Source organism: Myxocyprinus asiaticus, chromosome 7, assembly GCF_019703515.2.
Source record: "Myxocyprinus asiaticus isolate MX2 ecotype Aquarium Trade chromosome 7, UBuf_Myxa_2, whole genome shotgun sequence".
NCBI classification, from domain to species: domain Eukaryota; kingdom Metazoa; phylum Chordata; class Actinopteri; order Cypriniformes; family Catostomidae; genus Myxocyprinus; species Myxocyprinus asiaticus.
The window spans coordinates 32,406,211-32,535,000 of NC_059350.1; the positions used below are offsets into that span (position 1 = coordinate 32,406,211).

Consider the following 128,790-nt stretch of genomic DNA (forward strand, 5'->3'; position numbering starts at 1 on the left):
CTTGTTCTAGGAATAATCGTAAATACGAGTTTCCCACTCATAAGTTGCACATGAACGAAACCTCAAGTCGTAATTACGACTGGGAAACGCAGAGATAATTTTGATACCCGAGTTTTTGAGATGGGAGGAGTCCTAAACTTTAAATATGGCGGAGGAGAGTAACCTACAGTTTCTGTAGTGAATGACAGGTTTTATAAATTTTTCTAAATAGAGCTAATTGTTAGCGTTTACCGTTTTGATCATATTCATTTATGTATATCAGCAACTATTTGATGCATGTTTTAAATTTTTACACCGTAAAAATAGCTTGTATTTGACCAAATTTCCATTATCGTCAGCAAGCTGAGTCATATTTTTTATGGTGTCAAAATAAAAGTTCCTCATGAAATATATATGAATGAACGTTTTTTTTTCTGACAACAAAGCGCTTGAACGCACGAAGTGGTAAGTAGATTAATTCCGATAGCACATGAAGGCAGCATTACTCCAGACACTCTGTCTTTTTCTCTTTTTTCCCAGGCAAAATATAACACAAATTAGCGCTACAGCTTGTTTTTGCTTGTGCAGCACAATTTTAATTTCGCGCTCTCCAGATGAGACAAGGTGACGCGTATTGATGACTATTGCCCTTTCAAGCTGTCAATCCTGAGTGAAGTCCTAAAAGAAGTATATAGTACAGTTGACACAGAAGACAGTTGAAGTTGCACAGTCTGTATTGGCATCTTTACTGGGGTCATGTTGTAAAGTCAGACATTCAACAATGGTAAAGGACAGAAAAAATCGTTGTGAGGTTTACGCCCTCTACGATTCGGAAAGAAAAAAAAAATCAATGACATCAAGATTTATTTATTTTTTCTTCTAATCAGCCTGCCAGTCTTGCAATGTGCTTTGAGAATTGTTTATAACATAAAATAATTTAGGCAATTGAACCCTTAATGCTTAAACATTCGCAAATAAAGGTGAGCAACTGGGCTCTGACTCAGAGCTGTGGAAATGATTGTATTGTGTGAATGTCGATCGTGCGGGTGGATTGGTTTATGGGAGGGGTTACGATTCAATGCAGTACCCGTGACTCGTAATGTAAGACTAAAGTCACGCCCCGGGTGAGAGACAGGTGTCCGGGCTGGGGGCACATGCCGTAACTGAGTCCTTTTCAGCGGGGCGGCGGAGCCTAGTCTTGTCCTTGTCCCAGATGGCATTTGGGTGTGAGCTGAGCGCTCACCGGGGGCAACTTTACGACGGAGCGGGAGAGTGTTCGCCAGTCTCTCCATCGTGCAGAATGATTTCGGCTGTCGTAAGGACTTTTCCTTCAGGAGCACGTAGAGGGGATCAGGGTGTTGCGCAGGGGATCATTTGTGACTGATCAGCGTGATCTAACGGAAGACTCCAGGGTTGTTATGGCTTCCAGCGCTGGGAAAATGAACCAGCCACCCGGCGATGATTGTAATGGGACCGCTATTGCTGACGTTTCCAATGTGGAGCAGGAAATGTATGATTATCAAATGCACACGAAAATGTGCAAGAAAATAGCGCAGCTGACAAAGGTAAGCACAGCACTTATCGAACTAGACGGCGATACCGCTATAAGGTCCCTGGTGTTACTGTCTATCTAACGTTTACCGCAGTGATGCATGTTTATATGTGGTACATAGGCTAGCTATATGAATATGTGTTACAAATAATTAAGAAAATAAGGACGACCTACTCCAGTCTACTGCGCACATTTTAAGCAAAAAAATTCTATGTAAAGGCACTACAATAACGACAGTATGGTCTGTAAATATTTATTATTTATATATCAGTGTTTATGTAGCCTGACCCACTGGCATATCTTCACTGAGGAAGGAATGCAACAGGGTTTAATGTACTGGCATCAGTGACTTTCCATCACAGGTGATGCAGAGGCAGCCAGAAGGCAATCCAAGTCACGAATACGAATACATTGTCTTCAGATGGATGGTCGAAAACGTTTTAAATGTGTATTCACAGAGTTAATAGCTAGGTCATACATACAGACCACTAAAGTTTACACATCAAATGGGTCTTGTCTAGCTAATAATGTGACCCATGGTGCAAACTGGAAACAAGCAAAAGAAGTGTGCAGCAATTGTCATGTTTAGATGTGTGTGCTAAGAAAAACCCCATTCACTAGCAACTGTTTGTATCCAGTTGTCATGTATTCATGGTTTTGTTATCTCTAGTAACATGCTTTGGGTAAATGTGATAGACTGTTTGAGCTGGGTGAAGGCAATGGCAGCCTACTGCTGTAGCTCAGTTTAAAAGAAAGTTTAACCTCATAGGTTTCAGTTTTTTAGTATGTATCATAATTGTTACTATTAAGATGCTTAAGCAGCTTTTTTTCTTGTAATAAACAGAACCCTGTACAGTACCATGGTAGTATCATGGTATTCTTTGAAGTACCTTGGAGTGCTATGTAAATACAGTAGTACATTAATATAATAATCATTTAGTACCATGGTACCACCACAGTACTTTATGTAAGAATCCTTGCAAGTTTTTGATCATCTTTACAAGGGCCAAACTCATATTTTCTATTGGGCAGAATGTACACACAGTGGATCTGAATGCATTTGACACATTTATTTAGACATGTAAATTAGGGCTGTGCGATATGTAAAAAATATTTTTTTGCGATAATTGCCTTAAAAATATCGCGATATCGGATTACATCGTCAACCCCCCTGCTGAGGGTCGGTGAATATTTTTGCTTTATTGATTTTGCTTTAAAAATGTAATTCATTTATTGAAACACGAAAAACATAAGCAAAAGACAAATTCAAATTGCACGTTAAACTAAATGAAAAAAGCAATAAAACGAAGAAGTGATCAAAAAATCTTATTTAACCACCTCCCCAAATCCAAACATTTTCCATCTCCAACGGCTCCATTTGCATCACGGAATCTGCAATGCATGCCAACCGCAAGGAAATAAAGCGAATTAAACAGCACCTCCCGAGATGATCGGAGATAATTTTCAGCATTCTCATAGACAACATTATTCTTGCAAACAGTTTTCAGACGATTGAAACAGAGAAAAAAGAGTGAAAACACTTTACATGAGCTTGTTCTGCGACACAGGCTTGCGCTGCACACCTCTGAACAAACAGCGAATCTGACACAAGCACTGACGGCTTTTCTTTTGTCTGTTCTTAAAAATATAATAAAGTGTTTCTTCAAGTGCATGTCTTTGTGACTAACAGCATTTCTTGTCATGTGTCACTCCGAGACAGGTTGCCCGCCTGTTGCGGGTAGATGAGCAAAATGGCCCGCGCATGAATTACATTTGGACGAGGAACTTGCGAACTGGATTCAGCCTCGTCGGATTTGGCGGGTGGCGGGTGCTAGTTTCACACCCTGGCCACTGTTTAATATATTTGCCACCTTCCCAGATCCATGGTTTTGTCATTTCTCGATATCGTCGATCATCATCTGTTCGTAATCAGCATCGGGATCTTTATAAGACATCGTCGATATCCGATTACATCGTCCTTTCACCCAGCCCTAATGTAAATAGGCTTCTTGAGTTCTTAAAAGGTGCTACTGTGAAAGTCTCTACGATGCTTTGGCTCCAACTCCAACTTGGCTCTGCCTGGGTGGGTGCTGTTAGTGTAGGTATAATAGACTTCAAATGGACAGTCCAGAAGAGTCTTCAAGTCAAGAGGAAGGGCAGCCCAGGGGGAGCTGAGGTAGAGGTCTGCACGGGCATTTGCCAGTACCCGAGACCGCGTGACCCGACTGTAATTGTATAATTTTAAGCCCAAACCTGGAATCGCTCACTCTCTTTATAATTTCTTTTCAAAGCAATAATTTTGCAACAGCACATTAAACATATACTGTTTTAACAAGGCACAGCAGCCCCTTAGCACAGAGCAAAAGGGGAAAAAACATTTGGCTTACCGTTTATCAGGTGCTGAAATGTTGCCGGGTGAAGAACAATCTTGAATCATGTGTAACAAATGACATGTTGTGATTGCTTGTTTTGATTATTGGGGGGCTCACTCCTCTCCATCCACCTGGAATCTACGCCCCTGCATGAAGTTCTCTTTGCAACCTGAACTTCTTCAGAATGTTGAATATTTGGGACAGCTGCATTAAAAAGAGCTAGACACAGCACAACGAATGAAACAGAATGCAGGTGTCTCGAGATGCATTTAAAAAAAAAAATTTTTTAACTTGACCTATCTAAAAATGCGGCGGTCCTGCTAAAGATGCTGAAAAACAGCAAGACGCAGCACAACGGACAAAGATGCCCATCCAGCACATGTTTACATAGAAATTTTGTTGAAAAACAATGCAAATGCACACATAAAACACATTCAGTGTGAACAGCACCTAACTCGTCTGTTTGCGTGTATAAAACCCAAGCACCGATCATCAAAATAGTGTCTAATTGAATGAATAAAACTTGAAAAAAAGAACAATTACTTTTCTTTTCAACATATCATTGCATTTTTTTTTTTTTTTATCAAGTGTTTTTTTTTTTTTTACTCCGTTAATGAAGTGCTTAAAAAAAGATCCTTACAGCATAATACAAAATACAAAATTGGTCTTATTTTTGTCAAATAAAGTGCTACACAACAGAGCATCACATTATAAATTGATACAAAATCTTCTGTTTAGTACAACAGCACTCTTGCTTGTGTGATATTGCTTAAATATATAATAACTATTATTATTATAATAGTAAATACTGCATTGTTCTATACAGTAGTTTGTATGCAGTATATTTCTGTCACGATTTCTTAATTCTCCCGTCGAGCTTTTATTTTGAATCAAACTTTTATTTTGACATTAAGGCATTTCCGTTCTGTTTTTTACTGTAGTTTCACACCTCTGGTTAAGACGGTGGTCCAGTGTGATTATTAAAGCGCAAAATGCTGCGATTTAATTATATGTAAATATATAGTCTGCAGTAAATGTGTGCTCTCTTCTGTCATTTACTACATCAAGCACAGCGCACAATGCTCATAAAATGTAGGGTTTTGATAAGTCTGTTTTCAGCTTATAAGCTGAACTTTTCATGTGTGTGCTGAAGCGCGCAGCACATTCAGAATGTATTAATTAAATTAAATTGGCGGTTTAATAATCACACAGTTTAATGATCACACTAGGACATATCACTATTTTAATTTGATTAATTGTCAATTTCAGTGTAAAAGGAGTAGCGCATGCGCTCTTAAATGTGTGAGCATTTGAAAGCAGTCTTGTGTCAGTCAGGCAGCGCACAGGGACCAAATTGAGTCGGTGCTCGGTACTACTGGTACTGCAGAAACACTGGTATCATAACATCTTTTTTATTTTAGTATCGACTTGGTACTAAAATGTGTTAAAATGTGTCAGAAAGCATTTTGCAATGTCAATGTTGTAAAAATGTGGTAAATAGCGAAACATTTCCTGTATAAACATTACTGTGTAGGCATATAAAGGCATATTCACTCACTCAGCACTTTATTAGGAATACTATGGTCCTAATAAAGTGCCAGATGTGGTCTTCTGCTGTTATAGCCCATGTGCCTCAAGGTTCGACGGTTGTGCATTCTGAGATGCTATTCTGCTCTCTACAATTTTACAGAGTGGTTATCTGAATTACTGTCGCCTTTCTGTCAGCTCGAACCAGTCTGGCCATTCTCGGTTGACCTCTTTGAATAAACTCTAGAGTAAAGTCTAGAGAATGTTGTGCATGAAAATCCCAGGAGATCAACAGTTACAGAAATACTCAAACCAGCCCGTCTGGTACCAGCAATCATGCCACGGTCGAAATCACTAAGATCACATTTTTCCCCATTCTGATGGTTGATGTGAATATTAACTGAAGCTCCTGGCCTGTATCTGCATGGTTTTATGCATTGCACTGCTGCCACATTGGCTAGATAATCCCATGAATAAGCAGGTGTACAGGTGTTCCTAATAAAGTGCTCAGTGAGTGTATATCGTTATCAACCAAAACTTTCAAGAATATTGTGAAGATTTTTTGCCTATATTGCCCACCCCTACCGAACCTGACCTGAACCCAATGTTACACTTGAAACACTGAAGTTTGAGTCGGGTAGCAGACCTCTAAGCTGAGGTGGGAACACATGTTGCAAGTTTGAATCTTGGTGGTAAATATGTGAACTGGACAGTTATCAGGATACCCCTCCTGCCCACACATTATGCCCTTGAAACAAGGCACTTAACCCCAGGTTACTGCATTTAGAATACTGTAAGCAACTTTGGAACACACAAAATGTAATGCATATAAGAACAAAATTAAAGTTCATTAAGAAGTCAAAACATTTTCAAGGAAGCAAACACACTGAAATGCACTTTCCCCCATATTTTGGACTTTGGGAACAATAGAGTCTTGGAATTTCAGTAGTGCATTTTTTACACCTTGATGCTGCAGGATAATGTGTACACAATTGTAAAGGTTTCACCAGGAAGGAAGCGGGAAGCGGGTTGGCAGTCCAGGTAAATCAGCTTTTATTCAGCGTTCAGCTTCACAGACAAAGTATAAGCTTTTCAGCTTTATGTAACAAAGAGCAGGCTTTTCAGCTTCACGGAACACTAAACAGGTTCTCAGACACAGACGTGGCTTTCAGCTACACCAACTCTCCCTCTCTCACTGGCGTTCTCAACGGCCTTTTTAAGCCCATCTCTGTCGTCACTGTAATGAGAAACAGGTGTTACGCATCATTAATCACCAGGTGATGGTCCTTACCGCTTCCTCTCTCCCCAGTGACAGACACACGACCACATCCCGCTCCACATACCCCCACCGCCCGACTCAGGCCCAGGCAACGTCCGGCCTGCCAACTCCACCCCACCATTCCTGGAGAGGAAATCAGCCACAACCATCTGTGGCCCCGGCCTGTGGACCACCTTAAATTTGAAGGGCTGAAGTGCCAAGTACCAACGAGTGATCTGCGCATTGGGATCCTTCATGCGGTGGAGCCACTGAAGCGGGGCGTGATCCGAGTGGAGGATGAAGGCCCGCCTCAGCAGGTAGTAGCGGAGGGTTTGGACCGCCCACTTGATGGCAAGGCACTCTTTCCCGATGGTGCTGTACTTAGTCTCCCTCAAAGAGAGCTTACGACTAATGTACAGCATGGGGCGCTCCACCCCCTCCACCTCCTGCGAGAGCACGGCCCCCAACCCCCTCTCTGATGCATCCATCTGTAAAATAAAGGGGAGAGAGAAGTTAGGAGCATGTAAAAGCGGCCCGCCACAGAGTGCATATTTCACTCTCGTGAAAGCCTGTTGGCACGGCTCCGTCCACTGGACCGGATCTGGTGCCCCTTTTTAGTGAGATCAGTCAAGGGGCTGGTGACATCAGAGAAATTAGGAACAAACCTTCTGTAATAGCCAGCCAGCCCCATGAACTGCCTCCCCTCCTTTTTGGACTTGGGACGTGGGCAGGCCATTATCGCTGCGGTCTTATCAATTTGGGGACGTACCTGCCCATGACCCAAGTGGAACCCCAGACACTGTACTTCCACCGCCCAATTGCGCACTTTTTTTTGCCGTGAGCCCCGCCTGCCTCAGCGACCTCAGGACGGCTCTCAGATGCTGCAAATGCCTCTGCCAGTCATTACTGTATATTATGATATCATCTAAGTAGGCAGCAGCATATGCAGCATGTGGCCGGAGGATCTTATCCATGAGGCGCTGGAACGTGGCGGGAGCCCCGAACAAACCGAACGGAAGAGTGACGTATTGGTGTAATCCGAACTGTGTGGAAAAGGCAGTTTTTTCTCGGGATAATGGAGTTAAGGGGATCTGCCAATATCCCTTAGTTAAATCTAATGTCGAATAAAATTAAGCCGCACCCAACCAATCGAGCAGTTCGTCAATTCGGGGCATTGGGTACGTGTCAAATTTAGACACCGTGTTGACTTTCCGGTAATCAACACAGAACCGGACTGACCCATCACTCTTCGGTACAAGAACAACCGGGCTCGCCCAATTGCTGTGCGATTCTTCTATTACTCCCATCTCAAGCATTGCCTCTAAGTCGTCCCGAATCACCTTTTTCTTGTGTTTGGGTACGCGATATGGCCGATTATGCACTAGGACTCCCAGTGGGGTCTCGATATGGTGTTGTATGAGGTTAGTCCGACTGGGAAGAGGAGAGAACACGTCGGCAAACTCTTTTTGCAACCGGACCACCTCCGTGAGCTGGTACGGTGAGAGGTGGTTTCCACAGGGGACCGGGGCGAATGGATCGGCTTTGAACGTCACCTCTGGCCCGTGCTCCGCCCTCTTGGGGTGGCCGGTGGATTCACCAACTGACATTCACGGCATGCCGTACACCATCTGCGCACATCCCCGCGAATGCCTGGCCAATAAAAGCGGGCCATTAAACGGTGTAGTGTTCTTTCTGGTCCTAAGTGACCCGCCATAGGATTGTGGTGAGCCGCCTGGAAAAGTGTTTCCCGACGGCTCCTCGGGACTCATAGCTGGGTAGTATTTTCATGGGTTTGAGTGTTCTGCATCACTCGATACAACCGGTCCCTAATAATTGAAAAGTACGGGTGTGTGAGGGCGACGTCCGTCTGGAGCTGCTGGTCATCGATTACTCTCACTTGGCCAAAGGCGTGCCTAAGGGTTTCGTCACGCAACTGCTCTAGAGGGAAGTCCCCCTCCTGGAATCCACGGAGGGCGGGAACACCGGAGGATTCCCCTCCTGCATCTTTCTGAAGCTGAGCAGACGCGGACGGCCCCGGCTCCGTCTCCCCAGCCATCGCGTCACACATCACACACCGTGTTTTTGGTTTGCAGGACACATCCACACATAAGGCTTTCAATAATCTTTTAAACCCCGGCCAATTTGTTCCCAAAATCAGCAGATGGGTGAGGCGGGAATTAACCGCGGCCTCCACTCTATGTTTTACACCCCGGAATTGAATAACAGTGGTCACTACTGGGTATTCGTGAACATCCCCGTGCACATACCTCATCAACACCTTGTGATTTGTACCCAAAGCCCCGTCATGAACCAAGCTGTGGTGGATAGAGGTTTGATTGCAACCCGAATCCAACAGGGCTTGGTATGTACGCCCCTTAACCCTTACCGGTATGCGATACATCCCAGCTCAATCGGGGGCAGCCTGTGGCATGTCGGGGACCTGGATCCACGTCCCCACTTCCATCACCGGGCACCGGTCCTGGACATGTCCCAGCTCCCTGCAACTCCAACAGACTGGCCCAGTCTCCCCGGCTGCACCTGTGGCGGTGGAGACATCCCCCTGGGAAGAACGACGGAGAGGGGTAGGGGAGGGGTTTGGCGCGTAGTGCAGCCCGCGGAAGCGGGGCGCCGGTTTGGGTAAATCCTCCCCCCGTTTCCAGGGGGCGGGAACAGGTCGAGAGGGTGGAGAGGGAGGGGCAGAGGGGGGAGTAAGAGAGAGAGAGAGTGAGAGAGAGAGACTTGTACTGCTCGCCGCTTCGGGGTAGGCCACCATGTGGGCTTCGGCCAGCTGGACGGCGTCATCCACCGACGTGGGGTGATGACACTGGACCCATTCCGCAGTCTTCTTTGGCAGACGAACGGTCAGCTGCTCCAGCACCATCAGCTCTATTATGTCCTCCACGGCACGCCCTTCCCTGGCTAGCACCCATTTTCGGCAGGCATCCGGGAGCTGCTGGGCAAATGCAAATGGGAGGCCGACTTCACTCCGCTGGCGATGTTGTTCGGGGGTGCGGCCCACCTGTTGCAGGACAGCGGTCTTCAGTTTCACATAGTCCAGGCGGTCCATAGCTGGCAGTTGTTGTGCCGCAAGTTGGGCCTCTCCGGAAAGCAGCGGTAGCAAGTGGAGGGCTTGAGGTCAGCCGGAGGCGGTGGCTGAGTGCTCAAAGAGGCCCAGGAACGCCTCTGGGTCATCCTGAGGGCCCATCTTTGTCAGGAGAAGCTGCGGCTTCATCGCTGCCTCCGGGGTCGTGGTGGAGGATCCGTCTGGAGCTAACCAGCTCCGTAGAGCCTGCCGATCCTCGGACTGGGCCCGGAGGAGCTCCTGGAAACGATGCTCCTGGGTGAGCAGGGCTTGGTGATGGGTCTCCTGGATGCTAGTCAGGGTGCGGATGACTTCGCTCAGCGGTGAGGTGTCCATAGCAACCAGTCTTCTTCCTTCAAATTACCGGGTTTCGGCACCAGTGTAAAGGTTTCACCAGGAAGGAAGTGGGTTGGCAGTCCAGGTAAATCAGCTTTTATTCAGCGTTCAGCTTCACAGACAAAGTATAGGCTTCTCAGCTTCACGTAACACTAAACAGGTTCTCAGACACAGACGTGGCTTTCAGCTACACGCAACTCTCCCTGGCGTTCTCAGCGGCCTTTTTAAGCCCATCTCCGTCTTCACTGTAACGAGAAACAGGTGTTACGCATCATTAATTACCAGGTGATGGTCCTTACCGCTTCCTCTCTCCCCAGTGACAGACACACGACCACGTCCCGCTCCACAACAATGTAAAAAATGATTATCCTCTAAGCTAACTATCAAGTTTAACCATGAAAATATAGAGGTTAAAGGCTGTAATAGCCATTTACACAATACTGTCATTTGTGTCTATAAAGGAGGGTGAAGAGAGTGTGTATCAAGTTTTATGGACCTTAGTCAGGGAAGACACCACATTTAATTTGATGCAAATGAAAACGAAGCTCTGAGGCATAGATAGGTTGTACTGTCTAAGGTATTAATTCAACACAAATTTTTACAACACATTTTCCAGAGTTGTTTTTTTTTTTTTTTACTTTAATTTTTTTGGAAAGGTATTTTTTTCAGTGTTTCATGAGTATTGAAACCTATTGCAACCTTTGAAGATATATTGACTATATTTTCCCTCTTTACCTCAGTCTTGTTTTCATTCTCATCAAATTATATATGGTGTCTACCCTGACGAAGGTCCACTGGGGTTAAAGAAGAACATATAAGCACTGTCATTGAAAAAAGTAGGTCAGGGCTTGAAATTCAAACCCATCACACTGGGTATGTGAGCTAGAGTATCAATAGCTGTGTAGAATCCCTCTCTCTATCGTCATGTAAACATACATGCACATGTATCAATAAATAACATTCAAGCGCAATACTATTTCCCCCCAGATTGAGATTCTGTAGAAAACCTGGTTACACACAGTAGCTGAACGGCCATGTTTAATTGACTTTTCAGAAGTGTTTCACTCACTCTCTTCCACACGCACGCACGCACGCACACACACACACACACGTTGGTGTGGCTATCCTTATGAGGACTCTCCATAGAGAGAGAGAGACACATGCAAACTCAGGTTTCACTAGGCATATCAGAAATGAATGTTATATTCAGTTTAACTGTGTACTCAGTCATTTTTTGTTTATGTTGTGCTGGTGAATATTGAAGTCGTCTTGGACTTACACTGACACCTAGGGGCATGGATGCAGCATCATTTAAAAGCAATAGTTTTCTGTTAACGATGCCATTGTTGAAATGCACTATTCACAGTCAGCCATGATTCATTTACTCAATGAATAAAAGTGTCCAATATCTAGGGTTGCCAACTGTCCAGGATTTTTTGGGATTGTCCTGGTTTTTGTACATGTGCACTGCAAAAATTACATTCCATTTCGGGACTCAAATGTCCCGGAATTTGAAGATTTTTCTAACGCAATCACATAAGGAGAAGAAACTGATCAAACATGCTCTCCTAAACCCATATTTATATGAAGCATTTCAAAAGTCTGATTCATTTTTAGTGATTATCTAAATGTCTTGTGTTTCACTGAAACAAAAAAATCACTGTCAGTGTGTTTCGCGTGACATCAGGATGTGTCAATGATGACACAGTTTTCACTTTTATTTATCACTTAGAATATTATCCCCAATGTTTATGTACATTTATTTGATTTCCTTTGTTTTCCTTTCCTTAAGCAAAGAATGCAGAACATGTTTAGTATGGAGTCATAAGATGTAGCGATCTGTAACAGAACCATAAACTCAAGTAAACTGCTTAGGAACAGAATAAGTAAATAATAAGTTAATAAAAATGAAGTTATTGTTTTAACTAAATTATTTGTTGTTTCAAACAATGAGTAAACAGTCATGAAAATATGTTATGATTAGCAGTACTTTTTTCAGTCATTGATTGGTTGTCCAGGAATTTGACATGGCCAAGGTGGCAACCCTACCAATAATAGGGCAGTTACTGCGATATTGTGATTAATCTAGTAGATTTTGGTGGTCATGTAATAATAAAATTGTGGCCTCTGGGGACCCTCTCCATGTAGGAAAAAAAAGCTTTTATAAGGTTACTGACTAGACTGGAGTCTTCATCTCAAGCAAGTTGTCATACATTTAAAGGCATACGTTTACATGCCTCGTCCCCTGCAAGATGTTTATCATTTAAAAAAACATAAAAATGGCATTTTGTGTTTTATTTATACTGAAAAAAAAATATTTTGTTGTGAAGTAAATATAGCAGAAAATATTTAGTACTTTCTAAATTGAATAAGTTAAAGCGTGAACTTGAAAATATTAAGTTCTATATTTGTACTCAAATCAAACATGTAAAAATGAATGTTCTAGCTTATAAGTAAATATTATTTATGATTGTTAATTATCTTTACAATGCGCCATCATGTATCAATCCTAAAGTAGAAAACCTTGTCATATTTATTTTCTAATTTGAGTGAATTTCACAGGTAAATGAAATGAGTACATTTTATTAACTTTAGAAGCTGGTGTTCCCAGCATGCACCAGGCTTGAATAATTAATAAGCTTGCGTGGTTTAACTGTTTGCAAGTTGATTTACACCGCTTTTATTGTTGATTTTGTTGTTATGTTTGGTAACTTCTTGTTTTGTGAAGTCTGAAGTTCATTTTCTACTCAAAATTATCTGTTCATGATCAAAAAAATTATCTGTTGATTGTTACCGTCATCGTGTTTTGTGCACCAACTGTTCAGGTCTGCGTGGATGATTTGTGTGAATTATTTTGCCTTGTGGGATATGTAAATATCTTTTATCTGTTCTATTTTTTTTTTTTTTATAAATTCTGGAAGGGGTGTGCAAACTTATGAAAAAAGGGTATGCAAACTCAATTGTATGTTTAAAACTTACTATTCATTTCTTTTGGAGTAAAAACATTTTATAATCAGGTAAAAATTAGTGAGTGCAACATTAACTTGGACGAATGGAAAGAGAGATAGACACTGGTACTTCAGCACTTTCTATTTAAAATAGTGCTGTCAGTAGATTAAATTTTTTACATCACGATTAATCGCATAATTTTTTTGTAGCCAATCGCCATTAATCACAGATTTTGAAAGTGCTGAAATTTGACAGTATACTGTATATACTTCTTTTCCTGTCAAAATGCATTTATTTCCATCTTAGGAAAAAAAAAATAACCAATATGTAACAATATAGTGTTTTATTAACATTTTTCAAATAAAGAGTATAAAGTTAGAAATGCACTAAAAAAGCAACAATTTAAGTAACATTAAACATTTCCCAAAGTTTAATTGGGAGGTCGACTAATTGAAAGAACTAGTCTCCCCATAGATTGCATTTTTATTGCAATGGGCATTAAATCTCTTAAACTCTTAAATCCTCTACATATTAATCAGCTGGTAGACTGTGGCTATCCGCGTTGCTACAGCAATCATGAAGCTGCGTTCAGAATTTGCATCAGCGTCAAGCGGCGCTTTAAACTCCACATGAAAAGCACACTCATTCTGCTTTTTGGTGATAGTTAAGACTTGACGTGCATCTGCGGTTATTAGAATGCGCCTTACATAGGCTGAAAAATATTTGATTTCTATCACAAGTCCCATCTGGGCTTGTTTTGTTTATCAAATAGTGTTAAGAGGTCCTTTCTCCATAATTTTATCATTGACACGGAAGCACTGTTGTGTGTAGGTTGTGAAGTGTGCATCAGTGTAATGACTCCAAGCGGACACATTAAAAAGGTTCTGCCCTTCCAACCAGTGTTTCTGCTGGTTTATGCTGTATTAACAGTAAATGCTTTAATCGCGATTAAGAAAAATTGACCATGGCAGGGCGGAGGGCGGGGCCGGGTCGTGATTCCGCACACCCGGCCCCTAATTGGGCTGATTAGCCCGAGAGGGTTAAAGGCCGACTGGAGATGGCAGTGCGGCAGAGAGAGAGTTACGGACAGCTGTCTGACACCTGTGTGTGTTCGTCTTTTTGGTTCAGTTTTTCATTAAATATTATTTATATTGTCAAGCCGGTTCTCGCCGCCTCCTTTCCATTGATGTGTTACATTGACACTTTAAACTTTTTTAATTAATTGCATGCATTAACGTGTTAATTCTGACAGCTCTCTTTTTATCTGCTTTTTTCTCTGACCTAATATTCCATCTCCACCAGTCTTTTCCACACTATGTGCACTTTAAGTTATGTGTGGTATCGTTCTATATAGCCATAAAGCTAGCAGCCATTTCTGTCTCCCAGATACACTATATTGCCAAAAGTATTCGCTCACCCATCCAAATAATTGAATTCAGGTGTTCCAATCACTTCCATGGCCACAGGTGTATAAAATGAAGCACCTAGGAATGCAGACTGCTTCTACAAACATTCGTGAAAGAATGGGCCGCTCTCAGGAGCTCAGTGAATTCCAGCGTGGTACTGTGATAGGATGCCACCTGTGCAACAAGTCCAGTCGTGAAATTTCCTCGCTACTAAATATTCCACAGTCAACTGTCAGTGGTATTATAACAAAGTGGAAGCGATTGGGAATGACAGCAACTCAACCACGAAGTGGTAGGCCACGTAAAATGACAGAGCGGGGTCAGCGGATGCTGAGGCGCATAGTGCACAGAGGTCGCCAACTTTCTGCAGAGTCAATCGCTACAGACCTCCAAAGTTCATGTGGCCTTCAGATTAGCTCAAGAACAGTGCGTAGAGAGCTTCATGGAATGGGTTTCCATGGCCGAGCAGCTGCATCCAAGCCATACATCACCAAGTGCAATGCAAAGCGTCGGATGCAGTGGTGTAAAGCACACCGTCACTGGACTCTAGAGCAGTGGAGACGCGTTCTCTGGAGTGATGAATCACGCTTCTCCATCTGGCAATCTGATGGACGAGTCTGGGTTTGACGGTTGCCAGGAGAACGGTACTTGTCTGACTGCATTGTGCCAGCTGTGAAGTTTGGTGGAGGGGGAATTATGGTGTGGGGTTGTTTTTCAGGAGCTGGGCTTGGCCCCTTAGTTCCAGTGAAAGGAACTCTGAATGCTTCAGCATACCAAGAGATTTTGGACAATTCCATGCTCCCAACTTTGTGGGAACAATTTGGGGATGGCCCCTTCCTGTTCCAACATGACTGCGCACCAGTGCACAAAGCAAGGTCCATAAAGACATGGATGAGTGAGTTTGGTGTGGAAGAACTTGACTGGCCTGCACAGAGTCCTGACCTCAACCCGATAGAGCACCTTTGGGATGAATTAGAGCGAAGACTGCGAGCCAGGCCTTCTCGTCCAACATCAGTGTCTGACCTCACAAATGCGCTTCTGGAAGAATGGTCAGAAATTCCCATAAACACACTCCTAAACCTTGTGGAAAGCCTTCCCAGAAGAGTTGAAGCTGTTATAGCTGCAAAGGGTGGGACGACGTCATATTAAACCCTATGGATTAAGAATGGGATGTCACTTAAGTTCATATGCGTCTAAAGGCAGATGAGCGAATACTTTTGGCAATATAGTGTATATGACATTACTTTCCCTTTTATTCTGTGCACCATAAAACATGAGAGTTCATGTTCAAGGACTGAGAAAGAGAGAGGGAAAATAGAAAGAGGAGACAGACTGAGAGAGAAGGCATATTGCTTATAGAAACACTGTGGGGGATGAGAAAAGAGTTATAGCGGGTGAGTGAAGAGAAGGAGAGAGTGAGTTGCTGGCAGTTTATCATACGGAATGCCCAACTCTGCTGTGGTGGCGATTAACAACAGACAGACAGGCGTCACGGTAATACACGAGCCGCTGGAGGGATGAGTGAGACGTCGGGAATCTGATGACACCCCAGGCATGGTGCCTTATGGCTAGGACACATTGATGGAGAGCCAAAGTGATGTAATATTAGGACTCTCTCATATGCCTACACACTTAAATACACTTTCAATTTACTGTATGACCCTCACAAACTAAACAGCATTTAAAATATACTATATGGCCAAAAGTATGTGGACACCCCTTCTTAATGAACAGGTCTGGCTATTTCAGCTACACGTATTACTAACAGGGTTAAAAAATATCAAGCATACAGACATGCAATCTCCTTAAATAAACATTTTCAGTAGAAAGGGGTGTAGTAAAGATCTCAGTGACTTGACTGGATAGCACAAAGCCCAGACCTTATCCCTACTGAAAATCCCTTTGGGATTAATTGAAATGTCGATTGTGATCATTGGCCAACATCAGTGCTTGACTTTACTGATGCTCTTGTGTATGAATGGGAGCAAACCCCCACAGCCAGGTTTCAACATGTAGTGGTAAGCCTGGACCCACTTTATATTAGGTGTCTTTAACTACTATGTACTTAAGCATTTGATACAATGTACTCATTATGTACATAAGTGTTGTTGCTTTTCACTTACATTTAAAGTACCTGCATTTAATTACATCTGTAGTTACACTGTAAACCTTACCCCTAACCCTACACCAACCCTTTCCCTAAACCCTAAACCTACCCGTACCTCAACCTCGGTAGCAGCAAATGTGAATCTTGTGAGAATTTTGCAGAAAAACATGTAGTTACACAATAATTACATAATATTTTTTGTATTTTAATGTTAGTACATAGTAGTTAAAGACACCTAATATAAAGTGGGACCGAAAGCCTTTCCAGAAAAGTGGAAGCTGTTATCAGAATCAGAATGAGCTTTATTGCCAAATATGCTTACACATACAAGGCATTTGTCTTGGTGACAGAAGCTTTCAGTGCACAGACAATAAAACAAGAAAGAGAAAATTAAAAATTTGAATAAAAATAAAAAGCTCATAGAAAATATAAGTATATATAGAAATATACGATAAGACAAAATATATATAAGTATTGCTTAAATGGGGCAATTTTAACTGTTCATGAGATGGATAGCCTGAGGGAAAAAACTGTTCTTGTGCCTGATGGTTCTGGTGCTCAGTGCTCTGTAGCACCAGCCAGAAGGCAACAGTTCAGAAAGGTAGTGGGCTGGGTGAGTGGGGTCCAGAGTGATTTCCCAGCCCTTTGCCTCATTCAGGAAGTGTACAGTTCTTGAAGGGAGGGCAGGGGGCAACTAAAAATCTGCTCAGCAGTCCGAACTGTCCTTTGTAGTCTTCTGATGTCCGATTTCGAAGCTGAACCAAACCAGACAGTTATTGAAGTGTAGAGGACAAACTCAGTGACTGCTGAGTAGAACTGTATCAGCAGCGCCTGTGGCAGGTTGAACTTCCTCAACTGGCGAAGGAAGTACAACCTCTGCTGGGCCTTTTTCACAATGGAGTCAGTGTGGGTCTCCCACTTCAGGTCCTGCGAGATGGTAGAACCCAGGAACATGAATGACTCCACTGCTGCCACAGTGCTGTTCAGAATGTTGAATGGGGTCAGTGTTGGGGTGTTCCTCCTAAAGTCCACTATCATCTACACTGTTTTGAGCATGTTCAGCTCCAGGTTGTTTTGACTGCACCAGACAGCCAGCTGTTCAACCTCCCTTCTGTATGTAGACTCATCGTCATCCTGGATGAGGCCGGTGACAATAGTGTCATCTGCAAACTTCAGGAGCTTGACAGAGGGGTCCTTGGTGGTGCAGTCATTTGTGTACAGGGAGAAAAGTAGTGGGAGAGCACACATCCCTGGGGGTCACCAGTGCTGATCGTACAGGTGCTGGAAGTTAATTTCCCCAGTCTCACTAACTGCTGCCTATCTGTCAGAAAGCTGGTGATCCACTGACAGATAGAGGTGGGAACAGAGAGTTGGTTTAATTTAGTCTGGAGAATAGCTGGGATGATAGTGTTGAAAGCTGAACTGAAGTCCATAAAAAGGATCCTTGCATATGTCCCTGGTCTGTCCAGATGTTGCAGGATATGATGCAATCCCATGTTGACTGCATCATCCACAGGCCTGTTTGCTCGATAAGCAAATTGAAGGGGATCCAGAAAGGGTCCACTGATGTCCTTCAGGTTGGCCAACACCAGTCTCTCAAAAGACTTCATGATCACAGACGTCAGAACGACAGATCTGTAGTCATTAAGTCCTGTGATTTTGGGTTTCTTTGGGACAGGGATGATGGTGGAGCATTTGAAGCAGCAGGTAACTTCACACTGCTCCAGTGATCTGTTGAAGATCTGTATGAAGATGGGGGCCAACTGGTCTGCACAGGATTTTAGACAAGTGGGTGAAACACGTCTGGGCCCTGTGGTTTCCTTGTCTTTTGTTTCCGGATGCCCCACACATCCTCTTCACATATCTTTTTTGTAATTAACATTTTTATTGATTCATATGCACATGACAGTGGAAAAAACTCAACACATATATAAAGAATCAACATTTTACATTTAAACCCTACTAATACAATCCAACCCTGACCTCTAATGAACACCCCTGTGGTCCCACATAACACACACACAATCCAAAAAAAAAAAAAAAAAAAAAAATATAAAATAAAAATAAAAATATTATATATATACACTGATAAATAAATAAAATAATAATAAACATACATGATTAAACTAAACTACACTCTCCACATCCCCTCCCCGAGAGTCCCCCCAAAAAACTAAATATTTGCCCCATTTTTTAGCAAATAAGTCCCTAAACCCCAGCCTTCTACTTACCGCCTCTTCAAATGCAGCTACCATCCCCATTTCCACACACCACTTTGAAAAAGAGGGTGCTCCATTTGACTTCCAACCCCTTAAAATTACTTGCCTGCCGATCATGAGACTGGTTAGAACCCAATTCTTTATGTGATTATCCCCTAAATGCATGACCACCCCATCACCCAAAATACAGAGTCTGGGACAAAGCAAAACCTGAGTGTTCAAAACATCACACAAATACCTCTGAACCCTCAACCAAAACTCCTGGATCTTAACACACCCTCAAAAGACATGGGTAGTGTCTCCAGCTTCTGATTGGCATCGCTAGCAAGTGGGTGTGTCTTTAAGACCAAGCCTATATAATCTAGAGGGGGGTCCAATAAAATCTATGTAAAATCTTAAATTGCATAAGGCGAACCTTTGCATCTCTAGATACAGACTTGACATTTTTAAGAATCTTAGTCCACACTCCATCCTCCAATACTAATTTCAAATCTTTTTCCCATACTCTCTTGAGAGAAGTCAAGGCTCCATCCCCCAGACTCTGAATTAGTAGGGAGTAATACACTGATGCTTCATGGCCTTTTCCAAAAGCGGTAATCACCTCTCCCAAAGCACCTGCCGCTTTAGGGGGGTGCGTGCCACTCCCAAAAATAGTGCAGAGTAGGTGGCGAAGCTGTAAATACTTATAAAACTGAGATCTGGGAATGCCAAAATGTTGAACCAAATTTTCAAAAGATCTCAATACACCACCCTCATATAGGTCACCAAGTGCATTAACCCCTCTCACAATCCAATCTGACCAACAAAAAGGGGACTTATTAATACATAGTTTAGGGTTCAGCCATATGCTCGAGGCTGCGTTTAAATAAATATCCGAATTAAACACTCTGGACACTTTTGTCCATATCAAGTGCAAATGCAAAATATCGGGGTGCAACTTAACCTCTCCGGCTAGTTTGATCGAAAGGCTTTGCAGTGGCGAGATAGGGGCAAGAACTTCCTTTTCAATACAAAACCAGGGAGGGGCTCTCTCAGGTGTAAGCGACCAATGAGCCAAATGTCTAAGACCGAACGCATAATAATAAAACAAAATCTTGGGTAGGCCTAACCCACCATTGTCAATTGGCCTATGTAACTTATTGAAATTTAACCTGGGGCGCTTTCAATTCCAAATAAAGGACTTCGCTATGCTATCAAATTGCTTGAAATAAGAGAGGGGGACATCTACAGGGAGAGACTGAAGCAGGTAGTTGAATTTTGGAATACAATTCATTTTAACAACATTAACCTTCCCAATCATCGATAAATGTAATGAAGCCCACCTGCCCACATCGCTCGAAAAACTTTTTATAAAAGGGTCAAAATTAACTCTAACTAAATCAGACAAATTTGCTGGGAATAAAATCCCCAAATTCTTAATGCCCTGTTTGGGCCACCGGAAGGCTGGAAAGCCATTTCTGGGCAGTATGCTGTCAGCGCCAAAGCTTCGGATTTAGACCAATTGAATTTGTATCCTGAGAACTTGGAAAAGGAATTAATAATTCTGTGGAGGCAAGGCATAGATCTAGTAGGTTCAGAGACAAATAATAAAATATCATCTGCGTAAAGCAGAAGTTTATGCGCCACGCCTCCCGCTGTCACCCCTGGAAAATCATCCTCCTTTCTTATCGCGGCTGCTAATGGTTCCAGGGCAAGACAGAACAATAATGGGGAAAGAGGGCAACCCTGACGGGTGCCCCTATCCAGAGTAAAATAATCTGAAATTAATCCATTTGTTTGTACCGCTGCTACAGGGTGTTTATAAAGTAACTTAATCCAACCAATACATGTACTCCTGAACCCATACATTTCCAAAATCTTAAAAAGATAATCCCATTCTACCATATCAAATGCCTTTTCGGCGTCAAGTGAGATGGCAGCGACCGGAGATTGTTCATTCGCCACTGACCACATGATATTGATGATACACCTAATGATATCAGAAGAGTTACGGCCCAGAATAAACCCCACCTGATCTATATGTATAAGAGATGTCATAACTTAACTTAATTGGTTAGCCAAAATGTTTGACAATATTTTTACATCTAGTTGGATCAGGGAGATTGGACGGTAACTTTTACACTCGCTTGGATCTTTGTCCTTTTTAAGAATCAGACTGATCCGGGCTTGTGTCATGGTTGGTGGAAGCTTTCTATTCTTTAATGATTCAGTATAAACTTCTAACAAAAGTGGAGCCAGTTCTGTAGTATAGGATCTATAAAATTCTGTGGCAAATCCATCTGGCCTCGGAGCCTTGCCAGTAGGTAGGGACTTAATTACCTCGTCAAGCTCCTCCAAGGTTATCTCAGAATCAAGAGAGTTTTTTTGCTCAATCGTCAGTTTAGGAAGATCTAATGGTTCCACAAAGTTTCTAATATCTTCATCAGTAGACGAAGGCGTGGAACTAAAAAGATCAATATAGAATTCTTTAAAGGCGTTATTAATATCAATGGCTGAGGTAAATATTTCACCACCAGCAGATTTCACTGAGGGAATGGTAGAAAAAGACTCTCTCTGCTTTATATATCTAGCCAAAAGCTTCCCTGCTTTGTCCCCCGACTCAAAGTATGACTGTCTTGCCCTGAATAACCAAAACTCCACTTTCTGCGACAAAATAGTATTATATCTATATTTCAATCGGGTCAATTCTCTGAGGCCATCAGCTGACATACGGCGCTTCAGCTCTGCCTCGGCACTTTTAATATTTCCTTCCAACTCCACAAGTTCTCGTGTTTTGGATTTTTTGGTGAATGAGGCATACTGTATGATCCGACCCCTAAATACCGCCTTAAGTGCCTCCCAAGCCACACCCACAGAGGATACTGAGGACCAGTTGGTCTCCATATAAACACTGATTTCAGTCTTTAACATTTGTTGGAAATCAGGATTTTGCAGAAGGGATACATTAAGGCGCCAACTATATGATTTCTTTTTCTCTATATGTGGCATCACCTCTAAACTCACCAGGGCATGATCTGAGACTAAAATGTTTCCAATTGAGCAATCAACAACAGATGAAATGAGGGATTTGGATATAAAAAAAAAATCTATTCTAGAATAAATCTTATGGACTGATGAAAAAAATTTATAGTTCCTACCGGATGGGTTCAAATGTCTCTAAATATCCGAAAGACCAAGATTTTTGCTATGCTATCAAATTGCTTGAAATAAGAGAGGGGGACATCTACAGTGAGAGACTGAAGCAGGTAGTTGAATTTTGGAATACAATTCATTTTAATAACATTAACCTTCCCAATCATCGATAAATGTAATGAAGCCCACCTGCCCACATCGCTCGAAAACCTTTTTATTAAAGGGTCAAAATTAACTAACTAAATGCTTAATCGTCAGTTTAGGAAGATCTAATGGTTCCACAAAGTTTCTAATATCTTCATCAGTAGACGAAGGCGTGGAACTAAAAAGATCAATATAGAATTCTTTAAAGGCGTTATTAATATCAATGGCTGAGGTAAATATTTCACCACCAGCAGATTTCACTGAGGGAATGGTAGAAAAAGACTCTCTCTACTTTATATATCTAGCCAAAAGCTTCCCTGCTTTGTCACCCGACTCAAAGTATTTCATCAGCTGACATACGGCGCTTCAGCTCTGCCTCGGCACTTTTAATATTTCCTTCCAACTCCACAAGTTCTCGTATGATCTGTATGATCCGACCCCTAAGTACCGCCTTAAGTGCCTCCCAAGCCATGCCCACAGAGGATACTGAGGACCAGTTGGTCTCCATATATGTGGCATCACCTCTAAACTCACCAGGGCATGACAACAGATGAAATGAGGGATTTGTATATCAAAAAAATATATATTCTAGAATAAATCTTATGGACTGATAAAAAAAAATGTATAGTCCCTACTGGATGGGTTCAAAAGTCTCCAAATATCCGAAAGACCAAGATTTTTACACATCCTGTGAAGCGTCAATGTTGCTCTAGGGGGTTTACCCACATTTGCTTCACTGATCAAGGACTGAATCCATCAAAAGATTAAAGTCTCCTCCCAATATTATATCATAAGGGGTGCCAGCGGCTTGCAACATCCCTTCAAGATCATAAAAAAAGCCCTGATCATCGGCGTTAGGTGCATAAATATTAGCCAAAATCAACCTTTGCCCTTGAATTTAACATTCAATAATGAATAAAACAATAATTACTCTTCCTAATTTATCTTTAGTCTGTTTGAGAGATTTGAATTGTAGATGTTTATTAAACAATATAATGACTCCCTTGCTCTTACTTGAGCCAGCACTAAAGAAAACGTCCACAAATGAACAAAACAAACAGAAAAAACAAAAACGTGCACATTAACCCCGTGCACGAAAGCGCCAACCAGCGTCAATCCCTTTAAACTCAAAAGGTCCATGAACGCCCACGAGCACCCACGACAACTTTGCCATCGGATTGCACAATTTTGCCTCACAAATTTGTGAAGCAAAATTACATAACAGAAAATACTTTGTAAAATAAACCCAGTCAATAGGAAGAATGAACACAAAGAATGTGTAGATTCATTCACAGAACTGTCTCAAAGGTGTGATCTTCCACAAAACAAATTCCAGCTGATATAAAACCGTTCAGATTCCTCGGTCAGACAAACGAATGTTCCGTGAGCCAGCTGTTATGAGTTTAGCGGATGACGTAATCATTCCAATGTCCCGTAAAAAAACTAAAAACAAACTACAGCCAGCAGGAGGAATAAGCACGCAGAACGAACAGATTAATCCACAGCTGTTCCAAAGGAGTGTTATTCAATAGAACAAGCTCCAGCCGCTAGGCGGAGCCAACACAAAAAGAAACAAAACCGGCATCCCGGTTCCCCGGATGGTCGAATCAATTCACTCGGAGGCCGTATAAACATATATACCATGACTTACACAATCCGTCAGCTTTATAAAAGACATCCTTTGTGTGAGCATGTAGATATTTTGCGGTCATCCGTAGTGTCCACTCTCAAACTGGCAGGGAACTTCAATGCAAAAGTTTCTTTAAGGAAAAGTGTTATTCACAAAACAAGCTCCAGCCGCTCGGCGGAGCCAACGCAAAAAAACCTACGCTTCTTCAAGAGTAAGTACAGCGAGTTGACCCACTCACATGAGAAACATCCAATGGTTTACTCAGACATTGATTCTATAAAAGACATTGCTTGATTGGGACATATAAATACTTTGCGACCGACCTTTGTTTCTATTCTCAGTTTGGCTGGAAACATCAGAGCAAACGAGATCTTTTTCTGACGTAAGAGTTTCTTACATTCCTTGAACCGATCACATTTCTCTCTTGTCGAGTTTGCAAAGTCCGGGAACAAGAAAATATTATAGTTCTTCCAAGAAAGCTTCCCTTTGCTCCTTGCCTGGCGCAACACAAGATCTTTATCGGATGATCTCAGAAATCTGGCCAGGATTGATTGGGGCCTGTCTCCCTCAGCAAATCTGTGACCTGGGACTCTGTGAGCTCGCTCGATTTCCAGCTTGTGGCCTGTTATGACGAGCAGACTCGGGAAAAACTCGTCTAGGAATTTCACCATATCTCTGCCCTCCTCAATCCGAAGATTCCAGATTCGTTTCTCAACATCTGACACTCTTGTAACTAACCCAGAGAATTTTATTTCCATCGCCGTAATCGAGCGACGTATTACAGCGAGATCCTCCAAGTCAGCAAGAACCTTCATCAACATCACCGACATGTTGGACAACTGACGCTGGATCTCCTCTCCCGCCGCGCCATCCAAATCGAGTCCCCGGTCTGTAAGCCTGTCGGGGCTTTCATCCTGAACACGTAAGTGTCTTTTAATGTCTCCAGAGCCCGAGGATTTTGACTTTTTTGCCATGTTTTGCATCAAAGAGCAATTGTGTAACTGGGTTTATCAAATTCACCAGATTATAACATGAAAATAATTGAAAATTTAGCAAAGTGCGCAGAGCTCGTCGCTCACACGTCTGCTTCTTGCATGGCATCACGTGACCCCCTCTTCACATATCTTAAGTGCAGGTTGAGTAGCAAAAGGGGGGAGGAGGGTGGTTGCGGGAGGTGTTGATGTTTGTGTGAAGCTGTTATAGCAGCAAAGGGAAGACCAACTATATATGAATGCCCATGGTTTTGAAATTATATGTTCAACAAACACATATTGGTGTGGTGTTTGGGTGTCCTCATACTTCTGGCCATACATCACACTTCTGGCGTACATTCGAACAGCAGCACTCAACCAATCACAAGCACACATAAATGATTGAAACTTAGACAAGATACAAATACAGTTTTTAGCAAACATCTGCAGTGTAAACACACTCACACATACAAGATTAACTGCAGCTCAATAACTGCAGGCTGAGAGTATATCATTGATCCTGATAAGAGAGGTGGAGGATTTAATCAGTTTGCTGTTTGCAAAGGGCTATGAAGATAGAAACAACATTAACATACACACTTGTGCTTCCAAGTGAATTAATTGTCTGTGTTGTCCCTCCACTATGACACTCTTTTTACAACATTTGTGGGTGTGTGTTTTATGTATAGGTCATATATTCTTTAAACACTAAGAATGAGGAGCAAGAGGCAACTCTGCAATCACTAAGGCGTGTTGCCACAGAGATGCAGGGCAGCCTCCAGCCAACCACAAGCCAGGATGATGAAGATGAGGAGTCAGCATTTATTCTGAGGACACGCCTTCTAGAGCTGCAGGCCACAGTAGAGGAGGTAAAAGTGTGTGGTCACATAGTGTGGAAATTAGCATGGGATCAGATATTATATCAATATCTGGGTAACAATGTCATATTGCAAAAATGTACATTTCTTATTTAGTGAATGAAATGGATATTTACAACTGATGTATTGCGTTATATGTTGTAATAATTTATGGCAGTGGTTCTCAAACGTTTGACGCAAAAGCTCCCTATTGTCCAAGACAATATTTAAGGGCCCTCGCCCCCAAATAGGCATAGATATTTCATCTGATAATTCTACTGTAATGATGAAAAAGCTGCTTGTTTTCAAAGTTGTTGTAGGGAGTAGTTGAATTAAAAGAATAAATATTATATCAGTTTACATGCACATCTTGAAGTTTTTAATTTTTGTTTTTAGATTTTTTATAGCTTATTATCTTATTTTAACACTTAAATGCATGGGTGTGTTGCCAAACATTATATACTCAGGTCTTTAGAGACCCAGCATGTATCTCCAACACAAATGGATCTACAAAATGCCCAGATAGTGTCAAATTTTCCATTTTTTTTCAAGACAATTAGAAAATAACACAATAGAATACGTATATTCTGAGATATTTTGATGTTTTAATTGTCATATATCAAAGAGATGATGCAAAGGATATATAATAAGATTCATTACTTTCACAGTGAAATTTCATGAGACGCAGCTGGCTGTCAAACACATATTGAGCTACACATAATCAGGGTTGGGGGAATAATGGAATACATGCTATAGGATTACATGTTTAAAATACAAAATATTAGTTATCATATATTTGGTAATCAGAATAGAGTTACATTCAAAAATATTTTGATTACTGAAGAGATTACTTTGCAATTTATTGTCATATGTTCCATTTAATATTTAGTCTATTCAGTTGGAAAACATTTATCCGTATAAATGATTCAATCCAAAGAGCATTTGAATAACTGTTTTCTTAAGATGTGTTAAATTCATACGAGCAGACAGAGAAGTAAGTTTGAAGTTTGGAAAAGCAGAAATATAAATAAACCTTGTGTAAATTGTCATGTGAACATTTAGCTTTACATACTGTTCATGTGTTACACTTGCTATAGTTTACTTCCATGTTGCTTCTACGTCGACTTGTAATGTCAAATGTAAATCAAGTCAATCACTGACACAACAACACCACATTGAGTAAGAAATAGCATGTATAATATGTGTGTACACGCATATGGAATACTGATAATTCATTGTCACACAGAAAATCAACATTTTATGTATATAGTACTCATTTTTACTTGTAATAAACAAAGAAATGTATATCCTGTGATAGTAAACTTAAATAAATATGAAAATAATATTTGTTTTAAATAAAAATATGATTTATGGAAGTGCAAAAAAACAACAACAAAAAAAACGACACTTTTACATATCTAGGGTCTTTAATGACCCGATACACTTTTGGTTATAGGTACAAAGCAGTTAAATATATATATATATATATATATATATATATATATATATATATATATATATATATATATATATAATTGTTTTTTGTTTTGTTTTTTGCTATTTTTTTATGGGAATAAATCCAAAAAATGGATGCAATACAGGGGAAGGAATGAGGTCCCGAGTCACTAAAGACCTGAGGTATGCATTAAAGGGTTAAATAATTTTAAGTCAACTTGAGGAATTTTGCTGAGGCCCCTAGTAGGCACCGGCCCCCTGGTTGAGAACCAATGTTTTACGCACTTGTTGCTCTTTTATCACCATTGGACTTTGGTGCTTTGCACAGTCATATTCTTTGCTTGTTGCGAGTTTGGATTTTAATCGAATAGAAATTAAAGAGTGTGTTGACTTAATACAGCAGTATGTTTTTCCTTCTTGAACTGAATGGTGGTAAAGAAAAATAATTATCAACATAATAATTATTTAATAAAAATTTCACTTCAAATATCAGTTCTTTGCATGATAATATTGATATAGTACTCTGAGAAAAATATATTGCAATACTTTGTAATATAGAAAAATCATTAAAACCAGGGATAGAACCACATCTTTTGCTTAGGATGTGTGGCTCTGTATCCATTTCAGGTGGAGGAGCGTGGACAGAGAGCTGAAATAGAGTACACGGAGCGCATAGCTATGTTAACCCAAGAGACAGCAGATCTGCGAAGAGACTACATTAATCTGCAGACAGAGAGAGACAACCAACACAAATTACTGCAACAAACACAGGATGAAAACAAACGACTAGAGAACGAGTGCCAAGAGCTACGCAGAGCCAGAGATGAAGAGAGCAACAGAGAGGAGGAGGAGAAGATGCATAGAGTGGAAGAGGAGAGAAAAAGAGAAGAGGAGGACAGGAAGAGGGAGGCAGAAGAAAGAAAAAGGTTAAAGGAGGAGTGTGAAGACAGGTTGAATACATTGAGACAGAAGCTTAAAGATCTGAGAGAGGAGAAAGGGAGATCAGAGAAGGAATGTAAGAGGGAGGTGGAGGAGTGGAAGAAGAGAATGAAGGAGATGGAAGAGGAGAGGAGGGAGGAGCAAGAAGCAGCCAAGAAGACACTGCAACAGAGCCTCAATGAACACATCAGTCAGTGGCACCAGAGAGAGCAAGAAAACCGCAAATCCCAGAATGCAACACTTCAGCAGAGGCTGAGAAAAGCAGAGGCAGAGTTGGAGGTCCAAGAACAGAGGCTAAATGAGAGCAACAGACATTGCTGCAAACTTCAAGAGAGAGTAGAGGTACACATGTACACATGCATATCTACACACATCAGTGACAGCAGGTGCTTCTCAGAAGAGGAGAAGTGTACACAATGCTGGTTTTATTATTTTTGTATCTCCAATTTTGCTTCCAAAAGCAGCAAAGCTGCTAGCTTTACAGTGAACTTACCTAATGAAATATGTGTGACCAAACTTAGAACTGTTCATTTACAATATTAGCAATTGCCAAAAGCAGCAACTACAACAATTCATGGAACGAAAACGAACAACATTTTTTGCAGAACAAAGTCCCTTTCAATTGTTCCTGAGTGAAAACTTTATTTTTAAATGCTGGTAACAACCGGTTAATTTCGTTCCGATAATTTTTTTATGAAACCAAAGACTAAATAGTTTATCACATTAACTTTTTGGAATTACACCACTTCCTGTTGTCCAAAAAATGGGGGGTCACTCTTTTTATTTTTTTGATTAACATTTTTTAATTGATTCATATGTTAAACCAAGAAAAACAAAACATATATACACAGAATCAATGTTTAACCCCCACTATTACTCCTCCCCCTCCCAATCCCCACCCTGACCCTCAACAACATCCCAGTGGTCACACAAGTTTATAGACAAAAAAAAAAAAATATATATATATATATATATATATATATATATATATATATATATACATACAGTTGTGCTCAAAAGTTTGCATAACTTGGCAGAAATTGTGAAATTTTGGCATTGATTTTGAAAATATGACTGATCATGCAAAAAAACTGTCTTTTATTTAAGGATAGTGATCATATGAAGCCATTTATTATCACATAGTTGTTTGGCTCCTTTTTAAATCATAATGGTAGCAGAAATCACCCAAATGGCCCTGATCAAAAGTTTACATACCCTTGAATGTTTGGCCTTGTTACAGACACACAAGGTGACACACACAGGTTTAAATGGCAATTAAAGGTTAACTTTTTAAATTGCAATTAGTGTCTGTGTATAAATAGTCAGTGAGTTTGTTAGCTCTCACGTGGATGCACTGAGCATTCTTGATACTGAGCCATGGGGAGCAGAAAAGAGCTGTCGAAAGACCTGTGTAACAAGGTAATGGAACTTTATAAAGATGGAAAAGGATATAAAAAGATATCCAAAGCCTTGAAAATGCCAGTCAGTACTGTTCAATCACTTATTAAGAAGTGGAAAATTCGAGGATCTCTTGATACCAAGCCAAGGTCAGGTAGACCAAGAAAGATTTCAGCCACAACTGCCAGAAGAATTGTTCGGGATACAAAGAAAAACCCACAGGTAACCTCAGGAGAAATACAGGCTGCTCTGGAAAAAGACGGTGTGGTTGTTTCAAGGAGCACAATATGACGATACTTGAACAAAAATGAGCTGCGTGGTCGAGTTGCCAGAAAGAAGCCAATGCCACAAAAAGCCCGGTTACAATATGCCCAACAACACCTTGACATGCCTCACAGCTTCTGGCACACTGTAATTTGGAGTGACGAGACCAAAATAGAGCTTTATGGTCACAACCATAAGCGCTATGTTTGGAGAGGGGCCAACAAGTATTGTGCTCGACGAATAATGAATTAAACACTCTGGAAACTTTTGTCCATGCCGAGTGCAAATGCGAGATAACGGGGTGTAACTTAACTTCACCGGTTAGTTTGATAGAAAGACTTTGCAATGGCGAAATAGGGGCAAGAACTTCCTGTTCAATACAAAACCAGGGAGGGGCTCATAGATAAATGTAATGAAGCTCACAATAAAAAAATACAGTTTCCGCTCAGAACGAACCGAAATGAAAAACATTTTGTTTTTAATCCCTGGCTAAAAGCAAAAGAAGATTATAAACTGTAAACTAAATGTGTCACGACAGATTACAGACTAAATTATCCGTGTTGGCATCATGGTCTGTAACGCTGTGCATTTTTGGTTTGACAGAATGACGTGATGTTTTTACATTTCAAACGCTGTCACTCATGTACATCACAGTTTAAGTGACTAGCCGTTTGTCGCCAAGTCCTGCCCATTTGAGAGCGCTCTTAAACATCATATAGCCAGGAAGCCCATGGTCATGGAAATATCAGGGAAAGTTTATTTCTAGGCCTGGAAAAGTCATGTGAATATATAAAATATAAAAAATTAATAGAAAATTAGGTAACACTTTACAAAAAGGTTCTATTTGTTAACGTTATTAAATGCATTAGATATCATTTTCTACCAACGAACAATATTTTTAACAGCATTTATTAATACAGGTTAATTTATAAAATATACTATTGTTCATTGTTTGTTCATGGTAGTTAACATTGCATTAATTAATGTTAACGTGTACAACTTTTAATTGTGAAAATCTATTAGTATATACAGAAATTAAAGTGCAGTAAAAGTACTGTTCATTGTTAGTTCATGTTAATTAATGTAGTTAACTAATGTTTAACTAATGAAATACAACCTTATTGTAAAGTGTTTCTTTTTGTATTTTACTATAGGTAATATCATTTTTTGTAGTTATGGTTAGTTCTAGAATATTATCTAAAATATTTAATTGGCTAGAAGCTGCTCTTTCTGAGTGCAGTCTCTATCAAATGATTTTTATTCAACAGTCACAAATGCCAGGAAAAGTCGGAAATTAGATGGTTAAAAGGTGTTGCTGGGAATCTTGTTTAGAGAAGCTAGCTTTCAGATGGGACAAACATGCATGAATGAAAGGTCAATGTTCAATAAACAATCAGATATTTTCCCCATGAAAAAGCACTTATGCTACTCTCATAGACTCCCAAATTAAATGTTTAAATCCTGTTGTTCAATAAACATTAATTTTTGCTACATTCAAATCAAAGTGTATGTGCCATGTACACTCTTCATGAGAGAAAAGTCGTGAACACATACACACACACACAAACACACACACACACACACAGTGAAACAAACATTGCTGCAGATTACAGGAGAAAGTCTGCATATACCTTGAGTGGCCATGTGTAACTGGCCTTTCAGCGGGGTGTGCATCACAGTGTAAGAAGGCAGTAATAACTGCTGTGACTGACACTTCCGAATCTAATTGAACAGAGATTAGAGGGATCAGACAAACACCCACAATTACTGTCAGTCACACACACAGTTGTACAGTAACAGATGGCAGACCCAAATCAAACAGACTGTGCCAATACCCCACACAGATGTGTTTATAAATCTGCCAGATCTAATGCTGTCTTTTGCACAGAACCAGCAAAAATGAAAAATAATAATTTGATTACATGGACTTGGAGGTAAAAGCATGAAGTAAAAGTGCGGGGGAAAAGCAAGTTATTAGACTAAGCAGTGTCACAGTATTTATAACAGGGTATAGTCAAGAGGCAACAGCAGCAACGGTTGCTAGGCATGCAACATTGACTGTGAGGACATTGATGGAACAAGAGCTCTGCTGTCTTGGATGCTGCTCTTGCGTACACCACAGCTAATGCACATTAGACCTGCCTAGAAATGTTATACACTGAGTGCAGATGAGTAACACTCTCTCTGCTTTGGCTCAACATCCTTCACGGAAACTTAATCAAAGCCACCTCAGATCTGCAAACTCACAGCAGTTGCTGGTTTATAATCAAAGTGTCGTTGCCTCAAAGTGAGCTTGAGGCAGTCTAAGGCTAGTTGTGTTCAAAACTGAACCCTGCTGCCCAGTTAGTCAATATGACTTTAAAAAAAAAAAGTGTTTTAGTAAGGAAACTGTTTTTAGTCAGGCTTCTAAGACAATACAACATCATGTCTAATGATCTAGAACAAATTCAGGTGAGCTTTAAAGATAACCAAGCAACTATTAATGATTAAAATGCTTATTTCTTGGTAGAAATGGAATCATAATTTGTAAAACATGCATATTTATGAATTAGTTTACTACTTTCCCTCAGACCGTGATTATTAATTCTCAGTTTCTTTCTTGAATCATTATGTGATCAAAGTGTTTTCATTTTTACACAGAATTGGATTAAGAATACCAGATAATCATAATTTGATGACTGGATGCCTCTCACTGAATTTAACATGCAACATAATGCACATAACTGTTTGAAATGTTTATCATTGGATATTACTGTTTCACATACTACTTTTTTTAAACAGTGGGCAGTATACAGTACATACTATACAGTATGTAGTAAGCAGCAGTATTCCATTCCAAACATAGCCTGAATTGATTGATTAATGTCATCATGGACCTTAAAGGGATAGTTGACCCAAAAATGAAAATTCTTTCATAATTTACTCAACTTCATGCCATCCCAGATATGTATATATGACTTTCTTTCTTCTGCTGAACACAAACAAAGATTTCTAGAAAAGTATCTCTACTCTGTTGGTCCATTCAATGCAAGTGAATGGTGGCCAGAACTTTGAAGGTCCAAAAAGCATATAAAGGCAGCGCTAAAGTAATCCATATGAATCCAGTGGTTAAATCCATATATTCAGAAGCGATATGATAGGTGTGGATGAGAAAAAAATCAATTTAAGTCCTTTTTTACAATAAAATCTCTACTTTCACATTCTTCTTTTTTTCTTTTTCTTTTGTGCATATTGCCACCTACTAGGCAGGGAGGAGAATTTATAGGAAAAAAGGACTTTCCTATAATGATCTGTTTCTCACCCACACATATCATATCACTTCTGAAGAAATTGATTTAACCACTGGAGACGTGTGGATTAATTTTATGCTGCCTATATATGCTTTTTTGACCTTGAAAGTTCTGGCCACCATTTACTTGCATTGTGAGAACCAACAGATTCTTCTAAAAATCTTTGTTTATGTTCAGCAGAAGAAAGAAAGTCATACACATCTGGGATTGCATTAGGGTGAGTAAATGATGAGGGAATTTAAATGAAAAGGAAGGAAGTCTTTATTTGTGGTACAATGCTGCAATATTAGTTATGGAATATTAGGCTATTCAGAAGTCTTTCTTTCTCTATGTCTGCTGTCTTGAAGGACCTGGAGGAGCAGTTGGAGGAGGGGCGTCACAGGGTGACCGAGGCAGAGGGTGTGGCAAAGAAAGCAGAGGAGGAGTTATCTGTAGCTAAAGAACGATTATTACTGCAAGAAAATGAGCTTCAGAGCAAGTCAGGTACACACAGTACAAATCCTTGTGTTAACTTTGTGCATTTCTCTCCGTTATCATTAAAACATAAGTGTTTTTCTATAGTAAATAATGTGTGACTATTCCATTGTTGATCTTTACAGCTCTGGGGAAACAACTGCTTTTGTGGCAGTTGTGATCACAAGCTTTTATTCATTGATTGCTCTGGCTCCTTTGATCTAATCTTCATTTGTCATGTGTTTCACTGGTTTGTTTGCTTCCCTGTATTGCAGAGGAGTTAATGAGTCAGAGTTCTTCTCAGGTGAGAGTCTCTGCAGAGGTGGAGGAGCTGAGGTCTCAACTCAGTCGTCTCAACATTAGAAACAAAGAGTTGGAGCTTCAGAACAATGGTCGCTCCAATGACCACGCCCGCATGCTCAAACAGGCGAGCAACACTCACACGTTCAAATGCATCATTGAGACCTTTGAACACCCCCTAAAGACTAATCTTTCAGGAAAACAAACGAAAAATATTGATTACTCATTAGGGCTGTCAATTTACCCTTCTCTAAGCCCCGCTTTAAAAGTATTTCTGAACAATTCACTTACACTAATGTTATCAGGTGTGTGATAGCTATCAAATGATGCTTTTCTCTTTTCTGTGATAATTGTTTGCCTAAATTCAGATTCACAGTCTCCACAGTTTTCAATCAAATTACTTTGTAATTTAACAATTTGTATTACAAAAAAACATCATAAATATGCTTTAAAATGTCACTCTACATTCCAGCCCAAGTAAGAATATAATCAATTCCGTTTATGAGAATAATTTGACAAAAACTATGCCTTTCACTGCATTCTTCCATTCATTAATATGGGAAGTTCTGCGAAGCTGGTCAGAGCAAGCAACGGGAACCAAGGGGGGCGGAGCTTAGCAAAGGGTCAATTGATTAAATTTTTTAATTGAATTAATTACACTACATGCCAATTAATTAATTGAATTAATCTCATATATTATTATTTTTTATATTGATATAATAATTAAATATATAATAATCAAAATAATTATAAGTATAATACATAATCATTCAGGTGTGAATGTGTATGTCTGTGTGTGTTTGCCCTGTGATGGACTGGCCACCTGTCCAGGGTGTTTCCCTGCCTTCGGCCCGAGACAGCTGAGATAGGCTCCAGCACTACCTGTAACCCTATATATGACAAGCAGCTTTAGAAGATGGATTGATGGACATATTCATTCAGATAATTCAAAGAAATTACATTATTGTGGCAGATGAGTAAAGAATTGATTAGAAATGATAAAACGCTTTAGCTTTAGAGGTCAATATATTGTTTGTTTTATTTCCATATGATTGAACATTAGCCTATCCCTGCCCTACAATCAATTCACAGCAATTAATTTAGCAATTTATTCTGTCAGTCTGCCGAGGCAGACTCAGGCTCTTCTTACAGGACATTTTCTTGCATTCTATCTGCTCTGTTGTCATTGGCCTATAAACACATGAGCCAGTTGCGTCAAGTTTCACTGGTTTTCAGCATATCTAGCTAGAAACGCTGCAATTTTAGGAAGCTGTATTAAGTTAAATATAGTTTGAAACTTCTAAAAAACGAGTCTCGAGACCCCTGCACTCTGCTCTATCCAGCTGTCTTTGAACAGATGTTGGTAGGGATGCACCAATATGGAATTTCTGGGCCGATACCAATAACCGATAATTCACAGCTCATTGTGGTCAATACCAACCGATAACCGATATTTAAAAAAAGTTTTAATTCCTGGAAAAGATTAGCTTGGAAGCTAGCTAATTCATTAAAAGCTTATCATTTGAAAAATAGGTGTCATGTAAAAGCTTGGAATTTGGACTTGCTGCTATGTAAGGTTTGGCTGATGTAACATAAACTAGAAATGTGCCTATAAAACAAATGTATGCTGATTTGAATGAGACATAAACGACAATACACTTGCATAAATTGTATGGTGCCCATTTATATGATGTAAACATATGTAAACATTGCTATGTATATCATAGAAGAGAATGACTTACAGTCATACAACCAACTCCAAGTGTTCATCTAGGTGTCAGGAAATAATGCACACATTTTAGATTTTTCATAAATAAACTGTCAAATTATATGTAAACATTGCTATGTATATCACTACCGTATAGGCTCATACACAAAATATACCATCATTTTAAGCTCAATAGCATTTGGAGAATGACTTAGTCACACAACCAACTCCAAAGTGTTCATCTAGATGTCAGCAATAATGCACACCTTTTGGATTTTTCATATTTATTCAAATAAACTGTCAAATCATACACAAAATATACCATAATTTGAAGCTTAATAGCATTTGAAGAGAATGACTTGCAGTAATACAACCAACTCCAAATTGTTCATCTAGATGTCAGCAATAATGTACAGTTGCACACCTTTTAGATTTTTGATATCTATTAAAATAAACTGTCAGATCATATGTAAACATTGCTATGTATGTCCCTGCTGTATAGGCTCATACACAAAATAAATCTAAAAGATGTGCATTATTGCAGACACCTAGCTGAACACTTGGGATTTGGTTTTGTGACTGTAGGTGATATGCTTCAAAGCTATTGAAGTTAGAAATGTGTACACCAATGTCGTATGTAACTTTAGAGACAGTCCCTAAATTTGCAACTATTTCTGAATATCGAACGTCCAACTTCAAGCCAACTTTATGGCACTGCCCCAAAGTAACATACATGTACTTGTCGCTTTTTTTGTTTATTGCCTCATGAAACATAAACAGAATATGGGAAATGGCATGTTGTTACTTACAACTGATGATCCCGAATTAAAACCAGACCCAAAACAAAGTAACAAGGTGCAGAGATGTTGAAATAATCCACACAGTGCAACATCAGCTTGGCTCTCACCTGCTCTCACTCACACAGACACACTGTGTGGTGCATGTGCACTGTCGCTTGGGGCTGCCTAGTCGCTGCAGGCAGTCAGAGTTTCTCAGCCGCAAGCAAATAAGCCGTAACAAATTATCAGCGAAAATATCGGCGGTAATTTCATTATAATATAATGGCTAATACGATAATAATATTTAGATTTTCCCAGTAATCGGCCAATAATATATTGGCCGCCAATATATTGTGCATCCCTAGTTGTTGGTTTGTTGCCTGTACAGCTGGAGTTATGCTGACTGCCCCATGTTGACTCTGAGTCGTAAAATCATAAAGGTGGTACTCTAAGCTTGAATTGCTCCATTAGTAGGAAAATTCCTTATTGTGAAATTGACATATGGTCAGGGTGTAAGCTGAGATGTTGCTGAGATGAGACAGGAGACGTAGGATCTAATTGCAAGCTTAATGAACATGATAAAAGTGAAACAAACAAACGTGAACTCAAGTAACAAACAAGAACTGACAAAGGAATGCAAAAACTAAAGGTTATTTATACCTACAAAAGCTAATGAGGGAATGGAAAACAGGTGAGAACAATAAGGAACAGATGGCAGTGATGAGGGCAGTGCATACTGGGTAACGTAGTCCAGGGGAAACACTTCAAAATAAGAGTCCTAGGAAACACGAGGGAGACGGACTTTGACACAGGGTGCATGATTAATTGCGTTAATTGTTTTAACACATTATTTTTATATCATTACCTTTTTTATAATTACTTTTTTATATATTTACCAACTTAGTAAATATGTCAACACAGAAAAAAAAAATTGCACTTGCCATTTAATGGGGTCTTTAAGCATATACTTCTGCTATTCTCTATAGCCACAATTACATATGAGAACACGCAAACCACATGGTGAGGTACTGTACTTAAAATTGCATTTCAAATGATACCTGCCTGCTCAACAATGTAAGACACACAAAGATATACCAGTGTGTAAATCACACCCAATCAAACACTATCACATTAGAAAGATCAACCAAGCCCTTGGCACATCTTAAAACATAAACAGTGACACCTCAGAGGCTAAACTACTGTATGTGTAGTGTCATTCTTATGACCTATCACTGATGCTATCCTGAAATTACTGCATTACAGGTTTTATATCATTAAATATTATGTGTGTTCAGCATGCAGATGCTCTATCCTCTATGCGTCTGGAGCTGCAGCGTGCTCACACTGAGGAGATCGGACGCCTTCAGCAGGAGGTGGAGAAAGAACGAAAGAATGACAGACAGGAGCTGGAAGAAGAGAAGAAACAGGTGCAGCAAAAGATGGAAGAAGAGAAAACACGGCTGAAAGAGCAGCTTCGAAAAGCGCTGGAAGAGGTGATCCGCAAACATGCCAGTGAGCTACGGCATGCACATGCTATGCTGGATGGAGAAAAGAAGAGGATACAGCAGGTACAATGGCAGGTTCCAGCTACTGTTGTCATGGAAACATGCAAAATGTTGATGCACTAACTCAGAGACACTCATATTATGCAGCTTGGGGGCCACTTTTGGAAAATGCGTGGTGACCATTGAATAAAAAGCCCTAGTAATAAAAATAAAAGCTAAATTTTTAAGATAAAATTCTTTAAAATAGCCTTTTCATTTTCCAGAACAATAAAGTCAAAGTGAATTAACCCTTTAATGCATGGTTGTTTCCCCAAACATTTACATACTCAGGTCTTTAGAGATATCTATTAAAAATGGATCTACAAATGCCCAGATACTGTCAAATTTTCAAAATATTTCCAAGACCATTACAAAATAATAGAATAGAATATATTCAGAGATAGTTAGATGTTTTATTTGTCATTTATCAAAGAGATGATGCAAAAAATATAGAATAAAATCTCATGAGACACAACTGGCTGTCAAACACATATTGAGCTACACATAACACATGAGCTACACATAAACTACACATAAGCTACACATATGTATTTTCTTAGGCACTCGTTGAGTCTAAATAGAGGCACAACTTACATAATTTCAGTAGTATACCCAAATGTCAATAGCCAAATCATAATGTTCATGTGTTACACTTGCAATAGTTTACTTCCATGTTGCTTCTTTGTCAAATAGCAATGTCAAATGTAAATAAAGTCAACCACTGATACATCAGCACCACCTTGAATGACAAATAGCATGTATAATATGTATGTGTACACACATAGGGAATACTGATAATTCAACACTGACACACAGAAAATGAAAGTGATATGGTAGTCATTTGTATGAATATAGTACTTGTTTGACTTGTAATAAACAAAGAAATATATATCCTGTGAAAGTAAACTTTTATAGATATGAAATCATCATAAAAATATGATTTATAGAAGCGCAGAAGAAAAAAATACACTACTTACATATCTAGGGTCTCTAATGACCCTATACACTTCTGGTAATAAAGCAGTTTTTATTATGTACTTAATATTCAAGGGGGGAAAAATCCAGATTGTGGTGGCTGGACTTTATGTATCACTGCACTAAACTCTATTGTTTAAGCCTAGTTAATAATTTATGATGTCACAACCACTCATTTGCCACTGTTACACACTGTCAGTGTGGTTTTACTATTAAAGGGGACATAGAAAAAACGATTTTCTCTGCGCTGTGTATGTAGACAGTAAGCTCCCTCCCCAGTCCATTCAGACCAATTATGGCAACTAAGCTGCAGAAATGGGTCATTCAGAAATCAGAACCATTAGCACAGTAACAAATGATCACTCATGCTTACATATCAATGTCTATTCAGTATTCAGCAGCTTGGCACATCCTTATTAACAACACTGCGCCTGTATGCAGAGATTTTCCACTAATAAACGGTAATTTACCTTTAGAAGTCTTAAAGGGACAGGAGCAAATACAAGTCTGTTTAATTCTGTTTTTGGGACCAGAAACCTTCACTAACATCATAAGTGAAACACAGGTGAGAAAAATTGCTAGATAAATGCAGAATTTGGTCCCATTTAAAAGAACTCGTTAAAACAGCGACAGCCCTGACTGATGTATTATCTGTAATTTTTGGTTTATTTACTATAGATACAAAAATAATATCTTACACCAACCATACTAGTATTATGATGTTGGCTTGACTACAGGTTGAGGAGCAGATGAAAGCCAGTGAAGAGGAGAAACAGGGTTTACAGACAGAGAAGGAAGAGCTATGCAACCAACTAGAGCTGTCCAAAACACAGGTAAGAAATGACACACAAAAACACAGAGGAATGCAGATGCCATATAAACAATGTACAGTCATGTGAAAAAGAATGTACGCCCTCCTTGAATTCTATGGTTTTACGTATCAGGACATAATAAAAATCATCTGGTCCTTAGCAGGTCTTAAAATTAGGTAAATACAACCTCAGATGAACAACAACACATGACATATTACACCGTGTCATGATTTATTTCACAAAAGTAAATCCAAAACGGAGAAGCCATGTGTGAAAAACTAAGTACACCCTTACTGCTTCCTTAGGAATTAAGAGGCTAAGTAGTAGCCAGGTGCTGCTAATCAAATGCCCTTGATTAACTGATCATCAGCAAGTGTGACCATCACTATAAAAGCCAAGTTTTAGAAGTTTGCTGGTTTGGAGCATTCTGGTGTGTGTTAACACAATGCCAAGGAGGAAAGACATCAGCAATGATCTTAGAGACGCAATTGTTGCTGCCCATCAATCTGGGAAGGGTTATAAGGCCATTTCCAAACTATTTAAAGTCCATCATTCTACAGTAAGAAAGATTATTAACAAGTGGAAAACATTCAAGACAGTTGCCAATCTTCCCAGGAGTGGACGTCCCAGCAAATTCACCCCAAGGTCAGACCGTGCAATGCTCAGAGAAATTGCAAAAAACCCAAGAGTTACATCTCAGACTCTACAGGCCTCAGTTAGCATGTTAAGTGTTAAAGTTCATGACAGTACAATTAGAAAAAAACTGAACAAGTATGGTTTGTTTGGAAGGGTTGCCAGGAGAAAGCCTCTTCTCTCTAAAAAGAACATGGCAGCACGGCTTAGGTTTGCAAAGTTGCATCTGAACAAACTACAAGACTTCTGGAAAAAAGTCCTTTGGAGAGACGAGACCAAAGTGGAGATGTTTGGCCATAATGCACAGCGCAACATTTGGCGAAAACCAAACACAGCATATCAGCACAAACACCTCATACCAACTGTCATGCACAGTGGTGGAGTGGTGATGATTTGGGCTTGTTTTTCAGCCACAGGACCTGGGCACCTTGCAGTCATCGAGTCGACCATGAACTCCTCTGTATACCAAAGCATTCTAGAGTCAAATGTGAGGCCATCTGTCCAACAGCTAAAGCTTGGCCAAAATTGGGTCATGCAACAGGACAATGATCCCAAGCACACCAGCAAATCTACAACAGAATGGCTGAAAAAGAAAAGAATCAAGGTGTGGCAATGGCCCAGTCAAAGTCCAGATTCAGCCCGATTGAAATGCTGTGGCGGGACCTTAAGAGAGCTGTGCATAAACAAATGCCCACAAACCTCAATGAACTGAAGCAACGTTGTAAAGAAGAGTGGGCCAAAATTCCTCCAGAGACTGATAAAATCATACAGAAAACGATTACTTGAAGTTATTTCTGCAAAACGTGGTTCTACAAGCTATTGAATCATAAGGTGTACTTAGTTTTTCACACATGGCTTCTCCATTTTGGCTTTATTTTTGTTAAATAAATCATGACACGGTGTAATATGTCATGTGTTGTTGTTCATCTGAGGTTGTATTTACCTAATTTTAAGACCTGCTAAGGACCAGATGATTTTTATTATGTCCTGATACGTAAAACCATAGAATTCAAGGAGGGTGTACTTTCTTTTTCACATGACTGTACATTAGGGCTGCACAATTAAACGAAAAACTAATTACGATTATGGCTGCCACGATTATGTAATCGTGAAAACTGACGAATTCAGCGTTCAATTTAAGTCTGCTCCTGTTGCGTCAGTGGTTTCTATTTACAACGTGTTTTTGCAACGGTTGAGTATTCTAACCAATCACTAACATGTCCGTTGAGCAATGAACCGGCAATGGCCAATCAGAGCTGCTTAAATTAGTTCTCCGTCCTATCAGTAATGACAACTGATCCTAATGTGAAAGTCTGAATGCCCAGATGTTTGCTTTGTGTTCCACCTCTGTTCGCGGTGGCACACGAAAATTAATACTGAAGAAACATCACCTGACACTCGAAAAGAAGCTGAAGAACAAGAGCTAAAAGCACTTTAGAATTATTTTGGATTCATTGCATATTGCACCGCTCGCTTCGAACATATATGTTAAATACACTGCAAATGAGCAACACGACAAAACTAAAATGCTCCAGTTCTAATCAAGGCATAGATGCTGTGTAAATAATGTATTTATTATGCTGATTAGACAGCTTAGTTTTTAATGAGAGCATACGTGAGAGTGCAGAACTTTGTGCAGAGCGTCATTGAGCTTGTGTCGAAATGCAGGTCTTAAATAGGGATGCACCGATCCAATACTTGGATTGGTATCGGCCCCGATACTGAAGCTTTTAGATGGATCGTGTATCGGTCCGACGAGCCCGATCCAAATCCGATTTTGTGTGTTAGTCTTGTTCGTTACTGTCAAGCTCCAAAAATGACATAAAAGAACCATTAAAACACCATTAAAGTAGTTCATATGACGTGTATTTTATTCAAAGCCACTTGAAGATGTGCAGTAGTTCTGTGAATCACAAAAGGCTGTGTTTAATAAGTAAATATATAAAATGCACACGCAGCTCCAGCGCGTCAGTGAATGGCGCTGCTCTGTTTACACACATATTTGCGGCTATTTTTAGCCTTCACGCGGTGGGCAATATTTGAGCGCTACTCACGAATAACATCTCAGATGTAGATGCTCAAAAGTTCGGTTCACTTATAATATGCATTTAGAATGGCACTGGAGGTGCTTTTTCTTTATTTATTTTTTTTTATACCAGAATTTGAATAAGAAGTGAATTAAACTACTGTGAACTTGCCTCCAAACAGACACACTTACAGGACTTCCTGGAGAGTTCAGAATGTCAAAATAAAAGCGTGAGGGTTTAAATGTTAAAGGTGCATGATTGAGATATATTACTATATATTTCTATTATAATATATTATTATTATTATCATTTGTTTACAAATTATAATAATATTTAAGTTGAATGGGTTCCAAAAAATAACTGTGTATGAAAAATGGACTGATATCTTACAACAAAATGTTTCTACTGATGACTTATACTGGAATTACTGTTAATTTTGCTGCTACATTATCCAGTATACTAGTTAACAATAAAGTGTTTCTTAATAAGCTATACATTTATATTGAAATAATGTGTAGTTAGAGGTTTGTGTTTCTTTACATATTAAAGAGTACACCCAATTAGTTCCACAAAATAATGTAAAGAGATTCTAAACTGATTATGCAAAAAAACAACACTGGTATCGGATCGGGATCGGTATTGGCCGATACTGAGATTTCCGATATCGGAATTGGATCGGAAGAGAAAAAGTGGTATCGGTGCATCCCTAGTCTTAAACAGTGTAAACCTGCAGTGAGTGACAGCTTCAGTCATTGTAATGGGAGAGTTTGTCACGTTGCTCGATTTCTGTGTACAATTTATAAAAAATTTAAAAACAGTTTTGTTTTGTCATATTAATAAGTAGGCAAAGGTGAATTTTATTTGTACAAAATAGCAAAAAAGTAATTCAGCTTAACTGTTCTAAGTTTGTTTTGGAGGTGTAGCCAACAAAGAATATGGCATGAATAGCATATTTCAGGAATCACTGTCATTGTTATCGTGTCTGCTCTAATAAAACCCATTTGCCAAGCAGCTGGTATTAGTAGATTTAAAATTTTCCCGAATCACACAAACTCCGATCACAAATGACAGTTTTTAATTTCCAAAGTGCAACCACTGAGGCCAAAAATTATCTAACGATGATCTTACATGAACAAGATCACCACTGAAGATCTAACGGGATGAATGGTCCCCTGTCTCGCCACCAAAGGGCTTACTGAACGCAGTAAGTAACTTGGTCAATTTAAATTGGCTGTTAATAAGTTTGAATATTGAATACGTCATATTATTTACTGTATGTGGACTAATAATTTAAGCAGTAATTTATCAATAATTACATTTATTCTATACCATAGATATCCATTTAAAATAATTTTTATTTGGCAAAACATTAACAAACATTATTACAATATTTAATGCTTAAAAGATGCTTAAGAAACTGGAGCGCAGCTGATATCCACCATTGAAATCTACTGCTCTGAAGAACTGCACGGTTGCTTGCTTTGTGACATCATGGTAATTTTATATTTTATTCAACATTAATAATCACAATTACAATATCAAGGGCAATAATCGACAATTATTAATTTTCTATAATCGTATAGTATATAAAAAAGTTTTCCTCTCAAAAAACAAAACCGTCTTGGATATGTTTACATAACATCACTGACAATGAATTGGATCTCCATGAATAACTTGAACTATATAGGGTACATATCAAGCTCTTTTAAATTAGTTTGAGGCTCAGGTAAAAGGAACAGGAGCAGTTGCTCTGCTTAAATACAGACAGATTGAGCAGCCCAGACCTCTACATGACCATGATAAATGAGATAGCAAGAATAACATTTGTACTGCCCAAGGCACAACGCTTCAGATAATGCTAAATCTGCCAGCAGGCTGCCAGGGTCAGGGTAGCAAACTAGTCCTTAATAAGTATAAGGAAAGAGAGTGTTTTGTTTTCATGCTGTCACACTGTAGCAAGCATCATCGTGGTCCCTGCTATATATCAGATGACAGGTAGCCATTTGTTCTGTAGGCCACTTGCAAGTCATGTCAACATACCAGGATTAAAAAGCAAATATAAGCAGTTCATCCTGATGGATAAACATCTGGGCTGAGACACCAAACCTGCAAGAGCCTATCTTTAAACAGTCCTCATTTTACCAGCCTAATCTCATGAAGAATTACGTGAATGTTGCAGCGTTTTTGCAAAAACGAAAATACGTGCTTCATTGCATGTTTTGCTGCAGTTTCCCAGTGAAAGAGCCAAAAGAGAGTGAAATGTTGTTGTAATCAGACGAGGTTTTTAACGTGAATGTTAGATGGAGGTTTTAATGAGTGAAATGTACCTCCCTAACCTAAAACTTTTAGGGATGCACCGATACCACTTTTTTCTCTTCCAATCCGATTCCAATATCTGAAATCTCAGTATCGGCTGATATTGATCCTGATCCGATACCAGTGTTGTTGTTTTTTGTATTATCAGTTTAGAATATATTTACATTATTGTGTGGAACTAATTGGGGGTACTCTATAATATGTAAAGAAACACAAACCTCTAACTACACATTATTTCAATATAAATGTATAGCTTATTAAGAAAAAGATTTATTGTTAACTAGTCTACTGGATAGTATAGCAGCAAAATTAACAGTAATTCCAGTATAAGTCATCAGTAGAAAAGAAGACAGTTTTGTTTGTTTTTTTGCAATTTGTTTTTTTACATTTTGTATCTGGATTTTAAAGGATTCAGATCAATGTTTTGCTCAATTTAGTTCACTTTTCATTCAGTTATTTTTTGGAACCCATTCAACTTAAATATTGTTATAATTTGTAAAATAATAATAATAATTACTACTATTATTGACTTTTAGAATTTTAAATACAACAGTAATATTTCTCAATCGTGCACCTTCAACTTTAAAACCCTCTGGTTTTTATTTTGACATTCTGAACTCTCCAGGAAGACCTGTATGTGTCTTTTTATAGGCAGGTTCACAGTAGTTTAATTCGTTTCTTATTCAAATTCTGGTAAAATGCACCTCCGGTGCCGTTCTATGTGCATATTATAAGTGAACTGAACTATTGAGCATCTTCATCAGAGATGTTGTTCATGAGTAGCACTCAAATATTTTGCATCGCGTGAAGGCTAAAAATAGCCACGAGTGTGTGTGTCAACAGACATCCTTACCCTAAAACAACACCTAAACCTAACCGAAAGTGTTCTAAAAGCAATTGAGAGGTACAGTGCATCCGGAAAGTATTCACAGCGCTTCACTATTTCCACATTTTTTTATGACTCAGCCTTATTCCAAAATGGATTAAATTCATTATTTTCCTCAAAATTCTACAAACAATACCCCATAATGACAACGTGAAAGAAGTTTGTCTTTGCAAATTTATTAAATAAAAAAATGAAAAAAAAATATAAAAATAATCACATGTACATAAGTATTCACAGCCTTTGCTCAATACTTTGTTGAAGCACCTTTGGCACCAATTACAGCCTCAAGTCTTTTTGAGTATGATGCTACAAGCTTGGCACACCTATTTTTGGGCAGTTTCTCCCATTCTTCTTTGCAGGACCTCTCAAGCTCCATCAGGTTGGATGGGGAGCGTCGGTGCACAGCCATTTTCAGATCTCTCCAGAGATGTTCAAACGGGTTCAAGTCTGGGCTCTTGCTGGGCCACTCAAGGACATTCACAGAGTTGTCCCGTAGCCACTCCTTTGTTATCTTGGCTGTGTGCTTAGGGTCGTTGTCCTGTTGGAAGATGAACCTTCGCCCCAGTCTGAGGTCCAGAGCGCTCTGGAGCAGGTTTTCATCAAGGATGTCTCTGTACATTGCTGCATTCATCTTTCCCTCGATCCTGACTAGTCTCCCAGTTCCTGCCGCTGAAAAACATCCCCACAGCATGATGCTGCCACCACCACCATGCTTCACTGTAGTGATGGTATTGGCCAGGTGATGAGCGGTGCCTGGTTTCCTCCAGGCATGACGCTTGCCATTCAGGCCAAAGAGTTCAATCTTTGTTTCTCATGGTCTGAGAGTCCTTCAGGTGCCTTTTGGCAAACTCCAGGTGGGCTGTCATGTGCCTTTTACTGAGGAGTGGCTTCCGTCTGGCCACTCTACCATACAGGCCTGATTGGTGGAGTGCTGCAGAGATGGTTGTTCTTCTGGAAGGTTCTCCTCTCTCCACAGAGAAATGCTGGAGCTCTGTCAGAGTGACCATCGGGTTCTTGGTCACCTCCCTGACTAAGGCCCTTCTCCCCCGATCGCTCAGTTTGGCCGGGCGGCCCGCTCTAGGAAGAGTCCTGGTGGTTCCAAACTTCTTCCATTTACGGATGATGGAGGCCACTGTGCTCATTGGGACCTTCAATGCTGCAGAACTTTTTCTGTACCCTTCCCCAGATCTGTGCCTCGATACAATCCTGTCTCGGCAGTCTACAGACAATTCCTTGGACTTCATGGCTTGGTTTGTGCTCTGACATGCACTGTTAACTGTTGGACCTTATATAGACAGGTGTGTGCCTTTCCAAATCATTTCCAATCAACTGAATTTACCACAGGTGGACTCCAATCAAGTTGTAGAAACATCTCAAGGATGATCAGTGGAAACAGGATGCACCTGAGCTCAATTTTGAGTGTCATGGCAAAGGCTGTGAATACTTATGTACATGTGATTTTTTTTTTTCTTTTTTTTTTTTTTTTTCCTTTTTAATAAATTTGCAAATATTTCAAACAAACTTCTTTTACTTTGTCATTATGGGGTATTGTTTGTAGAATTTTGAGGAAAATAATGAATTTAATCCATTTTGGAATAAGGCTGTAACATAGCAAAATGTGGAAAAAGTGAAGCGCTGTGAATACTTTCCGGATGCACTGTAAATAAAACAGACATCGTTACCATAAACCAACACCTAAACCTAACCGATAGTGTTCTAAAAGCAATTGAGAGGTAAATAAAACAGACATCGTTACCATAAACCAACACCTAAACCTAACCGATAGTGTTCTAAAAGCAAATGAGAGGTAAATAAAACAGACATCCTTACCTTAAACCAACACTGGCTGTCACGTGACAAAAGAACGAACGACTTGGACAAGAAGACTCGAGAGGTGAACTAATAATTTCTGTTTCCTGTGTGAGCAATGCATATCGTATACGGCTGTCATGTGACAAAAGAACGAACGACTCGGACCAAAAGAGTTAAAAGGTGAACTAATTATTTCTGTTTCCTGTACAGCGCCTATGCGGTTTTCATGGAACAAATGAACGGAGATTGCGCAAACTCTTCTGAGTCACATAAAAATTTGTTCAAAATGATCTAATCGTTCATGAACGACCCATCACTAATCCTTACCCCAAACCTGTACATAAATCCAACTGATAGTGTTCTAAAAGCAAATGAGAGGTAAATAAAACAAGACATCCTTACCTTAAACCAACACCTAAAACCTAAATGTGACAAAAATCAAATGTGAAATGAAAAGCACATTATCAAAACTCAGTTTGCAAAAATGTACAGTAGTTATAGTAACATTCATTCTATGAGACTATTTTACCCTTGAGCAAGACACAAAATCTTAGGTTGCTCCAGGGGATTGTCCTTAAATAAAATATTTAACAAAGGTGTGCCATCTTTCGGAAATAGGGATGGGCAAGTGTTAGATTTCAATACACATCACAAGAGTAAAGGTTTGGTTTGACTGGTTCCGTGTAATGTAGTGTCCAAAGATGAGATCCACGCAATCCATTTTCAATGAATAATATCTCTTGTAATATCCTTTCTGTTTTTTACAGTCTGTTGTTGATCGCAAACAAAAAAGAAACATTAATTTCAATCGCACGTATAGCACAGATGTGGTAAAGAAACCAAAACATTTTTGTGAGACACTTGCTGAACTGCCACTGGTTTTAAAGAGACAGTACATTTTTAGTACTTGTTAGGCATATCAATGTAAACACTATGTATATACTAAATTTTGCATGTAAAGAATGAACATGCAACAAAATGAGTAATATATGTGCAAATATATAAAATATGTAAAGGGAAATGATACATTATGAAATATTTAAACTTCAACAAACACTGTAAATATGAAATAATTTACTAAATAGGCTCCTATAGTCAGGATGATCGACTACTCGTCCACTTACTGACTAGTCGTTTAGTAAGGCTGACTAGTTTATCTGAATTTTTTTTTTCAATGTTGTGTTTTAGTTTTAATATTTTTAGTGGTGTTGCTTTCAAGAGGGTAAATTAAGAGACATCTCAGAGAGGGCTTACAGTGTGTTTTGCTTTAGCGTGCTGTTTACTGCGCTGTCAGCAAAGAAAACCCTCTCTGAGAAGTTGCTTCTAAATTGATCCCCTTTTAAGCTCTGTCTGCCGCTATAGCCATCAAAACATCTAATTTTTGATGGGGATGAAAACGAGGCTGTGAGGGACAGACTTACAGTCTCTTCAGTGGGCTGTCCTATTGTTTAAACAGTTTCTGATCATTCTGCGAACAAAACATTGAGAAAAAAAAAACATCTTTCCAAAAACTTTCAGTTGACAACAAACTCCAGAAAGTTGTGGAAAATTAGATGTGATCTAGTGGTCTATTACTTTTGAAATCACCTGCTGTCAGCAGTGTTCCTGTTATTATGCATAATTTGTCTATCTCAGTTTTTTGTTGTGTGGGCTATGGTAGTTTTGTGCAATAAAACTTTTAGCAGGTATACATTTTGGATGTACAGTATATTGCAATGCACATTTGTAGATTCGGTCTGTGCTATTTTTAAAATGTTGGTCAATGTACAGATGCAGACTGGTACTCACTGATTTTTTTTTTTTGTCTCTTACACCACGAGTGTTGTGTTTTTAATACGCTATGTAAAGTTATAAACATTTTCAACTTGAAAACATCAAAAAGTCAGCATCATAAATGTAAAATATGTGTTTTGAGATCCCTGTATTTTGTTCCATTTTGTTGTGCTCCTTCCAGCTGGTTGTTAACATCCTATGAGAAAATGGTTAGTGTGTGGTGGACATGGCGCTATATACAGGGCTTTCTTGAGCCCAGCTAGTCAATCAGACAACCCACTGACATCCCTAATTTGAAACAGTCAAAGAAACAAATTCCCCTGGATCTGGTGTGACAATGACTACAAATTCTATTCTCTTATAAAATAGAAGCTGATTTTGTTTGTTGTAGTTGCATGGGCCCAACGAATTCACCTATTAAACCAAACTTGAGCTGTTTTCACATGCTCTCATGGTCCTTATTGGTCTGTGCTGATCTGAGTTTGCTTGGCTTGCAGATAGCGAAATTGGAGGGGGTGATTCAGACATTGGAGAGAGAAAGAGAAGAGGAGAAGGAAAGGGCAAAAGAGAGAGAAGAGAGTGCAGAGGTGGAGCGGCAGTCGGCATGTGGCCCGGAGTGTGTAAGAGTGAGAGAAGAACTGGAAAACACACACAGCAGCATGCACCGAATAAAGGTACTAGCTTTGCTTATTCAACGTATGCTTTCATCTGACTCTGACATGTGAACAGAGGGTCACCGATGTCCCTTTGCATTACTGCAGAGGTCTGTCACACATACACACTGGTCTGCAAGTCCCTCAAGGCAGCACAGGGATCTGCTGATCTCAGCAGATCTGTGCCGCCCAAAGGAGATGGAATGAAATGGAGGACATCCAACAAAGACATCAACATATACCTTGCAACCTAATCCATGGATCTATCCTTTTATCTGTTCATCCCTGTCCTTCTTTCTTTTTATGTCTCCTACAGGAGGAGTTTGCTGCGCTCAATGAAGGGTTGCAGGCAGAGATATCTGCTCTACAGCAAGAGAGAGACATCCTACAACAGTCCAATCACGGAACAGAGGAGAGGACCAGGTGTGTAAGAAAGACAGCACAGAAGAGAGAAATGGGGGGAGGGAAAGAGAGAGTGGTTCAGATTACTGTTGTGTTTCTTGGGCTGTCAATCAAAATATTCCAATAGCTAATGCAAAATTATTTGTGTAAATATTGTTTTTTTTTGTGATGACTAAACTTGTAGTGGAATACATATGCATACTGTATATACAGTATATACCACACACACACACACACACATATATATACACACACACACATTAGGGGTGTAAATCGGACGTTTCATCACGATACAATCTTATATAGATTCTGTGCCCTGTGATCCGATATTTGCCGATACCTCAAAGTCTGCCACGATATGATTTCGATTTGATTTGATTCAGGGCCCTGTAATTGATATTCTGGTATTATGTGCCTATTTTACACAATCAGTCAAATTGTTTTGCCCTCAAATGCAACCAAAATATAATTAAAATATTTTATTGAGCTCTCTGAAAAGTGCAAATTTAGTATCCACATCGGGGCATCGACAATAAAATAAGGTACTTCAGATGTTGAAAAAAATTACACAGATAATAATATAAAAAATAATGTCACACACAAGTGATCATCAATCGTTTGATTACAGATTATTTTTTCAGTTTAATCCAATTCAATGACTTGTTTCCAACTATCCATACTATTCGTGGTTTTCTTGGCTACAACTTCCACAGTTGTAATAAAAAATTCTGTTACAGTCAACTGGAATAAATGTTAGTAAAGTTCTTGATGTAATATGTCTTATAACTGATGCTGGAGCTGAGCAGGTGTTTCACTTTCCCTCGTTAGTGCTGTTCAGAATGTCATCGTTGTCAAGATGTTTCACATGATGGCTGAACTGCCCCATGGTACTTTAAAATAGCAAATTCTCATGTAAAATTCAAATGGGTCGCATGCGCAACGATATCGACGGAAGACCGATTTAATCGCGCATGTTAGCCGCTCTGCGTTTGTCAGGAGAGCTCACATTTTAAGGAGCGCCCGGTTGACGTGTTTGCACTTACTCTGTCACTGGAGCTCGCATTTCGCGGGAAGCCCGGTTGGGGATAGCAGAGCACAATTTGGCTTCAAAGACCCCGCGCACATCCGTGTCCCACATGAAAAGCATATTTAGTGCTCATAATGTCAAATGAATGTAATAAGGTTGCTTCATCACCTGACGGAAATGCGTACGGACGTGGCTAACATGAGAGTATTAAAATAAAGGTACATCTTAAAAAAATGTCTATATCAATATTTACACATTGTATCAATAACATTGGATTGTTGGTTATTGGATCGATGCATCGATCCAGATCGATTAAGCGTTACACCCCTAATATATATATATATATATATATATATATATAGATATATATATATAGATATATATAGATATATATATATATAGATATCACACAACCGGTCAAAAGTTTTGAAACACTTGACTGAAATGTTTCTCATGATCTTAAAAATCTTTTGATCTGAAGGCATATGCTTAAATGTTTGAAATTAATTTTGTAGACAAAAATATAATTGTGCCACCATATTAATTTATTTCATTATAAAACTAAAATTTAATAATAAAAAAAAAAAAAAAAGTTTGAAATTGATGACTTGGACCAAATAATAAAGAAAAGTAGCCAATAAGTGCCCAACGTAGATGGGAACTCCTTCAATACTGTTTAAAAATCATCCCAGGGTGATACCTCAAGAATTTGGTTGAGAAAATGTCAAGAGTACATTTCTGCAAATTCTAGGCAAAGCGTGACCAAAGGCATCTGTTTCTTAAACTAGAGACTCTGATGTACTTATCCTCTTGTTTAGTTGTACATCTGGCCTTCCACATCTCTTTCTGTCCTTGTTAGAGCCAGTTGTCCTTTGTCTTTGAAGATTGTAGTGTACACCTTTGTATGAAATCTTCAGGTTTTTGGCAATTTGTATTGTATAAGCATTGTATAGCCTTCATTCCTCAAAACAGTGATTGACTGATGAGGTTTTAGAGAAAGCTGTTTCTTTTTTGCCATTTTTGAGCTAATATTGACCTTAAGACATGCTAGTCTATTGCATAATGTGGCAACTCAAAAACAAACACAAAGACAATGTTAAGCTTCATTTAACAAACCAAATAGCTTTCAACTGTGTTTGATATAATGGCAAGTGATATTCTAGTACCAAATTAGCAATTTAGCATGATTACTCAAGGATAAAGTGTTGGAGTGATGGCTGCTGGAAATGGGGCCTGTCTAGATTTTATCAAAAATTACTTTTTTCATGGGGGCCTGGGTAGCTCAGCGAGTAAAGACACTGACTTCCACCCCTGGAGTCACGAGTTTGAATCCAGGGCGTGCTGAGTGACTCAAGCCAGGTCTCCTAAGCAGCCAAATTGGCCCAGTTGCTAGGGAGGGTAGAGTCACATGGAGTAACCTCCTCGTGGTCACTATAATGTGGTTCGCTCTCAGTGGGGCGTGTGGTGAGTTGTGCGTGGATGCCGTGGAGAATGGCGTGAAGCCTCCACACGTGCTATGTCTCTGCGGTAACGTGCTCAACAAGCCACATGATAAGATGCGTGGATTGACGGTCTCGGACGCGGAGGCAACTGAGATTTGTCCTCCGCCACCCGGATTGAGGCGAGTCACTACGCCACCATGAGGACTTAGAGCGCATTGGGAATTGGCCATTCCAAATTGGAGAAAGGGGAGAAAATAAAAAATAAATAAATAAAAGACTTTTTTCAAATGGTAATGGTGCTGTTTTTTTACATCAGTAATGTCCTGACTATACTTTGTGATCAGTTGAATGACACTTTGGTGAATTAAAGTACCAATTACTTTCCGAAACAGCAAAATCTGAACATTATTCCATATGCAGTGCAGTGTTCACACTTTTTTTTTTTTACGTCAGATTCCAAATTTACAATATATTAATGTATGACATTTTTCCCCTGCTGGTACACAGTATATCATGACAAACAGAACAAAATGTCCAAAACCTCTTAAAATTAACAACAGCAACAACAAAAATTAAAATCTAAAACTAAAATTGAGAATAAAAAAATTATTCATCCCCCATACTTTGATACTTGGTTAAATCATCTTTTGCTGCTAAGCCATCAGCCTTTTTGGATAAGTGTCTTTCAACTATCATGCACAACATGATGGAGCAATATTAGTCCATTCCTCCTTGCAAAATTGCTCAAGCTGAACCAAGTTAGTTGGGAATCGGCGATGGACAGCTATTTTCATGTCTCTCCACAGATGTTCAATAGAGTTGAGGTCAGGACTCTGACTGGGCCACATGATACTTTTTTGATACTTTTGGGTGATTTTTTTTAAGCTTTGAGTAAACTATTCCTTTAACTGTTAACATTGACAGCCCTAGTTTCTAATATATATAAAAAGTGTAAGGGTGCCATTTTATTTATTTAAATGTATGTGTGTAGGCTACAGTTTGAGAAGCAGTTCTCTGATCAGGTAGCGGAGCTGAAGAGAGAGAGAGAGGAAGAGGTCAAAAAGATCAACCAACAGTGGCAACACAGAGTAGAAGAACTGCAGACTCAGGTAACACACACTCTCCATCACTGTCAATCGTAGTCTTCAGATCAATTCCACAGAAGTACACACTTGATCTGTATTATTTTTTCTGTTTGTCTGTTAAGTTGGAGGATAGGAGAGTACTCTCAGAGAAGATGGAGGGAGAGAGGGAAAGGCGTTATAGTGATGGAGAAATGGAACGGGTGAAGCAGGAGATCCAAAAGACAAGAGATATGAACAGCTCGCTCAGAGCTCAGCTTCATTCCACCATTCAGGAGAAGGAGAGGCTTATGAGGCAACAGTTACAGGTGCAAATTCAATGGAGCTGTCCAGAGATTCAAATGATGATGTGTCTCCATAGGAATTTTAGACAAATTTGAGACAGAGATGATACTTTAAACCAATAACTAAGGGCCGAGAGTTCGAATCCAGGGTGAACTGAGTGACTCCAGCCAGGTCTTTTCTATGCAACCAAATTGGCCCGGCTGCTAGGGAGGGTAGAGTCACATGGGGTAACCTCCTCGTGGTTGCTATAATGTGGTTCTCGCTCTCGGTGGGGCACGTGGTGAGTTGTGCGTGGATGCCATGGAGAATAGCATGAAGCCTCCACACACGCTATGTCTCCGCGGTAACACATTCAACAAGCCACATGATAAGATGTGTGGATTGACGGTCTCAAATGCGGAGGCAACTGAGATTTGTCCTCCACCACCCAGATATAGGCAAGTCACTACGCCACCACGAGTACTTAAAGCGCATTGGGAATTGGGCATTCCAATTTGGGGAGAAAAAGGGGAGAAAACAAAAAACAATAACTGAGAACTCCTGAGAGAGCAGTTAAATTTTCCTCTGGGTTAGGAACCCCCAGTATCCACACACATACACCTACCCTTGTGTAGGATGGAATGAATACTTTATGTTGTGTTGTCAGTGATTTTGCATTCTCCATGTCTCTGAGTACTGTAGGTGGTACGAGAAGAAGATGAGGATGAGGAGGACAGAGAGGCTGCAGGAGAGAGGGACAAGGAGAGGGAGAAGCGGGGGTGGCGTGAGCGAGAGGAGGAGTTGTTACATGCAGAGAGACTTAATCACCAGCGTGCTCTTCAGGCCCTGGAAACACAAGCCAGTGAAGACCTTCAGTCAGAGAGGCAACGCTTGCTCACTCAGCACAAACTACAGCTAGGTAACTACACACACACAAATATATGCTCTGTTCCAAAACCTATTGAGCTGCCTGTGGAGACAGCATTTTCAGGCATCATAGGCACGCTCCTGACATTAAGGCTGTTCCACACTGTCGGCATCTTAAAGGGGTCATGACATACTCTTTTTTTTTTTTTTCTTTTTATATATATATATATATATATAATTTCATTATCTTCCCTGAGGTCCACTTATAATTTTAGTATAATTTTTTTTTTTTTACCAAAACAGTTATAATTTAGTCATATATAATAATTTTCCACCCTGTCTCTGGCCCTCTGTCTGAAACCCTCGGTTTTAAGCTGTCTGGCCCTTTAAGACTTCAATGTAAATGCCCACTGTTTTGATTGGCTAACATCGTGCAACCCTTCCAATACAGTTATATTTGAAATGCAATCCGTAGAAAATGAACCAACTCCACACTACATTTCAGAGTTAACATATAACATACACCCAACACATTTCATCTGAATATATTAAACTGTTCATTCAAGCAGCACCATAAAATATTAAAAATTCATGAGATATGAAATATTCATGAATAAAATAGTTTACTTATGGATTTGCAGTCCAATAGTGTTTTAACTGCCCCATCCTTCAATAACAGTTCCTTTGCAAAGCTTGAATCATACTGTGACTGTAATACAATCCATGATGTTGGGTGCTTCAACAGGCCAAAGCAGATGCTGGTCTTCACATCTCACACCTTCTGTTACACACAGGACTGCTTGTGTTTCTCCAAGTCAGTGGCAACAGCAGAATGAGACGTGTTTGTACAAGTCGCACTTGTACTGCTCTTAAAATGTGGTGCACATCACTGAAAAAGCATCAAAACGATCAAAGATGTCCATGTAGTGCATGATTACAAAAGACCAACAATTAAAAATACATCCGCAAGAAGAGATGACGGGCCCAAGCACTATGGGTCCATTTCCACCCGGTGGCTTTCGGACAACAATGCATGAGGGACACATGCATTTGGTTGGGTAAACAAGACACTATGTCTTACCTTCTGCTCAGACATAATGGTTAACAACTTTGATGTGTGTGGCAAATGAAATAAATGTGTAATTATGGCAAGTTTTTAATACCCTTGAACATCTATTGTTGTCAGCTAGAGGCCCTATGACCATGACCCATCATAGCCATTCATGCCATAAGCATTATTAAACATATGGCTGAGTTTGTCAAATGCACCTGAATACAATACAACATCATGTAATTTGATCCATTGCCATGACAACGCTTTTCAAGATATCAAGTATCCCTTTACAATTTTACATCAGCGGTGTCTTGACATTATTCTAAACAACTTTGAATCGATTTGGGTAAATTTAAGAGGATTATTTCAAAGTCTGTTGTAAGTGCCACACTTCCTGCTGCCAGTTGGTGGTGCTATGGCCGTGACCGATAATAGCCGCATAAATGTGATCAGCCCCCATTACCAAACATACAGCTGAATTTTCATCAAAATCACACAGTGCACACAGAAAATATAAGGAACTTCCTGTTTCACATTTTTGCCCTTAATTTATTGTGTCGCCATGGCAACACTGTTCGATATATAACAAAAATCTGTTTGAATTTGGTATCTTTTAGTATCTAGTCTTGGCATAATGTTGCCTAAATTTGGTGACAGTCACATGAATCCCCTAGGAGAAGTATTCAAAAGTTCAGGGCCTGCAACTTTCAAAAAATGCACATTCAATCCAAAATGGCAACTACCTGTTGGGCGAAGCTAATAACTGTAGTCTTGAAAGTTTTCCAGCATGATGAGAACAATATATGTAGCAAGTTTGGTGACCGTAGAAGAAACTGACCCCACCACTTTTGTCAAAAGGTGGCACTACAGAGCTCTCCAGTCATGCCCATATGTTAACTTTTGCCCAGGCCTAATGGCCAACAACTCTGATGTGTGTGAAAAATATCATGAAAATTCAAGCATGCCAAGTACCTCAAAAACATGTGAATATACATAAAAACGTTTAATGCATTGCCATGGCAACACTATTTATCAAGAATCAATAATCAAGAATTTTAAATCTGCACTGTCTTGACATTATTCTAAAAAAAAATTAAGCAATTCAGGTAAACATAAGAGAGATATTTCGAAGTCTGTTAAATGTGCCACACTTCCTTCCGCCAGTTGGTGGTGCTATGAACGTGACCCACAATAGCCACGTCAATGTGATCAGCCCACAAGGCCAAACATTTGGCTCAATGTTGATGTAAATCATACAATGCACACAGAAGATATGAGACACTTCCTTTTTCCCATTTGGATTTAAATTAATTCAGCCAATAGGACGTTAATTAATAAATGATGGAAATTTTCATTTTGGGGTGAACTGTTCCTTTAATAATTCCCTGATACCTTGTTTTGACCAATTTGTATGGCAGCATCACATGTATCCTTTGCTGAGAAGGCAGTCCCATTACCCATAGTGACAAGCTCAGTGAAAAAAAAAATCAATATGGTGGGTGAGGCAAGAGAAATGTCACCTGAAAAGTAAATACTGAAAAGTATCAATTAAGTAACAGTAGGTGTATAGTTTGGATTATTTTATACAATATTTGTGTGTATTTTTATTCTTATTAGAGTATCACTTACAAAAAAATCTATTGTTCTGACAGCAAATATTTGCTGAACCTGCAGCAAACCTTTGGCGACAATGAAGAGTTTGCCGCAAAGCTCATTTACATGTGAAAATGAGTGCCGAATTTGTGGCAAGTTCACCAGAACTCTTGATTTTTGTAAGTGATCACACTGTTAGCTTAGCAACATGCTCAACGTTCAAATCTATTGAAATCAATTGTGTCAAGTCACCGATGTGGAGTGCTGTTTTTGTGGCATGTGGAGTTACTGCCTATGTAACGTATTTCAAATCTGTTACTTACAAGGTTCCATGGTGGTTAGGATGCTGCCCTTGTAGGCAGTAAGACAGCTCACTAAGTTTTAGAACAGAGCTACAGAGTGCATTTCTAAACCTCAAACTAACCGTCTTGCTATCATATATACTTTGAGAAAGACGACACATAATAAAATGGTGTTGAGTGCTACCTCTGTAAGCAAGTGCTCTAATGTGTTCTGACTATATGTGTATGTGTGTTTACAGACAAGCAGAAGGCAGAGCTGACCCAACAGCACACTGAGTGGGTGAGACAGGTCACCCAGAGACACATGCAACAGATTGAGGACCTTCAGAACGAAATACATACACATACACAAATGATGGCCCTGCAGCAGGTACACACACAGATTTCCCCAAACAGAGCTACACCCTGCTGGAAATCTAGTTTAAGCTGGTAGCTATGTTTTGGAACATGGTAGCTGGTTTCTTGCTGGTCCAAGCTGGACATGAGTGGGTCCAAGCTGGTCATTAGCTGGTCCAAGCTGGGAGACCAGCTTAGACCAGCTACCAGCTTGTCATAGCAGCTCAAGGTGGTCAAGCTGGTTTTTGGAACATGATAGCTGGTCAACCAGCTTGGACCAGCTCTTAACCAGCTTTGACCAGCTACCATGTTCCAAAACACAACTACCAGCTTAAGCTGGATTTTTCAGCAGGGAGATGACTATGGGCACACACACACGTACACTGTCTTAATGAGTGCATCACCACATGACTCTCTTCTCCTCAGGATCTGAAGCAGCAGAACCGCTTACAGTCATTAGAGAGACAGTTGGATGAGAAGAGCAGTGAGGTACAGGAGCTAAAGAGAGATAATGAAGATCTGAAAGAACAAATGAACACAATGAGTGCACAAAGAGAAGAACGAGATAAACACAAACACAGGAGGTTAGTAACAAGATGACCACAAACACTCACTCACGGGTTAGTGATGAGATGACCACACTCACATGAATATAGAGATAAAACAATAATCATTTTGACCAATATGTCCATGATTCCACTTCTTGTTATTGGTTCCTTAATATCAGATTTATCATAAATTGCAAATAAAAATAAACTCACAAAGCGGAAGACAAATTGTGCAAAGTCTTAGATTTCAAAAAACTTTTTGAAGAGCCTTGAACAAGTGTATATTGCCAATAAAACAGGTTAAATTATGTGCAATGTTAGTCCCGTAGAACAAGCTATGAATGTTACAAGCTAACAAGTGATGAATGATTTAGTTATTATTTTGTCTAGAAGCAGAAAAAAAAACAATAATTAAGTATTGGTTATGCATATAGGTTATCAGACATTAAAATACAATTAGTGTCAGGATGAGGAAACAAAACAAAACAATATTGGTCAGTCTCTAGATAAGTGACAAAATGGCCACAGACTCACACAGGAAGTAACCAAGTAACCAACCACAGTTGGCTTTAAGTGACGTATAGGAACGAGTCAATAGGATATAGCCCAGTGAGCACACTACTTGTTTCACAGTAGTAACAATAACCACCTGTGCACCCTGACTCCTGAAAATGGCATAAAGCCAGCCAATCAGATTGTAGCGTTCCGTTTTGAGAAAGTTGAGAAAGAGACTAGGGACACTATCACTATTTCAGTGTCAAACAGTATCAGTACAGTAATTGGCCACACACATTATAGTCACATTCGAGTTTCACACAGTAATGTACCACACACAAATCTTTTTGGAAACACTTGTATGCAAGCTCATATTTTTTTATGTTGATGTTTGTGGATCTGATGTACAGTTTCTCAGAGGAGAGAGATGAGGGTGGTGAAGCGGATGGAAATGACATGGAGTGTATGAAAAGAGAGCACAGAATGGAGATCCAGACCATAATATCAGACTTCAGCTCCGCCCAAACACGACTACAGGCTCGCATAGTTGCCTTGGAAACAGAGTGCCTACCCTATCCAAATCAATAATGCAAAACACACACACACATATATATATATACATACAGAATTAATCCAAGCAAGACCATTTTAAGCTATAACACTGGCTTAGAACTAGGCTAATATCATTTCATATTGTACATTTCATGTATTTAATGTTTGTGTGCCTACATATTTGTATTTTGTGTGTGTAGGTTGAGAGAAAGGGAAGAAAGGGGAAAGAGGAGAGTAGAAGACCTTCACACCATTGCTAAATTACAGGACAAGCTAAGCGAGAGAGACCAACTCATCAAAAGTCTTGTGGTTAGACACACACATAGACACAGACACAACGGGAAGCAGGATGCACCTTTCTCTTTCTTCATCTCAGTTTTTCTTTTCCTACTTCAGGAGGACCTCCACCAGCTATCCCAGCATCCTCCTCTCTGCAGTGATGAAACATTAAAGCCTTATGATTCTAGGACACAAGCAGGGACTCTCACACCTACTATGAAGGTAGTGCACATGTAAACAACCAAAAATGTTGCGGTTTGTTTGGGGTCAACCAATGTTGTGAGTTTGAGCCAAGACCACAGGTGTTGCTAGATCCTATTTAGGAGGGCTGCTGCCCTTTTCAACGGAATGATTCTTGACCAAGACTGAAGGAGTGGAGGGAAGTCATTCATTTAGTTCAGTAATCTTATTTAACAAGGAGAGAAAGAAGCTGGATGAATTTAGAGTGACTGATGATGACATTACAATGACATCTGGACGTGATTTAAACGTATAATTATTTTTAATATTGTTGTCTTTTTTTGTATAGCCTGAGTATGCACAGGAGTTCACAAAATGATAGCTATGCTTTGTTGTCATTTGTGGGGAAAACACTTATGATGCTTAAACACTCTGCTAAAGTCTTAGTAGATTTGTAGACACACACATTTTTATAAAAGTATAATTAGACTTGTTTCCATCATGGATGACTTGATATGCTTCATCATTGGTTAAATGATTCACTCAAAACATGTAAAAAGTTAATTTGTTGCCACCTACTGGAGTGAAAGTGTGATTTACTAAAATAGCCACTGAACAAATTATGCCAAAATGAACAAATCTGAACTAATCTTTTGAACGGATTCAAAAGACTCGAGTCACGAGCTAATGACAGGGAAACATCATATGGCGATAATCCACTCCACTTAATAACGACCAAGCTAAATGTGATGTTTATTATTATAATAGTTTTTTGTGCTGTTTTATAATGGCTAAAAAAAAACAACAATGATTAGGACAGATCAAACCTGTTGCCAGTAAATAGACAATTACAACATATGGTTTGGTTCTTAAAGACTTTTTTATAAGGGAAAATTACAATATTATGAATGAGCATTAGCTGTCTAGCTTGAAAGATGTAAACACAGTTTAAAAATATATATATATATATATATATATATATATATATATATATATAAATGCAACAGAGTGGAATACATAAAATGTGCAAAAATTATATATTGGAGGCTGAGCCCCCCTAAGATTGAAATTCTAGAATCGCCCTAGCTGGGACTATGAAAATATTCTGTTTTATTAACTCTGTGCCCTTGACAAAAAATCTGATTTGTCATTCCCAATAAAACAATTAATGCAGTGTTATACAGTAACTGAGAGAAAAATGTGCTAAATTTAAGCTAATTATTAGTCTGTTGTACTATGCTGAGTTTTATGAAAAAGCGAAATTCTGCCTTGTCATGTTTATAGAAAAAGGGGGTTGAGGAAACTAGCATGCCAAACTTCTGTTCATATGATGGGGGGTCATCCAAGCCCAAATGCTCAACAGTCATGGAGTGTGGGTTACCCAGTTTGGAACAGAGTGGTCGGGGGAACCCCCTAACAAGGACACACACCCCCACCTCCCCTCATGCTGAACGCAGAACTTCTGTCAGACACAGCTGCCCACCCTCACAAGAAGTGCGACATCAGACTCAGCTTAAAATCAACTACAACCAGCACATCAGGTAATCACCAGCATATTCTGAAGACTTTTCTTTTCTGAAAACATTTTATTTTTGAGGTTGATACAGACAAATCTAGACATATGTTTAAATTGAGAATTTTATTGCATAATCTTGATAAGAATTAAGGAACTCTTAAAATTAAGTTTTTATTTGTTAAAGGGGTCATGACATACCTTTTTTATTTTAGTATGTTCCTTGAGGTTCACTTATAATATTAGACAAGTTTTTTTGCACACACACAAAAAAAAAGTCATGTTTGGTATTGATATTTTTCCACCCTCATTTTGATCCTGTCAGTAATGCCTGGTTTTGGTGCTGCCTCTCCTTTAAGACTTGACATTAAATGCCCACTGTTTGATTGACTCTCTGCTCTTGACTTACCTGCACTCTCTACTTTGCCATCTCACTGCTCACCACTACTGGGCGGGCTGCGGAAATGATTAAAGGTAAAGTAGGCATAGATGTGTTGTGGATGCAGTCAGATGCAAATTTCTACCAGTGTGACATTACAAAGAACGAGTTGTTGTGGCAGCTAGGTTTCAACAAATGCTCTTTTTGCAATGAGGAAGTTTTGAGTTCTGAAACTTACAGTATGTTTTTATAGTACATTGACCTCTTATATGTCAAAAGATAAAGGAAAATTGCATTCCACATGTCATGACCCCTTTAAAGGAATGTTCGACAGCATTTGTAGCATAAATGTTGATTACCACAGAAAATAATTTAGACTCATCTCTCGTTTAAACAAAAATTGCAGTTACAGTTAGCCACTTACAATGGTAGTGAATGGGGCCAGTCCATAACATGTGTCGTCATGGCAATGAAGTTGTATTGGCTATAACTTTACATTAATATGGTTTGTTAGCAATCTTATCATGTTAACATGTTTATGTCTTGTGACTATCTTTTTGAAACTGTATGTTATGAACTAACCCTATTCGCTTCCATTGAAAGTGCCTTACTGTAACAGCTATTTTTTTCGGCAATTAACTTTATGCCACAAATGTTGTCAATTAAGCTTAACTTCTATAAAACACAGAACAGTTTTTCCTGCTCTTCATTTTAGTGAAGATTTATCTTGCACATGTGTTTGGTCTGTAGGACTCCCGCTGAGCAGAGAGTTATTGAAACAGGACCTGATAGACAAGACCCTCAAAAACAGGAGTGGTTCACCAAATACTTCTCTTTTTGAACTCCCATAGAGCTCTGTCATCTCCTTTACAACAAGAAAAGCTTACCAAAGGCTCCTTTTTGTGCATACACACACTCAACTGCAAGCTAACACCAAATAAGCTTTTCTACAAGATGCATCTCACGTTTATTCTGTTCAACGAGCAGCAACACACAGACCCAATGTCTTAAAGTGTTACAAAAAGAAATTATGCATTGACCATACAGAACTCATCAGAACCATGATGGACAACAGGACACTGAGGTTATAGAGTATGTGGTGGAAGAGAATGTTCCCTGTGTAGAGGTTTCCTCCACTGGTACTTAAGTGTGGTCTCTCCCTGCACATTATGCCTCCAGCACAAGATCATACAAGGTATAAGAAACTGAACGATTCTGCTCCAATTTCTCATTTATCTAGTGGACTGCCAATTTTGGAGAGGTGGAAATGTGGTGTTGAATGCAAGAATAGTTGGCTTTGCCATACTATGCCAAAACTGTGTAACTGTCTCTAGATAATTCATGTATATCAATAAATTATTTTTGTTTTTTTAAGAAGCATGATAGAACATTTTCTTTTCCTAGACTTGGAATCCTAAAAATGCTAGTCTACCTATGGAGTTAATTAAAACGCTCACATACACGTTTTATTGAAAGAATCTGCTGTGCATAAGAGCTTCTGTAGCTGACGCATAATTCAGTATCTCCGAGTGGAAGGATTTGAGGGTGCTCTTTAGCACCTGATGCTGGCTGGACTGGGCTTTGTTCCTATAGTTCATGCTCAACAGTTTTTCAGCCAGATAGTGTAGCCACAACACGTTGGAATGAGGATTATATGTCGACCAGCAGTTACTGAGACAGAAAAAATGAGAGAAAGAACAATGAGAATCATCAATATTTGATTTGGAATTAAATGTAAAAATCTCTTGCTTTCTAAGGTGAGGTAAATACTTGTTTTCTTTCTTCATTAAACGGTAGATTTCAAACTGATAATCTCCCTGGCCCATAAACAACTCGTCATCAGCAGAGATGTCGCACGACACCGTCAGTCCATCTAAGTGAGAAAGAAAGTGCTTTCACTGTGAAACCTGCCCCTCTTTGCTTTAAAGGATAGTTCATCCAAAACTGAAAATTCTGTCAATATTTACCCTCATATCACTCCAAAACCATATTCTGTTTTGTGTGTAACGATTTACACAGTTAGAAAGCTCTTGCCAGACAATTCATAAAGTATTGACCAATTCAAGCTCTAGAAAGGACTAATAACTATAAAAGCACAATAACAGTAGCTCATATGACTTGTGCGCTATATTCTGTCTTCTGAAGCCATACGACAGCTTTGTTTGAGGAACAGACTGAAATTTAATCGTTATTCACTGACAATCTTTACCTTTACTGAAGCTTGCATCTAGTCCAGGGGTTCCCAAAAAAATGTTGTCAGCTGAAACCCTATGACAAATCATTTGCTGAAAGTACCCCATGATATTTTAAGTAATGTTAACCTTTCAAAATATAACTTTATTGAACCTTTATTACATTTATTGTTCTTTTCCCATAATAATTAGATATTTTATTTAATTCACCATTGGCATTTCTAACCGAATCAGAGGTTGCGCTACAAATAGTCATTGTCTGTCACTCTGTTGTACTGAGTTGTAAAGTTTCCGTCATTATCTATTTTTTATCCATCATTTTTGTTTGGATTTCCCTGATAATTTTATGAATTTGTGTCATTCCATTTGTGTATTTACATTTGAAATCTTAATATGATATTGCCAAAAATCCAATTTTTTATTACTGGACGAGAATGGACACTAGATGCAAGATTCAGTTTTGGATGAGATTCTCAGAGACTTACATATTATTCTGTTCCTCAGACATAGGTTTTGTATGACTTCAAAAGACTTGGAATATAGTGCATGAGCAGGCCCAGATGGAATTGGTGTGCGCAGAGAACTCTGCATTTCCGCAGAATCGCAACAACCGTAATTCAGAAAAGTTGTACACATTGCCCACCCCTTGCATGTTTGTTTATTAAATATTTTGGTTAATTTCATGGTGCTTTCAGATAACAATCTTAATATCCCTTCTGCAGAATTTCCCTCAAAATATGCAAAGAAAATGTGAAAAAAGTCTACAGATTCTGTTTGGGCCTACGCATAAACAGTGTAGACTACTTTTATGGCGATTTTTTTTTTTAAGCAAGGCCACTATGCACAGTCGTGTGGAAAGAGCTGTGCAACGATTCTTAAAAAAAAAAAAAATTCTACTTTTGTGTTTTACAGAGAAAACTAAAGAATACAGGTTTGCAACAAAACCAGGATGAGTAATAATTTTAATTAATTGTAATTTTTAGGTGAACTATTCCTTTAATTTATGAAAAGATAAACAGTGTAAGACAAAAGGTTTTGATCTTGGACTAACCAATTTCTAGGCGTGAGAGCGAGTAGTCGATTATGTTGACATGAACTCCTCGTGTCTCTAAGGAATGCACTGCTCCGTTCAGGATGAACTCATTCTGCTTCTGCTTAGTGTTATTCACCAGAATGTTCCCCCAATGAAGGTCTCTGAGAAATTAACACACACCACTTACATCAACAAACACTGACATACACATCGTTCTGTACATGCTAACTGGTGTTACATTTAAAAGGAAAATATGAATTCATAAATTTCTTTGCCATTTTGAAATAAGAGTTCAATATACAGCTACGTAGACATACTCTCAAGTTCACAATGCCAAGCCACCTCCTCAATCCACCCTGCCATTTACATAAAACTAAGTTAGAGTTGCAAAAAAGTTTAGAGTTCTGTTTATAATCAGCACTATCAGCACATTACCATATGACTACGACTATCCATATTTAGACTGTTTTCAAGAAACCTAAGACTAACATGAATTGGACTTCAGAGTGTAACAATAACTGACACAAAATTTCAAACCTAAATTTAAGTCCTAAAAAAGTTCTAAATTTAAAAAAAAAAAAAAAAGTGTGTTACCTGTGTTCAAAGCACAATGCCTGCTCAGCTACGGCCAGAGCTGCAGTGACTTGATGTAAAACACTCTTGGCCTGAGCCATGGAAGACAGCTGAGATGGCACAAACACAAACTTATGAGTTGCTAGAATAATGATAACTCACAAATCCAAAAATAATAGAAGTATAAACAAAGCAAACTAGTCTCCAAAGGGAAACTCTTGCAAGAGTACCTTTCCATTCATGTTCTCCAGATCACTCCCTCCAAACTCAAACTCCAGGATTAAAAACAGCTGCTCCTCATCAAAGAAATCTGCGCCATCAGGAAAAAAAAACGAAAAAACAAAAACGCATTAATGGACATTCAATATACCGGTAGTACAATTAAAAGGAAGAAATTTTTTATACTAAACATTATTCTAGTAGGGATGGAACAATATGGTTATGTCACGATTCGGTTCAATATACGATATGATGATCACGATTCGATATTATAACACTTAAATGACAAAGTATGACAGAAAATGGTTTATTTTTATGAAAAATCTTTGAACAAAACTAAATTAAATTAGAGTTCACACAATATAAATGCTCAAAGTTTAAATAAGAGTTTCTCATATATACCTATCTCTTTAAGAAAAGATCATAAACAAAAAAACTATATTTATTTTATTTATCATTATTCTAATCACATTCACTTTTTAAAAATATAAATATTCTAAATTCTATCAGTTAATATATCATGAAATTTTGTATATAATAATGATAGGAGCTGTCACTGTTAGAAATAATGTGTACAATTTACAAGTTATAACATTGAGTTTACATTCATTTCTACTATAACAATTGTTAAAATGGTACTGTCACTTTAAGAGATCAACAAGCATCTCACAGACTCGCACACACAGTGTCCTGGTGTATTAACGAGAAAGAAGTCTCTTGGTTTGTTTATCGCATCTGTGCCATGTGAGTTTAAAATTTATTTTCTTTTTACCTTTTCATCTGACTGTAAAGAACAGAAAGGATATTAAAGAAACATTATTCAATTAAAGTTGAGCATGTGGATTTTATCTTTGATGGACACACATTACATGAAAGAAATGGTCCGTTTTCATTTCAAACACTTTTCAGCAAAAGGTGATTTTCCAGGTATTCCAGTACTTAAATTTCTAAAAGCTAAATTCAAGCACTTTAATCACTTCAAGGACCTTGTACGAACCCTGTAAACAGTGAAGAAGAAAAAAAGCACAGTAAGGGTAAAATCAAGTAATAGAGAGATTATGAGGTTTGACGGGTCATTTCATTTCATTTATGATCACATGGACAGAAAACAATGTTTTAAATTTCGAAATATCGAGTTTGACTCAATAAGGTTCGTCATCTTTATCGAAATTCTATATATCGTCCCACCTCTAAATTCTAGGCACTCAAAGTGTGAGGAAGCATTAAAGCTTACCAGGCCTGTCATTCTCAGATCCCTTCTGGCGGTCAAACTTGTCCCAGGCTTTAAGCAGAGCTTTAGGGTACCGTCCACGCACACAATGAAGACTAAAAATAAAAGGAATAGTTCACCCAAAAGTGAAAATTCTGTCATTATTTACTCACCCTCATTTCGTTCCAAATGCATATACTGTTTTTTTCCATGGAACAAAGACAGACACTTATAAAGATTCTTTACAAATCACCGCTCCATACAATTACAGTTTATAGTAACCACAGGCAGTCAAGTTCCAAAAAGGACAAAGAAGGACTCTTTGTGTTCCACGGAAAAAACAACAGCATATGGGTGTGGAACACCATAAGGCTAAAGGCCTAGGTATACTTTGTTTTTCCGAGATATGGATCGGATCGCGAAAGGAAACTGCATTGCCTTTCAAAGTATGATCTTTGGACCACGAGCGAATATGAACACATTCGACGCATCTGTAGTACGACTGCTTTGTGAAACTCTTTTAGTATAGTAAACAGCAGGTGCATGCGCCGACAATGTGCACATACGGGGCCACACATGGGCAGTCCGTGCCAACTGTGCGGATGATAAAATTTGCGTCACACATACTGTTTGCGTTCTGATCAGCGATGCAGACAACCAAAGTATACTTTGGCTTTAACTAAATAATAAAAATGAGTGAACATCAATAATTTTATAATTTTAATACACACATACAGTAATGTGCAAAAGATGTTTCACAATAGCATTTGTCTTAAGATGGTTATTTATATCTTCAGCTTTAATGTGTCAATAGGAAATATAAATATTAGACTCCCAAACATTATTTTTGCAAATAGAAGAACAGGGAGCCCTGCAACAGATGTCATGGCCCCCATAAAGCCCCCCACTGAACATCAAGTCAGTCTGGGATTACATGAAGAGACAGAAGCAATTGAGACAGTCTAAATAAATAGAAGAACTGTGGCGAATTCTCAAAGAAGGTTGGAACATCCTATCTGCCAACAACCAAGAAAAACTGTGTCCAGGTGTACCTAGGAGAATTGGTGCTGTTTTAAAGGCAAAGGTGGTCACACTGAATATTGATTTAGCTTTTTTATGTTTACTGGACTTTGTATGATGTTAATTGATAAATGAAAACTATTTATGTCATTATTTTTGAAGACATCCTCACTATACAACATTTTTCACAAGTGCCTAAAACTTCTGCACAGTACTGTACTTTAAATCACCTGATTTTATATTTAATTTTGTTACAAAAGAAGCATACTTGTTGAGTCCAATGAAACCATCTGTCTTGTTGATTTCCTTTGAATTCAGGCAGCTCAGCTCTCTGTAGAAACATTGAAAATCAGTGTCTCCTAAAGTTTGCACAGCTTTAACCTCAAATGTATTACAGATTTACTGAGCTGTGAAAGAATTGTATAAGTCCTACTTGGAAATGATAATTTCATGAAGAATTTCGCCAAATGTTTTCTGTTGTTCACCATTGACCTTCTGATTGCCCTCCACTGGAATGATCTAGAGTAATCAAATTTTTTTTTTTTTTTAAAGTTTTGTTCAAATGAATGCTCATTCATACTGTGACATGTCAGGCAGTTGTTAGTACACTGATGAAATCCGATAAAATTGCATATGATTAAATTAAGTTTACATACTTTGAGAGCAACGGTCTGGTTGGAGTCGTTTATGGTTGAGAAGACCTCTCCAAACGTTCCCTCGCCGATTTTGTTGCAGAGCTTCATGCGAGATGGAGGGATACAGTCGCTGAACAAAAGTGGGCCAATCTGCTGACATTCCTGATACACTTTCTCTGCATCGCTGATGTCCTCGTCATATGGAGTCTGAACCACAGACAAAAGAAAAAGTGAGAGAAGAGAACGATCCTTCTCTTTAATGACAAATACTCCTAGGGAGAAAAAAAAAATTTAGTAACCTGAAAGTTAAAAATAAGTTACAGTTAAATATTTAATAACGCTGATTTTAATGAGGTACAAACGGGTCCAAAACGTACTTTCTGCCACACCGTCCAATGGCAGATGAATTGAGAAAATATATTCATAATTGCCCCTATTTTTTATTGAAAAAAGCACAAAGCTCTCTTTCTCCTTACCCTGGGGGTGTTTATGGTGGACCGGAGCAGGCGTGAAGGCGTGAGCCTGGATAAAGTTGTGCAGACAGGGGAGGCAAACAGGTCTAGACTGGTGTCAACAGGAAACCTAGAGCTTGGGGTCTTGAGATGAGACAGAACCAAGCGTCGAGGAGTGGGAAAGGCTGTAATAAATAGAATTGTGCATGAGCACACACACAGATTTTGTGGAATTAAAAAAAAATAAGTGAGGAGTGAGGGGGGCATTTAATCTCCCAATTCCACTGTTGCTCTAAAAGCTGCAACTCAAACAGTGAAATTTCTTAATGAAAATTACGATTAAAAACTGTTTTTGCAACAAAACAGGTAAAATACCAATTTTAATAAACTAAAATAAACATGTTGCATCAGATTACAAATATATATCTAATATATTTAGTCTAATATACAGCTAATATATCTCCATGCTGCCAAACACTCTGTGCTCAACAGCAATGCTTTTGCATTTCATGCGCTGTCAATCATGTTCGTCATCGTTTGAATTCTTGGCTATTTGTTGATAAGTCACGCCCATTTGAGAGCTCAACCGATCATCATATAGAGAAGCTTGGCTTCCAGGTGGGACAAAAATACATTGATTGAAAGCCCAATGCCCAGTAAGCAATCAGATGCAGATCTACTGCAAATTAGTGCACATGAAGCTCCCATAGGCTTTGTTCACACTTCAGGGAAAATCAGATTTTTTTAGACTGACTATTCAAACTGCATGATGTGTGTGTCCAGATTGGATTTTTTTTCTGTTTAGACTGCAGTTTATTTTGCTAGCACGTCCACATTAGTTGTCATGGTAACAATAGAAACTTGCGTATGTGCACCTTGAGTGAGAGTTTAGCAATGGATGTTTTGCCACTAATTATGTTTTTCATGAGGGCAGTATCAAATATGAACACATTCATCACAGACAATGACTTAAAAAAATGGGAGTTGGCATATGCAATGTTAGTTGCTGCTATGGGTTGACAACTGTCCTGTATTAACTGGAACATCCCATACTGTCCTTTATTTTAAGTGGGCAGTAAAACCTCCCATGTTAAAGGCTTTGTGTCCTGTATTGAAGCGGAACAATGCTTAAAGGGAACCCCGTATTCGTGCGAGACATTCACTACCTAACAACATTGTGGTGGCTCGCAAACGGGGACACACGGCCGACCCTGGTTCGGGCTAATCAGCTGGGAGAAGGAAACAGACGAGCCGGATGCGCCAGTTCGAGAGAGAGAGACGCACTCGGCCGCGTTGCATGTATGTCCGCGTTTGTTTGTTTTTATGTTGAGTTTTAACATGAAACTTTACGTTGACTGTTTAGCCGGTTCCCGCCACCTCCTCGCCCATGCCTTACCCTGTTACATTGGTGACGAAACCCGGGAGGGAAGAGGGATGCGCTGTTACAGAGTCCTCGCCGCTGCCATCCGCCAGGGGATGGAGGGGTCGCTGCCAGCTGCCGAGAGCCAGAGGAACCGTTGCCATCCACAGAAGGGGAGGAGCGAGCTTGCATCCGCCAGAGGGCGGAGGAGCGGTTGAGGACCGGGCGACAGCGCATCCGGTGAGCAAGATCTTCTCCCTCTCTCTCTCCGTTGCTCCGCCTCACCCTTCCCTCTCCCCTTTACCTCCCCTCGTCTCTCCCAGGGCTTCAAAAGGCTGATTTTATTTATTTCTGTCCTGTTCAGACTACAAAAACATAAACTGCTTTGAGTCAGATAGGCCAAAAAAATTACAAATAGAAAAGCCATAGACTCCCAGAAAAGCATGGCATCCTGGTGGAACACAAATTGATGTGTTTAGAGCCTCATGTCCAATGAACATCGATCTTTATTTCAGTGAAATCTAATGATACAGGTATCTGCCATAGACCTCCACTGAAGCACAGCTTCAACAGTGCTCAATGGGCTGTGCGTCCATTGCTTTCTATGTTCATACTCATGTAGAAAAAAAAAGTGCACTGCATTACTTGAACAAACAGAGCAATAGTGATTTTACACTTTCATTTGCTAAACTATTGACTTGCACAAATGAAAATGTAATAATATAGATTCATTGTACATATATTAAACTACACTTCCTGTGTAGTTTTAAGGCAATCCCCATTGTTTGCAGGGTCCCTACACTGTTTGACCAATGAATTTCCATTACTTTTCCCATGTCATTTCCAGTTGTTTTTAAAAATAATTTTGATTCAGACTGATTCACTGATAAATCAATGATTTACATCATTCAGACCGATTCATTGATATAATTCCCTGATATTTCCAAGTTTTCCATGACAGTAGGAAACCTGACCTTTAGTTGGTTTGGTGTGTAAATCAGCAAAGACTTTTGTGTTTATGTCTATGTGGTTTATCTGGCCTGTTGTAAACATACCAGTTTTCTTCTTATGCACGGACAGTGCTGCCTTGAATCGCCCCCAGGAGTGTGTGGTGAGTGTGTCAGGAGTGAAGTTGGTCAAGATGGAGGAGAGACTCATCTGCTCCTTTCTAAGTGGGGTCAAAGCCAGACTAATCCCACTGGTGCCCTGCAGCCAGCCACACACTGATTCCTGCATGTATGCACAGAAACAAAAGCAAAATCAGCCAAAATCTCTTGGTTATTGTCAATGTTTCCCACAAAATAATGGCACTTTCTGTAAAATAACACCCTACAAAAACTAAATTTATGAGTTAAATAAGGTCTGTGTTTAACTTTACTTGAAAAGACTTTCTTTGTTCTACAATATAAATTACACAGTCATAACTCAAACATGGATTTTTAAACCACCGTGTTTCCACTTTCGGGCTAAATTAGGCTGTGCCTGCCAATTACCCTCGGGCCAAAGAAGGCCAACTGGGGAATGAGGCAGGGTCAATGTCAAAGACGAAGTTTCACTCAGTCAGATCTCGCTTTCCACCAAGCAAAGACCAAAATAAGCAAACAATCGGTAGCTTCAGTCTCCATTCTCCATCATGTTAATTTCGAGGGCTAGCGAGTCTCCAGAGTATGATACCCCAGCATCTCTTTTGCTTGTGAAATGGGTGGGGTACGTGATGTTGGCACCTTTGCGCCATATTAAGGGTGGATTTTAGGTCAACGTTGTGGTGCTATTGGCCTGATAGTGGGAATGCAGATTGGTTTTGGTCTTGCAGCTCGAGGCCCAAGGCTATTGGCCCCAGCTGACCAGTTGATAGCCCTGGCTAACACTGGCCCGATAGTGGAAACGTGGCTATTACGTGCTTTAAAAGCTCAATATGCTACATAAGGACTATAACGGTTGTCCTATTCACTCGTCAAGCACGTATTTGAGTTTATATGTTTGATGAATGACGTGTAATTCATCAAACAACCACTGCAACTCTTAAAGAGCAACTTGCTAGCAAATAGGTTTGTAATGCGTGTAATTTATGTTGTAGAACAAAATGGGAATGTAAAAATCTTAAGGCACAGGTATACATCGTGTTTCTGGGTTCTGGTTCATATCACGCCCGGCCGACCACTTTGCCTTTCAAAGTATACTTTTCTGACCATGAACTAATTTGAACATGTTCGACGCATGCCCACAACAAGTGCTTTGTGATACTCTTTTAGTACAGTCAATGATCGGCGCATGCGAGGACCATGTCCACGGGTCAAGAAAATCTGGGCTGCATGGAGTCAGGCCGCGCGGACTGTGCTGATGATGAGATTTGGTCACACATACTGTGCACGGAGCAACCAGCAAAAGTACACTTTGCCCTTAAATCTTCAGGGTTGGCCTTCAAATTGATGTCATGACAGCTCTATTAATAAGCATTTTTAATAAAGGTATACTTTCAATAATATGTCAAGAAATTAGTATAAATATTTGAGCAAAATAATAAGTAAATGAAAGTATTATTGACAGAGTGATAACTAACTACTGCATTAGTGTCTGCTCCAGCAGACAATATGCTGCTCCAGGAACTGTAGTCTCCTGACACACCCTTTGTTCGTCCTTCCTTTGTTTTCCACTTTTCATTGTGTTCTCTAGTACTTCTCTTTGACCATCGGCTGACATTCTGTCCACTCACACAAACTTTACGACCAGTGCCAGTACCAGCCCCTGTGCGTTCTTTAGGCACAGCAGGGGGTCGTGCTTTGCTAGGAGCTGCAGAGGCAGGTGGAGAGCCTGGAGGTGGTTGGAATGATGCTGACAGACGTCGAACAACTGTTTCTATATTACGAGGAGTCCTATGACTCTTTAAACTAGCATTGCAACTCTCTGTCTCTTTTACAGGTGGAGAGGTTGCACTGTCTCTTTGGCAGATGTACGGGGAGTCAAAGCAGGGTGCTTTTGCTGCCCCCTGGTGGACATCAGGATGCACATCCAAGTCAAGACGTGGAATGCCGACGATGAGGCAAGATAACAGACATTCAGCCTTAAGACGGTCAATAAGAGGCTGGCTTGGGCAAACTGTCTCAGGTGAACGGGAAGTAGAAAGAGATTTTGAGGAGGATGAAGAGATATAGAGAGGTGTGAGAGATGGTTTGGACAGTGAAGTGTGGCTGGATGATACAGCAGCGTGGGTTTGGTTGCACTGACTGGTTGCTGCCATGGAGAACACCGAACAGTATGAGGAAATCTTCTCCACACGTTTCATGCTACATCTCTGCACTGACAGATGGTCTGAGATGTTTATTCTGTTGAGCATTATGGCTACATCCACTGTGCGACACCTACACATCCACATAAACAGACAAAAACTGAACTGAAACATTTCAGAATATTTATTTAACTGAAAAAGTTTGACACTTTGGACTGTTTTTGCCAGTCAAACATTTGGAAAAACCAAATTTTTTTATTATTACTATTTTTCACATTTTAGAATAATAGTCACCAAAACTATGGCTAATTCCAAGCATTTAAGCTTAATGCTTTGGGAATAAGATAAAAAAAAAAAAAAATCTGTCCTTACTTACCCACCCCAGGGTTCGTACAAATGCTTCAAAGATAAATTCAAGGACTTTTAAGCACATTTTTATTTGTTTTCAAGGACTATGCTCGAGATGTCATTAAAACAAATTATTTTTGTTAACTTTAAATAAAAAATATTTTAACCATTCAGTTAATTTATTTTTATGAAACACCACTTATTACAAGTACAACAATGAGCATCTTTAACTGCATATTCTCACAGTAACAATTCTTGGTTCATCCATGACGAAATTGATGTGCAGTTGTAGTGTGCTCCCTTAAAACGCACTTCACTTTCCAACAAAAGTGAAAAAACTGGGTCCGTAACAGTATTCCATATGACTCATGTGCTGTGTTCCATGAGTCACAACAGATTTATGTGAGGAACTTACCGAAATTGCAAATGGGTCATTCTCAAAAATAAATTGACTTTCCAACTTACAAAATATTGAAATTTTCCATTTAGTTAATTTTTTGCCTATAAACGCTGAGGGTAAACATTTTGTAACATGTTGACATAAATTTTTATTCATAAAGGACAACTTGGCTGTTGTTCTTTTATTATTTAATTTTGTTTCACAAAACAAGCAAGTTAACACTAAGTTAACACTAATGAGGGTTAAATGGGTTACAACACCACATTTTTAGGGTTCAATGGGGTACAACACCAAATATTTTTGTGAGAAATATTAGTTAAAATGTGAATAACTTTTTAACATGCTGGGAAAAATCACTATATGCATATTTAAGCAGCCTCTGAACTTAAACCTTACAAATAATTTTCTACAACTTTTTGTATTTAAATTTTTTTTTTTTTTTTTTATGTTTAAAAAAAGGTTTAACATTGATAAAACCAATCACATGAAATCAAGGAACAAACATTCTTTTTAAATTATTTAAATAAATAATCATTTTGTTTTGCTTTCTTGCACACATGTTCGGCCTTGCATTAATGCTTTTATTAAAAATAAGTACAAAATAAATACACAAATAACTTTACATGTCATAGAATTGGTGTACCAGATGAAGGGAACAAGGATTTTTTTCAGGCAATTAACAATTTCAAATATATTTTCTAAAAAATTGGCAAAACAGAGTCAAGCCATTTCATATCATTAAAGGTTAGGTTATAAAATTATAAAAATAAAAATTTGCGCTATTTGAAAGCTTTTTCATGACTAAAAAAGTCAAGGGACATGTCTGTCAACATTTTGATATTGACCCAAATGTTGTCAGAAATAACCTATTTTGTGAGACACAAAGCTTTCTTTACAGAAGGGGGCACTAGACGGCTCACACAACTGAATCCTCCATTGATCTGCATTCAAATCATTCAAAACATTTTACATCTCATCTAATTTTTTCACTCTGGAGAGCAAATTGTAATTAAAACTGATAGTTGCAAGGATTCATACTTGTTAAATCCGCAACAGCAGTATCTATAAAATATATATTTTTTAAATCCTCCAGTAACACTTGATTGTGATTGGCCCATTCTGAACAGCACTGCCAGAAGTAACAGGTGCCACGTGACAGCGCTGTCTATGCACTGCCTGCTTCAGCAGTGGTCTAGTGGTCTGTCGTCATGTTTTTCCGAAAATAAATAAATACATTTAATTTATTAAATAATTTAAGCAATGTATTTTAAGATTTTCTATAATTCAAGAACTTTTTAAGCACCTCTTGGTAAAAATTGCAATTTTCAAGGGTTTTCCAGGACTTAAATTTGAAAAAGCCAAATTCAAGTACTTCAAGCACCTTGTACGAACCCTGCCACCCTAATGTCGCTCCAAACATATGATTTTCTTTCTTCAGTGGAACACAAAAGGCAAATTTTTAGGAAGGTTTATTTGCCATTTGGGTAACTGACAAATAAGGTTGTCCAAGGTGACAAAAATGGTAAATCTTAAAAAAATCTAGTTTAGAGGGGCCTGGGTAGCTCAGCGAGTAAAGACACTGACTACCACCCCTGGAGTCGAGAGTTCGAATCCAGGGTGTACTGAGTGACTCCAGCCAGGTCTCCTAAGCAACCAAATTGGCCCGGCTGCAAGGGAGGGTAGAGTCACATGGGGTAACCTTCTCGTGGTCGCTATAATGTGGTTCTCGCTCTCGGTGGGGCGCGTGGTGAGTTGTGCGTGGATGCTGCGGAGAATGGCATGAAGCCTCCACAAGCGCTAGGTCTCTGCGGTAACGTGCTCAACAAGCCACATGCTAAACTGCGTGGCTTGACGGTCTCAGATGCGGAGGCAACTGAGATTCGTCCTCCACCACCTGGATTGAGGCACTACACCACGAGGACTTAGAGCGCATTGGGAATTCCAAATTGGGGAGAAAAAAAAAAAAAAAATTATATATATATATATATATATACACAAAAATTCTAGTTCAGAAAAAATATAGAAATGACTTTAATCTCCAACACAGTAGAAGAGGTATATTAAAGTAATTGTTTTGTGTGAATTGCATTTGTAAATTATTTCGGAATAATTTAATAAATCTGGACAAAAAAAATGTGCATCACGTCATTGAACCATATAATGAAAGTGAATGGTGACTCCAGCTTAAAAAAAAATAAAATAAATACATAAAATCACAGTAAAAGTAATCAATATGACTCATACAGGTTTGAGGTCCAATTAAGTTTAATGTTATCAATGCAGCCACAATTTTGGATTTCAGTGATTTATTATTGATTTGATCTGAGAGTGAATAACGACTTAAATTTTGTTCTGCTCATCACACAAAGTTATCAAATGGCTTCAGAGGACTTGGAATATAGTGTAGTAAACGTATTGATTGTTTTTACTGTGGTTGGTTTTATTGAGCTTGGCAGATCAGAGTCACTGTTCGCTTTTCATTATAAATATTATATGGAAAATAAACTAAAATAAATTTACATTTCTCCTTTTGTGTTCCATTGAATAAAGAAAGTCGTACAACGTCTGGAGCGAGTAAATAATGACAGAACTTTCCTTTTTGGGTGAATTATTCCTTTAAGCATAAGAAATAAATTCAGTAAAGTGAGTCCAAACTTTTGACTGGCTAAATGTACACCGATCAGCCACAACATTAAAACAACCTGCCTAATATTGTGTAGGTCCCCCTCGTGCCGCCAAAACAGCACCAACCCACATCTCAGAATAGCATTCTGAGATGCTATTCTTCTCACCACAATTGTACAGAGTGGTTATCTGAGTTACTGTAGACTTTGTGAGTTCGAACCAGTCTGGCCATTCTCTGTTGACCTCTCTCATCAACAAGGCATTTACATCCACAGAACTGCCACTCACTGGATGTTTTTTGTTTTTAGCACTATTCTGAGTAAATTCTAGAGACCGTTGTGCATGAAAATCTCAGGAGATCAGCAGATCACCAGCCCATCTGGCACCAACACTCATGCCACGGTCCAAATCAGTGAGATCACATTTTTTCCCCATACCGATGGTTGATGTGAACATTAACTGAAGCTCCTGACCCATTTCTGCATGATTTTATGCACTGCTGCCACACAATTGGCTGATTAGATAATCGCATGGATGATTGTTGGTGCCAGATGGGCTGGTTTGAGTATTTCTGTAACTGCTGATCTCCTGGGATATTCACACACAACAGTCTCTAGAATTTACTCAGAATGGTGCCAAAAACAAAAAATATCCAGTGACCGGAAGTTCTGTGGATGGAAATGCCTTGTTGATGAGAGAGGTCAACAGAGAATGGCCAGACTGGTTCGAACTGACAAAGTCTACGGTAACACAGATAACCGCTCTGTACAATTGTGGTGAGAAGAATAGCATCTCAGAATGCTATTCTGAGATGCGGGTTGGTGCAGTTTTGGCACAATATTAAGCAGGTGGTTTTAATGTTGTGGCTGATCAGTGTATGTTGTGCTGCTGTATGTTGTGTCAAAGTTGTGCAATACAACAGCTGGAAAAAATATCACTGGGCTTAATCTTTGTAAATGAGGCATTACTCACCTCTCCTTTAGCTCCTCTGCTAAAGATTCCAGGTTTGACAGAGGTGACACATATGCAAAGCCTGTGCTTGCCTGTGAAGATGTTTCCCCTGCACATCCCTCTTTTCTTTGGTCCCTCTCTCCATCCCCAGCTGTCTCCTCCACAACTGATTCCTCTCCTCCCTCCCTCTTCTGCATCACTCTCTCTCCTGTGTAGTTTAGGAGCTGTTGGATTCCCTCCTTCTGCACAGTGCGATCACACGCACGGGCATTCTTTAAACAGTGAGTGCTTTTGTTGGTTTTTGTAGACTGGTAAAGTTCATCAAAGCTGAGGGAAGAGATCTCACTAATGGAGGGCTCTGGCAAGTGCAGGAGCTGTCCGCAGACCAGGGAAGGGGTGCTGGACAATAGGGGACATTTACCTGGAAGGTGCTGCTCATCGCTATCATTAAAAGACACCTCACCCAGAGCCTCACGTTTCTTGGAGTGTTTGCGGTTCTTGTTAGTGGTGGGCTTGTTTGAGCTACGGTTTTCCACAGAGAATGGCTTCCTGCTTGCAAGTCCTTTTTTACACGAAAATAAAGGGAGGAAATCATCTGAGGAATTTATTGTGCGGTGAAGAGCAACAGACTAGGAAAAAGGAGAAGGGTGAGAAACATGAACAAAACACTGATGTTTCAATGACAAACAGTGACCATTTTCTCTCTCTCACACACACACAAACAGGACACTGTCACTTACAATCTGCTTGTTGGTGTGTTTCTGAGCTTGGATAGATGGCAGTGGTCTTTTGTGATGTGTGACATACCTGCCCAAAACGGTAGGGTCTGACACTTTCTCAGCACTAACAGGACACAAAATATCATATTAGTCAAACTGAGATGGACTGAGATGGAGTGTTTTCTGATTTCTTACAGAATTTACACTACAAGACTTACTCAGCACATTCTTCTTCAGATGTTCTTGTAAAGATTTTCTTCATTAAGGAATCATCCTCATTCTCACTGCTGCTGAGAACTGACTGTATATTTCTTTTCAACTGTTTTGTTGTTCGAGTCTCTCTCACAGCTGTAGTCCTCACTGATGGTTTAGCATTTGTCTTCTTTCTGCAGATACAAACTCATGAGGAACCATGAAGGAAAGACAAAGGGTAAAAAGAAAACAGGTAAATGATGCTGTTCTCTTCAATGAAAAAGCAGACATGCCACTTGAAGCTTAAATTGTTCTTGAACATTGGTATTAAAAATATATACAGTACATACTGTATGTATGTATGTATGTATGTATATATATATACACACACACACACACACACACACACACACAGGCGGCCAAAAGTTTGGAATAATGTACAGATTTTGCTCTTATGAAAAGAAATTGGTACTTTTATTCACCAAAGTGGCATTCAACTGATCACAATGTATAGTCAGGACATTAATAATGTTAAAAATTACTATTACAATTTGAAAAAAAAAAAATTTCAGAACTTCTTAAACTACTAAGTGTTTTCATTAAAAAATCCTCCACGTGCAGCATTTACAGCTTTGCAGATCTTTGGCATTCTAGCTGTCAGTTTATCCAGAAACTCAGTTGACATTTCACCCCACGCTTCCTGTAGCACTTGCCATAGATGTGGCTGTCTTGTCGGGCACTTCTCATGCACCTTACAGTCTAACTGATCCCACAAATGCTCAATGGGGTTAAGATCCTTAACACTCTTTTCCAATTATCTGTTGTCCAATGTCTGTGCTTCTTTGCCCACTCTAACCTTTTCTTTTTCTTTTTCCGTTTCAAAAGTGTCTTTATCTTTGCAATTCTTCCCATAAGGCCTGCACCCCTGAGTCTTCTCTTTACTGTTGTACATGAAACGTGTTGAGCAGGTAGAATTCAATGAAGCTGTCAGCTGAGGACATGTGAGGCGTCTATTTCTCAAACTAGAGACTCTGATGTACTTATCCTCTTGTTTAGCTGTACATCTGGCATTCCACATCTCTTTCTGTCCTTGTTAGAGCCAGTTGTCCTTTGTCTTTGAAGACTGCAGTGTACACATTTGTATTTTTTTTTTTTTTTTGGCAGTTTCAAGCATTGTTTAGCCTTCATTCCTCAAAAAAATGATTGACTGACGAGTTTCTAGAGAAAGCAGTTTCTTTTTTGACCTAATATTGACCTTCAGACATGCCAGTCTTTTGCATACTCTGGCAACTCAAAAACAAATACAAAGACAATTCTAAGCTTCATTTAACAAACCAAATAGCTTTCAGCAGTGTTTTATATAATGGCAAGTGATTTTCTAGTACCAAATTATCAATTTAGCATGATTACTCAAGGATAAGGTATTGGAGTGATGGCTGCTGGAAATGGGGCATGTCTAGATTTTTTCAAATAGTGATGGTGCTGTTTTTTACATCAGTAATGTCCTGACTATACTTTGTGATCAGTTGAATGCCACTTTGGTGAATTAAAGTACCAATTTCCTTCTGAAACAGCAAAATCTGTACATTACTCCAAACTTTTGGCTGCCAGTGTATATATATATTTTTATATTAAGAACTTCATCTGTTCTCCCCTTAATGTTGGCAAAATATTTGTTCTAGAGTGGCTTTTTCCACAGTCCCGACCTGTATGGCAAGGACGGTGCATAGTTTTCCTCATCACTCTCCTTCTCTTTTATGTCAGTCATTCTTTTGCTCTTAGCTTTCCGTGACGCTGTTTCTCTCATTCTCCTTAAAACAGAAAAAAAAAAAAAAAAACTCTGTCTTGTAATATAACATGGTAATGTTAATGAGTAAGTGTGTGTGTGTGTGTGGGTTTTTTTTACCGTTTCTTGGGTTGTGTGGCCTCTGGTATGGACTGATCAGATGGAGTGCTAGAAAAAGAGAAAGCTGCCTTCTTCAGGTCAGGTGAGAACCAAGGCTCAACCTTTCGCATTCGTTTACTGTATGTCCTCATAAACACCTGTCCATTTTTTCCTCTGGCATTCATTATGGGTCTGTAATACAGAGTGGAATGAAACATTTAAAAAAAAATTTAAAAATGGTAAAACACCACAAACAACTCCTTAATGAACCTGTGATGCATCTCGGTACCAGAACTGTATTACAGTCTGCTACAGGACAATAATCTTGACACAGGCAGATCCGCATAGATCAGTGTTTAATCATATCGCTGGAACCCAAGAATAGTTATTAGAACCCTCTTTACTTTCTCGTTTCATTTTACTAAAACGAAAAAAACTTTTTTTTTTTTTTTACTAACTATAAGAGATGTTTTGGACACACCCATGTTTTCTTTTTGTAATGTTGAATTCATAGATTATATTATATAACATTGCTCATTGCTATTTGTTTCCCATACGTTGTTTGTATATTCTTCAAAAATGTAAATAAAACTTAAACTAAACGCACTCAAGAGACCAATAACTTTTCTTTGACATTTTTTGAATACGGGCCTTTGAATTTTCAAGGCAAATGTCTTGGATCTTAAACGCTTTGTAATTACCTGACAAACAGGAATCGTTAACCTATAATAAAATAAACATGCAAATAAACCAAAATTACAACCAATACTTTTCAGATATGCGTTAAAGAAAGTGTTAGGAAAATCCATGAAAACATGAGCAAACCGCTAAACAAGAAACAACTGCACTGCCTTGCGCATATTTTAAAAACGAATGCGCTGTTATGTTGACAATTAAATTGACCTCGATGTCGTGACATGCAGGTCGCTTCTATGGTCTCAGAAAATGAGATTAATTAATAAATGTATAATGTCAAATATATTATTACCAACGCAAACAATAGCCAGCCAGCTAGCCAGCCAGCCAGCCAGTACAACAACCCGCTCTACGTTCAAACTGAGAGGAGCTATTGATTGGTCATTGATGATTACGTCACCCAAGAGGGCGTGATAAATTTGACAAGCTCACCAGAGGGAAGCCAAAGATCTTCTATACAGTTCTACCTACCCATAAAACAACCTCCGCGCTTTTGCCATAGGTGAGAGAGCGTAACGGTCTTAAAAAGTGAAGGAGGATTGAATGTTTTAGATTTTAAGACTTCCAATATGATATTTAAAGTAAAATGGTTGCAAAATTATCTTAAAAATAAACAAAGTATAAGGTGTATAGTACCAAGTCTTATATTTCAAAAAGTAGGTGGTATAGAGTTTTTATTGAAATGTGATTTTGATATTAATAAGATTTCCATAAAACGTGCAAGTTTCCATAAACAGGTTTTACTTTTTTGGTCGCTAATGTACAATCATAATTTCTCGCCCCATAAATGCACAATTTGGAATAATAGATATATAAGGGTTAGAAACAAAACACTTTTTTTGATAATTGGTTTGAAAAGGGAATTATTTGGGTTAAGTAATTAATTAAAAATGAGGTATCTTATATACAGGTGCATCTCAATAAATTAGAATGTCGTGGAAAAGTTCATTTATTTCAGTAATTCAACTCAAATTGTGAAACTCGTGCATTAAATAAATTCAGTGCACACAGACTGAAGTAGTTTAAGTCTTTGGTTCTTTTAATTGTGATGATTTTGGCTCACATTTAACAAAAACCCACCAATTCACTATCTCAAAAAATTAGAATATGGTGACATGCCAATCAGCTAATCAACTCAAAACACCTGCAAAGGTTTCCTGAGCCTTCAAAATGGTCTCTCAGTTTGGTTCACTAGGCTACACAATCATGGGGAAGATTGCTGATCTGACAGTTGTCCAGAAGACAATCATTGACACCCTTCACAAGGAGGGTAAGCCACAAACATTCATTGCCAAAGAAGCTGGCTGTTCACAGAGTGCTATATCCAAGCATGTTAACAGAAAGTTGAGTGGAAGGAAAAAGTGTGGAAGAAAAAGATGCACAACCAACCGAGAGAACCGCAGCCTTATGATTGTCAAGCAAAATCGATTCAAGAATTTGGGTGAACTTCACAAGGAATGGACTGAGGCTGGGGTCAAGGCAACAAGAGCCACCACACACAGACGTGTCAAGGAATTTGGCTACAGTTGTCGTATTCCTCTTGTTAAGCCACTCCTGAACCACAGACAACGTCAGAGGCGTCTTACCTGGGCTAAGGAGAAGAAGAACTGGACTGTTGCCCAGTGTTCCAAAGTCCTCTTTTCAGATGAGAGCAAGTTTTGTATTTCATTTGGAAACCAAGGTCCTAGAGTCTGGAGGAAGGGTGGAGAAGCTCATAGCCCAAGTTGCTTGAAGTCCAGTGTTAAGTTTCCACAGTCTGTGATGATTTGGGGTGCAATGTCATCTGCTGGTGTTGGTCCATTGTGTTTTTTTGAAAACCAAAGTCACTGCACCCGTTTACCAAGAAATTTTGGAGCACTTCAAGCTTCCTTCTGCTGACCAGCTTTTTAAAGATGCTGATTTCATTTTCCAGCAGGATTTGGCACCTGCCCACACTGCCAAAAGCACCAAAAGTTGGTTAAATGACCATGGTGTTGGTGTGCTTGACTGGCCAGCAAACTCACCAGACCTGAACCCCATAGAGAATCTATGGGGTATTGTCAAGAGGAAAATGAGAAACAAGAGACCAAAAAATGCAGATGAGCTGAAGGCCACTGTCAAAGAAACCTGGGCTTCCATACCACCTCAGCAGTGCCACAAACTGATCACCTCCATGCCACACCAAATTGAGGCAGTAATTAAAGCAAAAGGAGCCCCTACCAAGTATTGAGTACATATACAGTAAATGAACATACTTTCCAGAAGGCCAACAATTCACTAAAAATGTTTTTTTTTTTTATTGATCTTATGATGTATTCTAATTTTTTGAGATAGTGAATTGGTGGGTTTTTGTTAAATGTGAGCCAAAATCATCACAATTAAAAGAACCAAAGACTTAAACTACTTCAGTCTGTGTGCACTGAATTTATTTAATACACGAGTTTCACAATTTGAGTTGAATTACTGAAACAAATGAACTTTTCCACGACATTCTAATTTATTGAGATGCACCTGTAGTTATACCGAATTATCAATATGTATAACTTTCCAATTGAACCTAGCCAGTATTTAAGGGTATTGTATGCAATTCCCAGGTAAATTTTGAGACTTTTAGGTATGACAATAGTCGTTTATTAGAATCAGTTGAAGAGTTTACTTCCTGCATTAGGTTGCACGGCAAGGATTTTTTAAGATATGGGTGTAATAATTTTTTCTTACACACCTTACACGTTCCCTTTTTCAAACAAAAGATATCCTTGCTTTTACAGCTAAATGGAACTTTGTTTAAAAAACAGTTTGATTGGAGTACAATATGGTTGACCCTCACAAGTATTGTATTATAAATAAAGTGAAGGAGGTTTCATATAAGATTGTACATCGAGTATACCCAGTCAAGACACTTGTGGTACAATGCTTTAAAGTTAGAGCGGAATATAATTGTACATTTTGTAAAAGTGCCCCTGAGACTATTAATCATTTATTTTGGGAGTGTCCTAAGGTACAAGCCTTCTGGAGAGAGGTAGAAAATTATTTCCAAAAATAATTGTTAATTTAGAAGAAAGTGATGTGATGTTAAAATGTTTCTCAATTGATAAAGATAAAAATCTAGTATTTATATGTGATTTAATCATTATTATGTCTCATTATTATATACATAAATTCAAATGGATTAAAAAAATATCTGTATTTGAACAATTTAAAACTGACATTAAAACATATCTGGAAACTATATCTAAAAGTAGAAATTTGAAAGCAATACGAACTATACAACTGATACGAACTATGCTTACATTTTTCATTTAATGTATTTTTTTTTTTTTTTCATGTAATTCTCCCTGTAAGCCCCTGACATGTTTTTTGCTATATGTACTCGTTTGTACTTTTTGCATTGTTCTAAATAAAAATAAATAAATAAAAAATAAAGAGAGAGAGAGAGAGAGAGAGCGTAACGGTCAACTAGCGTGTTACGACTGGTCTTGTTGAGCTCCTTGGTTACGACAGTAAGTCACCGTTTCCGGATACCATGCAAATTAATGGGGAGATCCGTAATCTGGCACCTACCTGTCGCAAAATTGTCTGTGTCTTCTCTTATAAAACAGCGATTGTATCGTTGTAAACTCCCCAGTGTTGCCAACTTAGCGACTTTGTCACTAGATTTAGCGACTTTTTTTTCTAAAAAGCACCAAGCGACAAATCTTAGCTACTTTCCGTAGAAGAGTAGCTAGTACTGCCGTGCGAGCGCGAGGTCTTGCTTTCCCGCCGCAGGCATACCTCTCTCTGTGTCTACTCCTTTCAGTGAGTGGCAGACAGAGGAGCAGCACATTCAGTTCACCGCACGGCAGCTGACACAGACGTGAATGAGCTGCACATGTGCAAACAGAGTTGCCAAGGACCAATCAATAATCTGTATGGTTTGCTCCTCCTTTGTTTTGATTTAAACAATTTAATTTGACCATTATTTTTCTTGCTTATCGCTCACTGTTACACAGACGAAGGCATTCTGTTGCTTCTAACTTTCTCTCCGAGTTAACATTTTACATGTAAATATAGCCGAAATCACAGCACAGCCGTTGTCTTTAACTGATGTTATAAAATCAGGATTTTAGCAGTGCAGAGCAGCAGCTTGGAAATTGCTTGTAAGTGCTTTAGCTACTTTTCATTAAAAGTAGTTGGCAACACTGCTCCACACATAGTTTATTCCAAAATGATTTGAAGATTAGCGGATAAGTGATGAGCTGTTTCCTCACAAAAGCAGTTTGTTCCTCACACTGAAGTATCTCCCCCATAGACATCCATTCAAAATCCATATGTTTCTCAGTGGAATTTTCAGGTGTAAATTAAAATCCAGACCGATGCTGAAGCAGTATTTAGGAGCACTTTCGTCTGTCAATTAGTACGTTTCTTTTCTCAGCGCTGTTCAGGCTGGACCAATCCCAGCGGTTTGTGATTAAGTGCAACGGTCTTACCTTAAAATTCTACTCTAACCACATACCAATTAAAAAAGTGCCAAATTACTCAATTAATTTTCATATAAAATATTTGGAATATAAAATAAACATTTTATGTTATCTCATTTCAATAAAAACCTTTACTTAGGTTAATTGAAATATTGCCAAAATATTAAAATATGTCATGCATTTGGGGTATCTGCTGGTGTCTACTGGAACAAAAACAACAATTACATGAAATAACAGTTGTAACCAGTGGACGTCATCAGTGCTCAACTCAGTTTATCTCTATAACCCAATGTTTAACTAATTTAATTTCTAAATATTATCACATGTTATGCACTAGATATATATTAAGACATTATATAAAAACTATTATTTGTCGAATTGTAGCTTTTTTCTTAAAAAAACGCTTGGGTTGAAGTGTCAGATGATTTCAGTGTTGCCAAAATACTGTATGCTTACAGTCAAATCTGACCATGCTATCACAAAGAAAAGACATAGAGGAAGCTTTTTGTAACCTACCATTTATTTCAAACATCAAAATTCTAGCGTAAACTTTGATCTGTCTGTGTGTACAGATTTGTCTATACATGTGAGGGCGAAATGTATTCACTACTAAAGTACATATTTGTGATAATATAGTAAAAAGAAAAAAGGATAAAAAATTGGTCAGATGATGTTGGTCTATGCATCTAGTGATGTGCACAGGTTTGTGTGATGGTTAGGTTTAGGGCTAGGGTTGGGAGAAAGAAAATATCATTAGCCTGATATGAAAACAATGGTCCATGAGATGACACTACCAGTATAGTAAAAACAAAGCTGTGTGTGTGTGTGTGTGTTCTACACTGTGGATGTGTTATAGACTCACTCTTTCATTTCTGTGTGTGTATGTTCTTTGAATGTTCTTTGTTTATTTGACAAATTAAAATGCTCTGTGTTTTAGTCTCACCCATTAATTTCCTATGGTGGGTAAAATTTGACCCGAACATGATGTGTTGCACTGTTTGATAAAACCACCTAGAATCATCAAATAGAGTCCAGATTTTTCCAGATAGCAAGTGTAGGAAAGTCACCAAGCCTTGTACCACTCAGATGAAGGAATTCATTTTTATTAAAGAAACAAAAATGAAATGTGTCAAAAAAGGCCCAAACAGCGCTAATGGTTTAAAGTTCACAGATAAAGTAAAAAATAGTGTGCACAGTCAGTGGTTACTTCAGTTGAATGAAGTTTGATTAATATGTGTTTTCCCACTCCTGAAAAACTTGTTGTGATGCACTTTGTTGTCAAATGCTGAGTGTTGGTGTGTGCTGGTCAGGCTGCAGTCTAGACCGATTGAAGATGTTTGTGATTAAATAATAAGCGTTTAATTAAAACATTTTGGTGAAGATGACTGGTACGGATTTCCATTAATCAGATACCAATTCATATATTCCTTTGTAAGAAGTTAATGTTTACAAACAAACACTCTGTGGCGGCATTTCTGGGTTCTTTTAGCACCTCAGAGAAGAACCGCTTTCAGTGGGTGCTTTGTTCAAATTGAGTTGAAAATGCTCAAAAAGTGCTGTTTGTGGAGTTGAAATACACCATTTGATGACAGATATAACACCAAATATGATTTAACAATGATCTTATACCACTATGTTGGTTGTAACAGGACAAATGTACATTTATGCATTTAGCAGACACTTTTATCCAAAGGGACCAACAAATGAGGAATACAGCAAAAGTGATTAATCTTAAGAAGAAGTGCTGCAATACCAAGTTTCAAATTGCTCAGAGGAACAAGAACTGGACCCCGTCTCCACCACTTCAGAGCATTGTAAAGGAATAGAGCTATACCCGTTACAGAGAACAGTATGAACAATGAAGACCAGCAGTCAAAGTTGAGTTTCAATCAGTTGAGAGAGAGTTTACTGAAGACAAAGTTCTCCACATTTCCAAAGGCAAAAACAGAAAATGAGCTGAGGATCTAACCTCAAAACAAACTTAGATTACCGAAACAACAGTAATTATAGGCATATGCAAATTAATTTACATCAGCTTTACAGGTTTACAGGCTTCTGATAGGTTAACCATACAGATATTTATGGAAACTATCCAAACATGGTGAACTGTTGCTCTGTGCAAAAGCTGTTACTTATGGGGCTTTTCCACTGCACGGTACAGCTCTGCTCGACTCGATTCTGCTCGCTTTTTGGGGGTTTTCCACTGTGGATAGTACCTGGTAACTGGTACTTTTTTTAGTACCACCTCAGTTGAGGTTCCAAGCGAGCCTAGCCAATACTAAATGTGACGTCAAAACCCTGCAGATCACTGATTGGTCAGAGAGAATCGTCACTACCAGCGTCACTGAATTTGCGACACGGGACATCAACCCGCTAGTTTTAAAGTTAGCAACAGCGACAGCAATATCATTTGTTCACGCGACTTTCAAATTGTAAAAAGAAATGGCTGTGCACAAAAAACATCTAACATCTAACCTCAAAACAAACTTAGATTACCGAAACAACAGTAATTATAGGCATATGCAAATTAATTTACATCAGCTTTACAGGTTTACAGGCTTCTGATAGGTTAACCATACAGATATTTATGGAAACTATCCAAACATGGTGAACTGTTGCTCTGTGCAAAAGCTGTTACTTATGGGGCTTTTCCACTGCACGGTACAGCTCTGCTCGACTCGATTCTGCTCGCTTTTTGGGGGTTTTCCACTGTGGATAGTACCTGGTAACTGGTACTTTTTTTAGTACCACCTCAGTTGAGGTTCCAAGCGAGCCTAGCCAATACTAAATGTGACGTCAAAACCCTGCAGATCACTGATTGGTCAGAGAGAATCGTCACTACCAGCGTCACTGAATTTGCGACACGGGACATCAACCCGCTAGTTTTAAAGTTAGCAACAGCGACAGCAATATCATTTGTTCACGCGACTTTCAAATTGTAAAAAGAAATGGCTGTGCACAAAACTACGCCGTGGTCAATAAATGAGGTTCAGACGTTCCTCTCGTTAGAGACGAATGAAACGACGTGAAACGAAAAAGTATTTCAGGAAGTGTATCAGCTGTTGGCCGCACACAGCTACCACCGGACCTACCAATAGTGTAAGGAAAAGTTAAAAAAAACTTAAAAGTGACTACGGAACCATCAAGGACCACAACAGCCGGAGTGGTTCAAACAGAAGAAAGTGGAGTGGTTCGACCAAATGAACGCTATCTATGGCAATAGACCGGCGAGCAATGGGAGGGAGAGTGCCCTGGACTTGGCGTTGTTGGAGTCCACGATGGAGGATGGTACGTTTTGTTACGTTAACTCTATATTCTGTTTGAAAGCTTCACTTTATTTAGTTGACCAGCTACTGGAAAGCTTGCTTCTAAAACAACCAGGCAAAATCACCATGCAACAATTGCTTTATGCAGCACAATGAGCTTGTTGCTAACAGTTAGCAGTCATGTTATTGTTTATGGTCAGTAATGTTTGTGTCGCATTTAAGATGATGTCACGGCAGTAGAGGCGGCGCAACTATGACGATCAGCCTATAATCCCACCCACGTTGAGGCGGTACTAAACTGCAGTGGAAAAGCAAGCACAGAAAAGTAAAGTAAGCAGAGTAGAGTCGAGTCGAACTGTAACGTGCAGTGGAAAAGTGCCTTTAGAGACATAACATTGATTATTCTGAAACACTATGTTCTCTTTCATCATCTCGTGTTCAAGATCCACCTATGGGAAGGGCATACGCACCTGACTCTGCAGAAGCATCCAACTGCACCAAGTCTGGCTTGACAGACAGGAGTGTGTGTCCAATGCCACTGTAAGGCCCCGCCCTTATCTGAGGGCATAAAACAACCTGTACGCGCTACTTTCCTCATTTGACATTTGCTTCTCATGACCTCTATGCGGAATACTCGCAGCTCAACTGGTTTTCACATTTGGCTCTCACATTTGGCTCTCACAGTCTGTAGAAGGACACATCCTTGGATCAGCCTTCACCAGGCATGACTGCCAAAGGAGTTCTAGTCAGTTTGCTGTTTTATTCAGCCTGCAAGCCACCCATGCTCACTGGCCTTCGTGTGTCTTTATGGCTGCCCGCCTTTCCTCATTGCCATTTTCCCTGCATTTCAGGCTAACTGCCTGTTATTCAGTGGATTATTACTCAAGAGTTTTTCTGTAACATGGCTCACCCCAATCCCTCATCACCTGCTTGCGCTGGTAACCAGCAGTCGCGAGCATGCCCTGTCATCTGCAGAGTGCTTATCGGAGCAAGCGATTCCCATCCTTTCTGCGTTGTGTACATGGGATTCAAACACGCAGAGGAGGCTCTATCCTTCCCTGAAAATTGTAGCCATTGTATGTGCTTACCAAGGAAACTCCTGCACCATAGACTTAAAGTAGCTGCTACCCAAGGCAGCGAACTCGAGCATGATGACTCGGATGGTGGAAATGGCGATGATGTTGCAACTCTGTGGGCCCCCCAGACTTTGCCTTCTCTCAGTTGGGCTGACCAAATTGAGGCTTCTTTACTCGAAGAATCTTCTTCGTTTGAGCACGAGCCTCCCAGCTCTGGGGATGATGACGACGCTGTGCTGGAGTGCTCGGAGGACGAGGAGGCCATCCCGTTGGCTCAGGCTCAGCCAGTCAGCAGTTCGGCAATGTTACCACATACCATCCTCCTCGAGGTACCACTTCAAAATGCCACCGATCAGGGGAGGGATGTTTATGATGGAAAACTGTTGGGGCCGCCACCCAGCCCGAGAAAACAGCTCCAGTTTCCACTGTTTTGCAGACGATACCCAACTTTATATTTCTTCTGAACCCAATGAAAAATCACAATTCTCCAAATTAGCAGAGTGTATCAGTGAAATCAAAGATTGGATGGCCAGAAATTTCATTCTACTCAATTCCGACAAAACAGAGGTCCTAATGACTGGACCAAAAACCTCTAAAAATAAGCAGCTAAAATATAATTTGACTCTCGATGGATGTACTGTTACCTCATCTTCTACAGCAAATAACTTAGGTGTTATATTTGATACCAATCTGTCCTTTGAAAATCAAATTTCTAATGTTTGTAGAACAGCATTCTTCCACCTGAGAAATAATGCTAAATTACGACACATGCTCTCTGTTGCTGATGCCGAAAAACAAATTAATGCGTTCATGACCTCAAGACTAGATTATTGTAATGCATTGGTGGGAGGATGTCCAGCAAGTTCAATAAATAAACTTCAATTGGTTCAAAATGCAGCTGCCAGAGTGCTGACTAGAACCAAGAAATATGATCATATTAGCCCCATTCTATCGTCATTACATTGGTTACCTGTTAAATTTCATATTAATTTTAAAATTCTGTTCACTACATAAAAGCTTTGAATGCTCTAGCTCCACAGTACTATGCTATATTCCATCACGTTCATTATGATCACAAAATTCGGGCTTGTTAATAATTCCAAGAATATAAAAATCCACAAAAGGAGGTAGATCCTTTTCATAATTGGCTACTAAACTATGGAATAGTCTCCCTAACAATGTTCAGGATGCAGACACACTTACTCAGTTTAAGTCTAGACTAAAGACTCATCTATTTAGCCAGGCATACACCTAATTTATCCTTCACCTCACAATTAGGCTGCTTTAGTTAGGTATGCCGGAACCAGAAACATCTATCATGATCTATATCACTGCATAAAATTAAATGGCATCTACGCTAATATTATTTTTTTTGCTTCCATGTCTCAACCTTGGGATTCATATCCCGAGGTTACCAGAGCCAGCCAAATCCAGCTCCGTTCCTGCTTGGTGTCTGACTCCACTGCTATGTGCCGCTGAAAGATGACGACAAACTACAGCTGGTACCAGCCAGACTTCACTTCAGTCTTTTGACTTCAGAGGATGAACTGATACCAACTCCAACTGTAAGACATGGGATACTTCATATGCCACTGCCTGAACCTTGGATTTAGGATGGACCCCACCGAACTTCACCGAAATGACCTGCAGGTTGAACTGCGATGCACCTCATTAATCTCTGCCTGCATCACCTTTGTCTATTGATGGACTACGCTCTTGAATCATTTAATTGTCAACAAAAGCCAACTAACAAAGGACTATGCATCAATGTGAACTTCTGCAGTTAATCCAGGATGGACTTCAAAGACATTAGTCATTAATCTTAAAGTAAAAAATATATATTATAAAAATGTTTTTTTTTAAAACAATGGACATTAATGCTTACGTAATTTACAAATTTAAAACCATGACTTGCAGTCGCGTGACGCCATGCGAAAGTTGGACGTGTGAATGGCGAGCTCTGCGCACTTTGCTAGTTTTTAATACTTTTTATGTCATAAACCGGTGAGATTTGATACACCCTGATTCCTAACTGTTTTATGAAGACAATATGTCAAAGAATTTAAAATCCTCAGGCTCTGGAGATATTAAAAGACACTTACGTGCTCAAGCTGATACCCCAGACAGGGCCGCAGACCAGGGATTCAATTTGGACGGTGCGGCGGGAGAAATTCAGCATCAACTAGCGAGCAAGTCTGCAATGCTGGCGAAGGTCGTCGCAAACTTGGAGGATCTGGCTGTAATACGTCGATCGATCACTTTCATGGAGACGAAATTCTCTGAGTTGGTTACAAAATTGTCGGATGTCGAGAGACAGATTGATTATCTGGAGTCATCGGAGAGGGAATTAGCTGCTAACCCGCTAAAACCAAGACAAACAGATTTGGAGAATCATAATCGATGAAACAACGTCCGAATTGTTGGAATTCCTGAGCATGAGGAAGGCCGAGATATGGTAAAATTCCTAGACGAGCTCTTTCTGAGTCTGCTCGACATAACAGGCCATAAGCTGGAAATCGAGGGAGCTCACAGGGTCCCGGTTCGGAGATCCACTGAGGGAGACAGGCCCCGATCAATTCTGGCCAGATTTCTGAGATCATCCGATAAAGATCTCGTGTTACGTGAGGCAAGGAGCAAAGGAAAGCTTGCTTGGAAGAACCACAGCATTTTCTTGTTTCCATACTTTGTGAGACAAGAGAGAAACGTGAACGATTCGGGGAATGCAAGAATCTCTTACATCAATGGAAGATTGCTTTTGCACTGATGTTTCCAGCCAAATTGAGAATAGATACTAAGGATGGCCGCAAAATATTTACATGTCCACAGTAAGCATTGTCTTTCATAAAGACATTGGAGTGAGTAAGCCATTTGGTGATTTTCATGTTTCCGCCTAGTGGACTTGTCTGAACACTGAACATACACTTGACTGTCCGAGGAAGCTGGGTGCCTTCTTTGTTTCTTTTTATGCTCATTCCGCCCTACCGGCTGGAGTTTGTTTTATGTAATATCTTTGCTTTGGACCAGCTTGTGGATAAATTTGCACATTTTTGGTGCTTATGCCTCCTGTGGCCTGGAGTTTGTTTTGTGGAATATATCTTGCAGGACATTGGAGTGATTGGGTCTTTTGTTGCACTCATGTTTCAGCCGAATGGGCCAGCTTACTGAACATTCGTTTGACTGCCCGAAGAACTGAACTTTTAATTTATTTATTTATTTTGCTGGTTCCGCTAGCAGCTGGAGCTTGTTCTGTGGAGAAACACAGCTTTGGGACAGTTATGAGGATGAATCTACAAGTTTTTTGGGTTTCTTCCGCTTATTGGCTGGAGTTTGTTTTATAGACTATTTTTTGCTGTGTAATTCTGTTTCACAAAATTTGTATAGAAACACCGGACTTGAGCAATCCGACGGCAAGGTTGTCGCGGGGACTCTCGTAGGCGTATATAGACTGTTTGAGTTTAGAGGGATGGATGCCGGTTGGCGCTGTCATGCACGGGGTTAATGCACACTATTTTCTTTTTTCTGTTAGTTTCGTTCGGGGGGAAGTTTGGGGTTTGATTGTTACTCTAATGCTGGAATGTGATCTTTATAATATTGTTTTTGACACACAATTTATTTTTTTCTAGTATGTCAAATATCAAATGTTAATATGAGTAGATTATCTCTCTCCACATGGAATGTGAATGGGCTGGGGCACCCCATAAAAAGAAGGAAGGTTATTTCTTTTCTTAAACGTAAGAAATATGATATAGTGTTTCTTCAAGAAATGCATCTTTCCCCGCAGGAAGCTGAAAAATTTGGGAAGATATGGGGTGGGCATGTTTTATTTAGTGTGGGCTCGAGTAAGATCAGGGGAGTCATTACATTGATAAGTAAGCATCTACAATTCAAATGTCTCAAACAGATTAAAGATAAATTAGGAAGAGTCATTATTGTTTTAGCAGAAATTCAGGGGCAAAGGTTGATTTTGGCTAATATTTACGCACCTAACGCTGATGATCAGGGCATTTTTATAGATCTTGAAGGGATGTTGCAAGCCGCTGGCACCCCTCATGATATAATATTGGGAGGAGACTTTAATCTTTTGATGGACTCAGTCCTTGATCATAGTAAAGCAAAAGTGTGTAAGCCCCCTAGAGCAAAATTGACGCTTCACAGGTTGTGTAAAAATCTTGGCCTTACAGATATTTGGAGACTTTTGAACCCATCTGGTAGGGACTATACATTTTTTTCGTCAGTCCATAAGATTTATTCTAGAATAGATTTCTTTTTTATATCTAAGTCCTTATTTCATCTGTTGTTGATTGCTCAGTTGGGAACATCTTAGTGTCAGATCACACCCTGGTGAGTTTAGAGGTGTTGCCACATACGGAGAAAAAGAAATCACATAGTTGGTGCTTTAATATATCACTTTTGCAAAATCCTGAATTTCACCAAATGTTAAAGGCCGAAATTAATGTTTATATGGATTAACTGGTCCTCAGTATCTTCTGTGGGTGTGGCTTGGGAGGCACTTAAGGTGGTTCTTAGGGGTCGGATCATACAGTGTGCATCATTCACCAAAAAATCCAAAGCACAAGAACTCGTGGAGTTGGAAGGGAATATTAAAAGTGCTGAGGCAGAGCTGAAGCACCGAATGTCGTTTGATGGCCTCAGAGAATTGACCCGATTGAAATACAGATATAATATTATTTTTTCATGGAAGATGAAGTTTTGGCTATTCAGGGCAAGACAGTCATACTTTGAGTCAGAGGACAAAGCAGGGAAGCTTTTGGCCAGATACATAAAACAGAGAGAGTCTTTTTCTACCATTCCCTCAGTGACATCTGCTGGTGGGGAAATATTTACCTCGGCCATTGGTTTTAATAATGCTTCATTTACTGATGAAGATATTAGAAACTTTGTGGAACCATTAGAACTCTCTAAACTGATGACTGAGCAAAAAAATTCTCTTGATTCTGAGATAACCTTGGAAGAGCTTGGCTGAGGATCAGTCTGATCCTCAAAAAGGACAAAGATCCAAGCGAGTTACCGTCCAATTTCCCTGATCCAGCTAGACAGAAAAATATTGTCAAAAATTCTGGCTTACTGACATCAAAGTTATGACATCCCTTATGCACATAGATCAGGTGGGGTTTATTCGGGGCCACAGCTCTTCTGATAACATTAGGCATTTCATCAATATTATGTGGTCAGTGGCAAATGATCAGACTCCGGTCACGGCCATCGCACTTGACGCCGAAAAGGCGTTTGATATGGTAGAATGGGATTATCTTTTTAAGATTTTGGAAATATATGGGTTCGGGAATACTTTTATTGGATGGATTAAGTTACTGTATAGACACCCGGTAGCGGCATTACAAACAAATGGATTAATTTCAGATTATTTTACTCTGGATAGCGGCTCCCAGCAGGGTTGCCCTCTTTCCCCATTATTGTTCTATCTTGACTTGGAACCATTAGCAGCAGTGATAAGAAGGGAAGATGATTTTCCAGGGTGGCAGCGGGAGGTATGGCACATAAGCTTTTGCTTTACGCAGATGATATTTTATTATTCGTCTCTGACCCCATTAGATCTATGCCTTGCCTCCATAGATTTATTAATTCCTTTTCTAAGTTTTCAGGATACAGAATCAATTGGTCTAAATCCAAAGCTTTGGCTCTGACAGCGTACTGCCAAGGAACGGCTTTCCAGCCGGGCGCCTTGCAGTGGCCTAAACAGGGCATTAAGTATTTGGGCATTTTATTCCCAGCAAATTTGTCTAATTTAGTTAGAGTTAATTTTGACCCCTTAATAAAAAGGTTTTCAAGCGATGTGGGCAGGTGGGCTTCATTACATTTATCTATGATTGGGAAGGTTAATGTTATTAAAATGAATTGTTTTCCAAAATTCAACTACCTGCTACAATCTCTCCCTGTAGATTTCCCCCTCCCTTATTTCAAGCTATTTGATAGCATAGCGAAGTCCTTCATTTGGAATGGTAAGCGTCCCACATTTCAATAAGTTACATAGGCCAATTGACAAAGGTGGGCTAGGCCTACCCAAGATTTTGTTTTATTATTATGCATTCTGTCTCAGACATTTGGCCCATTGGTCACCTTAAAGAGTCCTTCCCTGGTTTTATATTGAACAGGAAGTTCTTGCCCCTATTTTGCCATTGTAAAGCCTTTCTATCAAACTAATCGGAAAAGTTAAGTTACACCCCATTATCTCGCATTTGCACTTGGTATTTGTGTTTAAATTCAGACATTTATTTAAATGTTGCCTCAAGCATATGGCTGAACCCTAAATTATGTATTAATAAGTCCCCTTTCTGCTGGTCAGAGTGGATTGTGAGGGTGGTTACTACACTCGGTGACCTGTATGAGAGTGTTGAGACTTTTGAGAATTTGTTTCAACATTTTGGGATTCCCAGATTTCAGTTTTATAGGTATTTACAGCTGCGCCACCTGCTCTGTATTGTTTTTGGGAGTAGCACACACACCCCTAAATCTGCAGATACTCTGGGAGAGGAGATTACTGCTTTTGGAAAAGGTCATGAGGCATCAGTGTATTACTCCCTGTTAATTCAGAGTCTGGGGGATGGAGCTTCAACGTCTCTCAAGAGATTATGGGAGAAAGATATACATTTGGTATTGGAGGAGGAAGTGTGTGCTAGGATTCTAAAAAATGTCAAGTCTGCATCTAGAGATGCAGATGCATCTAGCATGGGTTCGCCTTATACAATTCAAGATTTTACATAGATTTTATTGGACCCCCTCTAGATTGTATAGGCTTGGTCTTAAAGACACACCCACCTGCTGGCGATGCCAATCAGAAGTTGGAGACACAACCCATGACTTTTGGGGGTGTGTTAAGATCCAAGATTTTTTGGTTGAAGGTTCAGAGTTGTTTGTGTGATGTTTTGGGTACTCAAATTTTACTTTGCCCCAGACTTTGTATTTTGGGCGATGGGGCGGTCATAAGTTTGGGGGACAAACATTCTGGCCAGTTTTATGATTGGCAGACAAATTATTTTAAGGGGTTGGAAGTCGGACGGAGCACCATCATTTCCGGAGTGGTGTGCGGAGATGGGGAGGGTGGCAGCTTTCGAGGAGGTGGCAAGTAGTTGACTGGGGTTTGGGGACTTGTTTGTCAGAAAATGAGGTAATTATTTAGCGGTTTTGGGGGACTCTCAGGGAAGGGATGGGGAGAGAGAGGTCTAGTTTAATTATGTATGTTTATTATATATTTATTTATTTATTATTATTTTTTATTTTATTTTGTGTGTGTATTATTTTCTGAGACCACAGGGGTGTTTGTTGGGGGTTAGGGTGAGGTTGGTGATTGGGGAGGGATATTAGTGGGGGTTAAATGTTAAATGTTGATTTGGTGTGTATGTGTTGTGTTGTGTTGTGTTTTTTTTTTTTTTTTTTTTTTTTTTTAATCAATAAAAAATTTTAATTACAAAAAACATGACTTGCACTGCACATAGATAACTAATATTGGCATTATATTCATGTTGTTTAGCCAGTGGGGAACTGGCCCCCACAGTGAGCCTGGTTTCTCCCAAGGTTATTTTTCTCCATTAACCAACATCTTATGGAGTTTTGTGGTCCTTGCCACAATCGCCTTCAGCTTGCTCACAGGGGTTCTAAATACAATTATTATTTAATTATTTAATTTCTATACAATCTTTACAATTTACAATCATATTTAATCAAACTACACAATGATCACTCTAAGACTTTATAGATATTACAGTTTCATTTTTTGTTAATGCATGATTTCCTGTGAAGCTTCATTGAAACGATGTGTGTTGTGAAAAGCGCTATACAAATAAAAATGACTTGACTTGACTTGACTCCTGCCTGTCCTTCCTGCATGCGCTAAGCACATGAAGCACTACTGGAGAGTCCCGCTTGACCTTAAGCACGGTCTCTTGGGTTTGGAGGTGAAAAATATGGCCGTGCCCCCCCCCACCATCGAACCGTCAATAGCCAGACACCTTAACCCCCCGCAAGGAGGTTTGCTTTCCCCCCCTAAACCCAACCTCCCTAACAAGATGGGCCGCTTCTCCACCTCTTTTTTCAAGGCTTGTACAGAGCCTCGGCTCTTGCCATTCGTGCTCTGAATGTTCCTTCCTTCTTTCAGCCTACCAGGCTTAACTCATGGAACATATGGTTAAACATTTAGTGAAGGGCTCTCCTTCGCCCACGTTGTGGAAGGAAATCGTCACAGGCAATGACCTCGTTCTTCATAATGCCTGTGAGGCTGTCCAAGCCTCCAGCCATGCTATGGCTCTACCTGTCGCGAGTGAACGTGCACTGTGGCTGAATCTCTCCAGTCTTCCCGACAGTGAGAAGAGGCACATTGCGGGAGCCTCTGTGGAAACTGGACAAGCTCTATTTGGTCTGGCTGTCGCCCTCATGCAGCAGCGCTGCGATGACAAAAAGGAGGACGAAGCTTTTAAATTGTGTCTTCCTAGAAAATGTCCTAGAAAGTCCACACCCCACCAGGCTCCCACTGTACAGCCTGCCCAGGTCCCGACTTCCGTTGCCTTACCTAAATGGAATTTACGGTCCTGCTGTACGGTCTTGCCCTGAGCCTGCACGTATTTTGTCTGTGTGTAGAAGCAGGATTAGCACTGTTACGCCTAGCGAGGCTGAAAATCCTGACATATATAGATGATTGGTTAATCATAGCCAATTCAAGGGAGAAGGTAGTGCAAGACACACAACTAGTGCTCTCGCACCTTGCATCTTTGGGTTTCAGTATAAATCTGAGCAAGAGAAATTTCATTCCATCCCAGAATGTAACTTTTCTGAGACTGGAACTGAATTCCACTACGATGCACACTCGTCTGTCAGAAGAGTGCATTCTATCTCTAATGAATTGTCTCTCACAGTTCAAAGAGGGAGCGAGTGTGCAGTATCGCATTTGCCTCAGACTACAGGGCCTTATGGCATCAGCCATCCAGGTTGTGCCCTTGGGGCTTTTGAGAATGAGAGCTTTCATGAAATGGATTTTGTCTCTTCATCTCAGCTCCCTATGCAAGCTCTGTCGAAACGTTACAGTGACCTGCGCTTGCACATCAGTACTGTGCCACTGGACAAGTACAGAGTTTTATGCACACGGGATACCTCTAGGGGTGGTCATGTTACGAAAAGTCATATTGACAGACAGTGAATGGGATGTGGCCGACTGAAATATGCTCAGCTCATATAAATTATCTAGAGCTCCTCACTGTTTGGAAAGCTCTAAGACACTTTCTGCCCCACCTTCAGGGGCATCATGTCCTGGTGCGCTGCGACAATACTACAGCCATAGCACACATCAATCGCCAAGGAGGGATATGGAGCAGTCACTACTTCCTGTCGTTACGTGCAACTCATGTCCCGGGTGTTTTAATCTCAGGCACGGATCTCCTATCAAGGGGGAACCCTCTCTACGGAGAGTGGCGAATCCACCAGCAAACAGTGATATGGGAGAGGTTCGGTCGGGCTTCCGTCAATCTCTTCGCCTCGTGTGAAAACGCCCATTGTCTTGCATTTTTCTCGCTAAAGGAAAAGGATGCTCCCCTCGGTGTAGACCCATGGCCCAATGTGCTGCTCTATGCCTTTTCCCCACTTAGCTTGATTTTTACCACTCTAGCCAGAGTGAGGGAGCAGAGCTTGACACTAATTCTCATAGTGCCCAGATGGCCCAAATCACTGTGGCTGATGGAGATAATTCCTCTTCTTTACGCCCAGCCGTGCCTGCTCCTGTTGCGCATGGACCTCTTGTCTCAGGTGAACAGAGAAATATACACCCTCACCCAGACAGGGTGGCACTATGGGCCTGGCCCGTAAGAGGTCCAACCTCAACACACTGGGGTTTCCCCCCGGGGTGGTCACCACCATACCAAATGCCAGGGCCTCGGACACGAGGTCTTTGTATTGGAAAATGGTGTTATACACATCATTTGTTGTTATATCAGTGTTCAGTCACTGACATACTATGCTTTCAACAAAATCTTCTGGACAAGGGCAAATCCTTTTCAACCATCAAGGTTTACCTGGCAGCCATTTCTGCTTGCCACATTGGTTTTAGTGACGCAACAGTGGGACAGCACCCTCTCATCCATAGATACATGAAGGGTGCTCACTGTTCTGTGCCAGTTACTAGAAAGCTTGTTCCTGAGTGGGACCTCTCCATGGTGTTGGAGGCTCTGTCGCAGCAGCCTTTCGAGCCCTTGGGAATATTTATGTTATATTTGTCTTATAAAACAGCTTTACTCCTGGCGCTGGCATCAGCCAGGTGTGTCAGTGATCTGCATGCCTTATCTGTTCATTCTTCTTGTACAAGATTTTACCCGGGCATGGAGAAGGTTTCTCTAAGACCCAATCCAGCCTTTATGCATAAGTGCTTCCCTGAATTCACAGGGGAGGTGTTAGAGCTCAGCACTTTCCACCCACCTCCTTTCACCTCTCTGGAACACGAGAGGCTGAATGCTTTGTGTCCTGTGCGTGCACTCCACATGTATTTGCGTAGGACTGAGAATATCAGAAAGAGCGACCAGCTCTTTGTCTCATGGGCTTCCCCCCACACGGGTAAACCTATATCAAAACAACGCCTTTCCCACTGGCTTGTGGAAGCAATATATATGGTATATAGCTCTAAGGGGCTCCAGCCCCCCTTAGGCCTTAAGGCTCACTCCATGAGAGGCATGGCTGCTTCCTGGGCCTGGGTTTCAGGGAGTCTCTCTGCAAGATAATTGTTCAACTGCATGTTGGGCTTCCCCCCGTAATTTTGTCAGGTACTACCGACTTGATGTCACCAGAACCCCAGTAGCACATGCGGTATTGGGTGTGGTTCTTCATAAAGGGTTCACCCATAACCCTTTCCCCCTCTCACTGTGTACGTGTCACCCCATAGGTTTCACATCAAGCACTTAGCACGGCCTCTTCTTCCTTCTTTGTAATGCGTATGGGTTATAGAGCCTGCTAATATTATATAGAATGTGTCAGGCACCGCCTTTAATTAGGAGACCATCCTTTTTGGCTGACAGCATCTCCCTGTGAGTGTATAGGGCAATCAGGGAGTTGTCCATATCTTCCCATAGGTGGATCTGAAAGATGATGAAAGAGAACATAGGTTACCTATTCTGTAACCCCAGTTCTCTGAAACATCGAGTGTAGAGATCCACCAAGCTTGCCCCGCTTGCTTCACGAGAAGCAAATATGCTCACTGAGGAAAGTAGCATGTGCAGGTTCTTTTATGCCCTCAGGTAAGGGCAGGGCCATACAGCGGCATTTCATATGCGCTCCTGTCTGTCATGCCAGACTTGGTGCAATTGGATGCTTCTGCAGAGGTCAGGTGTGTATGCCCTTCCCATAGGTGGATCTCTCCACTCTTTGTTTCAGAGAACTGGGGTTACAGAATAGGTAAACTATCATTCTCAGTTGGACATCAGATAAGGATCAGAGGTGATAATAAATTGAGAGTGCTATTCTCTTCTTAGACACACTAGGAGCTCAGTTCCTCTGGCTAAGTCACATGACTCTCAAAACTCAAAACAATCCCAGCAATGACATCATTAGACAGAACAAAATTGAGGGCTATCTTTCCCTCAAGGTTGAGTCAGGCCTTACTAGAACAAACATGACGATAGAACAATATGTCTGAATGCACAGAGTGCTAAGAATGTATGTGTCAGTAAATACGTGTATATTAATAACCTAAAACTTAAGCACAATAAAACTCTTACTTACTTTGATCAATGATCAATGAATTAATTACAACCAAGCTAAATGAGCAAGCACTGTTACTGCATTTCCGACATGGGTCAGACCCTTCAGTCACCCCTCAGATGTCAAATCCCCTGCAACAGAGGGGCTTTTTACCCCTTTCACTTATTGGGCAGTTCTTAAAAAACTTTTGATTTACATTATTTAAAAATTATGAAATATTAGATCAAATTATCTCAAAATTAAACTTAAGACATTGCATGCAAAAATCAAAAGTGCCTTTTACCTTGGGGGGCCTTTAGTCCTGTTGTACCCTAAAACTTAAATATGTATTTGTATTTATTTTGAATGCAGTAAGTAACTTATTAAGTTTGAATATCACAGTTTACTAAGTTTGAATATTGAATATGTAGCCCAGGGTTAAATGTATGAATACTTAAGACCTTAAAGTAGACAAATCAAAGCAGTGATATTAAACAAATGTAGATTTTATTTAAATATGTTGACCTGCAAAATATTGCAGGAAAAACTAACCAATGAAACAGAAAAATTGCTCTGCGGGTGATGAGTGACTAATTAGGTTAACCCTGTAATGAGGCTACTCTGAAGTTTATTCTTCATTAAACTACAAAGACAAGTTCAGAATTGGACCTGCAAGAAAAATAAATTAGATTACAATAAATGGACAAAGACTGAAACCCTGAAAAATAGTATAGTGGTAAAACTTATTTGAGTGATTTACTCTTGTGTTAATCAGTGTAGTAGAAAACACCTACACTTTAAAATCATTGGTGTTGTCCTTCCAAAAAATTTGGTTTACTATTACCCAGTCCCTGTTCGTCTTACCGGGGAGAGAGGGGTGGTGTTGCGCGAGGTGATCGTCTGACAGGGAGACTGTTCATTGACCGCTATCTGCCCTTTAAAACTGTGAAACGTGTAAGGCCAGTGGACTTTTTATGATTGGTGCCCTACGCAGACTGCATAATCTGCCTATAGGGAGTGGCGGTATAGAGAAGTAGTAGTTAAAGGTGGCAATGTTGTCAAGTTTTACTCTTTTGTACTCTTTTTTTATTTTTTTATTCCTTTTTTATTCTTTTTGACCAGTAGATCCTTCTAAATATGACTGAAAATTTTGTGTAGCACCATTACTAAAGAAAACTCTATGCAGAAAACATTGTGTGGAACAAGCACATCAAATAAAAGAAATAAGTTATGTAAATAAATAAGTTTACTTTAAATAAGTCAATGAAACATGCATGGAAGAATGTGTGCTAGACTCAGTTATGTACAAATTACTATATCCAATGTAAAAGTAAGTTAAGTATGCTTTAAAATGAGAGGAAGTGTGTTTCAGTTAAGTGGTATGTATATAAAAAAGCTGCTTTTCTTTTTGTGTTGCACTTTTGGAATATTTTGCAAACCTGACATTTTTCAGGCTGTACAGTAGATTATTTTTATGAAATAATAATATGTTTGCACTGGTCAAGGACAGAAAAACTTTTTTTTTTTTTAATAGCATCTTTCCTTGGGTTTATATGTGTGTTTGTGTGCATTCAAGACTGGTCTAATTATGCATTATTAAAGCGTGCGTGTGTATGGACGTGTGTACATGTGCAATGGTAATTATGCATTATTAATGTGTGTGCTCATGCCAGACAAAGATTGTGTTACTCCTCATACATGTGTGGAAACACGTCAACATGTGAAATATTAATGGCATTTCTTTAATTGTTACAGCCAGAGAATCTAAAAGAGTGGAAAGAACAAAGTAGACAGTAAAGAAAGTGAGATATACAAACAACTAACTCTCATGCAGTAACTGTAATCCAAATATTAAACTGAATGTACAACATGTGCCAATTTGCCTACAAATACAGGATTAATTATTGTTTGAAAAAAGAAAATGCAACTAACTGGTCTTTGACACATTATATAAACACTTGTGATTGTGTCTTTAAGGGGCAAAGGGCTCTATGTCGCCTCGGCCAAGACAAGGATGCTCATGAGAAAAACCATGATGAAAAATACCCACATGAAGAACCTGTCCATCACCTTGGCAACTTTCTTCCACTCAGCCCCTTTAGCCTGGTGTGCCCTCTGCTCTCTGAAACAGTTAGCGATGAAATCAATGTTTCGCACAACTTTCTGATGTTGGCCACAGATACATACACGTGCTGAGCCAGCTGTTGTCTTATTGTAGCTGTCTGCTCCATAGGTTTGGCTGTAGCCCTTATCATTGTGATAGGCAACTCCATTGAGACAGCCATTGCCGTCATCGTAGGTGTATCCACTGAGCTTTTCCGGAATGGAGAGTTCACTTTCTTTCAGTTTTTCCTGGCTTGTCAGTGGTCGCTTATCACTTCCATCTCGACCAATGTAGTGCGCATACTTTGGGGGATGGGAACTCTGTCGCACAATAGAATTTGATGATGAATGGGTCCTCTTTTGATGATCTTGTCTATGCTCACCTTTGTTGTGGTGGTGACCATTTCCGTGGAGATTATTCACATGGCGATGGTCTCTGTGATTGTTATAACCATTAAACTGACTGTGGTTTGGGCAGTCACCATAAAACCCTTTGTCAAAATACCCATCTCTCTCCAGGCTAGCCAGTGGGTCTTCAGAGAACAATGAGCCTTGATCACTCTCAGGTGTTGTGCAGTTCTCCCCTACCTCATACACAAAGAAGATTTTGGACATGTAGTCTATTATCAGGACTTTGGCCCAGTGGGGCACAGGTTTTGCCTCCGCTCCACAGAAGTGTATATTCATGATAAAGATAGTCAAAGATGTTGAGGCTGTTATCATAGTCATTGTTGCAATGTAGTATTTACCTATGAGAAAGTGAAAAAATCAAGATATTTGTCAGATATTTTCTTGTTGTGTTTGACTAATGAAAGTCCTCTGTCATTTAATTTTTCTGAATTTCAAATTCGGTTAATTCCTTTTTCTGCCATTCAAATTCAAATTTTATCCTTTTCGAATTTTATCAAATTTAAAAAATCCTGTGAGGCGTGGCGTTCAATTCAAATTCCAGCTCATGAATTGAAAGAGTGCAAATTCTTAAATTATGAATTCAGCCCAACCCTGTTGTATATCATCAAAGATATTATAATGTGATGAGACTGACCACTTAAAATAATAAAATAAATGGGATCAATCGCAACGCTCAGTTTGCCGTCTGTAGGGGTGGAAGCAGCTGACAGAGCCTCTCACCTAATGGCTGTAGGAATGATAGTCCCACCCCAGTTAAAAGAGCCAATGGCCTACTTGCACTGAGCTTCATGCCGTACTTCCACTTTGAAATAATCCAGTTCACTAATTTTCAGATACATGTGTTTACAATGTGTCGTTGCCTAGTTCCCATAGGAGGTGTATGTATTAAACTTGTCAGAAATGCTCTTAAGAATATTAATAAGCTTTGACTTAAGTGTGAAATATTGAAGCACAGGAGCATCATATGCGGAAGACTATTTTATTTTACAAAAACATCTTGCTTAGATTCCTCCTTTCGTTTCCTAAGATGGTGGAGCAAGAAAGCAAGGAAAGGACGCAAGGATAGGAAACGAGGATTCACAATTTGAGAAATGAGAAGCACCCTGTTGTGAAGGACTACAGTGATGTTTAAATGGCCACCCTAAACCACTGAATCAGCCAGTAGTGAGCCTGAAAGGGTAATACATCACAGGGGCATGATGCCATTCCCTCATGATCCAATACCAAAAATTTAATATATATATATATATAAACATTTTGATAATAGATTAATCTGTTGATTCATTCTTTAATTAAATGAGAAAGCCATATTTTATTTCCTGTGTTTTAAAACCACATCTTGCCCAATGTTCTCCTCCAAACAATGGGCAAATTGAAGCCTACAGTTTCTTTTAAATGTACACGTGTATGCAAAAACATTAAAATTGCATATTGCTTTTTACATTATCATAACAAAAAACAACTGTTTAATGCAGAAGGACAATTTAAATAACCAATTTAAATGATAATAAACCAAAGTCATTGTTGTAATCAATTACAGTTGTAAGACTGGCACAAAACTGTCTGCATCACTTCCGGGAAATTTAAGAACTTGAGAGATAGCATCATCATAAAATGTCATGGTTACTTGCGTAACCTCCGTTCCCTGATGGAGGGAACGAGACGTTGTGTCGATGTAGTGACACTAGGGGTCACTCTTGGGAGCCCGAGACACCTCTGATCTTTGATAAAAGGCCAATGAAAATTGGCAAGTGGTACACCCCTGGTAGAATGGGCTCGTAGCCCTACCAGGGGCAGCATGTCCTGGGCATGATATGCCATAGTTATGGCATCAATGAGCCAGTGGGCGATCCTCTGCTTGGAGACAGCGCTTCCTTTCTGCTGTGCACCAAAGCAGACAAAGAGCTGCTCAGAGATCCTAAAGCTCTGCATGCGATCCAAATAGATGTGTAAAGCATGCACCGGACACAGCAACGACAGGGCTGGGTCTGCCTCCTCCTGGGGCAGCGCTTGAAGGTTCACCACCTGGTCCCTAAAAGGGGTCGTGGGAACCTTGGGCATATAGCCCGGTCGGGGTCTCAGGATCACGTGAGAGTAGCCCTGACCGAACTCCAGGCACGTTTCGCTGACAGAGAATTCTTGCAGGTCTCCTACCCTCTTGATGGAAGTGAGTGCAGTCAGGAGGGCAGTCTTCAAGGAGAGTGCCTTAAGCTCAGCTGACTGAAAAACTACAGAGAGGTCCCATGAGGGAACGAGGCACGGTCTGGAGGGATTCAGCCTCCTGGCGCCTCTTAGGAACCTGATGATCAGGTCGTGCTTCCCTAATGACTTACCATCGACTGCGTCATGGTGTGCTGCTATGGCAGCAATGTACACCTTCAAGGTGGAAGGGGACAGCCTCCCTTCCAACCTCTCCTGCAGGAAGGAAAGCACTGATCCGAGTGCGCATCTCTGGGGGTCTTCCCATCGGGAAGAACATCACTTAGCGAAAAAGACACCACTTAAAGGCATACAGGTGCCTCATAGAGGATGGTCTACCGCAGATGGTAGACCGCTTGGGTCTTCCGCGTCCTGTCCAGGGGCCAGACATGGAGATTCCAGAGGTCTGGTCGTGGGTGCCAGATGGTGCCCCGTCCCTGAGAAAGAAGGTCCTTCCTCAGGGGAATTCACTCAGGGGGGGGGCTGTCGCGAGGATCGTGATGTCCGAGAACCACATCTGGGTGGGCCAGTAGGGTGCTACCAGGACGACCTGCTCCTTGTCCTCCCTGACCTTGCACAGGGTCTGTGCAAGTAGGCTCACTGGGGGAAACACATATTTGCGCATGCCAGGGGGCCAGCTGTGTGCCAGTGCGTTTATGCCGAGGGGGGCCTCGGTCAGGGCGTACCAGAGCGGGCAGTGGGGAGAATTCTTGGGAGGCGAATAGGTGCACCTGTGCCTGTCCGTGTCAACTCCAAATTAGCTGGACCACCTGAGGGTGGAGTCTCCACTCTCCCCTGAGGATAACCTGTCGTAACAGCCCGTCTGCTGTAGTGTTGAGGTTGCCTGGGATGTGAGTGGCTCGCAGCAACTTGAAGTGCTGTTGACTCCAGAGGAGGAGACAGCGGGTGAGTTGCGACATACAACGAGAGCGCAGACCGCCTTGGTGGTTGACATATGCTACTGTTGCTGTGTTGTCTGTCTGAACTAACACGTGCTTGCCCTGGATCAACGGCCGAAACCTCCGCAGGGCGAGCAGAATTGCAAACAACTCGAGGCAGTTGATGTGCCAATGCAGTCGCGGGCCCGTCGACAAGCCGGCGGCTGCGTGCCCTTTGCAAACAGCGCCCCAGCCCGTTTTGGAGGCATCAGTCATGACCACGACGCGCCTGGAGACCAGTTCTAGGGGAACGCCTGCCCATAGAAACGAGAGGTTGATCCAAGGGCTGAAAAGAATAATACTTGCTGTTAAGTTGTTTTTGCAAAATGGAAATGGAAACTTGCATGACTTTGAGATTATAATAAAGATAAGAATAAATCAGTAAAACATAAGGAGATAGTTCACCCAAATTTTAAATTCTCTCATCATTTACTCACTCTCATGCCATCCCAAATGTGTATGGCTCATTCTTCTGCTGAACACAAACAAGAAGAATATTTCAGCATTAGTAGGTCCTTTCAATGCAAGTGAATGGTTGCCAGACCTCTCAAGCTCCAAAAATCACATAAAGGCAGCATAAAAGTAATCTATATGACTCCATTAAATCTATGTCTTTAGAAGAAATGTGATAGGTGTGGGTGAGAAACAGATCAATATTTAAGTCTGTTTTTATGATTAATCTCCACTTTCACTTTTACATTCTTTCACATTCTGAAAGTGAATGAGTTAAAGTGGAGATTAATAGAAATAAAGGATTTAAATATTGATCTGTTTCTCACCTAAAGCTATTGCATCGCTTCAGAAGACATATATTAAACCACTGGAGTCTGATTGATTACTTTTATGCTGCCTATATGTGATTTTTGGATCTTCAAATGTCTGGCCACCATTCTCTTGCACTGAAAGGACCTACAGAGCTGATATTTTCTTCTAAAAATCTTTGTTTGTGTTCAGCAGAAGAATGAAAGTCATACACATCTGAGATGGCATGAGGGTGAGTAAATTATGAGAGAATTTTCATTTTTGTGTGAACTATTCCTTTAATGTTATTGTACATCCACAATAATGAGTTTTAATTTATTCATTAAATAAAAAGATGTGATACAATAAAAAATTATGCTGATGGATTTCACTTGTTCACTGAACTTCGAATCACATTTGCCCAAATCCCACAATCATACAAGTCCAACACATCCTGTCTTTGCTGGAGAGTGCTTTGTCTCCACATAACTCTGTCATCATGCTAGTCCTAACAAGGATAAATCTCCAGTGCTCTTAAATACTTTAGGAGCTGAGACCAAGTCTTAACACTTACAGTATGAACCTGTGAATGACACTGATTCTTAAGTTGAGGAATAAGAGCAAAATGACATTATTCTTAGAATTTGACAATTAAGACAAAAAAATTACTGTAAGCGGCTTTATACATACGGCTCTAGAATTATATATGTTATAGAAACATAAACATTGGCAAATCGTTTTGGAGATTAAGGTCTTTCCAGATTCGAGTTGACAGTAGCTGTACTTGTATAATTGGAAAAAGCTGCCTGGGGACGTTGCCAGTATGGCTGATTTGCCTTAAAGGGAATATTTGTAAACTCACCAATTAGTGGAACGCTTTCTGAAGGTGGCATGCTCTCGGCCACCATCAGTTGAAACACGGTGAGGGCCAGCAGCACTGTAACCCCCAGTGAGACCTTTTCCCCAGAGTCAGCAGGTAGATAGAACCCCAGCGGAGCCAGGAAAGAGATGAGGAAACATGGCAGAAGCAGATTGTAAATGTAGAATGTAGATCGGCGCTTCAGCAGGACTGTGTATGTGATGTCAGGGTACGGGTCAGAGCAGCAGCCATACATTATGACGTTCTTAACAGCTGGCATGCCGTGACACTCCCATTCCACATTCTCCACAAAGTCTGAGAGGTCACCACTCTCCATGCCCATAATGATGTCCACCTGGGGTTACCGTGGAGAAGATGGGATTTTTAGTACAACAGAAAGTTTGGGGACTTTACCTCTTAGTAAATTTACATGAAGGTTATATAACAGTGTATCATTTTACATTTTTTCATGTCAGGGGTGTAGGAATGATCTGAAAATTGGGGACACATTCTAAATCCCGCTCTTCACAATCGGACAAATTTTGAGTATTTTTGAGAATATGTGAAAAGAATATGGATTTTTTAATTTTTTTAAAGAATATGTTTTATGTTTTAAGAATATGTTATATTATTTGAAAGAAATGATAGAACTGTAATAATTAGAATTAAAATTTAGAAAACATTTATTTTCATATTAAACTAAATTATTATCATATAATTTAATGACTATGATATAAGATTATTGTTGTCACACACATGACCCTAATGAAAGAAATCCTGAATGTCTGTCCCCCCTGTTTTTTTGACTGGTGGTTGTACATGAGACTTGGTCATTCGGTGTTTCAGTAAAACAATACTAACAATAAAGAGGTCCGAGATTAAAAACTTGCTAAAAGTTACCAAAATGTCAAATGTATCCATCCGTTTACCAACATTAACTTACAATAGTAACTCTTTTTGCTCACGTCTTGTCTCGGGTAGATTGAATATAACAGCTCAGTGATTGTTGCTAATGTTGGGCTTATTAATATTAATCACATTGTATGCATTCACCCAAACCAATTTGCTGAATCAAAACGGGGACTGTGACATGTGAGCGCTACCCAGTGTAATTACTGCTTTTGCTTTAGTTCTGCCCACTGGAAGCAACCAGCTGGCAGAGGCTTCTGTGGGTCTTAAAGGCTTTGTTTTAGGCTAATGGCTGTATTTAGTTATTTCTAAAAGTGAGGAGGACATGTCCCTCTCAGTTATAATGGTTGCTACGCCCCTGATTCATGTTGCAGTATCTTTTATCCTAAGTGACTTAAAAGTAAGGAACAATTCAACAGAATCTTGTGGAATCCACATTGAAAATCTGAGATTCAAAATCTAAAAATATAATTTACAGCAGGAAATAAAATAGTTTTAGGATTTTGAAAAGATTAAAATGAAAGGGTATGGCTTAAAATGAATAAGAAAAATTTAATATTTTGCGCTATTTGTAGGTTATTAATCAAATAAGCAAATTTGTAAAACTGACTATGTTAACTCCTTTGTACGGAAGGTAAGATTTCCTTGCTTCCATTGAAATATTGAAATTCAAGTTCATTTTTTTACCCAATGTTTAACTCAAGTTGTTGTGCTGAAATGCAATGGGGAAAACTGTTAAATTAGAAAAATGCAAAACAGAACCAATTGTATGTGCATAAATACATGTGTACTTGCTATGTGTACATTAATTAAGGCATATACCTGGTTACCATTATAGGTCCAGGAACCAAAGGTAAGGTTGCACTGCTGACTGTCAAAGGGAAAATAAGCCACGTCCACCTTGCAGGAGCTCTTGGTGATGGCAGGTGAGTCCCAAGTGATCTCACCATTATACCTCAACACCACATTAGTGTCTGGTGGTCCTGAGGAGTCCTCCTCATCCGCACTGAGAGAATAAAAGAGACCAATAATTAGAGGTCTATTTAGTGTGTCTAGGTTTGTGTTTTAATCTATTGATTATATCAGCTAGTCCTGAATGTATGAATACACAGATTTGTATGCATTCTTGTTTTATGCAATGTACTGTATATTTACTCTCTGTGACAGCTGCTCTGATTAATGTACTGAGTGAATGTTTTACTTGTTATAGAGAACGATGTCTGGTCTCCAAACAAGGTCACCGGGTATTCGAATGACCTCAAGTCCATCGTACTCGTCTTTATCCCAGCGCAGGTACGCATCATGCCAGATCTGACGCACCCACAGGTATGTGGTCAACACCTGGTTCCTCTCATCCTATCAGAGTCAAGCATACAGCAAAAGAAACTTTCACTTACAGACCAGCTATTGCAAAACCATGAGAAATAGCCATGGCAAATCTCTGAGAATATCTATGATTATTTGGGGGAATTCGCACTTTTCTCAAGTACTATTGAAACGGAATACATGTACTCTTACTCAATTACATTTTCAAGGCAAAAATGATACTTCTTAATCCTTACAGATTCATTTAGATCCTTAAAGTACAAAGGACATTTTTGCAGATCATTACTACTTCTTGTTGAGCTAACCAATTTGAGCAACATTATCTAGCAGTTCTGTGCTTTTGAATGTGCAGCGAGGGCCGCCCTGAAGCACTCTGGTTACGCTGAAGCGTATCATTCTGCGTTCAGGATACACATAAGTGGTTTTGTGCTGCTCTGTACTGGAACCTTTCTAATTTCTTACTTTTCTTACTCCGATAGTTTTGTGCAATATGATGTTATAGTTATTTAGCCTATTTATTTGCTGAATATCCGTTAGTCACCATGATGAAGTGCTGCACTTAGCGTCCATATAGCCCTCTAAATGGGGCTATATGGGGGCATTTGATTGGGGTCAAGTGAACATAACGGAGCCCAATTATATTATCCTTAACATCAAACAACCAAACGACTTGTCAATTATGAAAATTGTTAGTTTTGCACATCCCTAGACACAGCTATAGTCACAACTATCGTCCTTCTGAAAAGATATCTCATCAATCACAACCGAGTCTCTGACATAAATCTATGCATTTTAATTATAACAATTGCTGAAGATGGACAAATTTGATTTAAGTGAGAACATAGTCAACAATCAGTCTATAAACAACAAATGTAAAAAAAATAAAATAATCTACTGTGGAATTTAAAGTTAAACAATTTCAGGTGACAGGTTTCATGAAGATAGTTAGGACATTGAGAATGTGGTTATGGTTGTTTATGGTTAAACAGGTTGAGTTGTGCAGTTTGTGTATCAAAGTGACTTAATTGAGAAAATTTCCAGTGTCTCTTGATTTCATCAGTCCATTTCAGCTCTGTAAAAAGTTTACTTTTTCTTTTAAATCCTCAAGTTTAATTAATTGTGGATACTTTCAGTTTTACTCAATAATGTTTTTGACTGGACACTTTAACCGAAGTACATTTTCTCTGTACCTTTTACACCCCTGTTTTAGTGTTCAGCCACATAGGGTCTTGCTTTGTTAGGTAAAACTCTGTTGTTGTGCATGGAACAATTACTTACTCAAAATAAAGAATGAAAGAGAAGAAAGTCTGAACCCTTAGGTTGCACTTAGTGCCTTCTACATATCACATCTCATTGGTTACAAGTACTCCTCAGGTTCAGTAAATGAATATTTGATTGAGTTTGATCAGGGCAGAAATTCAGTGCCTCTTGAATAAGAAATTCTATGCCTCTCTGAGGAACATACACAATGACTGATAGTGCCTTATATAATGGACAGCCATTCACACAGAACACACAAACACTGGATGTAAAACCGTATGGATGCAGGCTACCCTACAGTCCCTACAGATATACACTGAAGAAAAGGGAAAGCAGCTCTACTGAAAATACTAAACCATTATACACTTGAAATCAACTTAATACATTTATGTTTGAGATGAGAACATAATTATATTGCGTAAAGTCCAAGTGGTATTCAACACAGTCGTAATATAGTGATTTGATCATGTTTCAATGAAATGTTCAAATGGATTCAGACTTCTAACGGATAGTGTTCGCTCAACATGATTTTTACTGCTTGCTCAATTAACTTATTTAAAATAAGCTAATGAAACACAATTCTTTAGCATTGGGTCTCAACTTAATTTAATTGTGCACAATCCATGTTCACTTAATCCAATTGTGTTTGGACTATGTGAATAATATTTGTTGCAGCAATGTATTGCTGAAACCGGGCAGAGGATTTCCAGTTCTCAGCATGCTTTGCATGGGACTAGATTCTCAATAGATTTGGGAGAGAATTTTATAATTAAGTGTTATTTTAATGTATTTCTACGCAAAGTGAAACAAGGAGAATTGTTAATCTTAAGTTTTCTGTTATGTTGGTATTTAGAGGAGTTTCTGGTATGTTTAATGTTTTTGGAGGATATCATTGTGGAGAAGATTGGAGCTAATGGTTAGGTCAAGGTTGGGCACAGTACTACAGAAAACTACAACAAACTAATGCGGCTTTTCCACTGCACGGTACAGCTCGACTCGACTCTGCTCGCTTTTTGGGGGTTTTCCACTGTGGATAGTACCTGGTACTTTTTTTAGTACCACCTCTGTCGAGGTTCCAAGCAAGCCGAGCTGATACTAAATGTGACGACAAAACCCTGCAGATCACTGATTGGTTAGAGAGAATCTAAAAGCTAGATGGCAGGTTAGCTTACCCTCGTGCGTCGTCTTTGAGCTAACACAGTGATGTCCTTATCTGCGCTTTGGTGTATGATTTCCCAAACTCTCCTGTTTTTTTAGCGGTATTTTGTCTTGCTGCCGTCAGCCTCTTTTGAAACAAAGTTTGTCATCTTGCTGTGAAAAACAGCCACATGCCGAGAATCAAGAACACCATTCCTTTGATATCCTCCATTGCTCCTTTGTTGTGTGTTTGTGTCACGTTTAAGGTGATTTCACAGCAGTAGAGGTGGCGCAACTATGACGATCAGACTATAATCCCACCCACGTTGAGGCTGCACTAAACTGCAGTGGAAAAGCAAGCTTAGAAAAGTAAAGCGAGCAGAGTCGAGTCGAGTTGAACCGTAACATGCTATGTGCCATGTGTGTGCCAAAAGTGCCACGTGTTTGTTGCTAGCTAGCATCAAGTTGCGAGTTTCAATGGAGTTATTCGGACACATCAAATTTAGTTAGGATAACTCAATTAATTTAGGTTTTTGCTACACAAAATATTTGAGTATACATTTTAATTTCATACCAAAAAAAAAAAAAAAACTCTTGAATTAACAAGATTAATTCTCTACAATTGAATTAAGTTAATCCAAAAACAAAACAAAAAAATACAAAAAATCATATACAGCAGTTAATGGATAAAACGAGACATTGAAAGGAGTTTTTTGGGACTACAAAAATCTAAATGGTCAACGATCCACTTCTGTATCTAATCTATTCACATTTTAGAATTTAGCTTGAATATGGAAAAGAGAATAAGGGCTAAGACTTTTGAAAAAAGCTACCCAAAATAACAGTAAAATCCAGAATCTAGTCCAGTGGTGACCCAAATGTACAAAATGCAAATAACAAAATGCAACTAACCATATAATTGTTTGTAATTTGGAAATTAAATAAATAGACTTATCAGCTTTTAAAAGGAGGAGAAAAAACACTTCCCATATCATTTGTCACTGACGTAAACGGCCACACACCTAATCAAACTTATATAAACGTTATACATTTCAGTGTTTTTTATTTTTTACTTATGATTAACAATTTTGGAACTGTATTGGTTCGCCACTTCATGTCCAATGTTAAATCTAGGTCACCAAAGAGTACCTCTAAAGAGTATCTTGTGTGCTTCAGTGGAAGGAATCTGACCTGAAGCACCATGATCTAGTCTATATATTGTATGTCTGCATATAGTTTGTAAGTATATATGCCACCAAATCCCCCAAAATGTCTAATAAAATAATTAAAGACAAATCATACTTTAGGTTTAAATTTCACCAGATCGATAAGCATGTTCCTATTTCAGAGTCAACAGCACTATTCCACCAGCATAAACAAAAATAAATAAATAAATAAATGAAATACAAGATGATAGGAGCTAAAGGAAGAAATTAGTTCATTATTTCTATTACCAAAATACCAAACAAAATAATGAGAAAGGCTTATTGTCCTACACTTTTGTAGGTTACTGGCATACACTATAACACTTACTACACAGTTCTAAATTAGGTCAAAACATGATCTCCAATCACACAAATGGAACTCTTATACATTACTCATGCAGCTCGCATTATACATACACACAAATAATGTTTACAGTGTTACAGGAGACATGGAGATAATGAGATGGGGATCCTCACAATAGATAAACATTCACCTTTCCAACATTGATAAATGCTGACACCTAGAGTTACCCACTATAACAGCAATTGTATTGAAGGCAACAGTTGTCTATCAAACATGTAATGGTTGCTTTTCAAGGGAGAATGAGCTTTTTTAATAGATAGGCACCATTAGAACATTAGCTGTCAATACATTTACTTGTAGTTCACTCTAGTTATTTAAGAACTGAGCCTGAATATGATGTCAATTTGAATATGATATGTGCATGTGCATATCCAGAGGTTAAAAGTTTGGGGCCATCATGTAATCTGTGCGGTTTTAACATGTAGTTGCCAAAGTATGCCTAGATAAAATGCACACCATGCCACATCAAGGTCAGATGGACAGTGTGTGGGTGGTTTACTAGTGCAGTATCTGCTTTGATCTCATAACCGGTGGAAATGATTTCAGACCCACGGTCTCTGCAGTAGGTCTGCTATGTGTAGCTGTAACATCACAATAAATTATACACATTTGAATGGTAAAACCTGAGTAAAAATAGGTCCAAGATTAAATGTGATATACTTGTGTGTGTCTTGTGCTCACCATATCCTTGATCTGTGAGAGTGTGATCTGCAGAGTAACGTTCAAGGCTTTGTCCGTGTCCTCCACAGGCCTTAAAGCATTAGAATAGTTCTCCATTAGGTCATTCAACAGTTTTTGAGCATAACGACCCTGAGCAGAGAAAACAACTAGAGAAGGAGAAAGAAAGCTTGATTATTCTAATAATTTGTTTGTTTTTGGGTGATGACAGATATAGCTGATGTAAAATATATCTGAGAAATACAGAGTAAAGAATATGGGTAAAATATACTTTATAACCCATTACAAAAATAACTAAAGTAACAATGGTATTTCGGTAGACACAAAAAAAAGGTATAACAATTTTTTAATTTTTTTTGTAATGTAGTTTTTGCAAATACATTTGTCATTTTTTCTAATGTAATTTTTTTTTAACATGTAAATACCATAGCACATGAACAGGGTAATCATTTAGTACTATGATATAACATACAGTGGCCCCAAAAATGTGTTTGAACACTTATAAAATGTATGAATGTCTTTAGCACAAACAAAATTTCACAAACACACACACACATACACACACACATATGTGTTTGTGTGTGTGTATGTTTGTATTGTTTTTTAATAAATATATATATATATATATTATACAGTTGTGCTCAAAAGTTTGCATACCCTGGCAGAAATTGTGAAATTTTGGCATTGATTTTGAAAATATGACTTTTTCATATGATCATGCAAAAAAAAAAAAAACATTTTTATTTAAGGATAGTGATCATATGAAGCCATTTATTACCACATAGTTGTTTGGCTCCTTTTTCAATAATAATGGTAACAGAAATCACCCAAATGGCCCTGATCAAAAGTTTACATACCCTTGAATGTTTGGCCTTGTTACAGAAACACAAGGTGACACACACAGGTTTAAATGGCAATTAAAGGTTAACTTTTTAAATTGCAATTAGTGTCTGTGTATAAATAGTCAATGAGTTTGTTAGCTCTCACGTGGATGCACTGAGCAGGCTAGATACTGAGCCATGGGGAGCAGAAAAGAGCTGTCAAAAGACCTGCGTAACAAGGTAATGGAACTTTATAAAGATGGAAAAGGATATAAAAAGATATCCAAAGCCTTGAAAATGCCAGTCAGTACTGTTCAGTCACTTATTAAGAAGTGGCAAATTCGGGGATCTCTTGATACCAAGCCAAGGTCAGGTAGACCAAGAAAGATTTCAGCCACAACTGCCAGAAGAATTGTTCGGGATACAAAGAAAAACCCATAGGTAACCTCAGGAGAAATACAGGCTGCTCTGGAAAAAGACGGTATGGTTGTTTCAAGGAGCACAATACTTGTTGACCCTTCTCCAAACATAGTGCTTATGGTTGTGACCATAAAGCTCTATTTTGGCCTCGTCACTCCAAATTACAGTGTGCCAGAAGCTGTGAGGCGTGTCAAGGTGTTGTCGGGCATATTGTAACTGGGCTTTTTTGTGGCATTGGCTTCTTTCTGGCAACTCAACCATGCAGCTCATTTTTTTTCAAGTATCGTCGTATTGTGCTCCTTGAAACAACCACACCTTCTTTTTCCAGAGCAGCCTGTATTTCTCCTGAGGTTACCTATGGGTTTTTCTTTGTATCCTGAACAATTCTTCTGGCAGTTGTGGCTGAAATCTTTCTTGGTCTACCTGACCTTGGCTTGGTATCAAGAGATCCTCAAATTTTCCACTAATTAATAAGTGACTGACATTTTCAAGGCTTTGGATATCTTTTTATATCCTTTTACATCTTTATAAAGTTCCATTACCTTGTTACACAGGTCTTTTGACAGTTCTTTTCTGCTCAGTGCATCCACGTGAGAGCTAACAAACTCATTGACTATTTATACACTGACACTGATTGCAATTTAAAAAGCCACAGGTGTGGGAAATTAACCTTTAATTGCCATTAAACCTGTGTGTGTCACCTTGTGTGTCTGTAACAAGGCCAAACATTCAAGGGTGTGTAAACTTTTGATCAGGGCCATTTGGGTGTATTCTGTTATCATTATGATTTAAAAAGGAGCCAAACAACTATGTGATAATAAATGACTTCATATGATCACTATCCTTAAATAAAAGACTTTTTTTTTTTGCATGATCAGTCATATTTTCAAAATCGATGCCAAAATTTCACAATTTCTGCCAGGGTATGCAAACTTTTGAGCACAACTGTATATATATATATACATCACATGCATGTCTATAGTTAATGTGATGAATTACACCTGTAGTTACTCTGCTATATCACCTGTGTAATCTTGAGGGGAACGTTAAAAAATCCACAAAAAATTACACTGGAACCAGTTGATTAAAAGTCATTGCAAAAATTACTAAGTTAAGTTAATCAGAAATTAATTAGAAAAGGTAAAGCATAATTTGTTTGTTAATGTCAGTTGGTACATTTTGTTATCAGATGCAATGACATTCATACATACCATCTCTCTACCAAGTGGTTACAGTGTACTTTTTACTTTCTAGGCAGTGTCTAACAGCACTATAATATATAAGTACCCATAAGCATGAAGAAAAGTATGAACTTACCATGTAGTAACATGCTAACATGAATCACAAGAAATACAATCTTCATTTTTCAGAGGAATAGCAAAAAAAATTAAAAATCTGCCAGATATTTTTTGCTGCTTTTCCTCAGTTTCTGTGCATAGTTACATGTCATTTGTTGCACAGGAGGAAAAAACAAAAAACAAAGACAGAAGTCCCGTAGAGCTCTGAGCGTTGTAAGTGATGTGCTAACTACCTATTGCCATGAACAACACTGAAGGCCTGAGTGTCATTCTTACTGTTTCTCTGGAACAAGAGACGAGGTATCACATAGCACACACACACACACACACACACAGATACAGACACACACACACACACAGATATTAATTTATCCACAAAGAAAACTTGAATATTGATTTTTTTTTTGTTCTTTCGGAAGCCAAAACATCTTCTGTGTGTGTTCCCCAGACTTTTGATGGATTGTCTGTTGTTATTATGTGTGAATGTGTGTTTGTGTGTTCTGACAGTCAAAGTGAGAGCTGATCTGACAAGAGTGTCAGACAGACAGGTCATGTGGTATGTTTTAAAGGAAGATATAGGCCTGTCTCCCCTCTCTCTTGCTCTTACACATGCACACACTGAATTTTAAGACAGCAAGAGTAACAGAGAGTAACAGGTAACATGTTACAAGGTCATGAACATATTCACATCCTGAACTCTTCCTTGGGCATATAAAGGGACATTTTTCCTCACATTTGTGTCACATGTCTACTTTGCTTCTCATTAGAGATGAGTACAAGTAACAGTGGCTCCTGGATTAGTTTACTAGTGGGTATATACTGTACCTTTTATCAGTGGCTTAGAAATGAAAAGTGTGTTAAACTGATACGAAGGGGCCACATTTACCTATGGTAAAAGATTATTAAAATTATATAATATATGTTCTCTATAAACAGTATAATAAGATTACCCGTTGTTTGTGACAGTTATCACATATCAGTGGGGTCCAAAATTCTCAGACCAGTAGTAAAAATATGTTTGTTTTTTTTCTTAACAAATTATCTGCATACAAATTTGAGAAAAGTTTAATTGAAATTTTTAACATGAATTTTTACATTTCTTGGTATTTGGTGTGCCCCCCTTTTACTGTAATGACAGCATGCACAACCTGAGGATCCATGTTATCACAGTGTAATTTGAGAATGTTCTAGAGAGTATCTTGTGTGCTTCAGTCGAGGGAAATCTGACCTTTTGTTCAAAGAAGTAATGTCACCAGTTTGCTAACATGTGATTGGTAATTGGAAATTCAATTTTTATAGCAATTTTATTGCATTTTTGTTTGTTTTAAATTGATCAAGATCCAAAAAAGTTCTGTTTATTTCCAGGTTTGAATTTGATTTTGAATCCCAGTGTGGCAGGGAAGAGGGCTGGGCCGGGTCGTGATGCTGCACACCCGGCCCCTAATCAGGCATCAAGCCCTCGAGAGGGATAAAGGCAACCGGAGGTGGCAGTTAGAAAGAGAGAGAGTTACAGGCAGCTGCCCTGCATGTGTTTATGTTTGTGTCTTTTTGTTTTAATAAAAGTTTATTTATATTGTCAAGCCGGTTCTCGCCTCCTCCTTTCCCTTTTACCCTTGTTACACATGCAGGACAGATGCCCATAACTCTCTCTCTCTCGAACTGCCGCCTCGTTCGACTTTATCCCTCTCGAGGGCTTGATTTGCCTGATATGGGGCCGGGTGTGCAGCATCACGACCCGGCCCCGCCCTCCTCCCTGCCACACCCACATCTTTAGACTTCTGGAATCCACTCTATATTTGTCACATTGAGATTTATATTGCACTCAACACTTTATTCTTTCGTAGTGGGTTGTGTCAAACAGCCCCCTCATATTTCCCAGCACCTACGCAGGAATGCGAGTGCATACACACACAAGGACCGTGGGGTCTGAAAAGATGAGAGATGAGAGGAACAAGACAGGAAGTGGTTCTTTTTGAGGCGCCTCTCTCATTCTCTTTCTTTCTCAGGCGTAGGAGAGTTTCATATCCTCTTGTGCTACAGAACTACATTACCCATAATTAAATTGCGCAAAGGCAAAATGCAGTAACTACACATTTTGTCCAAACTGAGTTAAGACCGAATCAGCTATGATCCATCCTGTGACAGATGGGTTTGGCTCAACTATGCTCATATTCAGAGAAAACGGAGTGTGAAAGTTTAATAATCCACATTTGGCTGAACAAATGTTAGTTTTGTTAGTTTTATTGTTGCCTTAATTACTGCGTGTTTCCTTTGTAGGGCTCCCAAACAAATCAGCTGAAAAAAAAAAAAAAAGCTGTTTAAGATTCTTTATAAAACTGTTCATGACTCTTTATGGCAGAGTGGGTATACAGTATGTATGTCCAAAAATAAAATATGACATAAACTGAAAACGGTGCTTTCTCTTTGTGCTTTCTGAAATTAAGATGACTCTTTCAGTATAATTTTCAGGGGTATCTTCCCTGTCCTACACACTCCTTCTTCTCTGACTCACCATTGGCCAGATAACACGAAGTGTGGAAAATCCTTAACATTCAAATGATGATTTTGAAACGCTTTAGCTAGTTTTGCTGTTTTGTTGCTTTTTCAGCATTACCCCTGTGACAAGTTTAAATGCATATGTAACAGTTTATCTGATAATGCATAATCTCTGAAGTTTTGGCTTAACTGTCATAAATAGGTGATTGTGCAAGGCTTTGATGCTTTATGGGTGGATTGTGTATGTATGTGTATCAGAGCGCTCGTGTGGTAAAAGAACAACGCAGGTGTTTCCTGTTGTAGAGAAGAGAACAGGCTGTGTGACAGGGTCGCAAGAATGAACGCATGTATGTGTGCGTGTGTTGAATTTGTGTGAAGTGCAGACCACAGCACACTGTAGAACAGAAGCTCAACTGGCCAAATATGGACTAAAGTATATTGCTAATATGTTATGTCTCCGAAAGTCACTCGTTCACACATCGGGCTTATTTTTTACGGTATCATGAAAGGTCAAACAAAGCCTTGGTACAACGTGCATTATGACATTAATTGTTAAAATTCAATCACATAAAACATACTTATCCAGTATGAGTTTCCATTTACCATGTATATTTTTACCCTTGACACATCTGTTTGTTTCGCACATACACTCCCAGAGCATCCATGCATTCATGTGTATTCATAAAAAAATTAACAAATCTTACAAGTTACTGAAAGGTTAAATAAACCTATTTACAGTGGAATCGCTTTAATAAAGCTCTTTTAATAATTTGCATAACTGAGTTCTTTTAAAAACTGACATAGCTGACAAACTACTCAACGGTTAAATTAACAAATTTATTGGAATTTAGTTCTTTTTTATTTTGACATCTTTTATTCTTGTTAAGAGCACTAATATCACTCAACAGTTGATTATGCAATTCCTTTTTAAGCTGATTTCTGAACGTAATCATTGAGGAACAGGGACAGATCTTTTTTGTGATTGTGCAGGGACAAATGAACCTCTGAGAATGAGATTCAACTTTTACAAAACATTTAGAAAGAGACTTTTGCCTTAAATGGAATTTAAATAACTAACAAATATATTCAATTTTGCAATACAGTTTTAACTTTTTTCTATGGAGCCATGAAGTACAACGTGGTTTCAGAGAGTTCAGAGAAAGATGTTTTCCTGATGGGATGTGGTTTCAGGGTCTGAAGCCTTCTCCAAAAGCATAGGCCTATATCACCTCGTCTCCATAAAACACATAACATATACTACTTTTTTTGTCTCTCTCTCTCTATTATGCTCCTCTGCCGAGTTCTCCTTTCATATAGTTACATTTTCTAACAAAAGGTTTCATTAATTCAACCTCCTGCCTAGAAATATATGACACTTGGGAACATTCAAATAACCCTATTTCAGGAGCGTAGATATCGGGGGGAGATAACCCCCCCAATAATCAAAACAAGCCATTACACCCATCTCATCCCCCCCCCCACCCCCCTCCATTATTTATACCATAGTAGTAAATGCTACTATGCAAACTAGTAAATGCTTCGCGCTGCAGCTCCCCCAATGTTCAAGCTAAATCTATGTCCTTGACCCTATTCTGTGCAGTTTCCTCTTTAAGTTCACATCCAAGAAATGTTACAGTATCTTTTAGTTTCATGTATGTTTTCTATAGCATTTTGAGGGACTTTCCTACCATCTGATCTCTTCTACACCTCAAACTTTATCCACATTGAAGTGATGGCCTGTCTTAGAAGCAGTAATATAAATATGCAAGAACATGCTCGTACAGAAAATCACTAATTTGTTATGAATTGTGTATACATCTCTCCTCAAATGTCTCTTTGAATATAATTACTGATGAAGAAAGTCTCTCTGAAACCCTAAAAACTGTAAAGTGAGTGGAAATTACAAATTATTGTGGATTAAAATAAAGATGTAGTTACAACATAATGATAAAAACTATTTCAAATGTGCGTTTAGACAGACAGACACTAAGCTGACAGGAGTTTTGTCCATCTGTAAGCCCTACATATGTTAAGGAACCCTGTCGGTCATGTATGACCATAATATAAACAATCATAAACATTAAAAAAAAAAATATATATTCATGTGAGAAATTGTTTGTATGCTCATAGCTAACAGACTGACTATAGACTGTAGAGAATAAGAAAACTACTGACATCTGATATCTACTGACAGTCTTGGATATTAGTTAACATGCAGACATCTGTTGAATAATGGCAAAAGACAGTTTAATGCACTGATTTTGTTCATTTGTAACACACTTTATTTTTGCCATCCATTATTTCAGCTTAATGCTTTCCACCAAATCAGGAACATACAATTCTGTTAAGATATTTTATCATCATTGTTATAACAGATTGCTTGGTTAGCTTAAGTTTGAAAAATATTGAAGAAAAAAAAAGACAAAAAAACAAAAAACAAAAAGACAAATATCCTTATTGTCTGTCAAAGTTTGTAATTTATCTATGGGATACTTAAGTCCAATGAAACTCTATCCCCCAAATTCTGTTCTCCAACTAAACTACTTATATCTAGTGAAACTCAATGTTTTTACCATTTTTTAAGGAAAACTAAGCTTGTGCTCATTTAGGCAGAATTGATGTAAACACACACACAGATGTTCCCCGGTTGGCTGCATGACAGATCATACACACACACACACACACACACACACACACACATACACACACACACACAGGAACAAATTAAATTTATTTCTTAAAACAATTGCTTATTTAAGTGAACCCATAAACGCTATGAAATCAATATTTTGAGAATAAGAACTTCAGGACTGAATACTTTATTGCTGCTATTCCTAACCCCCGTGAACAGTGTATAAGATACAGTAAAAAGCATTGTCGTCAAATCAAAGATACACAACGGCACATGATTTATTCCCTAACTAAAACTGAGATGTTGCTCATCACACCATGTGATCTCATGGCCTTATGAGCTAATGTGAATACATGCATCCATAATTCATCACAGTTCTGGCATAGATACCGGGAGACTGGAGTAGGTTTTAAGAGCCCAATAAGGGACTGTTGTTCGCAAGCTACTAGAAAAAGTAAGCTAAAAGAGCAGATACAATTTTTTGTTCAGTTCTGCAAAAGAACTAAAGTTAACAAAATGTAAATTTTCCAACAGATGTAACAGCTGCATTTGTCCTTTTTAAATAATATGTTCTTGGAAAATCCTAGTAAACGCTGAATTGTTTAAAATTAACAACAAGGACACAGCTTTATAATGACCAAATTAATTAATATCTGTTCAATTTAAAGTGTGTGATCTAAAGCAGTGGTTCTCAACTGGTGGGTCGCAGATCTGCTCTGACAGGGTTGAGGACAGAAGGGAAAAAATTGCTGAATGTATGTAAGAAAATGCAACTAACCATATAATAATGTATAGACAGGAGAGCAAGATAAATAGACTAATCAACTTTGAAAATGGAGGAGAAATAGCTTCTATATTTATTAATTATTGACGTCAAACCCTGTGCATCTAATCAAATTCTACAATCCTTTAAAATTTGTCCGTCACATGGTAATATTGCTTATACTAATATTTGGCCCAGTGTTTGTTCCATGTGTTAGTCTGGTAAATCACACTTCTGCTGTTATTTATGCTTTTACAAAATTGACAATCTTCCAATTCAGCCTGTCATCTTAATAATATTGTATAATTTTAGGCCTGTGCAGTTTATTGTACACCGTAAAAGTGGTAACCTGCAAATGTTCCCTTAAGGAGCTATTCCAACATGATCTTACCATTAAAATACGTTTTGTCGGTGAAACGATATATATTCAGGTCAGGATTCAGTGTCATTGAATCATGTTTTTGACTTAAATTAAATCAATTGATTTAGATTTTACCACATAAGGCACATTTTTATCAGTGTAATTTGAACACATTTCCGTGTTTTATTCTGAGGACATCTTTTTAAACAGTTTTAGTACTGTGTTTAGTACTGTAAATCTGGGTCCTGAAGCAAAACCAGTTGAGAACCACTGGTCTAAAGCATATACCATGTAGTCAGGTTGATTTACACATGTTAAATAATATTTCTGACTTGAATTAACCTAGTTAATTTAGAATAATTTTTTTTAGGTTAAAATTATTTTTTAAAGTCTAGATTCAAAATCAAACAATCTTTTCCACAAAACATCTCATGTCAATTGAGAATACATGTCTTTTTCTATAAATGACATGAAATAGTCTTTGAATGCAGTAGTAAGATGAGGTCTTTCTTAAGGCATCCATTAGTTTGTGTCTGAAATAACTGAGGAAAATCTTTTATGACTTAGTGATGAGAAAAAGGAGGTTCCTAAGAACCCATATGTGTAGGTTATAATTAAATAATATCTCCATTTCACGACCTTCAGGAGACTTTACAGGGGTTAAGGTCCAGCAGTCTACGCCGTGTCCGTCTTCGTGCCCGATTAACGGCCGTTCGAACGGCACACTCAAAAACCTGTTGCACGCCACGGTTGCTGAGTGCCGAGCATTCCAGATATCCCTTTGCATGGATCTCCTGGGCCACCTGTTTGCCCTCCGAGGCTGTGGTGCAATTAGCACGATAAGGTCCCATCTCACGATGGTCTGTCTGTGTGGCAACAACCAGAACAGGTACTTTTGGAAGAAATTCCCTCACCTCAGCGATCCATTTATGCCGGAGATTTTGTAATGAGTTAGGATTTGCTACCGAATAACATAGCAAAACCACATCCGCCTGCTGATAAGACATAGGCCGAATTCGGTGGAAGGTGTCGTGCCCTGCTGTATCCCACAATCCCAAGCTGATCTGGATGCCATCCATGAATACATCAACGCCAGTGTTTTCATAGACAGTGGGTCTGTAGCTGTCTGGGAATGTTTCAGAAGTGAAGCGTACAAGGAGTGCTGTTTTACCCACTGCACAGTCCCCAACCAGTACACATTTCACAGAGGTGTCTGCCAAACCATTCATGATTTCGTCGTTCTGGATGTAGTTATTATAAGGTGTGGTTTAGTAGTCCGAAACTGAGATAATCAGGGGTGTCCAAGGGATGATGAAGTCATCATCTGAGTTACAGTTTTTCAACACTATGATGACCAAGAGTAAAAGCCCTGCAATTCACTCACCATTCTTAAGTTTTTTCTCTCTTGCACTCTTTGTTTTGCAGTTTCATATTTTAGTCCTTTGCTCTGTAATCCAGTGAAAGCTTAGGAACTGTGTTCATTATGTACTGTTTTATTCAAGCAGCACATTCAAAAGAGAGATATCTGTCGACTTCGATCGTTTGACCGTTTTACCCAGTCTCTGACTCCTGCATAATAGAGAAAATAAAATAAGAATAACTATCATTTTATCACATAACATGATCAAATGATTTCACACAAACACTGAAAGAACTTATCACAAAAACAAAAAAAATCTCAAAACATAACACAATAGACTATCACTCTTTGGCCATATCCAACAGACTGTGCAATTGTTTACTTTTTCTCAGATGAACACTACAACAGGAATGTTTAAATGAGATGTTTCAAGGCATTGTATTTTCAGTAATTGCACAGCTATGAAGTAATAAATATGTTATAACAGTACAGTTATTACATTACATGCATAACAGTTCAATATCATACCAAATTATGGGGTTCGCATCAAAGCTGCTTTACCACCTCGGGGTGTGGATACATTTTCAATAATTCAGCTTGCCATCATCAATTATTCCTTACTTGGGAAACTTTGAAGACACTCCCTATGGATTAAGGTAGAATTTATGTAGTCTACAGTAGTAGGCCACATGTCTTTTGCTTTGAGTGTTCAGAAAAATGCTGTGTAATACAAATATAATAACTTATTCAATTGTTCATTCAATAACTCTATGGACTAATTATCATAAAGTTTGACATATGTGGTCTAAAACACAACCCCAAAGATGATTCTCGAAATGGCAATGGCTTGCACTTCCTAGGCCTATAACGGGTTGCCATACAATGTGGAATATTAATTTGGTAGCTGCAAAAGGCCAAATGATTGTAAAACATCTATATACTGTCAAATATCCTGGCAATAACAACTATTCTACTCTGGTGTAAAAAATTGTCAGCTAGATCATGCTTTAGTTCTTGTATGTTTTGGCCAGTATACAGAGGCCTTTTCAACTTAACGACTCTTGTGTGCTAAAACTATAATTCTGATTTAGAGGCTTTATTGTAAAGAGATGGATCCCACATTATATCTTTATAACTGAGCTGAAAAACATTTTGTTGTTTTGTCACAGAAATACTTTGAGTATTGGGGGAAAATAATCAACTGAATTTAGGCGATTACAATACTTTCAGTGAGTAAAATCATTCACACACTCTTAAGCATTATAAAGTAAAGGTAAATAAAGACTCATTCTGTTGTATTGATTAAGATTTTTGTTTTGTCAAAAATAACAGGTAAATAAAAATGTAGATACATTTGGAAAACCAAAATATAATTACTAAAACCCTTCTTAAAAACTTTATTTATTTATTTATTTTATTTTTTAAACAAGGAAACAGCAATATTGGGATTTTTAGCTTTTAGAAATATAGGTTTGAAATTAATTTCGGTACAATTTGATTTCGGATCTTCAAATTGTAAGTCAAGTTTGGATTATTGGTGAATTTGTCTTATGCTGACCTAATTTAAAGCAAAAAACAAAAACAAAAAACTTTCTGATCACAGTTCTAAAATAAAGCACAATATAGTTACAATACATTTATTATAGAGTATATTCTTTTAGAAAACAACTAACCTCTTTCAGCTCTTCAACCATGAGATTCATGAACGGATATGAAGCTTAATTTTGCATCTGCTCTTCGCTACAATTTCTCTACATTTTCATTAAACATAAAGATTGCATTCAGATCAGACTTTAGTCCAAATCTGCATTTTTCTCAAAACTTTTCTTAAAAAAAAAACAAAGTTCAGGAAATTCAAGTAATCTTGAACACAGAGAGATAATTTATGCCTTCACAGACAGAGCAGATGTTGCATCCTTTAGCAGAGGGAAGTGAAATGTGAGGTTGGGCTCTTTTCTCTGTGAAATCGTACATCATATGTCTTTTGAGCTTCCGGTGAGCCTGTGTGACGCTCTCAGCAACTATTGACCCGTGCTGCTTCAGCAGTCAAACATTCATTGTGTATGAAACTAATACATCAAATCAAAGGAAAAAAAGCGATATTAACAAGACATAAGCAAGAACAAGATAATGCCAAATATTAACTGTCCTGTTCTGGTGAGATTGACTGCACATTCTTTATGTTTGGGGTCCTAAACACCCTAAAGCTCTATGTGTAGTAAAAATGATTTAAATTGAACCTTTATTTTTTTCTTTACTTTTTTTTTTTATATGTTCTTCTGACTCAATCAAAACTCAGTACATACATGTATGTAGTATTTAAGCTTAATCTGACATTTCTTTTTTTTTTTTGTAATATTAAAAAGGTTTCAAGAAAACTCCCCCATTAGTTGCAAACTGATAGTCCCACCCCAAATTCATGGCATTGGTTGAGCCAGTGTTGCTGTGTGGGAT

General features: G+C 39.0%; 4 protein-coding genes across 8 annotated transcripts; 1 reads left to right on the forward strand and 3 right to left on the reverse strand.

The window, feature by feature from the left end:
- The first annotated feature begins 1,104 nt into the window (after positions 1-1,104).
- Positions 1,105-62,750, forward strand: LOC127443629 (protein FAM184B-like). The gene is made up of 19 exons (XM_051702342.1): positions 1,105-1,544; positions 25,354-25,533; positions 27,604-28,257; positions 33,215-33,350; positions 33,596-33,747; positions 37,403-37,675; positions 39,364-39,459; positions 49,383-49,559; positions 49,855-49,961; positions 53,401-53,518; positions 53,617-53,799; positions 54,458-54,674; positions 57,811-57,941; positions 58,334-58,491; positions 59,361-59,513; positions 59,703-59,811; positions 59,899-60,003; positions 61,246-61,502; positions 62,604-62,750. The coding sequence occupies exons 1-19, from the start codon at positions 1,398-1,400 to the stop codon at positions 62,692-62,694; spliced, it is 3,444 nt and encodes a 1,147-aa protein (XP_051558302.1). The 5' UTR covers positions 1,105-1,397; the 3' UTR covers positions 62,695-62,750.
- A 46-nt stretch (positions 62,751-62,796) lies between these two features.
- LOC127443631 (uncharacterized) lies at positions 62,797-85,377 on the reverse strand. 4 transcript variants are annotated; one of them, XM_051702345.1, is made up of 18 exons: positions 85,130-85,375; positions 80,915-81,085; positions 80,715-80,819; positions 79,035-79,202; positions 78,838-78,940; positions 78,119-78,726; positions 73,108-73,906; positions 71,603-71,777; positions 69,212-69,372; positions 68,757-68,942; positions 68,534-68,619; positions 68,369-68,431; positions 67,105-67,196; positions 65,882-65,961; positions 65,673-65,761; positions 65,097-65,239; positions 63,624-63,726; positions 62,797-63,524 (listed from the first exon to the last, which is right to left on the reverse strand). In XM_051702345.1, the coding sequence occupies exons 2-18, from the start codon at positions 81,076-81,078 to the stop codon at positions 63,320-63,322; spliced, it is 3,330 nt and encodes a 1,109-aa protein (XP_051558305.1). In that variant the 5' UTR covers positions 81,079-81,085; positions 85,130-85,375; the 3' UTR covers positions 62,797-63,319. The 4 variants fall into 4 exon arrangements, 3 of the variants coding, with proteins under 3 accessions (XP_051558305.1, XP_051558306.1, XP_051558307.1); XM_051702346.1 differs by lacking the exon at positions 85,130-85,375 and adding an exon at positions 81,882-81,943; XR_007897684.1 differs by lacking the exons at positions 62,797-63,524; positions 63,624-63,726; positions 65,097-65,239 and having other exon boundaries at positions 65,693-65,761; positions 65,882-66,868; positions 85,130-85,377.
- Positions 85,378-103,863: 18,486 nt separating this feature from the next.
- chrna9a (cholinergic receptor, nicotinic, alpha 9a) lies at positions 103,864-118,764 on the reverse strand. The gene is made up of 6 exons (XM_051702240.1): positions 118,744-118,764; positions 116,189-116,317; positions 111,417-111,571; positions 111,038-111,221; positions 109,310-109,661; positions 103,864-104,907 (listed from the first exon to the last, which is right to left on the reverse strand). The coding sequence occupies exons 1-6, from the start codon at positions 118,762-118,764 to the stop codon at positions 104,045-104,047; spliced, it is 1,704 nt and encodes a 567-aa protein (XP_051558200.1). The 3' UTR covers positions 103,864-104,044.
- A 4,689-nt stretch (positions 118,765-123,453) lies between these two features.
- LOC127443658 (rho-related GTP-binding protein RhoH-like) lies at positions 123,454-128,274 on the reverse strand. 2 transcript variants are annotated; one of them, XM_051702394.1, is made up of 3 exons: positions 128,010-128,274; positions 126,865-127,056; positions 123,454-126,545 (listed from the first exon to the last, which is right to left on the reverse strand). In XM_051702394.1, exon 3 carries the CDS (start codon positions 126,203-126,205, stop codon positions 125,618-125,620), a length of 588 nt encoding a protein of 195 aa, XP_051558354.1. In that variant the 5' UTR covers positions 126,206-126,545; positions 126,865-127,056; positions 128,010-128,274; the 3' UTR covers positions 123,454-125,617. The 2 variants fall into 2 exon arrangements, with proteins under 2 accessions (XP_051558354.1, XP_051558353.1); XM_051702393.1 differs by lacking the exon at positions 126,865-127,056.
- Positions 128,275-128,790: the final 516 nt, after the last annotated feature.

Excerpts from the sequence above, each read along its gene's own strand:
- LOC127443629 (XM_051702342.1), top strand. The coding sequence starts at position 1,398 with ATGGCTTCCAGCGCTGGGAAAATGAACCAGCCACCCGGCGATGATTGT. Across the intron at positions 33,748-37,402 it reads ACGCCCGCATGCTCAAACAG|CATGCAGATGCTCTATCCTC; the intron begins GCGAGCAACACT and ends ATGTGTGTTCAG. Across the intron at positions 59,812-59,898 it reads AACTCATCAAAAGTCTTGTG|GAGGACCTCCACCAGCTATC; the intron begins GTTAGACACACA and ends TTCCTACTTCAG.
- LOC127443631 (XM_051702345.1), bottom strand. The coding sequence starts at position 81,078 with ATGAATGCCAGAGGAAAAAATGGACAGGTGTTTATGAGGACATACAGT. Across the intron at positions 78,727-78,837 it reads AACACACCAACAAGCAGATT|TCTGTTGCTCTTCACCGCAC; the intron begins GTAAGTGACAGT and ends CCTTTTTCCTAG. Across the intron at positions 65,962-67,104 it reads ATCTGAGAATGACAGGCCTG|ATTTCTTTGATGAGGAGCAG; the intron begins GTAAGCTTTAAT and ends CTGATGGCGCAG.
- chrna9a (XM_051702240.1), bottom strand. The coding sequence starts at position 118,764 with ATGTTAGCATGTTACTACATG. Across the intron at positions 111,222-111,416 it reads GACATCGTTCTCTATAACAA|TGCGGATGAGGAGGACTCCT; the intron begins GTAAAACATTCA and ends TTATTCTCTCAG. Across the intron at positions 109,662-111,037 it reads GGACCTATAATGGTAACCAG|GTGGACATCATTATGGGCAT; the intron begins GTATATGCCTTA and ends CGGTAACCCCAG.
- LOC127443658 (XM_051702393.1), bottom strand. The coding sequence starts at position 126,205 with ATGAATGGTTTGGCAGACACCTCTGTGAAATGTGTACTGGTTGGGGAC.